At 39.5% G+C, this 108,366-nt stretch overlaps 3 protein-coding genes across 3 annotated transcripts; 1 reads left to right on the top strand and 2 right to left on the bottom strand.

Moving 5' to 3' along the window:
• Positions 1 to 6,966: 6,966 nt before the first annotated feature.
• Positions 6,967 to 32,735, top strand: fndc4a (fibronectin type III domain containing 4a). The gene is made up of 6 exons (XM_069142076.1): positions 6,967 to 7,740; positions 15,250 to 15,365; positions 16,754 to 16,958; positions 26,691 to 26,780; positions 28,998 to 29,131; positions 31,723 to 32,735. Exons 1-6 carry the CDS (start codon positions 7,665 to 7,667, stop codon positions 31,762 to 31,764), a joined length of 663 nt encoding a protein of 220 aa, XP_068998177.1. The 5' UTR covers positions 6,967 to 7,664; the 3' UTR covers positions 31,765 to 32,735.
• Positions 32,736 to 37,127: 4,392 nt separating this feature from the next.
• LOC138193800 (low density lipoprotein receptor adapter protein 1) lies at positions 37,128 to 81,726 on the bottom strand. Its single transcript, XM_069142031.1, has 10 exons — positions 81,309 to 81,726; positions 61,562 to 61,704; positions 59,220 to 59,332; positions 52,233 to 52,347; positions 51,764 to 51,836; positions 51,383 to 51,469; positions 47,107 to 47,234; positions 45,991 to 46,025; positions 42,539 to 42,567; positions 37,128 to 41,377 (listed from the first exon to the last, which is right to left on the bottom strand). Exons 1-10 carry the CDS (start codon positions 81,391 to 81,393, stop codon positions 41,331 to 41,333), a joined length of 855 nt encoding a protein of 284 aa, XP_068998132.1. The 5' UTR covers positions 81,394 to 81,726; the 3' UTR covers positions 37,128 to 41,330.
• A 1,029-nt stretch (positions 81,727 to 82,755) lies between these two features.
• On the bottom strand, positions 82,756 to 106,100 carry LOC138193807 (E3 ubiquitin-protein ligase RNF19B). Its single transcript, XM_069142040.1, has 11 exons — positions 105,840 to 106,100; positions 97,189 to 97,502; positions 96,842 to 97,021; positions 95,808 to 96,298; positions 92,259 to 92,464; positions 91,633 to 91,780; positions 89,173 to 89,335; positions 88,575 to 88,689; positions 85,788 to 85,919; positions 85,382 to 85,652; positions 82,756 to 84,448 (listed from the first exon to the last, which is right to left on the bottom strand). The coding sequence occupies exons 3-11, from the start codon at positions 96,992 to 96,994 to the stop codon at positions 84,169 to 84,171; spliced, it is 1,959 nt and encodes a 652-aa protein (XP_068998141.1). The 5' UTR covers positions 96,995 to 97,021; positions 97,189 to 97,502; positions 105,840 to 106,100; the 3' UTR covers positions 82,756 to 84,168.
• Positions 106,101 to 108,366: the final 2,266 nt, after the last annotated feature.

The following is a 108,366-nucleotide window of genomic DNA, read 5'->3' as shown; positions in this document are numbered from 1 at the left end:
TTTCCTTTGATGATTTTACCATTTATCTCTGGCAGCATAACCAAATGAAGTTGGATCAGCGATGGATAATCTGTCAAACATTCTAATAATCCATTTTTGGAGCATGAGCTGAAATATTTTCATTCCATAATTCAGTACAAGATACTATTGAAGTTATGAAATGCAGCTAACATTTGATTACTGTTTTGAAATGGTACCCAACAGGCACAGGTGATAATAACATCAGTCTGTCAGCTGATGAATTGAAGGAACTATCATAAACAAAGTCTCACACTGTAGAATGATTGATAAGAGGTTTTACCTTGAAATGAGACATGATCTTAACAAAACATGAAGAGACATGTGGGGTAAAGGTTGTTAAGGCCAAACCGTCCTCTCCCCTCCTTTAATGACAGGAGATGGCGGCTCGTACACAGATTAATGAGGGATCCCTGCAGAAGGTAACACATCATTAACATTTTATGAGGATGACTCCCGCACGTTTTAAAAAACGAGCACATCAGTACAGATTAAAAGAGATGTGCTTTCATCTTCCAATGATGTTTTCAGTGGTGTTCAGTTGGCATTATGCGTCTCAAACATGTTTCCTCTCCTGGGCTTTGATGTCATTAAATGAATGGAATCCATCGATCAAGTGTTTGGTCCAATAGATGTGAAGGCTCTTGAAACAATGACAGATATCCACAAAACATAAATGAGCACTTTGGAAAGAAGATACCCAAAACAGCCGGACAATGGAGAAGGATTCTTCTGCAGGGGAAATTTTTTTTTGGTATAACTAACGTCATTCATGAATTTAATTTGAACTAAAATACATTACAAACACAATTTGTGTTCTCTGACTAAAACTATGAAAAAAGAGCAGAACTAATCCCTCTCTTATTCAGGAGACAGCCTAATTCTTTGAATTCTTAACTTTAAGCTTTATTTCCTTAGTTTTTGAATCAGTGTCAGCTCTCTTCTGTTTCAGAACAAATCTATAAAACTTGTCTAGAACAAATAATGTTTAATTCAAGATGAGCTGCAAATAGTACAAGAGTAATTTATGGTGTAAGAGTTTCTAAAAGACTAATCGATCTAATAAGATGTCTCTCTTAATCCATTTACAGTACACAATAATGAAGCCATTATGGGAACATCAGTCAATAAAGAAGATGTTCACAATGTTTATGTTGTGCCCTTTCTGTGTCTGGAGAGTAACATTAGACTTATATAATTATCGAGTGGCCAGAGAGCCCATTATTATGACAAAGTTTGTAATATTGTCGTCAGTCCAATAAAGGATGCCATGTTGTTGCATGTTTTGCCTTACCAAAGTGTGAAAATGCATTCAGTCTGTGTAGGGAGGCGTTGTGGTGGTGGGTGGATGGAGCAAACACAGGGCTTTCACCAACCGGTGTTCGAGTCTGTGAGAAAGCAAAAGTAAATGTGAATTGGACTTACTTACATAACATAACATATTTAACTTACATATCATATGTTAAGTAACTTACACGATGTACTCAATGTTAATAATGAAATATTGAAACATATTTTCAACCCAAAACATGATCTTTTCCTTAAATAACTAACAAAATTTTGGACTGTGTCATATTTCACCAAAACCACAATTTTTTTTCCAAAACCTAATCACTTGGTTTTGGTGCCTAAACCACATGTATGTGTTTTTCACAGGCAAGGCAAAACTTGACTCTGACGAAGTACTGTTTCACGGACTGACCTTTGCATGGTTTCCCATGATATCGGGTTGTACCAGACACACTGCTGCTAAAGGGGATAATTTGTCACTAATGTGTTTAGTGCTTGTTCCACTACATCCAAAGGGCAGAATATTAATTATTACTACTTTAATTACAATTAGGGAAATACAGGACAGATAAATAATCAATACATGATGATAACAATTTGAAATCAGATTGGCCAAATCATCAGAATTTACTACAGATACACCAGTAATTGGGAAAACTTAAATCAGATTTGTCAAATTTATACCCCTGATATACAAAATCATCAACAAATGTAGCTCATGATTATGGAATAAATATTCAAGTGTTCCACTCTTAAATATATTCCCATTATTCCCATTACATTTCAGTCACTTCTGCACTGTTCATGAACTCCCTTGGAAATCAATACACAATGAGAGAGTCCACCAAAGTTCTGCCTGGAATCCATTAGGCTGGTGGCCATCAAACAAAATCTGAATGTTTTTCAGTTTTAGTAAGCTAGTAAGATTACTGTCATGCACAGTAAAACCATATGGCATATACAGATGTTCTCGTTGACATCAGCGTCCTTGAAGAAGACATTTCCTGATCATCTGCAGCAGAGAAAACATTTTTTTTTCTAGCAAGTCATTATTGTGCTGTGCATAAAACAAAATAAAAAGAGCTGAGAGGAGAGCAGTTATTACTTGGCTTATGTTGTATAGATCTATACAATAGGCTGATTCCTGTTTTTCTACCCAAAATGAAGCCGTAATGCAGAGGCCACTCGTGCTAATGGAATTTCTTCTGATGAAGCCAATACAAAATAAATACGCACACAGGGGTAAAATTTGTGAATGTCTGCTTTCTTTCTTTGAATTAATTGGGAAAGGTTTTGGAAACCATCTGCTAGATTGATATTTTCTCTTGATATATGAGTCTTATGTCAATTAATTTACTATAACCAACTGTAAAGCCACGAGGTAGCAAGAACTGCCACACACACCCCCAAATGTATCTGGTAATTGACCACTATGGTTGTGCTCAATGATGAGTCAAGGGCACCGGTAACTACGGGGAAATTTAATTATATGTGCGCTGGTGCAGTAACACGTACTGAAGGATCCTGCTGGCCTACGCAGTGTAGGCTGAAATGTGACCATTCGGTGTTCTCGTAGAGTTTCTGTCTGCACTGTTAAGTGTTAGAAAATACAATTAGTTTTGAGAAGAGTCACTCATGAGGAATCAGAATAATGAATTAATGCTGGTATGAGGGGGAGCATCAAGCCCTCAGCTAAATGAACTTAGTATAATCACATAAACCTTTCAGTGGTCAGTAAAACCCTCACACAGCTGCAGGCTTACGTATCACATGATATATTGTGTCGTGGACATATGGGTCTTTGTTAGCTCACCAAAAAAAAAAAAAACAGCTCATCAGCCCTGATCAGTATGCAGCACTGTGCTCCTGCCCATCCTTCACATCACTGCTGCCACCATATCTGTTCTCCTGGATGTTTTTTTTATGTACAAAAAGTCAATGTAAATATTCATATATGTGGCTTTGACCTTGGGTGACTGTGTCTTATTATACTTCTTCTATCTGCCTGGTTTTACATTCACTGTCAAAAAGGGGAAAATCAAGAAGAAAACAATGTAAAGCTGGAGGCCAGGAGCTCTGTCAACACTGGGTCCGAAGAAAAAGACAGAAGAAGGAAAGTTTATACAATATTCATGCATTGTATACAGTATTAATGTGCACTATACTATCGGAGGTATACAGAGTGCTTTTATAATGTCACTTTACTAAATGGTCATAAATGTGTTACATAAATGGTTCATACTTAAGCCAAAAAGCTCTTTGACTTTGTTAGGTGTCATCATTTATAATATATTTCCAATCTTACACTATAAGTACCCGAGAGCCATCAGCAGGATGGACAAAATGAACTGTAAAGAGCCCATGCCTGTTGTTAAATGTTTTGGCTTTCTCATTACTTATAAAGTTCTTTTACTAGGCACTGAACACCAGGCAATTAACATCTAGAGTCCTCTTTGTATAGGTGAGGCTATTTTTAGAACTTTTTAACCCCAGATCTAGAAAAAAAAGAAAAGGATCTAGTTTTCAGAATGAAATGGTGACTGAACAATACAGAGGAAAATGCAAAGTTGAAGAGCAGGGAGAGGGGATAAATACGGTTCAAAACCCAGGAGAGGTTTGAAAGTGACCTTCAGCTTTTTTTTAAAAGGTCCTCTGCACTTTAACTTTCTTAATGCATTCATTAAGACAGCTTTTTTTTTTTTCATACAATTATTTCTGTTACAGCATTTGAGATTAACAGTCCAGTAAAGTGAAGGTGACACAGACTGATAGATTTAATCCAACAAGTTCTGTCAGTGTGACAGTGAGAAGTGAGTCATGTTGACTTTACCACCAATTTTACAGGAGACTTCTTCTTTTCTCTGGATGTCTGACAAGTTTAGAGTGTAGACAGACAATAGCAAGCAGCATGTGTGTGTGTGTGTGTGTGTTGTCTTCAACAAGACTGTTGAACACTGACATTTGCTACTGTTTCAACAAACATGGTGTTGGAAGCTGATCTTTAGTATATTTATCATCATAGTAACAAATACTGTATTAAACCAAAACAGGACCCTCTTCCAGGTAGAATAAGCAGACAGCATCCCTCCAATCGAAATGAATCAGTTGTAGGACCTGAATGTCACACGTGAGAGTGTGTGTGAATTAAAAAGTAGGTTACACAGTCGGATCAACTAGCTTTTGAGTGTTATAGCATTGCAAATTGAAAATTGAGCAAATCCTTTACACACACACACACACACACACGCACACGCACACACACACACACACACACAAATACGCTATTGATGGATCACTACATCTTCTAGGGAAATATAATTGTGACAATATTTCCTTGTCTATAATCAATAGAGGTAAATGACTTCAAATTAAAACTCTGTTCAAATTAATACATTGGGGACATTAAGCCATTGAATGGGTGTTTGAGCTCATTAGACGGGGCTGTGGGGGAACATCGGACAAGAAATAATGGGAAAATAATGAAGGAGATAAAAGCTAAATGTTCAAGGATTTAACGAGGTATCGGTTCATTTCTTTCTTTTTTATATCACCTGCACATAAACCTCAATAACAACAAGAGGTATCTGTGCAACAAAACCTCTAGCATGTCTGCATTTAAAGCACATGACAGTTAAACCAACAAACGTTGACTTGTGTATTTCAATATTCCAAAAGTGCCTTTGTTACTGGCAGTTGATACTGATATTATATCACACAAATCATCAGTGCTCTCACACTGGGAGTGAAAATCCATCCAATTATGGTGAACTGTGCATTTGAGGCTCACAGCTTGAATTTATTTCGTATGATTTTACCCAATTACACAGAGAGTAAAAGCACCCTCTCCCTTACGGAATAAACAGCAGATCAACAGGGGCTACCAGTGCAGCTGGCAATTATATTGGAAAACAAACAACTCGGTTCAAAATTAGAATAAATCTGGATCACATAAAGTGAAGTGCAGCGCAATATGTGCTGCTCTGCAAAATTAAAAACCCATCAGTCTGAGTAGTGCTTGTGTGGATTGTTTTTCTTCATTAATTCATCACAAGACATAAATTGGTTTCCTTATTTTCTGATTGAAGCTTCTGTTGCCTTTCCAGTGTTCTCAACTTTAAACCCTGTGTAAACTCAACCTGTAATTCCCACTTGAATCTGCAGACCAGGCTTTTGATCGAGCTGGATCGTAATATGACTTCAGAAAAAGTTACCTCTCAGATGACAGATTTATTGTGATGAAGAAAAATGTGGGGAAAAACAGAAGCAGAAGGATGTCCCCTCCATTTTGTATCTTCCTCAATTAATGCATGATGCCTTTTTCACAGTGATATATAGAAGGAGATGATCTACAATGATAGAGCGGCTTGTCACTTTAACCCGAGAAGTTGTATTTCAACAAGTCGTCTTGTGACTTCGTTTTGCTGGACAAACATGTGACCGAATGATTAAAAAAAAAAATTCAAAATAGTGAAATCCTGCTCAGCAGGTTAACTTGCAGTGAAACAAGCAGCTGCAATTAAAACCTTGTCAACTGTAAAATAACATGTACACTGAAAAGAACTCAGTTGACTTTTGTTTTACAGTTGAGCTCAATAAATACCTAGGAAGAGGTCAAGGTTGATGCCCAAGTTGCAAAGAAAAACAACAGTTAGTCTTCTTATGGGGACCTGATTTCCACAATTAAACCTCCATATTCACAATGACTTTCAGTCTCGTGAAACTCAAAAGATTACAGTCAAAACAGTAACTGCTAACCCACAATAAAGCCACATTTCAGTACCTTGAAAAAGCTCTTAGATAAATGCCACAGAAATGTCAGCTACAAATAGACAGCTGTCATGGTAACTCCGATACCTTATATCAGGTTTAAATATGATTCCCCCCCCTCCGCCCCCCGCCCATCCACCCACAAAAGTCTCTGTCTGCTCCATCTCAGTGAACTGGTGAGCACACAGAAGCTATGGCAACACCTTAGAGGGAGGAAAGCAATATCTGCTGGACCACTAAAGGGTTTTGAGTGATTCATGCAGTTGAAAGAGCCTTGAAGAAGTTTTGAAAAGGAGCAACACACTTCAGGGTTGTTTTGCTTCTTGTATTCTAGTAATAAAACTATATAGCCAGTCATCTTCTGATTCATAATTTGAAGTGTAGTCCCTCCCCCCCAAACATTTGATGACTTCTTCCTTGTGTCAGAATAAAGGCTGCAGTTGCCTGCATGCTGCTGGCAGATTCCCCACATAGACAGCAATCTGGCTTGAAACGCTTGTCCCATGAGGCAATGCACTCAGCTTATCAACATGATTCATCTTCCTGATTATATGGTGTGTTTTAGGGCGTTGCGCAGTGTATGATGGGTGAGAGGCATATCGACCTGCTGCTACTGGGGTTGTGTAAAGAAAACATGAGTTGCTCCATGCTAATTATTCATCATCACCGGTTTAGTGAATGAAGTAGAGCATGACAAATTGGAATTTTTTTTTATTTTTTTTTAATCAAATTTGTGTGCCATTGTGAACTCACTCCCTATTGCTTCCTCTCATATCAACACTCCTTAACCTATTGCGGTAAATATTAGCTGCTGGTATATATATAAAAAAAAAAACCATTAAAGCAGCTGGAGAAGCGTGCTTCAGTGTGAGTGAAGACCAGGTAGACGTATGCTGCTGCTCTTCATCCGATGACACGTGGATGATTAATCAATGCGAGCTTCGCGAGTGCACTTGAACCGAAACACTAAGTGTTGGGGACCTCTTATTGGCTAGTTTGGGGGGTGGTGGAGGGGCTACCGGAAAAGGACCGCAGGATGACCAAACCCCGCGTGCGTGAGTAAACACATTCCGCTCTGAGCCGCGGAGCGCGAGGGCAGTCTGGAAACTTACAGGCGCTGTCCGTGGTGCTGAATCGCCCCTCGGCGTCCGCTCAGTCTGCGAGGGCAGTCTTTCCCTCGACCTGTTCGTACCTGCGGCTCACCAGATGATCGATGATCCCCGAGGATGACGGACAGTTGCTGCCGCCACATTTAGTCGGACGTCAGATTGCCTCAATTTGCACAAGAACATGGATGGAGGACTTGTGGAATTAAACCGTGAATGAAGAATATCCCCTTTCCTCGGCAAAATGCTCCTGAAGACATCGTTTGACTTTCACTGGTTATCTATTTATTGACCAACTCGAGCCCGATTCAGCCAGTGACCGTTCATTCATTCATTCATACATGAGAGGAATTCCAGCACGTGATAAAAAAAAAAATGAACTGCTGTAATTTAGTTACGCTTCAACAATAGGAAATTCGCATTTTTTTTTAATTTTTTTTTAAATAAATCTAAAACAAGAAGAACAACCACATCCACCAAGGCATGGCTCGTCTGCTTGTTTTGGTCAACTCTGTGGTCCTGTTGCTTTTTGGCAGCGACATATTCTTGGTGGGAGCAAGTAAGTAAGAGCCTCTCCAGCACAGGAGTCAGATAAATTACTGTGCGTTTTATAGCCTTGTAAAATGTGCCATTAGTCAAAGTGTTAGAAACCGTTTTAGGCTTTTTATGCACCTGATCATAAATTTACTCATACACGACCTACAACATTTTTATGCTGAGGCTTTATCCAGTATTATCTGTTTAACCAGATACAGGAAATAGTGCAGGTATGTTTATATAGGCCCAGAAGATGGGCCTTATATTATCATTATTAATACATTACTTTCTTCTAATCGTAAAGAAAGACATAGTGGCTCTTTAAAAAAAAAAAAACATTTGTGTTTTGCATTGGAAACTGTTAATGAAAAATAAACCTGGCATTGTGTTCTTATGTATCAAATAAAACATAATGTTAGCAGGTTTACTGCTGGTTTAGCAAAAATACCATGTCATCTCACTGGCAAGGTACTTTTCCTCAGGCTTATTTGATCAATGACAAACGATTTAACTTTTGTACATCAAACTAATGTGCCTTTAAAAAACCTTTTATTTGGAGCTAAAATACAAAAAGCCACCCACTTCTTTAAATTAATGTGCTACAGAAACATTAGTTGCAGAGCCAGCAAGTCGTTTTTGTAATGTGGTTATTATTGCATTCTTCCCACTGGAAGCTTTTGGCTTCAGACTTACTGTGCCTCTGTGTGCATGCATCTACAGTATCTCTGTCTCGTTATCTGTCTACCTCTATCACTTCCTTCTTCGCCTCTCAAGGGAACTGAGTCCAACATGTGATAACACCTTGGGAGAATCAGATTGACTGTTTCTCTCTCTCTCTGTGTGTGTGTGTGTGTGTGTGTGTGTGTGTGTGTGTGTGTGTGTGTGTGTGTGTGTGTGTGTGTGTGTGTGCGCGTGTTGTCGGGCACAGACAAATATTCAGAGCTTTTCTTAATGTTTCGTGCTGACGTGTGAGATGCAGGAGGCATCTTTGATCTCAGTGGAGTTCAGTATGGGGTTGTCAAGAGCAGGAAAAGCTACAATTACAATGACAAACATGACACTCATACATATATATTTGGCTGTTGCAATGCGCTTCAAAGTAAATTAAAATAAATGTTGAATGAATTACTGTCAGGCCGGTGCATGCTACGCAACTATGGGATTCACAGGGACATGTCATTCAGAGGGAGGTCTTAATTAACTGTAAAGCTCATTGGTTTACAATGAGATTGTCCTATAAATGTCAGCCATACAATGAAAAAGGAAATGGAGCGTTTTTAAGTAGGTAGAATTTGCTTAAATGATTTGGAATTGTTCCTAAATTTATGTAATGATGGTAATGAGGCCTTTTTTTCCCTGAGCTTTTCACTAATTAAGCGTTTCCACATGACTCATGATTACAGAATAATCTTACATGGCATTTAATCCAGATAATCGGACAAGAAGCTTCCGGTATTTGAATGTCATTGAGAAAAATTCCAGTACTTTCCAGACTAAACCAAATTTGTAATGCAACCTTCCTGAATCAAACAGTACAAGCCCACACAACACATTTGATTTTTGTAATTTCTGTGGTCAGGCTGACAAGAAATACTTCAATGCCAATGCCCACATTTACAATCACAAGCATTATGAAAACAAGCACGCCAAAAAATGGATCCCATGTGAGGCCTGAGCAGAGCTTCAGACACAAAAAAATGAGACTTTAAGTTTATTGGATTTATTGGATGGCCAGACTCATAATATTCTTCAAATTGGCAATCTGCTGTTCATAAACCTGGTGACATGTTCTTGACAAATAGATGTTCTGTATTAGAACTGAATCCATTAGAATGATAGCCAATATCTGCTCATGTTGACACATTTTCATCTGCTGTCACATGGGATACATTTTGAAACACCCACACACGCATACAAACACACTAGACTAAAAAAAAAAAAAATGGATTTTTGCTTTTATATCACTCATTTGAATCATACTTGTTTCTATCTTGCTTAGATGTCTGTGAACGTCCACTACAGGTGATAAAATGAATGCTACAGACTCTGCTTATAAAGAGTTTGCTCTTGAAATTGTTAGCTTGTCTCAGGGTTTGGCCAGTGAGTACATTGTACATTAACTTTAGACTGGCACATAGTCCAATCTGGTCTCACTGCTGTTCCACAGCCTCTGGATATGTGAGAGCTAAGACGCAGTGTACCTAAAGGGGAAGTGTCCCATCCTGTAGAGAGGCTCTGAAATGTCTGAGGAATCATAGGAATTTGCAATGCCTGGCTGGCATCTACTGTATATCCATCTACATACCTGCTTCATACTACTGTTGCTGCACTAGATGGATACCAGCGGACACTGGACACGAGATTGAAGCAAAGATCACATGAAGTCGCAACAGGGCATTATATGTGAAAGACAGGCGGGTGTCTCAGAATGAAATGGATTCAGAGACGAAACAGGAAAAGGATATTCTTAGGTAATACGGGGGTAGACGCTGTTGTTGCCCAGATAAAACCAGCATTGCTTAAGAGCCCCATGACCAGGCGATTTGTAACGCTGGGGTCTGCAAGCAGCTGTGCGACAACCTCCTGCTGTGCAAAAGAGAACAGTAAGAATTCCCAAGACTGAGTCTGAAATCCAGATGAGGCTGTTTAAAAACTGACTGGGTAACACATTCAAATTCAAGACCCATCATGAGTTATTGCCTTTATTTATAAGATGCCAGTGAATATGGCATTTCACGAGGGACTCTGACATTATGAGTATTGTAAAATGATTACATTACAAGTAGCCGTTCAAACTGTCACGAGCTTAGAGATAATTGCGATATGATTAAAAATACAGGGACACTTGGTAAACTGCCGTTTTGCCTTTTAAAATGTGTTTGAAGCAATATGAATTATGCACCTTAGAGAGTTTTATTGTGTTGTTATTGAACTGATCCATCACCCGGACTGTTTATGTCCACTGAATCATGAGCTGGGCCCTCATTCATGTCAGAATGGATTCTGTTTTTAAAGAAGTCACAGCTTCTCTCGAGACATTTACGTAGTATCAGAGCAAATGTGTCTTTATCAGATTTCCAACTGCAAATGAACACATCAGCCTTTAAAATATCAAGTTAGTATTGTAGGTGTTTGACAAAGGACTATAATGAACTAAGTATACATCTGGACCTGTATAGAGACACTGTTACATACAGTATGATGTTTCAACAACCATCCAAGAGCAAAAGCATCCAAAAAGCATAGAAAACACTGCAGCAGTTGCATAAGATAGACAACTCGGTATGAAATTTAGCAATCGCAGAGAACATAAATGTGTCTTTACATGTAAGCAGAGAATACAAATTATTCCACATACATACTGGGGCCAATAATAAAAGGTCTCTCCATCCCACTGTTTAAAGAATCACAAAGTCTGGTGTCCAAGTACAGTATTCTGACAAATAGTGACAAATATTTGTTACCTAAACTGCAGCCCATACTGTAGATACAGATGTATTGACTTTTTTTAAATTTGCTAGTGAAAGCAGTTATTCAGCAACTCAACAGGTGCAAATAGCAAACTGAACACCAAAATAGCTCTTAGAAAAACAGTAATGGCATCTCACCTGTCAAATTGTGTTCCAGGTCAAATTGACAGGTGATGTAATCTAAAATGTTCTACTCAAGTCTCACTTTTAAATTTCTGTTTAATCATCGCGTTACGCTCATCCAGGATAGTCTATGATAAAAAGCGGCACAGGTTGTCTTATCGTAATAAATCAAAACTTGTATTATCTCTATCACTCTTGTCTTACAGTGGGATATTATAAGCAGCCAATAAACAAAGAGGCAACTGCTTCACAAGCAAATATAGAGGTCAAAATAGAAGATGACACAGCCTTATCTGGTTCAGAGGAATTCAACCTTGGCTCCTTTGCACGTGACTTCTCAGCCAATCAGAGATCCACTGGCACGTTCACTATTTCTGTATGCACTCTGGTTAGATTGAGAGTAGCTAATGTGCAAGGCGTTGGCTATACGCTATGAATCATCCTGGCAGGGCTCCCACATCCCAAGAGGGGCCCACCATTTGTTTGCCCTGACACACACCTCAGCCGCTGTGACCTATTGCTGATTAATTTCAGGTCTTACGTAACTTCTGTGGAGTGAGGCTCACTCAGTACACGTGGCAGATAGCAAATAGTAAAGTATCTGCGCTGACAATTATGACTGGTGAGGGGAACATCAAACAAGCTGGAGGGGGAAGATAATTTGGCTGTTGGACTTTCAAGTCAATTGGAAATATTTGTATTTGAAAATCACAGCTGCAGCTGTCATCTGCTGTTTGCCAATGGGCTGGCAGTGATTCAATTTCAAAAACATAAAGGCCACTTATTCTTTCGCTTCTAAAATATTTTATGAATGAATGCTAGAAGCGGCATAGTGGTGCAGTGGTTAGCATTGTCGCCTCACAGCAAAAATGTTCTGGGTTCAAATCCAGGCCTGGGCCTTTCTGTGCAGAGTTTGCATGTTCTCCCTGTGCAGGCGTGGGTTCTCTCCAGGTACTCCGGCTTCCTCCCACCATCCAAAAACATGCACCTCAGGTTAATTGGTGGTTCTACAAATGTCCTTTAGGTGAGAATGAGAGCGTGAATGGTCTTTGTTTCTGTCTGTCTATAAGTGTAGGCCCTGTGACAGACCGACAACCTGTCCAGGGTGTACCCTGCCTTTGCCCAAAGTGAGCTGGGATAGGCTCCACCCCTGACCCTGTACAGGATAAAGCGGGTATAGATGATGGATGAATGCAGCAATCTCAGTTTTTAGATGGAGTCATCTCATCTGATTCTTTATTTTTTAAAGTCACCTTCCTCAGACACATGAAGTTAAAAACATACTTGTTCCACTCAACCGCCTGTAATGGAAAAAGCATTGCATAGGAAGTCGGCACTTATACATTAGTGATGATTCATGGCCTTATTCAACTCAGCTGTCACTTGCTCCATCACCAGTAAATGATCCGCAGCCAATGCATCATGGGTACTGGCTGCTTTCTTTGCCCATGCGGGGCCGTCTGTAACCCCCATTACCTAAAGGACAACGAGCTTCAAGAGAAATGAACGTGTACCGTGTTGGATAAATGTTGCACCTGATTCTGAAGAAGCCTCAGTGCATGTAGGATGCGTGGCGACGGCAATCAAGGCTTGAGGCTGTTTTCTTGTTAACTAAGACAAATGCATCCTCATAAAACAAATGACTACAAGAATTGAAGCTTCTGTTCTGCTTGTAGAAAGAGGCAACATTTTTGTCAGCTTGTTCCAGCAGGTTGGGATATTTATTAACTGAATAAAAAACGGATAGGATTATAATTATGATCACATAATTCACAACAGAAAACTAGTAGTCGTTTGGTTGCTATAGAGGCACAAGGACAGTAGAACCATTATTAAATATATGTACGATATGACTCATATGTGACTTGCCCTTCTTCTTAACCTGCCGCACATCTATCTTAACAAATTATAGCACCTGCTTCCGTAAAGTAGTTTCTCATTAAACGGGACAAAATGAGACAAATATAACCTCCTAACCTCCTGATACAGTGCTACCAACAGCCAAGCCCACTCTTCTCCCCAGTTGGAACATTAATTTCCTCTCACGCTTTCCATCAAAAGGCTAAGAATTAGTCTGGCCTCCTGTTCGTCTCACTTGCTCCCCCTCCACAGACCAATCTGTAAGCATGTCATGAGCCAGAGGAACTGAGCGTCACGGCCGTGATTGACCCTGACCCCCTTGTGCCTCGCGGTGCCGCGAGGGGCCGAGACAGGGAGACCGATAGCCTTGTCTGACCTGCCGGTCTCGAGATTTGCCTCAATGTCATCTTTTGCACCGAACACAGAGGCCATCATTGACTGTCTCTGAGATAAAATAGACAGAAGTGAGAGAGGAGAAAGGTAGAGTCAGAGCGAGAGAGAGATAACAGAGGAGAGGTATGTAAATAAGAGGAAAAGGAATGTAAGAGGGACTGAACAGGGAAACTGCAAGTCATTTGAAATAGCTCCTAATTTCATCATTATGTCTTTCATCTTTCTTCCTGGAGTGCACTTTTAGGATTTAATATTGTCTTTGTACAGAACATGCCTTTAGCTGTCATCTCAAGAAAACTGTTATGGATTATTAAATCCATAACATATGAGCTTATAACAGTGTTTGAAATGCAAATTCACTGTACAATTATCAATTAATACTCACTTTGTAGTGAACTGCTACAGAAAGCTGTGAGTAAAAATCTTACTTGTACTTGAAGGACAGCTTACAACTCATCAGGCACGGCTTGTCTGCATGTGTTTATTCTGCATGCTATGTTTTCTACTCTCTATCTCCACAGCACAAGTTATCTTCTGTGATAACACACAAAGAACATTAGACCTATACGGTAATGACAAAAGCTCCGAGGAAGGTTTTCAGGTCCCCCGACAGTCCAGCCAATCGCATCTCACCTATCCATCTGAGCCGAGCGATTGCTTGGAGACTGTATATAGGCCCCTCTATTAGAGCTGCCACCCTCCATTTCTCCTGCCTTTTGCTTCCCAACCTTTTGTTACCACTTTGCAATCAGCGTATCTACTGCCAACCAAACCATGATAGATGGCTGGAAAGCGACAGGGCGAAGAAATGTAACCCTGTGTGAGGGAGGTGAACATGAAATAGTCATTGAAGGCTGATCTGTCAGGTTGACACATACGGCTGTTTGGATGGTGGAGTGAAAAATGAATGTATATCTATAATATTAACATCTGTAGGTTCATAATTAAATGCAAGCATGTAGGTTTTTAAAACTACTGTGGCTAGTTAACAAAATTTTTTTTTTTTTTTAAATGTACAGTAATTGTTTGGTATGGGGAGACAATAATTTGCTGTTATCAGTGCCTCCCTTCAAAAAAATAAAAAATTCTGCACGGAGTCTGCCTGTGGAAATAGCTGTATGCTTATTAACCTTATGCAGCATGCACCATGTGTCTCTGGGGGCACCAACACTGACTTTAAGTAAAGGGGGGCACTGACAACCCAGGGACATGCTGAGGGGAGGGCCATTTAAAAGCCTGGAATAGAAAGTGAAATATCAAATAAAATGTGAGATTTTAAACGGGTTCAAGTGGGTTTCACTGGTTATTTTTACATGTTTATATCTGAACAATTCATTATTTGTAAAGAAAATTCAAAAGATGTGTGAGTAACATGGATCAGGAGGGGAAGAGGGCCCACAGAAACTGCCTCTGTATAGGGCCCAGAACAAACTATACCCCTGTGCTGCTGTATTTCTTCTTTCTACTGACTGTAACATCTGCAAACTTGACCCTATGAACTTTAAGAGTAGGACTTGTTTGTTTCACTTGTAAATCAAACAAACACCTGTGGTGAGTTCAGAGCACCGACACCATGCCTGAGACCTTGCAGGTGCTGTGTGGACACAAATAGCATGGATCTAATCTAATATCTGGAAAAGCGTGTGGATTAATAGACCTCTCTATTGCTGTTTACTTTCCTGCAGACCGACCACCAGCTCCTGTCAATGTGTCTGTCATGCACCTGCGAGCCGACTCTGCGACTGTATCCTGGGAGGTTCCAGAGGGGGATATAATAATTGGCTTCTCCATCTCACAACAGGTAATACCGCAACCTCTGATGTAAATCAGGATGGCCTTGGAAAGGTCATCTGAAAACTGGCAAATACAGAAAATTGTATCAGTAGTTTATTTTGCCTATAACCATTTGTGGTTTTGGAACTGAGGCCTCATCAGGTCCTGTAGAAAAGGTTTTGGCATGCCAACGAGGCAGTAGAATAAAGAAGTGCACCTGCATTCTGATTTCTATCACGTCACAGTTTTTGACAGCCAGTGGCCCATAATAATTTATTAAATATGGGTATGGTTGAAAAAAAATCTCTTAAAGCTTTGCTTAACATGTAGAAAGGCTGATTGAAGCTCGCCTTGAAGGCTGAAGCCACAATAAAACTCGGCATGGCTGGTTTATGAGGAGAAAACAAAGCTCCAGCATGAATGCACAAAAGTATGTGAAGCTGCCAAACAGCATTTTTTTAGGCTGAAGAGATTTCAAAGGCTTAAAATAGGAAAAAAAACAAAACAATGAATGCTAACACTGAATGATGAAATGTAATATGCTGCTGTAATTGTTTTATGCATTATGCAACTCACAACATTGCGCAGCCATTTAGCCTTGCTTTTCATTCAGCGTGACTGAGGGGATGAATGCAACTCCCTCTCTCCTAAAGGGTTCTTCATCATGTTATGCAGCTGCATTTGAACACCTCTGGTAATTGCCTTCAGTGTACATTGCGGTTTAATCATCACATTAGTCATTGTTTACTAAGTAACATGCTTTTTTTTTTTTTTTTTAATCAGATCTCTCACTGAAGCAGGGCCATTAAAAACACAGAAGAAGATATCTGGTCCAAAGCCACTCCAAGTGTGGATGGACTCCGCATGCAAAGCGAGAAATAATTCTCACAGTTTTGGGCCTTGGTTGTTCCAATAACATTGTCAAAGGTCAAAGACAAAGTCTGGCTTTTTTTTTTTTTTTTTAAAGCCTGTCTCTCCAAGTGCTTGCAGTCAAAATTAATCAGAAACTCGACTTCAATTCCTAATCAAGACTCCATATGGTGAAAATAAAGTGCCAACTGTTAATATAATAAAGTACTCAGCATGTTGTTCTCCAGAACCTTGAATATTTTCTGGTTGGTCACCTCTCTCTCACACTGGCATGCAGCTACCTGATTGTTTTAGCTTGTTTTATGAGTTTGGAGAGTGATGTATTATTGACTGCAACACTGGCCCGTAAAGACAAAATTTATGGAGTGAAGCAAACGATAAGAATGTCTTACTTAAGCAGCGATTTTTGTAGGGCTGGTATTTCAGTGTGCTCACCTTGATCACCTCATTACCCACTGAACTGATCACTCTATCTAGTCAATAGTTCAATCCACTTTGTGTCTCTCCATCCACTTTGTGTCTCTCCATCCTTTGTCTGATATCTAGCGGCAGGACGGACACATGCAGCGATTCATTCGGGAGGTCAACACCACCAGCCGTTCATGTGTTCTTTGGGACCTGGAGGAGGAGACGGACTACATCATCCAAGTCCAGTCCATTGGCCTCTACGGGGAGAGCCAAGCCAGCAAGAAAGTCCACTTTCGCACCCTCAAAAAGACGGACCGCTTCCCTTCCAACAGCTCCAATCAAGGTATGGTGCACTGAGAGATCAGTAACAGCAATCATGAGATAAAATGGGTTTCTTGGCATGCTAAATAACGCGGCCTCATAAGGATTTGTCAGTAAAGCTGCATGCAAATACGGTCATAAGTGCTCGTACCCTTACATATCATTGAAACAATGCTCTGTTCATCTTGAAAAGTGGTAAATTAAACTCTCTTTTGTGGTACCTTTGACTTGCCATACAATAAAACAAACAACTGTGAAAAGAGCTGAATCCGTCCTTCTCCTCCAAAGATCTTAAATCGCCTGAACAAAATTATTGATTCCCCTTGGACACAGCGATAAATAAGTAGATTGTAGTGATATTTCAACTGGACCATTGTCTTCAATTAGTATCAGAAGAGTCTTCAGTCTTATAACACGTCACCCAGCCTATTTAAATCAGTAAAAGTAATTGGGTTAGCTGCTTGGTACCATTGTGTCTATCACACAGAGCATGAACAAGAAAAAGAAGAGAAGAGAGTTGCCTCAGGAGATAAGGACAGAAGTATTGACAAGCAGGGTGAATGTAAAGGCAACAAGAACATCCTCAAGCAGCTTGATGTGACTGTGACCAGAGTAACAAATATTATAAGGAAGTTTAAGGTCCATGGATGGAAGCCAACTTCTCTGGACGTGGCCACAAAAGTAATCCCGGATGGAACAGAAGGATAGTTCAAATGGTAGTAAAAGAAGAAAGAAAGGAAAACTTCAATACAAACACAAGAATCAAACAGATACAAGCTCCAAGACTTATGTACAACTGTGTCTGGTTGCACCATACGCATCACTCTTTGAATGAAAGAATGGAGGGTGACTTGCCCACTTTTAAAGAAGAAATATAAAAAAAGGTCTGACTGAAGTTTGCTAAAATCCATGTTGACATCCTATAATGCTTCTGACAAAGCCTCCTCTATACATCAAGCTTTGCTTACTGAGAGAGAGGAGCACAGTTTAATCACAGATGCAGACGTTAAATAAAGACAGCAAGACACTAATCAGCAGAAGTCGTGCCAAAATCCGGCTGTATAGCAGTGGTCTCAGAGGGCGAGCAGCGTGTCTACACCATTTGTCAGGAGAGGAAACAAGGCCAAACACTAGGGGAGGAGGAAGACATGCCAGCATTTCACATTGGGTAACTGGAAAGAAAATCCTATTTACTGATGAATTAAGTAGGAGATTTGTGGCAGTAAAGGAGGGGTGTGTTTAAGGAAAGTAAGAGGAAAGAACGATACAAACACAGTGAAATATGGTGGTGGGAATACTGAAGTCTGGAGGTGTTTTGCTATTCTGGAGTGGGACCGATGACTGCATATAAATGTGTAGTTTTTGGTTCTGAAAAATGAGGCCAATACAGAAGTGTCATAAACTGCAATACCACCTAGGTCCACTAGGGGTTGACTCCAAAAAGGCTCTGGTTCCATAGACTACTATTCAACTTCTCACATAAAATACAAAGTCAATGTGTTTTTTCATGAAGTCGAAATGACAAGTCATCATTCGCTTAAGTCACATAAGGAGCCCAAAACACACCTCAAAGCTTTGCAAGAACTTCTTGAAGACCAAAGAAGACCAAGGTGTGCTGACTGTCAGGGACTTTCCTCCACAGTCACATGAAGAACATTTATGGAGGCACTTGAAGACTGAGCAAGCCAACCATCCAACATCACAAGAAGCTCTTTGGAACATCGTCAGATCATGTTAGGAGAATATGGGAAATTGGGTTTTACACAAACTCATCCGTGCCAGGTCAGGTGCATGCTGTCTTTAAAGCAGAAGGAAGGGAACCAAATACTTACATACTCTGAAATGTATGCTGTTTTTTGTCTGTTTGATGTTTCACATTAGGTACACGGGCCTGTTCACTGCAATGAAAAAATACACATTTGACCCGGAGTGGTCAGTGATGTATATATTGTGTTCCTTCAGAGTATTTCCTCAACAAACTGCTGTAAAGTTTGTCAAAATGCACCGTAACTGGCGAGGTCAAAGCAAATCACTGCACCACTATTTTCCCTGGCACTTTGACTCACTCTGTTACAAAACATAATGCTCTGCCACAGGCCTTTTTCTGGAGGCACAGGCAGAAGCATCCCATTGCAGACACTTTTCCCGCTGTTGCGCTAAAGCCCCATCTGGCTGTTGAATGGCTTTAAGAACCCCAGCTTTGAAAACGAGATACAGTAAAAGCTAGTACGGACAAGTGCAAGCACCCAGGAGCCACCCCAACCCCCACCCCCCTCTCTCTGGGGGGAGTCCTATGTGCTTCCTGCAGTTTTATTTTCTCCTAGACACCAATACATTATTGACAGACTCTTCAAGCATGACTGAAGGCAAGTTCCTCTGAATTTATGCAACTATATCACTCTGGGTGACTCTGTACAGGCTCCCAAACACTTCACATTCAGTGTATGCGCTCAGCTCATGGGCTGGAGGAAATATGAAGACCAGGACCAACACAGAATAGGTTCAGTATTTCTCAATTTCTTACAGCACAGATGAGGAAAAAAGCTATTTGCAGTCTTTTATACAGTAAAGGAAGGTTCTACATTTCACAGGAAGGTCCTCTGCTAAATTTTCTCTGCATTAGTTCCGCCATGATTATGGGATGAGCCAAATGCAACTCTTAAAATAATGGAATGGCCTCTGACATTGGTCTAGAAACAGGCCTGACACTTGAAACTATTTTTGGTCTGTGATTTCATGGTTAGGTTGAGGTCGTGAATACAGGAAGTGCTGATGTGAGGGGATTAATAAATGTTTCTCTTCAGCTGACTCAGGTTGGGTACCATTAGTTAAGCTGGCAAGATTTGCCAAGTAAAAAAAAAGGAAATTGAGCTTGTGCACTGTTCTTTCAGCTAATACAGGCATTACACTTCTGTCCTTTTAATTTACTTCATTCAATATCATGGAACTTATTTTTGGGTACTCCTGGTTCAAGTTAGGTTATTTTTTTGGTTAAAAGAAATAGACTTCAAAAAGCAAAAAAATCATGAATATTTGAATAAAGAGCTGAGCATGAAAAGACTTAAGGCTGGTGCCGACTCCTGGAAAAGATTTACTATGCAACATTAATCTCCCCCCTTTGTTTTTCTGACCCAGCTGGGTCAGAAAAACAGCCCATTCAGTGAACGAGCTTCATTTGAAGGAGTTTGTTTTGGTGTGTTGAAGCAATCAGTGTCAGCTTTTCATAAATCTAATGCCAACACTGCTGACTCCTCGTGCCCCAGTTTTAAAGTTCAATCACATCCAGTTTCTCAGTGTGACTCTTGTGAACTTTATTACTGTACTTCTCTTCACTTGTTTGGTCCTGTTTCAGAGTATATTTTAACTTTGATATTGTTGTCAAATTTACTTCCAACTGAACTGTGTGCACATGTGACAGAGTGACTACTACTAAACTGCAACAACACATATCAAATAGTACTTCAGAAACACCGGTGGCATCCTGTGTTTTGCATGTGTATTCAATCCTGTCAAATCTTGAAACCAACAAAAGGTAAGAGCAGTGGCAGAGCTGGATGTATAGCATATGCTTTGATCAGGCAGCACTAAAAATATAATTTATTTTAGCTCACACTCTGGTCTGATGATGGGAATTTATTGTATTTAAAATTCTCTGAAGTCTCTCTGATCCAAAGAGCCTAAGGTTGTTCCTTTTGGTCTCACAGTTGTGGAGCTGTTACTGACTGAATTTAGGAATGTTCATTCAATATACATATATATAAAAAAAACTAGAAGGGCATTTAGAGAGCACGGATCAATCGTCCACTCTTTTATGATATGCAAATCTGAAACTGCAAACAATATATATGCCTGGATGTATTTGTACTGGTTCTGGTCCTCCCCTATCAAACAAAAAAACATATCCTCATTGACAGAGGTAAAATACAAACCAACCAATGCCTGGTGGCTAAACAATCAGTAAACTGTCCTTGAATCTGGACAGATTGGTCTAGTCTGTTTGTTCAGGGGAGTGAAGGCTGACAATTATTACCATTGAACATTCAACCATTATCATTACCATTCAACAATCAAGTGTCACATTTTTTGTTTTTAAAGCTTCGGTCTACCTGAGGTGGTGCTTAATGATATGGAATTATTTTAAAGCCAGAAAAACATAGCAAACCTTAATTTATTACATATAGAGCTACACTGTTAATGCACTGGTTTTCTGGTCAAAACAAACACACTCTGCATATAATACAACCAACTCGATTTGACTTTCCCATATTGTAATCACCTCATCGTAATCTCTCCTCTTTCACTTCAGTGATGGTCATTAATAGACATCCATCAGTAAGAGTTAACAACCTGTTGTGTCACTCAGTCCTAAATTTACTGCATGCACTGCAGGGCTGCAAAGTGACCCATTTTCACCAAACATTCACCAACATTATAAGAACAGAACTAGGTTGTCTGATGGCCTACAATTAGGCCAGACAACCCGTAATATGATATAACCCTATGATATAAAACATTTCTTAATATTTCAACATTTATTAAAAGATCAATCTAATTACAAAATTTAAAAGATAAGTAACTCAACCCTTCCGCGGTCCAAAGTCATAAAAATAAGAAACCAGGCTTTTCTCCTGCATACAGTACTCTTTCTTTTAGCCACAACATCAATTCCCACAGAACCTGAACATTAATTTCCGTTGTGTCTTTGAAAATTAAAGTTCTGTCTCTTAGCGAGCTCAGAGAGGATGTTTGCAATGTCTGCACCTAAAATAACAATGCATGTATTTTTCATATGCCTTGATGTACATTCATCTAATGTGACAGTTTTGTGTTGGGGATTCTGCTGCCAACCTTTGTTCCATAAAAAGCCTTTTTAATCTAGTTGGCTGCGGCATCACAGCCATTTCAGAGATCCTTTGTCACAGCCAAGTGCCTCCTATTGAAACAAAATTGATTTGTGAAATATACCAGACATACCCAAGAGCCAGAGCTATGATACCCATGAATCAATAAGGCTTTTATTTTTTATTCAAAGCAATTCTATTTGATAAAGTGATTACATATTAGAGCATATGTCCTCTAATGTTTACCTGGTCCGGCCAGATTCTGAATACATCTACTTCACATAAAGAATTTCCTGGCAAGATCTACGCCATGTGTTGCTAGAGGATTTAAATATAAATAGGCTACTGTGTTGTGTTTTTTTTCCAGGATCAATATTTCTTTGAAAAGTCTATTTCAATTTCATTATTTCCACGGAAAGCTTTTAATAGGAGTATACATTTATGTATATTGCCTGCTGTTCAGGAGAGAGGTAAGCTGCACTGTGGTTCTGGCTTAAAGGGGTTTCGCCTTTTAGTGAATTTGGACAAGTATAACTAGATGATATATAACGATTTTTTTTAAAAACATGTTGTCACAGCTTATTGGTATTCAAGCAATTAGAAAAATGTATGTTATGTACATTTGCAAAGTAAAAACAACTTGAAGCACTTAAGGAGAACTTAGTTTTACTGGGTTCAAATTCCAGTTTAATGAAGGGAAATATGAGGCATTCATAGAGACAAATTCAAGATGTCTGATTAAGGAGGGTAAACGAACATGTTTCGTTTGTTGGCATGAGCAGTGTTGCCAGAGTTGGTACAAAAATCTCCTAAAATGTTATATCAGTCATTCCCCAGCTAAAGACATGAAACCGCTGAATCCTGCTGCCACTAAGCTGTCAATCCACTTCACGCAGGAGTGCAAAAAAGAATATTTTCAAAGGTTGGATGCTTTGAGCCGTCAAACATTAGGTAGGAGGCTCCCCTAAGACACAATTACTGCATGATACTTCAAAGAGATGTTAAGCTATCTCCACTGAATCACGAGCTCCACCTAGCCTCTCCCATTAACAGCACTGAAAAAAAGGTATGCCACACACTGTCTTTAAAGCTTGAATGAAAAACACTCTTCATGTCGCTATCTTTATCTAATATAATATATAAGTTAATAGTATACTGATTTGCAGATAATGGGCAAATTGTAATACCAGAACTAAAATGACTCGATTTAGTAAATGAACAAAAATTCTGTTTGCATCTATTTTGATAATTGATTATGCATTCAAATCATGAATGAAACTTATCAAGTGGAACACGTTTAAAATGTTTTACAGTGAGTAATGAAGCCTAAAAAAAATAATTTGCTCAGTGTGGAGACAACATAATAAAAGAAGAAATCAGTTGATGCATTGTTGTGACAGCAGAATTGAATCACTGGTGTGTTGTTACACGGTTTCCTGACACAGTTCACAGCCACAATCAATGTCATGGGATTTAGGGTGAGCAGAAGGAATGTCGATGAATTATCTCAGCAGTCTTTGGTGTTGTGGAGGCACCTTAATTCAAGTCTTTCTGCTCTCGCAGAGAATCACACAGCATATTTGATTGTGGTGCCAACATGAAATATGTATTAAGCAGCAGCATGTAATTCAGGTCATCTGGAAATTCTGATCTCTTGCTCTGTGGTGTGAAACCTATAGCGTCAAGTATCCATACACAGTAGTGCTATTTGTTGAGCTATTGAAGGACACGTGTGATATCTGCACGCACGAACGCGCACACGTACAGGAACTGTTAAGTTGTGGCCCCTTTCTGCGGTTGTGTAACAACTGTGGTGGCAAGTTTACATTCAATAGTTATTAATATAGCCGACATATTTTAATCTTTTTACTTTTTGAAGGTCAACAATGATCCTGCTGTATTCATTGTTTTTCTGGATTACTCATCTAAAGTGTCATTGTCCGATTTCTGCCACACCACGTTCCTGCAAATGTCTCACAACAAAAGCCTTGTTAAAAAAAAAAGAAGGTTTTCTGTCTACTGAAACGCTACAGGGCTCTTAATGTGAAAGGACAGAAAGTGTTGAGTTTGTAGCAACGCATACTGTAACTTTAATATGACAAACAGTAGTGATCAAAATCAGAATGTCATGCCAGTGCATACCGGCAGCACCACACAATACCTCTGTCCACATATACGCACGGTATGCACTAAAACAAAACATTATGACCACCTACAGTAACGGCAGAAATGTGCAGGTTTAAAGACATGCGCAACTTTTGCAGGGCTACATTTTTTTGGCCAGACATCTGGCATCTCAGAGGGAGAAGGGACAAGGCATGAACTGGTGACAGGGTGTTGGTAGCCGGGCTCCGCTCAACTATTCCTCACAGCTTCCGTCTTCGCTGTATAGTCTGGAAACCCTGTTTGCATGAAGGTTTGCTCAGGCACTTTGAAGAGCAGACCAATCAGTGACAAGTGAATGCAATGACGTTGAGGTCAAGCGTTTGTTTCTAAATGTAGTTCAAACAATCGGAGAGCAAGACGAAGCAACAGGGACATTTATAGCAACACTTCCGAGTATTGAAGAATATAAGCCAAGGCAAGAATAATACACAATGAAATGAAGGATAATGAAACAATGACATTTTTCCAACTCACATCTTACAGCACTTCTGCTGTTAACGTACTGGGCACATATTAGGCAAATGTGGTTTTAGCTCACCACATACACACTCAAGTACCATTGACTTATCCAAGTTAAGAGGGGTCATTAGGTCAACTAGAAAACTACAAACAAGAAGTTCAGTAGACAGGTCTTACTGAATACAAAAGTCCCACAGACTGAATCTTTTACTGAAACATCCTTTCATGTGCTGTCGTCATCCCAACACTTCTACCTGTACCCTCTTTATACAAAGACTATGCAATGTTTTCTGAAATCTCGCTCAGCATATCTTTTCCTCAGGGAGAGAAAGTTAAAGTAGTTCTTGACTTACAGACCAAAATGAAATAAACGGTATGCTGAAGAACTATTGGTGAATAGTTATTATTAAGTGAGTTGGGTTGAGGCAGAAGACATGAGGGAGTAATAAACTAGAGAACAACTTGCAGGAGCACCAGTCGTACTTGCTGCTGACCTGAGTTCTGACCTGGCATTTAAATGTAATGTGCAGTCTGGTGTCCTTGTAGAACTCGCTGTGCAATGTCTAAAAGGTGAATCTTAAGTGAAGTTCTGAAGGGAATTGTGAGGAGAAATTTTTCTCTTCACACTTGCTGCAGTGACTACGGTGTAGGCTGGAGGACAAAATCTATAGTCCTCATTCTGTACAAAATGCATACTAAAGTTCAGTCGAAAGTTAATCAGTCAACTGTCATTGTCATGGTTTATTGCCATTGTTTTGTCCCAGCAAAAATCCAACATGCTACTACGAAGAGACATCCCTCTTAAGCTTAACATGAATAAACAAAAAAGAGGGAATTTCATATTAAAAAAAAACTTTGGAAGATATCCATTTGTTTGTAATTTGCTCTGGAACTTCTCTGTGCTGGTAAATCCAGGTGTCAGACTTGGAGACCAGCTTTTGATTCTTTGATTATGTAAAATTTAGACCCTGTATCAGGCCGTTTGTTTTTCCTGACTCTGCTCTAAAAGGGCCATCTTATTGTGACCCATAATCAGAATTACAAAAAAAAAAAAAAAAGCATCCTTTAATGCATATAAAAATCCACTCAACTTTTTTTCCAGCTTCCAAATTGTGTTTACACCAAGCAGCAACTTCTACAGATGAAAAATTAGGCAAATCTGCAGTTTAAAAGTGAGTCGTAAACCTTAAATAAACATTCCAGCCAGCTACAAAAAACATTTTGGGCTCTACATCTTATATCTCCATACATGACAACTGCGCATTTTTATATAACTCACCTATTTGAATTGTATTGAAGCTTAGAGTTATGCACAATTTAGGATGAGACTGCTTTGAGTGACAGGTGAGTACCATCACAGTTGGCTAACTGGTAGCAGGCTTAAGCCACAGACTGTCAGTCAGAGCCATACAGACAAAGACTCTCCATGAGCAACTTTTATTCAGCACGCCTAAAAAAATCCACCCATGCACCACCTCTTTGTCAATTTTTGGATTAGCCAGGAGTTAGGCGGAACCAGGCACTACCAAAGTTACACAAAACTTATTTTCAAAACCGCTCCTCAGGAAACCTTTGGGTGATATCACAGAGGCTACATCCCTTTTTTTATATAGTCTATACACATCGCAGACTCTATATTAAAACAGTTATACAGATGAATTAGCATAAATCACATTTCTGAGATTTATGGTCATTTTTATGGCATCGATGCCCATACACTACTACCTAGACTAAAAAAAAATTGCCAATAAAATTGACCCCACTCCATAACTGCTATCATGTGAGGAAAGCTGACAGTTTGGCATCCCAGGCCAGTTTCTTGACAACTTGATTCACTAAAAAGAGGCAATTGGGAAAAGTGGCACTCTGGAAGAGATCCATCCATGTAAGATAAGAGATGGTTTGGAGTGGAAATTGGCCCGTAGTCAATCCACTTAAAGGAGGATTAATGCTACAAGATTGATACTGTGGGTAATGCCCACCACATTTTCCAACTGCATCTGTTAAATGCTATAACCATCGTGAGAGACAAACAAACTAACTCATGCAGATATAATGTGGGTTTAATTTACATTTTTAAGAAATCCTAAAGGTTATAATTTTTCCATGTCAAGGTGTTATTTTCCGCTTTATAGAAGTGTATGGCATGGATTGCATTTTAATGTCCATTGTGTCTCATTCCATAGAAATGAAAGTCTGAGGACAAAATATTTAGTAATTTGTATTTAGTGTTTAGTGTTCAGGAGTTCTGTATTTACTGTAACTGTCCTATCTGTCTTCTCTCCTAGATGACCCCACTGTACAGGGCCTGGACAAGTCACGGCATCTACAAACAGGAGAGATGATCATAATTGTGGTGGTCTTGGTCATGTGGGCAGGTAGGTTTGTTCTGTAAATGTGTGTGATATATAATATTTGAGTTAATGCAGTTAGAAATAAAAAACAAAGAAGAGGAAAACCTCTTATAAACCTTGAAAACGTATTTTTTTCCACCAGTTTCTTTTATAAAATATACGGGAACAAACTATTAGAAATGTGTCTCTTATGAGAGATTTCTATATTTCAATTTCTGTCATTCTTACTACTTGAAAGTGTATGGGGCATTTGAGAAGCACCAATCATTTAACACACTTTAAAAAGCTTATGCTCCAAGGCATGTGTCAAATCTGGTAAAAAAAAAAAAAAACGGCCACTCAGTCCTTATAGAGCAGAATAAGTGAGACAATTCATAACACATAATAGCTACAGATATTTTTCATTCATCTTTATGGGATCTAAAGTTTTTAGGGGCTTCAAGTACCAAAAAGTACAATAAAAGAACACGTTGACACTGCTATCTCTGTAGCCATAAGCGTCAAGTCCTTCAGGCTGTCACAATAGCATTTATCTCCATGTGGCTTCAATCTTTTAAGAGTTATTAATAGGCAGGTGGGAGATTTAGTCCTGTCTGATACAATGCAAAGCATCTGATGCTATTGAGCGGCTGCTGTCAGAATGAAATGAAAAACCTGCAAAATAAGCTAAAATATAATTAGACTTCCCCACTGGAACGGCAACGTGTTAACATTTATTGTCAGCCTAAATGATGAAGGATGATGGTGGCGACCTGACAGAGGTTTCACACTGTAGATTATCTTGTTGTTACATCAATACACTGGCACACCAATCAATAACACACTAATCAGCAGAAAGACATCCAGAAGAACTGTCTGATGGCGGAAGTTAAAAAGGTTAAAAATAAATCTGACATTTCTCAACAACCTGACCCTTTTAGGCTTTTTTTTTTATTTTAATTTTTCAACAACAGCAATGTGAAAGGAACATCATGCTTTTCTGAGCATTCTCTTCATCCAAGCTCTCCATCCAAGTTTCTACCCCTTTCAGGAAGTGTGCTGATTAATGAAATGTTGAGGCACAATGAGAAGTGGCATATCTGACAGGCTGCCAGGAGCAGGGCTTCCCGCCCCCGAGGACCAGAGTGAGATGTTAAATAATACTAATGAGAGAAACCAAAGTAAAGCGGAGGCTGTGAAGAGTGGGAGTGAAAGAATAGAAAAGTCCTCATGTGGCGTATTCATAATGGATTGCACATTTGCAGTCAGTCAGGTTTGAAGTCAGATTTAACTCATCCATATGCATTATATTTGTTTCTTTAAGATCATTATAAAATATTCGTTACTTTTTTTTATCATGTATCTGTGTTGCTTGCTGTTGCATGGACTATGTCTGGGAAAATAATTGTATTATGATATAATTAGGAAATTGCTAATATGATGCAATCTCATCTGCTATTACATGTATTACATGTCTGCATTGTGGCATTTAGAGATAAAAATGCATGTAATGACGAGAGCTGTGTAAATTTGGCTATAATAATCTGAGGATAGTGTCTTTAAGACTTGTTTGAATCATAAACATAACAATTAACTGAAATCTAAAACATTTTAAAGCAAAAAAAAATCACCTCTCGATTACACAAATGCTACTTTAATTTAACTATGACACAAAGGAGTGTAAATGCGGAACTGCCTGTTATCAACGCCTCTCCTGCAGAGACAATGACATGTAGATGCAATCCTGGCGCACAGTTACATGATGCATGAATAATAATTTGTTAATGAAATGAATTCTGCTATCCCTCTGAGTATTTCTCGCAGCTGCATAGATCTCATTACTAGAACTGTATATATCGGTTTCTGAATATTTAATGATAACATTCTCATAGAAATTCATAACCTCAGTGATGCAAGGAAGTTAATTGTGAATACGCAGTACTTATCCAAACTGGAGGCAGAGCTAAATCTGGCAGATTGCAAAATGCAACAAAGCAAACTCCATAGAGAATTACTGTCTTCCAAGCTTTCAGATGAAGGCTCAGCCACCACGCTCCCATGGGAGCGAAATTCCATTATCCACATGGCATTTTAACGTGCTACATTAGAGGGAGCGATGGCATGTCTGAGTGACAGTTGCTGCCTCATGAATGAATTCCGATCCTCTTTTGTGTGTGTGTGTATGTGTGTGTGTGTGTGTGTGTGTGTGTGTGTGTGTGTGCGTGCGTGTTGCAAATGTGGCCATCTCTCACCTCCTGGCAGCTGTTATTGCCCTGTTCTGCCGGCAGTATGACATCATCAAGGACAACGACTCCAGCAACAGTAAGGAGAAGGCCAAGCCGTCGTCGGAGAGGAGCACGCCAGAGCACCACAGTGGAGGATTGCTGAGGAGCAAGGTGAATATGACATCTCTAAATGCAGGCCCAGTCTGTTCAGAAAAAAAAAAATGTCTGAATGAATTTTCTTTTTAAGTTTTGAAACATGCACAACAGTCTCATTCATGAATCTCTGATTGGCTCCTGTCCTCCTGACCGTACACCTCAAAAGGTTCTGTCAAGCAGCTGTATCAGCCTGTTGTCAGTCCAAGGGCGTCAAATACTGTTGTTTTGTTACATTACATTACATTTCATTTAGCTGACGCTTTTATCCAAAGCGACTTACAATAAGTGCATTTCAACCATGAGGGTACAAAACCCTGAACTACAGGAATCAAGAAAATACTATTTCTTCTGGAAAGCCAAACTACAAAGTTCTATCAGTAAGTGTCATTTTAAGCGCTATTAAAGTTCTATTGTTCAAGGTAAAGTCGGAAGAGGTGTGTTTTTAGTTTGCGGCGGAAGATGTACAGAGTTTCCGCTGTCCTGATGTCATTGGGGAGCTCATTCCACCATTTAGGAGCCAGGACAGCAAACAGTCGTGATTTTGTAGAGTGTTTGTTAAAGCCGTTGACTATATAGACTATATCGACTATACAAAAGTGGACGTAGCCTCCAGGTCTGAAAAGTGAGGCCAATGCCTTTAACTGCAATACCACTGAGGGCTGCTAGGAGTTGCCTCCAAAAGGGTTCTGGCTCCATCGACTCCCATTCAACTCTCGCATGAAATACAAAATCAGTCAATTTTTTTCCACAAGTCATAATGGTATTATGGCAGACATAACAGTCCCTCTTTCTTGTTAGTTTTCATGGTGGTCTGTTGGAAAATAATTCAATCATTAATTCGATTTTAGGCCTCAAAAAGCACATGTTTGGGGCCATGACTGTTTGACTGACAGGCCCGTGGTGCAGTCAGATTTCCACTATAGGTGGGCAGGGCATAGTGTTCCTCAGGTTCCCAATCAGATCAAGGTAGACTCACCGCTCCCACCTCCCAAGCTCATTCAAATATGGTCACTTCTGGCTCCAAAATAGCAAGATGGCAACAGCCAAAATTTAAACTCAAGGTTTTAGAAACCAATGGGTCAGCGTTGGTTGCTGCTTGATTTGAACCCAATCTTTTTCTAGGTTTTTTTCCTAAACCTAACCGTGTGGATTTTGGTATCTAAACATAAGGCACCATGTCCGTATGTGTAAGGCCATCAGACTGTGACAACACGGCAGTATTTGACACCCTGGGATGAGACCATGTCGGCTATGTATACACACAAGTACAGCCTCTCTGTATAGTTTTATCCTCTGTACTGTTATGACAAAAGGTATTTGTAACTTGCCATAATAGCATTATCATGATAGCAGTATTCTATTGTATATTATAGTATACTATGTACACTATGCCTGAATTCATCCTTTCACACGACTGTTGCTATAAGAAAACATCAACACATCTCGATCACAATGCTTATTTGTTAAACCTGACCTTATTACATTGTATGTTAATTCATTTTTATGTTGTTTTTTTTAGAAAATAATTCTTGTTTAATACGTTTGCAAAAACACAGTCAAAAATTCACCCACAGAAAAAGTCCTTGGTTTTAAAAATACAGCATCGAGGTCATGGTTGAACAATGTCTCAAAAAGCAGCAGACACTAGTGGAGAGATAGATTCAGTCAAGGGTCATTGATGAGGCCACGACTGATTAATTACCAAGGTCATTTGCACTGGGAGTGTTGACCTCTAGCTCAGATTTAACATCCCAACGTATGGAGTTCTGTTGTTTAAATGAGCTGGGGGGTAATCATAGGACTTCTCGGTATTGGCTTATCTCTCTTCCCAGTCCTGATTAGGTAGTTGGATGTGGCTGGATGTCTGTCAGCATCCTTATATCAACTTTTCTCCCTGGTATCAGTCAATAGTTGGTTCAGCAAAAAGCCAGCAAAAAGCCCTTTAGGTATTTGTTGTAGATAGAAATGACATCACTCCCTGATCTCCATTGAGACAGAACATTTCTGTTATAATCAACAGAAAATTAAAAGCAGAGGGTTGAACTATTGATTCTGAATGCTTCAAAAAAACTTATGTAACTAAGAAATAAATGTTCATATATTTCTGAGATTTCTTGTTCATTATTATTATTATTTATACATCTTTTTTTGACAACTATTAACATAATTAACAAACATTTGAGGTTCTCCTTATTTCATACCCAAATACCGCAATTCTACCACGCTGTTTAAGAAAAATATATGTAACAGAAGATATTACAGAGGAAAAAGTTTATAATTGTGGGAAAAAAAATGTCTGTCTGTCATGATGGTAAGTTACAGACATATGTTATACAAGTACTGGCTTGGAGAATACCATCAAACAATGCCAGAACAAAAAACTTGGTGTGGAATGGAACTATTCATACTTCGTTTTACTTTTTCGTACCTATTATATGAAAACCAATCGAATGCACATTTTACAGAGTTCAATGCTCCACTCAATGTCTTAAACTGAAAGCAGTATTGAGGAATGTAACAGTAAAATTGTCCTCTATGATCAATGCATTTCTTTTGTGTACAAGAAAAACAGCAGTGGTGATTTTTATTTCTCTTTTCTTTTGCAGTTTCATCCGTCTGTGCCATCAATCAACATCATTGAAGTTTGAGAAGAAGGGCGCCGGCGTTAAATTCCTCTCTCTCTACTATCAATGTAGTTTCTCACGGAGGAAGGGAAAATAAAAGTTTTCTGAGGGGTGTCATCAGTGAAGAGGCGTTGACAAAAGACACACGTGCATGCACCTGGTATTTGTAGGGAAACAACACTGAACAACACACTCCGAACACCACCCCTACACAACTCGACACACTCCTACACACAGACACAGTAACTACAAAAACCTGCTGTGGGTCGATACTGCATAAATTAATGTTAACCTTAACATTGATGTCTTTGCCAGGTGCTTGGTATGTTATTGCAATACAAAACACACAACTTATCATCTCTGGGAGGCCTGTCTTTGTGACTTTAAATACGCAGTGTATTTTTGATATTGGCATGTGCAATTAGATATCACGTTCACCTGTTCTAGACAGCTCAGCTTAAAAAAAAAAAAAAAAAAAAAAAAAAAAAAAAAAAATTCAAGATAATCTGCGTTTTTTTCATTGCAAATCCTCTTAATATGCTGCCTGATCACAAATGTATCATGCTGTCTGACTGCTGTGAGTAGATTGTTAGTAAGGGGAGAAAGTAATACATGGATCTACAATCACTACGTTTGTTAGTTTTTCCTATTATTCAAAATTAAAATCCCATTTTCTGGATGACATTGTATTTTTTCATATTTCATACATAGCAAATATGTCTGTACATATTTCATTAATTTACAAAATGAAGTTGCATGCAGGTTATTTGCGTGTAAAATAACCTTCGATGTGCGTTCTAAGTTAGCTGGCAAAAATGGAGAAATAAACACGATTGCCGTACCGTGAAGCTCTTAATGTTTTAACTCTTACTTTATCTGCTTTTAGAAAAGGGCACTATCTTTTATCATCCAGTGTTTCATTTCAGATCTTGTGCATTTCCTGACAATTGTATTTCCTGAAGTGCAAAATAAACCTTCTTTTGAATGTCCCATTACTTAATTGAAGCTAATGTAATAAAGTTCTCTCACTGAAATGCATGTCACTTCCAGAACTTTCACATAAAAATGTGAAATCTCCAAAAGTTGCATGGTGTGCATTAAATGCTGGCCAACACTATGAGAGTGCATTTCAATCACTAAATGTTTGGCAAGTCTCTTTACAAAAAGTGTCTTAATGCAGCTAATACTTTCCAAGGGTTACAAATTAATGTGAAAATGATACGGCAGTTAAAATCACTTGCTTTATTTTGAGGTACAAAATGCACACAGTGCCCGAAAAGTGATACATTACTATAAATCCAGAGCAGTATTTGGTTCTTATCGTGCCTTCTCTTTCATAGGGCTCACGTTACGGCAAAATGCTGCACAAGTGGGTAATAAATAAATACTCATCAATAAAAGCAGCATATATTTCTACATTTGTCCAACCTTGACGCTTGATGAATGGCTGCCTTGATGCTGACCTGTGATGCAATAAATAGCACAATAGAAATCCCTGAGAGTCGGACTGATATAAGTCACAGAGCGACTGTTTGCTGCTCTTAATTATAAGTAACCGAGAGTTAAAGATGGTCACCATAAAATCTCAGAGCAGCTCCAAACATCTGGTTAACGCGCCAAGAGCTGCTACATTCATCCATAATGAGCCAGAAATTATAAGACAGGACTTCACAGAACAAATTCAGTGAGCCAGTTCATCCGGCCTTTAAACTACAGTGTTCCTAATCAAAAATGGAATTGCACATTAGTATCGAAGAATACAGCTCATCCTGAAATAGAAAGTGATTATAGTGTCTTAGGAATTAATAGATGCTATTGTATTCCCTCTTAACTTAATCTCAGCGCAGCACGGCAGAGAACTTCCATTAGTTGTTCAGGTGATTTATGGGCAGCTGGGGCCGAGATGAGCTTTGGTTAGATTTTAGATGTGATTCAGAGATCCAAGTATATAATATCAATTAGATATCCTGTACATAGTGTGGTTATAAATAACTCCGTAAACATTGGGTTTGCATTGGAGTCTACCTTTATTATTATAGAACTTGCCCGCATCATTCCAATATTTGCACTTTCCTCTGGGTCCCGTCGTGTTTTTTCTGCTGAAAAGTGCTGAAGCAGAAATAGATGGACAAAGACGAACTAAAATCCACAGAGAAGTACAAATTTAATGACACCTGGTGACCAGTCATGTTTGGTGAGGACGTTTTGCAGATGATTTGTTTAAAACTGCTGCAACTGTGTGTTCTAAAAGTGTATGTGTAAACGTGTTACTCGTGGTTATTGCCCTTCATATACCATCGTTGTCAGCTGCAGCCACATGTCAGTTTATCTGACCTCCACAAGCCAGTCTCACCAGGTATAACCATTACCAACACAGTATTAAGCCTTTAGGGCAACGTGGAACACCTTACCAGTCACTAATTAGCCATTTCAAAATTGTGTTTAATAGCCAATTAGCTAATCAACTACACACTTATGAATACTAAATGAGCTGTTCATTGGCAGATCCCGGGACCCCAAGGACAAATCAGACATTAATGAACATATTCCCCCAAAGTTAAACAATAATTTTAAACCCGATACAGACTAAATGAAAAGACACAAGAAGGGAAAGCTTTTCTTTCCTCCGTTGCTCTTTTTATCCATCTTATATGACCCAACTTCAATGTCTCAGTCCAGAGGTGCTTTGGGTTGTTGCACAGAAAGCCATACAGTGACAAAGCACTTTTAAACAGCAGAGTATCTGCTGCTGCCATAACAGAAGAAAAGTTGGAAGTTGCACACATTGCTTTTCTCTCACCAGGATTTAACTGGCTGCTGCAGACGCTGCCAACATGACACGCAGGTAGTCTGTCTGCAGCGAGCTCAGGTCTGTCAAAGATCAGCGAGCAGAGCTGAGAGAAGATGAAGTGGCGACACAGACACGTTGTTGTCACTGACTCAGCATCTCCATGCACTCAGGTATTTTCATCAAAACAAAGCTTATATATACCTAAAATTCTCAACTGTCGTCTCCACAGCACACAGAAGCAGTATCAAGGCTGTAGTTGTCAATGCAGCACATGAAATAACACTGAGCGGCTTGTTTGTCTCCAGTAAGTTCTCTGAGAATATCAAAGTGCAGTTTTTCTACGGCTTTGCTTTACTCGCAAAGCTGATCTCATTTCTGAGGATGGGCCAGGTACTCCGAGAGTCTTTGTTCAGCCACAGTCTGTGGTTTCTGAGGGAAGAAGAGTTGTCAAGTTAAGTTTTAATGATGGTCAAGTCCTCCAGGCTTAGAAACCAAACTTTTAACCCATCATTATCCTCCACACTGGCAGACTTAAGTAGATAGCGTGTCATATTTTATTTGATTAGTCAGTTGTATACAGTATACGTGGTGATGTCACAGCTGATCCTTCTTTCACAGTTGTGCACAGTCTGATAATGAGGCACCCCGTCACAATGCCTCTTTACAAATTAAAATGGTATTTGCATACCTGTGTAAACAGTCATCAGACTGAACAAACACTCAGAACGCTTACAGAAACGAGAGCACACAACGTTAATTACATTGGGATTTAAAAAAGGCAAAATATGTGGGGGAGAAGCCCTTGTCTGAAACCCTTGACTGGGACTGGGACTGTTCCAGGTGCAATTGCACGCAAGTATTCATTCTTTAAGACTTTTTTTTCAATAGCTGTGATCATTCATCATTTAAAAAACATTTTTAAACTTTGGGAAATCTGCTTGGATAAAGGTTTGTGAAAACACATTTTATTTTACTATCTGAGCTTGGTCACAGTAAACAAGAGTGAAAACAGGTTCCTGAGGTCAGTGTTTCTCTCACTACATCATCCTTAAATACTAATTGTATGCAAAAAAGTGTTACAGCCAGTTGGAAAGAAAGGAGGCCGCCCATATCTTAAAAAAACATCCTTGAATAGAATCAGAAGTTACAAATCTTTCACAACCGCGATTGCTTAAAGTTTGAATAGCTAAATATTAAAGTGGACCTAAAACTGAATGACCTGATCAGGCTACATACCTTAATTTAATCCACATTTCTTCCTAAACTTGATCATTTACAACATTAAAACCCCCTGCCTAACATTGTGTAGGTCCCCCTCGTGCAACTGAAACGGGTCCGACCCATTGATACATGGACTCCACAAAGCCTCTGAAAGTGTTTTGTAGCACCAAGACGTGAGCAGCAGATCCTTTAACTCCTATAAGTTGAGAGGTGTAGCCTCTAAGGACTCCATCTGACTTGTTTTGAAGCACATCCCACAGATGCTCAATCGGATTGAAATCTGGGGAATTTAGAGGCCAAATCAACACCTTGAACACTCTGTCATGTTCCTCAAACGATTACTGAACAATTCCTATCAAAGTCAAAGTCGCTCAAGTCCTTCCACTTGCCTGTTTCCAACACAGTTAAGGAGAGGCCCCCGGGGGAGTCTTCTGCTGCTGTAGCCCATCTGCTTCAAGGTTCAACATGTTGCTCACACCACTCACTGGATGTTTTGTCTTTTTGTGACAACTCTGTAAATCCCAGCGACAATTTTGAGGGAAAATTCCAGTAGATCAGCAGTTTCTGAAATATTCAATTTCTCAGCCTGTTTAGCACCAACAACCACGCCATGTTCAAAGTCAATTGAATCACCTCTCAACCATTTTCTGATGCTCTTTGAACTTCAGTGGATCCTCTTGACCATGTCCACATGCATAAATGCAATGGGCTTCTGAAACATTATTGGCTGATTATGCTTCAATGGGCAGTTGAAGGGTTGTTCCTAATGAAGTGTGAGTGTATATGCTGGTATAATCATAATGGTGTAAGATCACTTCAACATAAAGTGTATTAATATGTTAGTTCTGACATCAGTCAGAGTTCATACATGCATTTTCAATACTGACCAAAAATATTCCCCAGATACTGTTGTCTGCACCGAATATGCATTATTTAATCTTTTAAATAGCCATGAGCTAAAAATATAGACATATTGATGTGTGTCAGTCAGGCACCCAAACAAGAAAATGCCCTCGCTTTTGATCGACCACTGGGAGCTGGAAAATGTTTGAGAGAAAAACAGTATGGATTACATTTCATGTTTGAATTGAAATGTTCTGGACAGGTCGACAGACAGACCAAAATAAAAGTGTTTGGTTTTGGTCTGCACTGCAAGCAGCTGCAGCTTAACTGTTTGCTTTTGAAGATGTATTCAAACACTAAGTTATAGAGCTGTTTTGGATTTTAATTGAAATGCTACAAAGAAACACACTGCAGTCACATGGTGTGACATGCTTGAAGGCCGAACTGTCTCTTTGGAACTAAACCTTAAATGGAGAAGCTTCCTTTTGATTGATTTTCTCTATTCTCTGATAAAAATGACAGCTCAGTGTGATGAAGTATTTGTACAAAGTCCTTTATTATGCATAAATATGTAACAAACCGTAACAGTTTCCAAAGTCTGTACACATGTTTACACAGATTAGGACAACTGCTTGTGATTTATACCCAAACTGCTATTATCATATTATCACAACACTGTTGGAAACCCACGAATTGCATAGATAGAAAGTAAGCACCGTGTTAAAGTAAACCGATACTGTAAACGTCAGCTGTTATTCAATAATAGCTTATCTGAGATTTTTCTACTTTTCCTATTCAAAATCTTTCAAATGTTTTACATCTTTGAATGTTTTATGGTATTAAATCCCCCCTCAGGCTGATTTGTATTCAGTGCACTCACGACAGTTTGGCATGTTACACCTCAAACTGCCCATCTCTCACCACCCTCCCACTCCTCCCTCACAGAAAATCATCAGCTCCTCCAGAGAACTGCATCCATTCAAGATCTATTGGGGATCTGCCCACATCGATGTGCTGTATACAGAATATTGTAGACATGAAACACAACTTTTAGGAGGCTGCTGGATTGATCTTTCATTTTGAAATCAACTAAAAGGAACAAAGGGTTGTTTCAAACTATATTCAAATATCGAACTGTGCCCCTCATAGGTCATTTACTATTGTCCATTCCTTGCCACATGCTGAACATTAATGCAGCTTGTGTTGAAGCTGTGCTGAAAAAAAAAAAGCTGTGTTTATGCGCATGACTAAATTTGCTTCAAAAATATTGTTTGTCGATTGTCACTGAAAACCAATTCATCTGAGCGCTCCTGGACAACAGCCTATCTCAAAATAGCACTCGATAGCACTGAATCAGCGGATAGTAAAGCATCAACACGAAATTCAATCACTCAATCAATGCTGCCGCTGAAAAGGTGAGCAGATGTTTCCAGTCATGAGGGGAGGCGCTCGAGCGAAAAGCACAATGACAATAATGCATTTTGACAGTGCACTCTGCCGACCTTGACCTTCTCAGTCAAACCTGAACTGCACAAATGGCTCAACCGATCATCAGTCGACATGCTGGGAGCTATTACTGATGTCCAAACTAAGTAGCTCTTTCAAAAAGAAAAAAAAAATGCAAAAGAGGTGGTATTTCAGCCTGTCAGGAATGAAACAATGCAATTAAGCTTCATGGCATAACCTGATAAGCCATCCAATTATTCTGCAGTGGGTGTCATGACAACAACACAGAGCTCTCGCCTCCCGCCGTCACAACTATTCTCAGTCATGATGCCATGAATACGGAGAGAAAGACCACTCCAGCAGCCAGAGTGGGGCACAATATAACGTCCTCTTGACAATGAACGCCATCTGAGAGGTGGCTAAAAATAATCTGCACAGTTTAAGCAGAGAAACAATTTGTCTATAATAAGATTTGGGCCAAATCCATGAGGAAAGATGTTTTGAGAGAAAAGGAAAACGAGAACAATGTAGCACATTTTTCAGTTAAAATGTGAACTATGTTGATCATTATAACGGGTAATATCTGACTCGGGAGATTTGTGTATGACTTAATCATGTACTTGATGGCTATTTTATTTAATTTTTTTTTAATAAAGCAATTCCTGCAGTCGGAAAATTCACATACATTTAAATCTGTACAAATTGTTTAACCTAATGCAAAACATACAAGCATCTACACATTCACATCTCAACAAGAGCGATAAATATTTCTAAAAAACAACCTGTGTGATGCCCTGTTTCTAGTCGTCCTACTTCCTTTATAATATTACAATATGTATACATACAGTTAATACATACAGCTTTGACATTGAAAAAATACAGCGTATGGAAATAGGTTTCTTTACTCGACGGGTTTTGCCTTGAAATACAGTTCCCATCACCTAATATCATCGCCACTCTTTAATGGTGACATCATCTTTATGTACAGTGACAGCTGAATGGATGAGATGAGGATGTAAAACAGTCATTGCAAATATTGTGTGGAAATGTCAGCCTGATTCTGCAAGGGGAATTTACCTGCTGTATTAAGCCATGAAGAAAACAGACATCCTATTTCACTGGTTTACATAAAGCAAGCATACAGAATGGTTGGTTGATTTTGATAATAAATTCATCCATGACAGAAATGTTGTGTTTGAATTAGATTTTTTTCAAACGGAATATGATTTGTTTATCTTGAATGGGAGATTTTACACATCAAATTCAGCCTTTTCGTCAGGATTGGTGGAATTTGGGTTATCTCTGCTTATAACTGGAAGACAAACAATCTTTGAGTGGTGTTTACCAGGCAGGTTGGGCATGATAGAAGACAGTTAAGTCACTCTATGGAAAACATAATTCTGAATTTTTGGAGCTTGACCATACAAGGATCTAAAAGTCAGAATACCTCAGTTTTTGTTGTTGCAATTTTGACAATTCTTTGTGTAATAATTTGCCTGTTTTGAGACCCCTAAGCACAACTTTAATGTGCTGAAGTACCTCTCTGAATGTCAAACTGCAGCTTTTTGTCATGTGTATTGCTGATGATGCCCCTAAGCTCTAATTCAGTGAATGCATTACTTCAAACCTCATAATGAGATTGAATGAAAAGGGACACTGAATGTCTTCCACAATAAAGTCAGACTGAGCTGTACATGAATGTTCATCCTTGTCCTTGAAAACAGCAGTTTGGCTATATTCGCAACACAAGGCCTATTTAGCGTACCCAGTGCTCCTGAAGCTTTCAGCCACTTAAGCCCCTTTTCCACAGCTGGTACCAGCTGCACTCTACTTACTATTTCTGGTTTTAAATGGGGCAAAGATTGTAGATGGTACCCGTTAGGGATGAGCATTTCAAGCAAAAATAGTATTTAATAATCACTTGGAACTAATCGACTATTAGCCCTGCCGGTACAAGTTACACATTTTAGATAAATATTAAATATAAAATTAAATTATATAAATGTATATAATAGTTCTGTCGGGGTTCCAAGCAATCTGAGCTGATACTAAAAGGTGACATGAAAACACTTCAGACTATCGATTGGTGAGAGGGAATCATTATAACCACTGCCTGACTTTAGTGCATGACATGGGACATCCTGCAAAAATCTGCCATTGTTACTATAGCTTAGCAATTCAGCGAGCATGTGTGTCATGCTGAAGATGACATTCCAGCAGTTTTTTGCAGCGTCACTATGATAACAAAACCACATTGAGGAGGTACTGTTTGTAGCGAAAAAACACAAATGAGAAAAGTATCTGGTGCCAAAGCGGGTGGAGTCAAGTGGAGCTAGTACCTTCATTTAAAAAAAAAAAAAAGGGCTCTATTGTGGCTTTTCACAGCAGAGCCACTCAGATTTATGGTTTAGTTTCTTATAAAATGACCTGGGTATGGACATTTTATCTTGTGATAACAAGTGGATAAAGAAAAGGGCAACTAAAGATAAATTATCTATTATTTATGAGATAGATGCTCCATAAAACTCCCGTTATATAACAAACTAGACCAACTCCATATATGCTTTTTGTGGAAACATTTCCTTACTCTCCCAAGGTTAATTCCAGTTCTTTGTACCATGTGCTTTAAATCGTCAATAAAAAGATGAACGAGGGGAACTGTCAGAGTTTCAGAAAGAGATGACAGACTTCTGAACAAACATTTCTCGACTGGGATACAACGTACATCTTTATCAGAATTTACAAATGGAATCCATGTGTGAAAATGTTTTACAAGTCATCATTTAAAGGAGGAGACTTATATTTATATTTGATATGATATTTATCCTCTGATCCTCTGTGAGAATTTGATTGTGTAGAATTATGTAATTCTTTCTTGCCTTGCAGTGCTGTATTGCACACTGTGTGCGCACCGTATTTCATTAAGCAGTTTGTGAACATTTGAATTTGGCAGAAGGTGGTTGTTTACACTGACTGGAGTGTGTGTGTTGACTGGCAGGTATTCAAAGAAAAAGCATTTTATAATATCAGGGCATTCGTTCTGGCTTCTCGACAGCAGTCCCACAATATCAAACACAGCCTCTCTGACTCAGTTTGTGCACCGAAGAGCAAGATGTGTTTTTCTGTCTAATCAAGTCAAGCATGTCGTTCTGCGTTGGTCTTCGGGACTGGAGTTTGCTTTCTGTCTAATTTCTGTGGTGCAGTAAGTTGGGCAGCTATTGTCAGTGTGTTTTATTCAAACTCATTGTTGCAGATAGGCAACAATTCTCAGCGGAGACCTCCTGGGGACTCAGAGCTGCATGGTCAGAGACGGGTTCGGAGCGGGACTCGGCCAGTCTGAGAGAGAGAAAAGAGGTGAGACAGAATATCGCCGGAGACGTCAGAGACATTAAATATGTATTTAGAAAAAGGGTTTAAAGGATATGTAAAGGTTAAAAAAAAAAGGAAGAGGATGAGAAAGGGTGAAATGTTGTAAGGGCACATGGAGGATGATGATTTGAATGATTAAAATGACAGTGAACAAGTGAGAGCAAATGTGCAGTGTGCAATGTGAGGCCCTAAGTGCCAGACACGTGGAGAGTTCAAATTTATTTGAAGCCCTTTGGAAAAACCACAGTTGCTTTCAAAAATAAAAGTAAAAAAGAATGTACGCACAAAGTGAATGAAAGTGCTACTTTCTACAACACATAATTTCATGAATTCAGTATTTCCATTCCTAATGAAAAAGATATTTCAGGACTATCCCGGCTATAATGTCCAATTGACTGAACATGATAATAGGTAGCGAGATAAATAACCTTGTAACCGAATGCAAAATTTAGTTCAATAATTTTTAAAAACTTTAAGCTAAATTAATAAATTATATCAGTTTCTCAAAAAAAAAAAAACATCTTATAGTTGTTGTTTTTTATTATAATGTTTCTGCCTGATGTAATGAAATTCACTTACGTTCACAAGAATAGGACACATTTTAGGTCATAGTGACTTTTAACCTTTGACCACCAAAACCTAATCAGTTCATCACACAGTCTCAGTGAAGGTTTCTGCCAAGTTTGAAGAGCATTGAAAAGCGTTCCCCGAGACTTCACGTTCACATGAATGGAACAGACATATGTACGTGCATATGGACGGACAAGCCAGAAATATAAAATCCTCTTTCCGCAACTATCTGGCCTGCTTTGACGATGTTCCAGATGTATTTAACTGGTCGATAATTTGGACGCTTTCTTTTTTTGTAAGTGGAGTTACAAATGTCCAAATAACAATACTTTCCCTGGAGAAGGGGGCCTTAAATCATGTCAGCTCACAAGGGATCAAGTATTCAAAAAGATTGAGGACCACTGATAGAGATGACATGCTTATTGCTGGGAAATGTCGATGATGCAAAACAGAATGGTACTATACATGAATGCTGTATAATCTAAATGTAAGGCCTCAAGCAACATGCAGTACCAAGTACACACTGTCATAAAATAACACACTCATCAGATAACTTACCAGGGTCTGTCTCCTCTACTTCCATGTTGCTGCATGCCAAATAGAAGATAGAAGAAATCATGACAACTTGACTCACTGATAAAGGTGAAGGAAAGTGAAAAATAAAGTGGCCAGAAGCTGTGCTCATAAAGAGTACAGAGAATTTGCGTGCGTAGTTTAATTACACAGCAGCCAGTGCTGCCCATGCTCCACCATGCATATTGTAAAGTAACTCTCAAAGAGGCCGAAATTATATAAAAAATAACTCATCACATTTAGATGAAGTTAAATAATTAAAGTACCTCAGTACTACGCCAGCAGTCAAATAAGGTCACCATTCATTTAAGAAATCTTAAATGCAATTTGAATCCTTTAATTAACCCAATTTGAACTGAGGCTGATGTCAATAGTTGTGAGCACCATTTGCCCTGGTTGCAAGCACTGAGGCGTCACTGGAATAACTTTTGTCAAATTCCAAAATTAGATTTTTTTTTTTACAGAGGTGTAAACCTTGACCTGTGTAGAAAGTTTTAATTAAAATAGCTTAACTGAAATTGGTTTAGCTGCATCAGTTGCAGCTCAAGTTGCAAAACTATAAAGCACTAACAGTGACTCCTAGAGGGCGTGCAGCTAATTGTATTCAAAAAGATGACAGGTTCGAAGAGAATCACTGACCCACAATAAACTGACTCCCGTGCCATCTTTACATGCACAAGCACTTTTAAGAGACAGCAACCCAACCCAAACTGGTTAAAAGAGACAGACTACACCAACCCAACCCAAACTAGTTAAAAGAGACAGACTACACCAACCCAACCCAAACTAGTTAAACGAGACAGACTACACCAACTCAACCCAAACTAGTCAACAGACTACAGTTCAATCTGCTTTCTGCAGGTAATACTGCCCTCCTTTCTGTGGCTCCACTCCAAAGCAATTTTTTAATTATTATTTGGTAGCCTGCCACTTGTCATTAAAACGCCAATTTACCATGTTGCGGTCATTGTCACTGTGTCATTGGTAGTAACTGATGAGCAGGTCCAATAGCTAGCTACCTTCAATGTGCCTGCCCACTCAGCATAACAAGGCACACGCACACTTTCTGAGAGCAGAAGGTCACTCTTATGACATGGAGAGAAACAGAAAAATGCCTCCTTTTCAATTCAGCTCCCATGTCAGTCAATCATCTCAGAATCAGATTACATTAAAAAAAAAAAAAAATCTATAATTTTTCACTGAGCATGAATTCTGGCATAAACTTAAACCTAACATAAAGGTTAAAATTAAGCATTTTCTACACACAAGATTTTGCACAAACCCTGCTGGGTTCACATGCTTTGCCAGTACTGATTCTGATTGAACACAAAGTTGTAGTCGTCTTGATCCAACGGTATTCCCAAAGTCACATTTAACATTAAATAGGCGTGACAGACATGACAACACAGTGTGATCCAGAATCTTAAATGTTTCAGGACAGATCTTATCCAGCACTGCCAGACCGCCACTGCAGTGCTCGACATCCTTGTTGACCCCTGCAGAGAAAGTTTTCTCTAACACTCCACAAAACCTCCAGTGCTTCCTCCAGGATGTCAGATTTACATGTTTGTCCTGAGTTTCGCCTTCCTCCATGTGACAACTGTCCACACTTGAGAACAGCCTCAGCGGTGACCCACCTTCCTTTTCTGATCTCTGTCTCCAACCAGCCATCTTCCACACAGACATGACTGTGTATAATCCCTTCTTGCCATTTTCTCATTTGCTTTGACCAAAGCGTTCAAAGTCCAACACAACAAACAGATCTATTAGCCACAGGCAACACAGCTTAATGAGTTGCCATCGCTTTAATGTTTGTGGCACCAGATCTCTGTAGCTCTTCTCTCTTAAAAGAGGGATATTACAGCACTGGAGGACAGATACACTGTCACATACACTATCAGCTGCAAATATTAAGAAATGAAAAGCCATGCAGACACTCACTGCACTGATTGGCCTACATATTCCTCGGTTTGTTTTGGATGGAGGGCTATTATGAAGAGATTTGAGTTTAGATAAGTGTGTGCTGAGAGTATATGAGAAGGGCCAAGTGCATGGTGTTGTGAGCATAAAAGTATATTGTCTATGTGTTTTCTAAAAGTCAGCTATAAATATGTTCACTGACCCAATGTGACCGTAGAAAAAAATGGGTTATTTCCATTAAACATATTAAAGATGGAGTCCATGTGACTGATCACATCCAGGTGATGTTTTCATACCCGCAAGTCTCATATTTTACACCCCCGAGACCCACATTGTTGTGTCTCTGCAGGTATCTCACGCTCATGAAATGTCAATTTCACAGACTGTCACACTTTGAGAAAATAAAAAGTCTTATATTGTAATCCAAGTTCAGTGATAAAGAGCTGATGCATTGTGGAGCGCCCTTCCTGGTTTAAGCTGCTGCGCTGCTGACAGCCCTGCCAGGAGAGGTGGCGTTCATGTTGGCAATAAAAGGAGCGACTGTCATTTCTGTTGTGTGCAATGGTTCAATTGCAGCACAGTTATTTTGCAAGAGTTCAGAGAACTAACTGTTTACACATCATTTCTAAAGTCAGGTCTGCTTAGTGTTTGACACAAGTTTACAAAAGCCCATCCACATGTTTTAAGTCCTGCATGTTGTTCTGCGTTCCACTATAATCGACAACCACAGCTTTGTCGACTGCAAACAAAAATACGTCAACTGCTTATTAAAATATCCAAAATATAACCTAGATTTGTAAGAGACAACATGAATTAATTTCAAAAAAGCTTCAGAAATTAATATATTGAGATGGTTTTGCAACAGTGTTTTTCCAAATGATTTTGCTCAGTTAGTCAAAATGAAACATTAAATCCTTCCCACTGTAACTACAAACAAAATACATTAGACATTTCAGTCAAATCCCCATTTCAACACAGTTGCTTTTAAGCTGCTTCAAAACACAAAAATCACTTTAACGTTTAGAGTCAGAACTGGGCTGTTTTATAACATAACAAAAGTGTGTACAAGGTACAAGATCAAGTCGAATACAACTACTCGCAATGGCAATTTATTTTGCTTTAAGTAGAGCTGACAGCTGCTCGACTCTAAAACGGCCTTGGTTATTTAGCTGAGGTTTAATAAGAGATATTTCTCTGTGTATGAGTTTAAATAAGGATTTGTGTCAGTCAATGTGTCAAGTAGGTTTTTTTTTATTTAAGAGTCTCAAAAGTTCTGGCAGCTGACCCTCACCCTCAGTGTAACTGTCATCATAAACTGCTCGACTGTATTCAAAAGATGATCTATTTCCGTTTTAGAGTTTTAATTCAATTTAAAATTAGTTTAATAGATTTAATTTTCTTGAGGGAATACTTAATTAAGGCCTGTTCTGCAAGCACACAAAAATCCCATCTCCTTTTGTAAATTGAAGTCTAATTTCTTAGTGTTCAGCAGATTTGCAGTTATGTGCAAAGGTTACCTTGAGAACGCATCATCGAGCCCATCCTCCACATCCTGTTGAGACACAATAATATGAATCAATACACACGTAAATGTATAATCCTGCTGCTCCTGTCCTTTCAAGCCTCTGTGCATCTCTGCTGAGTCAGCTGTTTTTCATAAATAGATTCATTGAAATGACACATCAATTAATTTGTAAATTATAACTGTAAAAATTAAACCCTGAAATGTCATCATCTTGTTTCAATCACTATGACTGTACCACAATCAATATTCATACCAATAGATAGAGCCTGATAAACATCACTGTTCAAGCTACAATGGCAAAACAAATATTACATTTATCTCTACATAAAGAAAACGAGGTTATCAATTACACAGCTGTAACAACAATAAAACATGAACATATAAAAGATCAAGTCAGAGTTGCTGATGAGGTCTGACTCAATGACATCAGTCTATAGAGAAGATATTCTAATGAATGTGGGGCCATCTAGTGTTGAATATCTGTAAATGAACACCAGGATGGTAACATGCATCTTCAACATCAAATATATGCAAAACATTTCTTAACATCATTTGATACTTAAAATGTGTTGACTATGTAATTTATGTTTGACCTATAACATAGTAACTAAAGCACAAAAGAGGTCAGTTTGTGCTCTGTCAAGATTTAGCATCCTGCTTTTGGCTGTGAAAACTGGATACTACTGTTCAGTCCCAGAGGATGTCAGCAAAGTGACACATGCATGATATGGATGAGGCTGAGAATGTAATGCATTTTATATTCTTCAAAAAAATACCTGCAGAATAACCCATGTTTGTAAGACATGATACATAGATGTAAGTTACAGTAGGCATAAATTCAAGAGGTTTGACTTGGCTGTTTTTTTTTTTTGAGAGGCTTATTGCGTACCAATATCAGCCTGAATGCTGACTTTATTAAGCAGATTTCAGCCAGGACCAATCCACATTAAGTACTTTATTTATCAGTGTAATTATAAAGTTCTTCCACTAAGATTTAGGTTTTAGTCCTAACATAAATAGTCTGGTCCATGCAGTGCGGTACATGGTTTTCTTAACTTGACTGTAACCACTGTTTTAACCCCAGTTAAAAGGTCTGTGTCCGACCTACCCAAGAGTCGTGCTTGATTGGCCGCCTTCGAGTGGGGTTGCTACGAGGCGAGGGCGAGCTGAGTGAAGAAGAAAAGAAGGGCCTCCGAAGCCTCTCCTCCATCCCACTGGGCTTACGTGCCTCTGGATCTGTGGGAGATGGCAGGTGTGGATGAGAGGCTGACAGGGAATACAAGTGAAAGTGCAGGGAGGAGGAAACGTAAAGAACAAAGAAGCCGAGATCAGATGAGAGGGAGAGGAAAAGGATAGAGCACATCCGGACACCGAACAGAGGAGAGAGGCGGAGAGACTTGTCAGATTTTTTGTGTATCTGCAGCACAGAGGTGAAACATCACCTCAAGGCCATGACATACTCCTCTGCAACCGGTAGAAGTTAAATCATCTCTGTAAAACTTTCATGGATCTTTCTGTGCCGAGTTACTCCAGTGGTCCTTGAGGCTTTCGCGTCGGAGTTTCTCTGTGTCCTCGGACCACTACCGCTGGGAGGGGATCCCAGCCGCACATTTTAATTGAAAGAATATGGGAAACCCAGGCCTTAAATAACAACAAAATGAACGGATAATTAACTCTCGTGTTGTACATCCTTTGACCCACTGAGGAGCAGGAAAGATTTTGACCTATAAATCCTAACCTATAAATGTCATGGTCAGTGGAAAGCACTTACAATCTACTGTTGCCCGACTGACTAATGAGTGGTTCATACGTAGGTAAATTTGTCCTAAGTGACATCAGTTAAATTTGTGTGAGAGAGGTGCAGTGGACACAGTGTCACTGGAAAGGTCATTTACATTTATTATACAACTCACTACAGCAGCATTTACCAAATCACGTCGAGTAGAAACTGCAGGGTTTGTGAGGAAAAAGCCAGGGCCTCAGGACTGGAAGAATCCTTTGAGGATTCAAGTACTTACTCCAAATCTGCATCTAATTACCATCTCTGTTCTGTGACTCCAACATATTACAGTTGTATTTTTCACAGTACGAATCAGATTATTGCAATCTTGTCAGTGGCTGTAGAGAAATCTACTGCCACTAGGCATTTTGAAATAACATTTTGTTCATTCTCCTAGAATTTCAACACCTGAACTGTTTAAGGCCAGTTACAATGGTTACACGGTCTGCAGCAATAAAATTCCTGCCATTAAATATGACATATATATATATATATATATATATATGAAATATCCTGAAACTTGGTTTCAAATCTTAAGAATTGACTAAATTAGAAACAATCCAAGTTAAAGCTCATTAAAGACATCCTCAGTTCAAAGGAATAGTTTTTTTAAACTATTTTAGAAAATATGATCATTATCTTTCGTGCTGAGAACAACAGCCAGCAGCCACTTAGCTTAGCAGAAGTAGTGGAAACAGGGAAACTGCTAGCCAAGCTATGTAGCCACATATTATTTCTTGTTTGTTTAATCAAAAACCAAAATGTAAAAATTACACATTGCCGTATTATGGGGGATTATGTGTCAGACTTGTTCTTGGCTGGGCGTGGGAACCTACTGGTAAATAACCATCTGTAAAATCCAAAAGGTGTCATTTCTACACTCTGGTGTTTGTACGAATTAAATAAACAGGATGTAAATGTTATGATAATTAGTGAGTTTTAGAGGTTATGGTCAGTGAACTTTTCAACCTTAGATAAAGCCATCATAGCCATTTTCTGTTTATGCTGGGTTAACTGATTCCCCGAGTAAAAGTTTCATACTTAACAAACTTTTGATATTGACCAAGAGCGCAAATAAGTATAAATTCAAAAATATCAACCTTAATATCCACCAATAGAACAATACTCTTAGGGCCTGATTTACTAAACTTTTGTGTGTGTAAAATCACGTGCAAATTTCACACCACCAGGCAAAAACAAATGTCCAAGCTGATGTACTAACGACATGCAGTGAGGATTGAGTCTTTCAAATGTGCACACGTCCATGTTGCGTGTTTGCCTGAATGCATATGCAATATTCGGCGTTTCTACTGGAATGTGCAAAATACTGGAAGGGGAAATGCAAATACAGAAATTTAGCACCCGCAATAATATTTACTAAACCTCAAAGAAGAAATAGGAGAAGTGATTATGTGAGTATTTTAGTACGACTGAAAGTCATATAGGGGGAGACCGGGGCTAGTTGTCACACTTTTCACTTTCTCTTATATATCTTGGGATCCATAAATCATATAGTTATACATGATATACCAAATGAAAGAGTAAAGCGTCTGGTGTATTTTTTTGTATTCAACACATTTTAAGATCTTACTTCAGAACAGAGTTATAGGCAGGACAATACTTAAATGTTCACTTGTGTCAATTTACCCCCATCGGTGGTGGGTAAGTTGTCACACTGGATATTGCAAGAAACAAACCTATGACAAATATAAATTCAAGATTTATTTTTTAATAACAGAAAGTCTGAACTAAAACAGGTAGAGAATAATATCAAACAACCTTTAAAACAGAACCATATCTGACTCAGACTCAAGGTCAGAAATGAAGTTCTCGCACACGTAAGTTGTCTCTTTATCGGAGTTTGCACCGGCATCGCTGGGAAAGGCTGACATGGTGCTAATCGGCACCACGGCTGGGTCATCACTGGGATGTGGCAAGGCTTTACTGGTAGCTGCAATTATATGTTAATTATCATTAAACAATCCTTTGACTGCTGATTGGCCAACATTACCTAAATTAGCTACCCCTATTTATTGAACTTTCACTCATATTATTGACAATGCCACAGTTGGTACACTTTCCAAATAGCAGCTGATTAAACAATATCTCAAGGATTTACAGTAGAGGCAGATTCTGTTTGTATTTGTTAATGGGGCTAGTTGTCACATGTGAAATATGCCCCAAAATCTCCCGAGACAACTTGCCCCCATATTGCCATATTTGCTAACGCTTGCTAAATCTCTGGTTAGCTCACAAAACTGCATAAATTGAAATGTACATGTTTTTTATTGTCAAAAACAGTTAATTTGCGCCAACTTCAGTTCACAGCATGGCTGACCGCTCCCAGACAGGAAATTGCATCAGAATCAGTAAATGCACAAAACCTACATTAGATTTCTTAGCAGCATCCTCTCGTGTTGGAAATAAAAGCAGTGTGATCACTTACCCAATCAATCAGATGCGCACATCAGGAGAGACGGCTGCTCTTATTGTGGTGAAAAAGAGACGCAGGGAAACTAAAGAATACGCAGAGAACGTGGTTTCATACCCGTGTAAACATTCTTGAGATGACAGAGGCAGAAATTATTCAGACATATCGTCTGTCCAGCGATGACATTTCCAAGTTATTTTATGAACTGAATAATGATTGACAGCCAATAACAAGGAGGAACCGCGTAATACCAGCAATACAACAAAAAAAAACATCTTACGACTCAGCATTTTTCTGCCTCTGGTTCATTCCAGCGTGTCGCTGCTTGGATATCACACCCAGTCCCGTATTCAGGAGTGCTGTCCCAGGTCCTGAATGTGTCCCGCAGAATTCACAGGTAGGCAGTAGGCTTCATAAGGATCCCAGACACTCGCGAGACACCGGATGAAACTAATTTACCTGCTCATCACAGAAAGAGCTGGACCTGCTGCTCAGTGTTCGTTAAAAGTCATCTCATCCACCGTCATCCTGTTTTATTTGCTGACGTTTTATTATAAACCGTTTTTTTTTTTTTTTTGCCTAATATCTTGCCATCTTCTCATAATTTAATCTATTGATCTTTTTGTTATTCCCACGGCATTGACTTCCTCACTGATAATTTCCTATATAGCGTTTTGTTCTTGTTATATTTATTCATTTCAATGGGATCAGATTTCCTTTTGCGGTCGTTCTGTTAGAACGGCTGGAATCACTTTAACACACGCAAATACCTCATTTAAATAGAACAATTTGCACCTGATATCAAAGATGCAATTATTTTTAGTAAATCACCTGCAAAATGAATGTGCAAATTTTTGGAATAAACATGCAATTTAGTACCCTTTATTTGAGATCTTAGTAAATCAGGCCTTTAATGGAACTGTGTGCTGCTATTCTTCAAATTGGAAATCATGCTAAAAACCTCACAGTTAATCTCCATAAAATAACAAATTTACCTTAGCGGTCTGGTATTAGTCAGTGATGTTGCAGTACTAATCCTGAAGAGGTTCTGCTGTGTTAAATTCAGTGCTGTGACCTTTCACTAATAAAACCATGTTTCATGTCGTTGCTGTGGAGGCCAATTTGATATCCAAAGACACACAATGGATGAAGACAAAGTACAAATGAACCAACCTGCTGGAACACACTGAGTGTCTGTTGTCGCTGTCTGCCTGTCGCTTGCTGCACAGGAACAGCAGGTCCTGGCCTTCTTGCTTTTGTCTGTGAACAGAGAAAATATTCTTGAAAACAAACCCGAAGAAAACTATAGGACCCATTTATGTTTGGTTCTTTTTCATTCATGTTCAGGCAATTTAAGAAGCACAGAGTACAGCAGTGTGTGTCATACATAAAGCATTCACTGCCAAATTGGTTTGAAAACTGGTAGAATTCCCAGTTACTTTAATCATACACTGGAAGAATTACGTACTTGGTTTTTTTGTCTAAATAGCTCACAAAGAATACCTTTTACAGAACTGCCCCAAAGCAAATCTCCTCTTTGTTCAGGAAACTAACCTTCCTGAGCAATCTCCCAAAGATCGAGGGCTACTTTAAATGCCTGGGCTACCGTTAATGTCACAGCCTGAGCCTGTAGGGGGGGGAAAGACAAGAATAACACAGAAATAAAAAAAATAAAAACACAAGTTAAAATATAAACATTATGAATAACTATTGTTTCATTTTTTTGAAAAGAGGATATTGTATTTGAACTTTTCTCTAAGTTTTAACTGTCTATAAATAAATATATTTTTAAACATTCCACAGTTTTTATTTATTTCTTAAATTATGTTTAATATAAAAGCCATGATCTATCCTAAATGAGACCGCCACAAGATGGAGCCACCCACCATCTACCAATTTGTCCTTTGGTTTCTCAGCTGTAGTTCATTAGACTCAGTCCTCAAACAAACTGACCTTCCTGCTTCAGTCTAAAAACTGATATATACAGGTACATACAACAAATACACAAGTGTTGCACACTTACAATTTTCTTCTTTTGGCAGAGAAACGCATGACACTCGAGAGTCTCGTTGAACTGACTCTGAGAAACATATGCGAAGACCTTATCCTGAGTTTTATCTGCTGTGCAGTACGAAATTCTGAAAGAGAAGAAACGGAGGAATAAAAAAGAAAATACGTAAACATTATTCCAGTTTAGCAACACTGTCAATTCACCTGATGTACATCCATTTACAATGATAAATGAACAAAGGCCGCAGACCGGAACCAATTTGTTACATTAATGTCTTACGGCAAACATCATTTTTAAATCAGGTGTCACACACACACACCGAAAAAACGACAACATGTACACAACACGAGCTGCTTGTCTGCACTGTTAATCAACCCTCATACATCAAGGTGAGCTACACTGCTATTCAGGCTATAACTTTGCCTTTGTGTTGAACCTTCTGCATATGCATAAGCACACCAATCAAAGCATGAGAGCGCTAGTTATGAATATTATGCTGATTAAGTCCACAGCTGGGAATGGTGTAGCAGGCAACAAACGAGCAGCAGTAACACCCATAAGAGGTGCTTAAAGCTGCAGGTACTTCATATTTTTGGATAAAACTGGTATTTTATGCCAAGCTCGAATGTTGATTCAAATATTGCTATAAGGCTAAACATGGCCCAGAGGGTTATTTGACCCTGAAATTCTTCATTAAGTATGTTGATAAAACATAAGCAGAGACAACCTTTACAATTTGGGGTTGTGAATGTGGCACAATGAGATGCACCATAAGAACTTAACTCAGAGTTTTAATAACATCAACTTCTAAAAGGCGTGTGAAACTGCATGAAGTCCGTTGTAATACAGTTACATACCATTCCCCCGCCGTGCAGGTAAATTTTGTTGAAATATCAGATTTTCTACTGTCAGCAGGAAATAGAAAGTATTGGATTATGAATTGATGTCCACTGTGACTCTATTGCACTTGAGACCTCATTCCCAGCCATCACGCTGAATCTGTTATCGATCTAATATCTAGTTTTAAAAAAATCCAATTGCCTGCAAATGCAGTCGTGGCCATAGACCTGTGATTTTATCTCTAAAACCAATCTAGACAAAGTCCACCAGGCCATTTTGTCCTCGTGCAACCGCTTGTATAGGTTCACTGAGGCGACACACACAAAACCGATAGATTTGCGGTGTCGGATTTGATGCAGGCTATTAGAAGCTGCATCGATCTGGAGTCACCCTGTGTGCCTATCTGAAGTTGTTACCTGAACCAGCAGTGTGCATGATGTCCATTGCTTTAAATGGTAAATAAGCCACAGTGAGTGATGAACTTGACCTTTGTCAAAATAATTAAATGTACAGCCTTTTTTCTAAGCCAAGACAAGGTTAGGTGCTTTTCCTCTCATTATGGCAGCTGTTCAACTCTGATGTGTGAGCTGGAGCTCTTATTTTTCTCCGAACAGAACACACAAAGTTCTGTTGATGCATGTCATCATTATCATCACAAAGGAAGATACCATAGGACTGCATTCAGCTCTGGGTGGATCACTGTGTAATCTGACATCATTACAGTCACTAGTAAACTGTATGCAAAAGGGATTTGTGGCCAGCTGACACTCATTTGCTGCCACTACTTCAAACAGGGGCCAGTAGGAATGAAATAATTTATTCGAACAAATAACAAGCATAAAATCATTAGCTCTCATACCGCCCTCTCAGATTGTTTGCTGGCTTGCACCATTGATACATGACCCACATAGCAATGCCCAGGACACCCAGCTCTGTGTTTCACCCCCTCTCCTCACGGTCTGACTTATATTTGGGCCGTAATTGTATTAAAATGAGAAGAAAAAAAGTTTAAAGGGTGACCCATTTAAGTTGGGAAAACAACGGTGATGTAACCAAAGCTCTGTAAGTGCTCAATATAAACTCAATTATTTTCTTATTGAGATCAACTAACACCCTATAACATTTCACACAGCCTGAATTTCACATATTTTAGTCAACTTCTGTAGTTTAAATCTCCACATATTTGCATGTTGATGTTTGTGTGTTCTGAATTTTGATTTGTTATTCAATAATATTTATAATTATCACTATTAATAAGAATAGAGTTATCTATCTTAGGACCATTGATTTCAACTTTTAACATCAAGTTTAACTGCTGTTATTGTGAAGAAGTTATTCTGCATAAAGGGTTTGGACAGTGGGCCGTGCTGAGGGCGAATAACATGAACATTAGTTTGTGACATCACAAACTCAGAGAGGTCCAAACAGCACAGTTGTTGAATACAGGCTGGACTGACAGGACTGAGCATTTTGACACCTTCACAGTATTCATATAGCACCTAGACCTGCTTTATGTTCAAAAAAGAAATGGAAACTTGAATTTATACAAAATGGGACCTTTAAAGGACAATAAAAAAAAAAACACAAGAAAGACATGATTGTAAAAGATTCCATTGCTTTAAAGTTATTTTATAGCTGCTACTGATTTGATCTTGGCTTTGACTTTTCTTTTAATAACTCTCTTTTTATAACTTGCATTGTTTACTGCAGTGGAAAGTTATCCCGAGGTTCTTATGCACAGTTTTACAAATGCCTTTCAACAAGAAAATCAGTTAATTTTTCACAATAGGCGGTTAGCGTTCCCAGAACATTATGCTGTAAGCAAAATGAGCAAATAGGTCAGCACGCATACAGTCCATGTATAAGTTGCCAGTGCCCCCAAATACTGTATGTGCAACAGCAAGAATCTATGACTGCAGCATGACAAGCATTATTATTTAGCATTAAAAATGTGCATAAAATTCAATCATATTGGGCAACATGATCATTTTTAAATTTGCAAACAAATCCCATCTTCTATTATCAGCATGAAAGTCATTAATATAATTTTATGATACATAGATTTACATATATTAATGGGTGACCTGGAAAATTGACCATTACATATATTCAAGCGAGGATAATGAGAATCTGCCGACAAAGACACGTCACTGAAGTGAGCGTCTTTAATGACACAGGTTTCTTTTATCAAAAGGTCTCTTAAAAATAGCGTTTACTCATTACAAGATATCTGCCACAAAAATCTTTTTAATTACTGCCACCAATGTGACAAACAATGGCTCACACTCACAACATAGGCCTTGAGCTCGAAACAATAGAGGGAAATAATTGACAGTATCGCAGAGTTTTCACTCAGCTTGAACAACAGAAGCTGAGCTGTCAGTCTGCATCACATCTCCAAAGGGGCTCTCTGGCCCGTAAGCCTTTGATCTTCCTACTGTGTAGAGCACCGGTATTTTTTGAGAGGGAATATCATTGGAAATATTTAAATATTTACAGTGCAAAGCCTCAATAGAATTTCACACATCAAAGCCTCACATTTTCCACAACACTGACTAAAACGGCTGTGCTGTTTAATACAACAATGAACTACTTCTATTCAACTATTAGCCTAATGTAAATGCAACAATGAAAAACAGCAGTTTGCTTTTGCTGCACGGAAACAGTCACGGAGACATTTTTTACAAACTGATGAAAAAAGCCGCCTCTCCATCACACGGAATATTCTGATGGCTGCTCATGAGCACCGTCACGTCTTGTGTTCTGAGTTTACAGATCCTACACACACATTTTACGAATCTAACGGCATGCCAAAACATGGTGCATCTTTACCAGGTGGGGTGTCAGTCAGTATTTCAGCTCTCCTTTTCTGACCCGTATGTTTTGCTGATTGATATGCCGGCTGGTCACCGAGAGCTCTCGTCAGAATATGAATCCTTCACACTACAGATGGAGGCTTGAATACCCTCACAATGTGCTGCTCTGTGGACTGATTAAATATGTATGTTTTAAATAAAGAGTGCTTTTAAAAAGGACAAATAACACACAGGATTGTATTTGTTTGCAATATCTTGATTTAGACCAGGTTTCCACAGTATTGTATATAAAAGCCTCCTCCAGCTGTCAATACTGGAACACCAACCAGCCACTTCTCCACTGATCCAGTAAGTAGTCAAACTCCTACGTCTTCTCTTTCAACTGTAGGTCGAATCTGTGACCCAAAAACAGAAAACACACTGATTTTGAACTACAGATGGTAACACTTCTTTAACATCCATTTTGGTTTAAATGTGTATTCTACTGCAATCTAATTTAGAGAGAAACATTTAGGTAAATATGCTTGTCTGTGTGTAAAAGCTATGCATTGAGCTAGGGCCAGGAGACATTTAGCTTAGATTAGCAGCCTATCTCTCTTCAAAGTTAAAACACAAGTTAATCATGTGATTGGATATCTTGTGGCTATCCTATAGTATGTACAGTCGTTGGGCAACCGTAACGCATTTTGACTTAGAATTGTGTTTTGCTAGTATAATGGCAAATTTGCAAACTTTTTTTTTTACTTTTCCAGCTGCGGAATCTGAGCAGCAAATGATCATATCAACATTACAAATATTTTCTGTTCTTACCTAAGCTTTATTAGTCGTCTGTAAAATATCAGTGAATTAAAAATAACTGATGTTTAATAATGTAAATTCAGCTCAGCTCTGCGGCAGTGGTAGAGTATCATGTTCTCTTTCTGTCCCTGTCAGCAGTCAGACAAACAGCAGCACTAAAAATCTGACTTGCACATTTTGGAAGATCAAGCTTATGATAATATTATTTGAGTGTCTAATGCTGCAAATTAGATGCGGTGTGAAGTGTGCTGTCAAGAACTGAGTGGCTGTCGAGGCTGCTGAGTACAATATCACCCAGTGAAACTGTGAAAACTTAAATGTCACTGATACAGGTTGATGCTGCATTGTTTGAAGGTGGGTGGGTGTGGATGGATGCATTGGGAGGGGTTATGGGTGCTTGGATCCTGTTTCCAGTGCAATGCACAAAGCCTTCCTGTCTGTCCTCTATCCCACTCTAAGCTTCCCCTAAGGGAGAAACAGCTCGCCTTGCAGTGAGTGCGAATACACAATTAACTCTATAAACACACACATTTACATACACACTCACTGTGTGAGTTGCATACTCACAGGTCCATCCATGCATGGACATGTGTGCAGACATACACACATCTTGTGTATCGAAGTCATTTCTCTCTTAGTTGTTATGCACAATAAACAGTCTCCATTCTCTTATATTTCCATTCCTATACTTCTTTCACCCTCCACTTGCTTTCATGGCCAACAAATGGATTATGTGCAACAAAAATAAGATGTAAAAAGGGGGGCAGAGGGCTGTAAGGAAGTGGAGGTGGGGGTGGGGTCTCATAAAAGGGGATAAATCTATCCTCAGTCAACCCAAGCATTGCATGAGGCCCTTCCACTGTCTCCTGTATCATTACTCTGGACTGTCCTCAAAGACTTGAAGCGTGAGTTTCAAAGTGAGCAATTAATTGTCTGTGTTCCTGCATCCAGAGCTCTATTTCAGATAATATGAGCAGAAAAAAAAAATGTATTTCTAGAAAGTACAAAGGAAGGAGGGAAAGAGAGAAGGGGAAGATCAGGAGAGAAAAGAAGGAGATCAAAGACGAGGCTGGTTCCCTTGGCCTGTGGTCTGTTACCACTGATAAGGTGGATCAGAAGGGTATCCAGACCTTTATGTGCATGCGTGCGCACACACACACACACACACACACACACACACACACACACACACACACACACACACACACACACACACACACACACGCAATACATGCTTCTATCCACATGCACACACATCCCTTGCCTTTATCATAGCCTGTTCTCTCATCACAGTCCAGACATATGCTATTTAGGCTGTAATCCTTAATGACATGAGGCCCCATCTATATCACAGGATGTTATCCAGAGACAGGAAGTTAGCCAAACACAACACAATCCACACACACTCTTCACTGATTTGTTAGAGTGAAACCTAGCATGGTGCTGGAAAAGCATTGACACAGAGAGACAGTAACAGACCCCCCCCCCCCCTCCCTCTAGCGACCCCCCAGGCCTCACATTATTGGTTTCCGAGTGAACTTATCAAACATGAGATGCACTACAGCTCTGAGCACAAAACTGGTTGGTTTAATCCGGCAAAAGGAGCCCAAGCAAAGGATGGAGGACAAAGTGACCTAGATAGAAGATATCAGATTCTTTATGTATAAAACAAGGGCCTGCTTGAAGGGTTAGCATGCATTGATAAACACCTAAAGAAAAAGTCATAATTTCAGTAATGAACCATCATTTTACCAGGTGACTGCCACATGAACACATATTTGTTAATAATAATAACAATAATAACAATGTAGCACAATTCATGCAGAAAATGCAACAAAAAGTGCTTCACATAAAATTGAAGTATCACAACACGTACAATAAAACAAGGATAAATACAAGAGGGCCAAATTAGAATAAAAAGAAGTGTCAGCTGATCTAGAGTGCTTTAAACCCTCACAATATCAAATATACTCTCTATTGTACAGTGAATGGCTTTATACTGATTTAAAGAATACTTTTACAGAGTGTGAATATAAACTGAGTCAAGGTGTGCACTCTGCTGGAATGTTTGTCTCATTTCGCCTCAAACCTCCACAGGTTTCTCTGTTGATTCAGTGTTTTTCATTGCTAACCAACAGATAATGGCAGCATGCTAACATGCCCACAATGACAATCCTAAAACACCAAAGATGTATAGCAGGCATAATGTTCACCATACAGTTTAATGTGTTAGCATCCTAACAACTGCTATTTAGTGCCACACTCAAAGCACAGCTGAAGCTGAGTGAAATTCATTCTCAGGAGCGCATTAATTAGAATGAATAGATGAGAATGAATTAATAAAGGCATGAATGTCTGCATGGACAAAATTTTGTGCCAAAATTGAGTCGTATGTTGAGATATTTCAGTGAATAAGCAAAAACTTTGACCTGCTTCAGGCACTAGAGGAAAATCAGGGAGGAGAGGTTCCTCTGAATAATTGTCAATGATTCAATCAAAATTAATCCGGTAATCCTTAAAGTCACTATTGTGGCTAAAAACGTACCTGTATATGGAGACATTCTCCATGAGGTCTGTTGTCTCTGTGTCTGTGATGATGATGCCTTTCGGTGAGACCGTCAGCGTTACTTTCCGAAACTTCTTTGCACTGGCTCTGGCCTGTGAATGTGAAATACAAAAACACACAAAGACACACGTTAACATAAGTTGGAGAAAATCTTGCCTCAGTTGGACGCAGAGCTGGCCCGTCACTCTGACATAAATGCAAAATGATTTGATTAAAACACCAAAAACCTTCAACTATGACACTATACTGCCGAGCAAAATTAGCAGCCTGCTTTGTCCCAGAAATGAAGGGAATTTATAAAAGGCGACAGAACGGGAAGAGGAAAGCTGCAATGTGAAGCCCAGAATGAGCACCCGAGGTCGGGCTGGCAGCCATCGACTCCCCCTGCCGCTCTGCACCATCTGGAGTTTAGAAAATGCAGCCATAGTGCTGAGCTTGTGGTCTGCGAGGGTGCCTGTTGACAATGACAATGACCTTCTTACCATGCAATTAAATTGCAAATGAGAGCAGTTTAGTTTCTCACTCAAGTGATATCAGGTTAAGAATCAGTAGAGTGATTCAAATTAAATTAAATGATGTCATAATTTACTGTTCCTTAATACTTCAAACATTCAAACTGTGTAAGAGCTCTTATATTTTTCAAGAGGTGATATGAAGACCAGTAATGTCGAGAAACAGTGGATGAAAATGAGAGGAATCTATGCTTAAAAAAAAAACTAGGACTTCTCAAGGACAACAGGAATGGTGCCATGGCTGGAAGAACCACAATAACCTGGAGATAGTGACAGTGAAGAGTAGATGCTGCTTAGGCTCACAACACTTCTAACATGGGACTATTATATTATAACAGGGAGGGAAAGGCCGCTGTAGCTGACTGTGGTAGCTCATTCATATCGGAAGTGCTAAGAGCTACAGTTTCTGCTGTCATGTTTCCTGTGTCATGCCACCAGGCAAAAACCAATCTGTCAGCTTGAGATACGCCAAGCGCAGCCTTTTCTCGATATGTTTGGTCCCTCCGTCTCATCTTATCGTGTCTGACTGAAGCATGTAGCGAATGGAAAAGTCACAAATGTATTCAGTAATCCTATTCAGGTCGATTGGTTTCCAAGGGAACAGACAGAGACAACTGAGTTTTGTCTTGGTATAAATCAATTGAATCTTAATCCTGCCATTAGGTTCGGTTCAGTCTCTAATTGAGAAGCGGGGGGTTTATGATTTAGACTGCCTGTGCCAGGCGGTTCTTCCTGCAAAGAAGGCCTCAGACAGATTAGACTGTCTCATTGTGGGTGATTTAAGGTGAATAGGTGTGCATGTGTGTGTGTGAGAATGAAAGGAAATGAGAGGGAGAATCATGAATATAATATAAAGGTTTGCATGCGAAAAGGCATTCCTGTAATTGGGGTCTTTGTGTGTCTCCAAACTGACTGCTTCAAATGCAACAGTCAATTTACAGTTTTCAAAACAGTCTTGTAAAACCTGACAGAATACTGAATTGATGTGGGAAACCATGCTCAGAAATTCCCTGTGTGGTCCAGTGATGTTTAGTAAACATCCAAATGGAGATTTTACTGCTGCATGTGAGGATCTCTTGATAATCCTTGATTAACTGCCATATTGCCATGCAGATATACTGACCTTGACATAAACATAACCCATGCACAAACAAATGACAGAAATTTGAAGGTGAATGACACTGATTGCTCAGCTTCAAACTAATGCCAGTAGGCAGCTAAATATTTCAAAAAGCATCCGAATCAAAACATTTCCCTAGAAAGGATGGTCCATCCTGCATGCCAACTTAAAACATCACACCGATCCAGGAATTTAAATTGGATGATTATAGGGGTGTCCACAGTGCATTTGCTGATGTTATCTTATGTTCACTGTTTGAATAAATAGTCATCCTGACAAAATGTTGTCCTGGGCCATAAGGCAAACATGGATCAAATCTAAATTTATCAAGTATTGCCCTTTAAGTCATTTGGATAATGTGCACTGTAGTTTGGGGCTTTAATTTCACAAATCCATCAGGGAATTTCTATAAAAAGAATCACAGCAATTGGAATATTCACAGAGTACTCTCTTAAAATTCCACATTGCTAATGAAGGGGCTGTTCTTGCCTGCAGTATTTTTTTGCAGCATCTTTAGCAAATACCAGAATCAGTACAAACATATGCCCCGTATTCAGTGTTTAATGGTGAAATCCAAGTATAGTATATAAGATTCATCAAGCAGTGAACATAAAATGGCAGAGCCAATAGCATGGCTGATATAATAACATTACAAGGTTGTTTGAGTCATAAAAGTAGCAGCCACTCACCGTGGCAACAATTCTGCGAATGGCAGCAGAGGCCATGTCCTCTCCTTTAGGCTGGCCCACCAGAGTCATACCCAGGTACTTCACATTGAACACCATCCCCTCCAGAAGAGTCTCCTTGGTGTCCGTCCAGTTCTCTGGCAGCTCTGATTGGACAGAAAGACAGGTCACAACACAAAAGAAATGAACGAATGCTCGCAAATTATAAATGAACACGTCACATAATCAAGTTAACAAGGCATATTATTCCGCGTAACAGATATTATTATAGGTTATAATTATTTATTTATTTAGACAATTACAGGTTATGTTGACGTTTTTAAATGTCACCTTTAAAAAATGCGCTACAATCCTTAAAATAGACATAAAAGTTAAAAGTATGTCAGAATTAGTTTTCAGGTCAGTGTCATCATAGCAGGGTTTGTTGAGCCGACTGTTTACTCAGCTCAGACAACATGTGAGCTGGCAGAGTAACGTCACAGCTGAGCAGACAGCGGTGTGGCTGAAGTCAGACTTGGCAAACACTGTCTGATATAATGATTTTAACATGATGTTTTTGTTGTTGTTGTTCGGCAGCTTAAAATGTCTATCACAGCTCTGTAATATATTTTAATCTCAAATGTTAAAAAAAAAAGAAAGATGATAATCTCCTGAATTTGAATCTATCATGCACTTTTTAAATTGACGGACATTTGACTGAGATTTAGTGCCACCTTTTACTGGATAAGAAGCTAGAATTCCTGCAGTAGAAAACAGTGTTGATCTCAGAGAAAAACAGGTTGACAGGCCCCGCAAACCCAGTATCAACGCTCTGATAAACTTTACAGAATGCCTGCAATGTCCTGCTGTTGCTGTGATTCCCAACAGGTAGTACCAAGCTGTCCTCGAGCTGACGATGCTGCACGCAACCATGCAGAGAGAAGAAAATATCTCTTAGCAACACCTGGATACTCGGCAGATGAGCAGCAGGAGTGGAATAACTACACAACTATGCAACAGACCACAATCTGAGATAAATGTAACAGTGAGATAAGGGAAACATGATCTCTTCATCTACAGCATTGCAAAGCATTCTTTTAACACCAGCGATAAAAAATACTATGAATGCTTAACCAACTGATAAATATTGAATATTAAGTTCCAATACTGTGCTGCTCATGAAACCAAATGAAACGAGAGCGAGAAGAGCATGGAGAGAAAAACAGAGACAAGCACAATGTGTCCAACGCTCTACTGGGCTATACTGGCACTAAATTCTCCACATGGGTTGAGCCATCTGTCACTGGCAGACCTCATGCAGCTGTGAAGGCGAGCAGCATCGACCGCTTCCAACAACTCTGAATTATTAACTCATCTTCAATAACACTACGGGGTCTGCTCTTAAACATAAATGTTTAATGGTGGACAGCACGCCGCGGGACCTTTCACTGTTCTGGATGAGAGGTGATACTGATCAGGCGTCTCATATATTTTTGGTCTTAAATGACAATTGTGCATTTAAATGTAATACATTTACTGGTCAGAGCAGCAGGTTCACTTCCACCGAAGATCGGTCCATCAGTGCTTAATTAAACCACAAGGGAGAAATTCCTTTTTTGGCTCGCCCTTCTCCACAGGAGGTCAAAGGGCAGGTTCAGCTACAGAACAGCTCAAAAGGTTTTCAGGCTTTTGTAGAAGAAAACTCAATCAAAATAAAGGGAAAATTACAGTAGATATGGGGCACTGTATCTGCAGAAGGCCGTCTTACTCGCAAACAAATAGAATGCCATTGACTTCCACTGTATTGGGAGGGCATTGTATATCGTATATTATGATTGGGTCTATACAGTAAGATTTGGGTGCATTTCTCCTTTAAGATTTTTCAACCAATATCATGCTACTAAAATAGGTGAATACTTTAGATTATTGTATAATGTAGACAGAGGGCATGGAAAATAAAAGTAAAAAAAAAAAAAGAAGCTAAAAATAGGTGTTTCCAGTGGAATTGTTTTTACTTTTCTTTTTTTCGAGCGGTCAACGCGAGTGCAAAAGTATTAAAAAAAAAAATGGAACAGTGTGCATCTCCTCTAACGTTCCCAGCATTCCCAGGTCACTAGGGTAAGCTTTTCCTTTTTCAAGCATATCATCATCTAACTTCCTCATGTTTTGGGATTAAGGTTACACTACAAAATCCGTATAGCATCTCAAATCAGATTTTACAGTTACAATAGCATTTCTGCCCTTCTCTGTAATTGGTTTGTGGAAGTTTATAGTTACATTGCAGCATCCCCAGCTAAATTTAGCATGAGATTTGAGAAACACTAGATGATTGGGACATCTAGCTTAATAGTTTCAGTCTCTAGGTTTGGCCTCAGTCTTCAAGCACTGCGTAGTTATGTAACCAATACATGCATATTCAAGACCCATTCAGACAGTTTTTGTTCTAAAACAAATCAGCTGAAAATATAAAAAGTCAGCTAAATGCGTTAGTGCTTCTTAGTGAGTTAGCTGCGACTCATAAAATCTGCTACTTTAGCAACAGTCACCATTTCAGGATACAAAATCTATAACTCACCTAAAAATAAGAAGGATGCTGTTATTAACTTCTTAGTGAAATGAGAGATCTGCAAAAATCGGTTAAAAACATATTTGAGCCAGTCTGCCACAGCTATAACAGTGAACTGCATATGAACCATGTTAAAAAGGAAAGCTTGACAGACGCATCAGCTGAAGGTGGCAGGATTTAGAGACGGGTCAATCCCAAACTATTACCTAACCCTGATCTGCTCCATTATTAATCTTTGTTTGTAGTTTGAGTCATTTGAAGCTGCAATACATCAAGTCTTGGTCAAAAGATTGCATAGGCTAGTTTAGTTCTGTAAAAATGACACTGCACTACAAAGCTAAAGTGCCACAGTCCATGTTGCATCTTCACCAGGCTACAGACATGAATTATTAAAGAGCTTTATGTTGATGCTGCAGGGTTTCCAATATATTATCCCCCTAAAAGAGGAGCCCTTCAATTTTTAATAAATCCCGTGTGAGTCTACACAGGGACCGGGACTGATAAGAATGACAGGAACAAGCCGAGGGTGGCTAATTGGATTTTAACATGTTGAAGAAAATCCTCAAGAAGACTAAAAATGTGCATTTTGAACTTTATAAGAGGCCAGTGTGCATACAAGCTTAACAACAGTAAATGTCGGTGTGAGTGTCTGCTTGTGAGATAGTGTTCATCAATGTAATTGAATTTAAAAGAGGACAAAACAAGATTAGGGTCTTGGTGGTGCACTGATAACATTTGCTTCTCTAACAAAGTGAAGCTTGGCAACACTTTCACACCCAAGATATTGCAGCAAGAGCACTGATTCCATTACGTTCACTGAAAAGCTTCAAAGCTGGTACACACACTGAAGGAATCGGTGCATTACAATGAAGGTACCGGGCCTCGAGTGTATTCACATAAAGTTAGATAGAACACCACTGCCCTGAGACGTTGAGAACTGTAAAATATTTGACGCTGTGTTGAACGAACAACTGACAATTGTCGCATTTCACAGTAGCTGATCTGACTGGAGGAGGTGCTGTTGTAGTATAATAGGTACCATGTGCTCTGCACGCCTTCAGCTACATGCAGCGATCGCCAGCTGTCTCTGCGAGCTCCACGCTCAGTAATTTAATTTGCACTGAGAAGTCAAAATCGTACCCGGGTGAATTCTGCTCTGGCTGAACACCTCCTAATGGTTAATTAACAACACAAATAAGAGCACACAGATATACACACAGGAATATTGACGCAAGACAGGGCATATGCACAGCAAAGCAGCGGGCAGACACGCAGTTTCCTCAAGATAACATAAAACTATATTTAATAGCGAAAGCTCTATGAACAAGTGTGTGCTCCAGGGTCAAAACAACAGAAGCCTTCCCTTTTTTTCCATTTCCCAACAGGTCAGCAAGTAGGACATCTTGATCCGAGTCCAATGGAATGAGCACAGCCTCAGTATACGAGTAAAGAAAGCATTCGGCTTGCTTTTGAGACCCCGCTGACACCCCCATCCTCCACATCCTTCTTGATGTAATCTCTTTGCCTTTCTGTTTTACCCATCTGATGGAACTTTGAATCTAGGACACCACCTTGACAGGGAAAATAGGCCGCACATTCAGGGAAGATGGTGGGCTGGGATGGTGTGGGTGTGTGGGAGGGGGGGGGGGGTGTAACTGGTTTTCTGATTCTGCCTTGAGGCGGAACAGAGTATAGCTCAGTGTTTTACCATTCAAGCTCTCGCTCTTCTTCCTGCTTTCTAAAATTTGTCCCTTAACTCACCTCTCACCTTCTGTATATTCACTTCTTCTGATTCTGACTGCACAGATACAAAAAAAGAAAAAAGAAATCCTCCTCACATATAGTTTCTAAGAGACTAGCTAATTAGACAGGCTTCGGGGCATTAGGTATACCTCTCAGTCAGGACGAGCAGCTCCTCGCACATTGACAACATCAACAATAACAAAGACAGAATCGTGGATTAGCAGCTAATGTTGCTAAGCAACCACAGGCTCGATAACCAACAACCAGGCAGCAGCAGGGAGGCGGTACCTGCAAATTGCATTACTGAACAGCTTGGCTTAGCATCAAAAGAAGACTACAAACCACAGTGGAACGGTAGAATTACACGGGTACATAAAAATCCCCCACAATCAGCGGACCAGTGTACAAAACTACTTGTCAGTCTATTTTAAAACCATACCGACACAACTTTGATTTCCTTAAAGCCAACACATCAAGAATGCTGCTGCACCAGATGTATTAGTGTTTAAAAAGAATAAAGAGCAAGTTATAAAAAAAAAATACAAATATGCACATTTATTCAAGATGGTATTTTCTCATGATAATGTAATTTCTAAGACTGCACCTAATGATTATTTTCACTATTACAGACATTTTCTGGTTACCATCTCCTAACAATAAATAAAAGCACTCAATCTTAACAAATGTCAAGTTAAAACTTCCAAATGGTTGGCACATTTTCTTTAAAAATTACTCTATTAAAATGGTCATTAAAATATTTGTCAATTATTTCTGTTGATCAGCTAATAGATGAATCTACTCATCATTTCCGCGCTAGTATGTTTAGTGGCATTAATGTCTAAATGACAGAGGTGTAGTGATTTTCTTTGAAAATTGATTTCAAACTCATTTTATTATATTTGAATAATTCCAAATATGATGAAACATCTCAACGGAAGGTATTATAAGGGAGTTCACTTGTTAGTTTATTAACTGGACTCAAAGACAAACTGACAGAGAAAACACCTTCAATGAGTGAGCTTGAGTTTGCAAGTTTTTTGTTTTTTTTTGTAGAAATGAAAAGAGATATCTAAAGCATTTTCAAGGACTGCCTTATTTGATGAAAAATAAATGATAACATGTTTTTTAGAGAGAGAAGTAAAAACCAAAAATCTACTAAAAATATGATGGATTTGGGTGCTGGATTCATGTTCCCTTTTTTGTGATCATCAACTTGAATAGTGCCATCTTCTCATTTGACACTTTTTAAATTAAAAACTTCTTGAGGCTCTATTGTAAATCAAGTAATTTTAATGAATTCACATTTCAATGTAATGCTCTTCATTTTATGCTCACAAAACTGTCAGAAAAAGACAAATGTAAGCAAAACCAATAAAAATGCGGACTAAAAAGAGATTTAATTTGATTTGTGTCTACTTGTATATATTTTATGGCAGTGCAGTCGTCAAGCTCCTGTGGGTGGATAAATTATTTCCTTTAAGCTTTTATTTCATTTACACGGAGTAAAATAATTATCTGGAGTAAAATAATTCAGGTTCATAACTCAACTATTTTACCCGGAGGTCCTTCAATGAATCCATGCTCGCGTGAGTCTTTCAGCATAATTTCTTTTTCACCATAACCCTCACTGATTGCTTTCACTTCAAACACCATATCTGCTGTTAATCAAAACCATGATGAGAATTATCTGGAATATGCATGGCTGAGCAAATAGAGCAACAGCAAAGTGGGAGCTGTTCAGGACAGACTGTGAATACGGCCCAAGAAATGTGAGGTCTGTCGACTGACCGATATCCTTTACTGTAGCTGTCTTTGTAATCAGAAACAGAAATTTGAAAGGAAATATTAACAGGGGAAGATGCCACTTAATACCACTCTTAATCTGTGTGGTAACTAATTAGTTTGGCAACAAGGATAGACAGAAACAGTTATCTTGTTGTCCAAAACCAACAAAGTACATCTGACTGCACCTCTAAACCTCATGAATGGTTTATATCCATAAACTGTATGTAAATATTTACGAACCAGGCGATGATGTCATCCATTGGCCTGCATTAGAGGTAAACTGAAGCCTTGAAAATGGCTATATGGTTGATGTCCTCTTGTCTGGTTGGAGCAAAGATTTTTCAAAAAAGGGAAGCAGGGCGAAGCAGGGGAGAGGATACTTGAACTTAAATGGACCTCGTATATCGCTTTTCCACGACAAGGTACGACTCAACTCCACGCAACTCTTCTCACTTTTGGTACCAGGTACTTTTTCTGGATTTCTTTTTGCTCTGCAGTAGCTGGTCGACACAGTGATTCCGCGTAAAACTACTGACATCATCTACAAAGCAACATGCACACACTTGATGGATGCTTTTGTTGACAACCAAACAGAAGAAAGTCTGTACCTTGCCATGTGACCACATGTGGTTTTGTGGGTTGCAATTAATTGAGTGGTCCAATGCTATGATGTCTCATGTCACGCAATGATGATGCAGTGATGCTTCTAGTGACAATTCTCTCTGACCAATCAGTGGCTTTCAATGTTTTCACGACAGCTTTTAGTGTCAGCTCAGTTCACTTGAAGCCTCAACAAAGCCGATAGAAAATAAAAAACCACCAGGTACTTCGCACAACTTTTGTCCAATCTAAAACCAAAACAGGCGAGTAGAGTCGAGCCAAGTTGACAAGTACCATCTGGTGGGAAAGCGTCATCAGTATGTTAACTGACAGGCGAGCTGCATTGTATACATTTAACTTCACACTGCAATTGCATATAAAGTCCATTATAACTTGAATCCACTGAGCATCACATTATGAGCACTTGGTTATATCTTATACAAAGTTGTGTTCTTTACAAGGGTTATGATTTTATGAGAATATTTAGCAGGCAGATATGAGATTAGTGCAATTTTCTTATCTAACTCTTCATAAAACAGCAAATTATGTCCTGAATGCTAATTGCCTTTGACTGTAGTTATTATGCAAAACATAGGCCTCAACTCTCCCATCATAAAACGCCCTCCAAAGGCTCCATGAATCATTAATTAGAGAGGATCAAACTAGCGTTCTCACTTGTAGCAGTTTCACAGTCTTATCTTTTCCTCTCTAAGTAGCATGTTTTGTCCTCAGAAGTGTCCAGAGAATGAAATGGGATTAGTACTGAGGTTATTTTGGGGGCATACGTTATCACATGCTTCAAATTAAGAGCCAACACAGACGTTTATGTTTTGTTCTTGGATTAGTTCCTGCACTCTATTAATAGCTGGCATCCCAGCGTGAAAAGTGTGCTAATATTTACTCTGCAGACAGTGACAGTTGGTATGTGGTTGGCATGATGCTGCGCAGGAGGACTGAGCCAGATAAGCAGACAATAAAAATAGTTATTAACCCAAGCCACGTGGCATAAATCCAGGATACATGATTCAGTGTGTAGTGTCACCAGAATAACTTAAAATAGCATTCATTGTAATCTGTTTTTCCCTGGAAGACTGATTAAACGGACCGTATGTCTGCTTCATACTGTATCTGATTGGTTAAAATGATATTTGGAGTCAATTGTGAGTAAGGCGCAGCACAACTTTTCTATTAAAGTCAAGGTGAAGATTGGGCCATCAACTAAACAAAGTTTAACACCATTAATTCAGTCAGGATGTCACAATTAAAGAGCAGGTGGAAAAACAGGTATTTCCTTTCTCATACTACTTTGACAGCTTTAGTAGTTTAGTTACTCAACTCATAAAGACACCAATACTCTTCTGTGCAGTGATGCATGTTTAATGGCTGAAAAACGATATTCTAATCTTTGCGTGATAAATAGTAGGCCTGTCTAAGACTGTCTTCACCAGAAAAACATCAGCACTGGTCATTTGCACTAATTTATATTTTTGAATTAATAACAGATCAAATGACTGAGTGATGGGAAAAGGATCTCCCTTGAGAATTATCACCCAACTCTGCAGTTACTCTTTGTGTTTTAATGTGTTTAAACTCAAACCTTTTGGTTTAAGGACAGGAGATGGCAGAGACCAAATTAGAGCTAGAAGAAGACGGAGCATTGGACTTTTATCATTTGTAAGGTGGACTAAACACGACTCAAAATTAATGCAAATGTAGTTCTGTGTCTGCTGGACGGGCAAACGGGCACCTGTACTGTAGGAACTTTATGAGGCAATAATATGTAAATGTGTTTACAGCTTGTTGTGTTGCCCCCAAGTTGCAACTCCTCCACTGTGGAGCTGCCTTCAGCCAATGTTACGCACATTATACAATATCAACAAATTGGAATAGTGTTATTATCGCAATATCACTTTTTAAAAACAATTAAAGATTATACTGATGTTGTCGACAACAATATAATATCACCCACCCTTAAACCACAGAGTTCTTCGATCAATAAAATCGTATCTTAATCATTTCTGAAGTCATCATGAAGGTCATTTGGTAGGACACTGATGCGCAGCTGGTTTTGCTGTTCAGGTTTGAGAATTTGTGAGCATGTCCTCCTTTAAATGACAACTTTATTTAGAAACGCTTGTGTAAAGCTATGTAAATGCTCATTTGTAAGCTTCACCCTGCATGCGTTAATTAGTCAAACACAACACGGCCAGAGGAGCGACTGTTTGTCATACAGGCTGTTTGCAATCTCCCGGCAGTTATAGTTTATCATTGACCAAAGATCAATGAACACGGAGGTGACTCGCAGACTAAATGTCCATTAAAAGTGCTTTGGATCATTTTTATTGATTGACTCAGCAGCCACTCTTTGTTTTTACCCGACATGTAGGTTACTGCTTTCTGTTAAATTATTACTTCTGAGAGTTCCATATATGTCTGAAGCACGAAGGACAGTTTCTACGCAATGACCTGAACATATATACAGTTGTTACATGTTGCTGCATGTAGCAACAGGAATTTTAGTAACTAAACAACTGAGGACAAGACTGTAAATTGTAAAGTAAGAGGAGAACAATGACTCTATATCAACACTTATAATATGAAATACATTAAAGATCACTCCAGAGATTTCCAGAATTGAGCCACGTTACACTGCCACATTCACAGTACAGACACCTCATTGCTGTAGGACATATTTCCTCACGGTTATTTATTCATAAAGTATAATCGCTCAGCACCATCGAAGGATTGTTTTCATTAGCAATTCAAACAGGGCATGATTTCCTCTTTGCTGATACAGATCTTTTCCCCCGGGAGTCTGCGGGCTCCCATTTCAACATCTTCGTCAACTATAAATAGCTCCCTGAAAGGAAATCCATTCATGAAATAATAGGTGTATATTTAATATTTTGTTTTCTATTCAAGGGCAAGGCTGTGACTCGTAAAAGAAAGAAAAAAGGTAATCCAGCCTGTTTTCTGATTCCCATTTCAAGCTGAGCTCCAAGAAAACAATGCCTTGCTTGGGCAATCATTAGCGCACCCATCCATTATCCCACCAAAGCAAAACAAGTCACCTCTGAGAGCTGCTCATTCGAGACGGTCTATCTCTGCACCCCTTTAATAGATGAGGGCATCCCACAGGAATCTCCTCTAATGCGGTAGAGCACTTCAGACCCTTCCAGCTGAGTGATGGATGCTCATCTGACACAGCCACATACCTCAGCTTCTCAGGTGTCACGTCTCTGGGGGCATCAAGATACAGGGGGTAATCATTGGGAGTGCTTCAGCTTTGCATTTAAAAATGGCTCAACAGACTAAATGGTACATCTTTTGGGGTATTTTTTTTTTTTTTTTTTGCAGGAACTTTATATGCAAAAACATTGTTTGTTTTAAAAGGAAGTCAGAAGTTCTCACAAAAATTGTATATACATTATAAATGACAGAATAAAATTAATGATTATGCTTTTAAGTATTTCTATGCTTTGGAGTAATGAATAAAAGAAAAAAAAATTGAAAAGTTGCTGCACTGTTACTCACCAACTTAACATTTTTGGAAATATGCCCATTTGCTTCAGATAATCAATACAACTATCTTATTTGTACAGTAAATATGAGGCTGGAGCCGGCAACTGGGTAACTTAGGTTATCACAAAGATGGGAAACGGGTGGAAACAGCTTACTGGAAGGAGCACTGCTCACAAATGAACCAGCTATATTGTGATTTCTTTGAACTGTCAGGGGAACACAGTGTAAGACAAACTATTAGGGTTGTTTCACCTGGGTTAAAGTCTCCCCTATAAACCGCATTGAGATGTATTGTGCAATAGAATAATTGACAGGTGAATCGTAATTGAATTGGCCAATGAAGAGTTACACCGACATGAAAGTGGTGTCAAAGTTCTCATCTAATTCTTAGCTAGAAAGTAAATAGCCACAATTCCCAGAATGTAACTCTGTTCTTTAGTCTTTGCCCAGTTCTAAACTGATGTTTAGTTTTAGCTTCTGTCAGAGGAGTATAAATAAAACATCCAAAGAAGAGGTAAACATTCACAGCAGGTGCCATTTCTGCTTGCATGCCCTCCTCCCAGGCAGAATGTGCCCCAATTCCTTGAGCAGTAAGGTAGGGCAACCTCTATGCTGCCTGCAAGTTACTGCTGTAGGTAAAAAAAAAAGTTTTCAAATCCCTTGCTGCTGCAGCACCTAAACTTAATGCTGTGAGCACACTGTAATAAATGAGGGTGACTTCATGAAGCCTATGAATATTTTTTACAAACTTTAAGAGTTGTTCTTATCTGGATTTTAGCAGCTGTTGGAAAGTAAGAGAGAAACACTATTAGTCATATTAGTAAGTATATCAAACTAGTTAGGGACACGTGTCAACCGTAACTTCAGTGGAAATTAGACCGTTGTGCCCATGGTATGTCCTCCAAAATTATATTTCGGGCTGGAACTAATGATTATTTTTATTATGGATTAGTTGTTTGGTCTTCAAAGTGTAAGAACATCGTGAAAAATGTCGATCAAAGCCCGAGGTGTTGCCTAAAATGTCTCGTTTTGTCTCAACCAACAGTTCACAACTAAAAAGTATTCCGTTCATTATCATGGAGGTCTGAAGAAACCAGAAAATATTCAGATTTAAGAGGCTGCAAATCAGATAATTTTTCATGTAACAATAATAATAATTGAAAGAATAATTAAAGACAGAACCATCAACAACAAAAAAAAGAATTCCAAATTAATCAAGCAGTAATTTTCAGCAGCTTTAAAAGTCAATCTTAATCAGTTTCATAATTAATATCAAACTGATCAGAGGAATCCGTTAAAAGCTAATTCACTTATCTCAGCCGGGTTCAACACCAGCAGCTCATCTTAATTAATCTGACAAGCACCACATCAAGATAACTAACGTCTTTGGAGACAACTTCTGCTGGGCTTTCTGGTACTTTGTTTCAACTTTAACGGCTTGCATGCAGCGGTTCCATACAGCACTGTGCTACAGAAGTTTTCCATTTTCTATTTGATGGCGTGAGGTTATTTTTAGGAGTGGGGTCCTCGGCTCTGGGTGCTCAGCTCAGATAGGGACATGATGTGTCAGAAATGGTGAGGGGAGTTGAATTTTTCAGAGGTACAGAACACAGATGGAATTTGCCTCTCCTGTGGAGGAGCAGGTTCAGCTGATAGGCGCATGCACACACACACACACACACACACACACACACACACACACACACACACACACACACACACACACACACACACACAAATAGGCATCTGCAGTACTTAATCTGCACAGCTGCAGACTAACAATCAAAAACATGCTCATAAGGACTCTTACACCTGAGTGACAGCATATCCTATTTCACAGACAGCTGCCACAGGCATCAAACACGGCATTTAGATGTTAGGACTTAACTATACACTTTAAATAGGAAGCTGGACTGTGTGTGTGTGTGTGTGTGTGTGTGTGTGTGTGTGTGTGCGTGTGCGTGTGCATGTTGCTGCAGCTCGCCGAACAAGCACCTCTCCCAAGATAGGGTCTCTCAGTTTCCCCGTGTTGCATAATTCACTTTACTTCAGGCCAGGGAACCTTGTCGGTGCTAAAAACACTCCAGAGAGAGACTGCACAGAGCAGCATAATAATGAACTCTGGATAAGACTCTGAAACAGTAGTTTGATTACACATGGTGGTGTTTATGGAGGGGAAGCAGGCAGTCAGACATGTTAGACTGTGGGAGTGAAAGATGCCCTCATGGCTGTTAGTGGATGAGACACTGATACAAATTTAGGCATAAGTATCCTAGAAGGCTATAAAAAAAAATAAAGAGTTACCAAATATAACTATTTACAGCACATACATACTGTGGACCATGATAAAATACACTTGCCTTAACACAACTCCCAGGTGCTTCACAAAGAAAATCAATATAGAATATGATGTGGAGCAGTTTTTAATAACATGAGGCCAAGGTTTGAAAATCAATGTGTGTGAAGCGGAGCTGTGAAGAAAATAAACCTTAGCCTTCAAATAGAACAAACAGGAGACGGCATGTCACAGAATGAACAACAAAAATATTTAATCAAGATTTCTATCTGAATGTTGAGTTAAAATTCAGATATAAGTGGAGCTTATAGATACAACAAAATGTGTAGAGAAACATCCAAAAAAAAATGACATTTTGAAGTAACATTTGCACTACACGTCTCTACAAAATATATACACACACACACACACACACACACACACACACACCTTGTCAGATCCTTCACACATACTCTTCCTAGTACCTGCACACTAACTCCTTTGTTTTGACTAGATAGCAAGATAAAGCACTCACTGTACCTTGTATCTTTGGCTAAAATATCTTCAGTTATCCTTAAACCACAAGGAGGAATTAAAGTGAATCTCCTTGGCACAGTGGGGATTTTAAAGCATTATTACAGAAACGATAGTTGTGGAATAGGACAGATGGGCTCCAACTAAGCTTTGATTAAACCCAGACCTATGACAGAAGAAGAATGACTCTATTAAATTTCAAAATACCCACAGCAGCCACGGGATTAAAACACGAGATGAGAAGTGACAAGAGGAGCGTTTAGTGTGGTAAAAGCACTTGTCAAAACCAGTGTGAGGTTTCACAGCTGCCCCGACAAACATGCAGGAAAAAAAATCCTAAATCTGGTAAATACTGTGTGACTGAGGAGAATGAAACTCTAAAGGGAATCTTTGTACCTGAACTGCCCTCACAAGACGTTGACAAACAACAAACATTTGTAAAAGAAAAAATACAGCAGACAGATTGACTTACAACTTAAAATAATATATACTATTATAAACTTCCAGCAGGCCACTGACCAGGTGGAGATAAAAAAATCTAGGCTCACATAACACAAGCCTATTTTGATATTAACACCTCTGACTCTCTACTAAAAAAGCACACCAATGCTTACTGCTAACAGCATGCTGACATGTTCACAGTGGCAATACTAAAATGCTGATATTTTACATTGTAGAATTATTTTTTTTACCAAATTCACTATTTTTGGTTCAATGTGTTCGCATGCTTATGTTTGCAAGTATAACTAATAATATTGAATATTGAGTTAATATTCATCACCAAATAAAACAACAACATTGGTAATTGAGTGCCGTCCACTGATGAAACACCACATTATCACATCAAAGCATGTAATACACCCGTCAGTCCACGAGAGGACAGTGTGTCCATGACAAGCTTAGACTGCATATAAAAGTGGACACAGCTTCTGGGTCTTTAAAGTGAGGCTAGTATGGAAGTGCCCTTGTGTTCAATGCCACCAAGGGTACGCTAGGGGTTGGCTCCAAAAAGCCTCTGGCTCCATAGACTCTCATTCAACTTCTCCCCCAAAATACTAAGTCAATAAAATGTTTCCAGAAAACAATACTGTGTCATTCGCTGACGTCACTCGTTCAGATTTACCACTCGCTCCTCCCCAGCTCAACCAAATAAGGTCACTTCAGGCTCAAAGCAAGATGGCAATGGCGGAAATGCTGAACTGGAGGCCTCTGAAAAGCAGTTCACAAACCAATGGATAATGTCACGAGGGGTTTGACACTCGGTCACAGCGTGTAATACACCCGTCAGGTCACTTGAAGACAGTGTGTCCGTGATAAGTGACAAGTTGACACTGATACTGACAAATTGAGGTGGTGAGCTGCACGAGTTGGGTGTCATTGGTGACCTTACCAGGAAAAAAATCATACGCAGTGCACAGTGAGTGACGCGTTTTTTGCCAACAGGCTCTCTTCAACTGCCAACTGACCAGCAACACCATTTGAATCTCTGGGAGGTCAAGTCCAAAAACACAGCTGCATTTACCACTTAGGGCCGCCAAAGAGGATGGAAAGAGATCTTGGAGATTGAAACTCTAACACTAAGTCAACACATAACACAAAAATGTTGACCAGATGATTGCATTCGATAAAACGTGAAGGGATCAACGATGAAAGTGATTCAACCCGAGAGCGACAAGTAGGTCTGTATCAAATTTCACTTCAAACCATCCAGTCATGGTTCAGATATTTCACTAAAAAAAAAACCATCAAAATCATGTGGATCCATCATGTGGGAGCCTAGAATGGCAACAATATTTCATGGCAATGCAGAGCAGACACACACTGCCGTGCCCAGAGCATCACCACAAGCATGACTAAAAAAGGACATCAAAGTCACACACTGGGCTGTTTGGTAGTAGAAGCACATAATAATAATAATATATCCCCGGCAGAAAATTGCGTTAAATTAAAATCTGCTGTCAGTTTCCTCATGAAATGAAGTGGAAAAACGAGTGAAGTTTAAAAAAAAAAAAAAAAAGGCAGAAAAATCAAGTCCGTGCAGAGCTGTCACTGAGGTGGTTGTGCTGTTGACAGTAATCCTACTAATCAGACTGTTGGGGGGGGATTTAGCTCATGTAGTTCTCTTCTGAAGTGGAAAGAGTCAGAAGGTCATGCACTCACACATAGTTCTCTCCGCTATCATTCAAACAACTAAATTAAACTGCATTTGAACATTATGTTCACCGAGTCATGTTCGGGGAATAGTTATGAAGTACTTTTTGAAGGAAATTTTGTTAAATCTATTAAATTCACAAATAATACAGAATGCTATTCTGTTAGTGTTATTGGTCTGCTCAAGCTCAGACTATAAAAACCAACAGATCAAAATCCTGACTATCTAATGATAACTGTGAGCCTTCTGATTATAAATTCAAAAGGACATTCGTAGCTAAACAGTAGGTTTAAATAACTTCAATTCATCAGTTCATTGCAAGCAATACCTCCCACCTTGGGCAGCTGCTGGTCTTCAGACAGGTTGCCTTCCAGAAAGCACGCTCCATGAAAACTCATTAGCGGCACTTTGTCATCTAATCTATCCTCAGCTTGTGACTTGAGACAGATGAGTGTGTGAGCATGAATTATGCAGACTATAGGTGGGAAACCTGCTAAAATCATCATCTGATATACTGAAGCTCTGCAGCGAGTATATGTGGGTTTAATTGGTCTTCTAAATAACTGTTTATGCTGTATGGAGCCTGAAAAGTGCAATATGAGTTTCTTCTTTTCGCATGAAAATACTGAAACATGGTTTATGACAAGAAAGATTAATGTTACATCAGGTTTGATTTAATGTCTGTTTTACGCATCCCATTGTGCTTCCATTTTTAACAATTTATCAAAAGTTTTTGATGAAATCATTAAAAACAAAAACACAACAAATTACATTTATATAGTACTATTTTTTTTCTCAATTGCTTTTGTGAGGAACTCCGGCCTGCATTATCTAATGCATTGTCAGAGAGTATTTTACTGACGGCATCTACATTTAGCAACTTCCCACATGTATTGTTTCACAGTTTTGTCATTAAAAATAATCTAAGTGACATCACATTTCCTGAAAATGTATATTTGCTGTTGCAAATTAGTCATATAAAAATGTAATTTCAAGGAACACTGTCTGTGTTCCTTATTGTGATATTTCTGTACCTTTTCTGGGTCCATCATTTAATTTTTCAGTGTAACTGCAAACAGGGTACTGCTATAAAAGGTCATGTACTGTATGCTAATGCAACCTTTTCATAAAGACGTCACGTTAAATAACTCGGTCCTAACCACTGGACGACCCACTGCACTGCATTCAGGCAGACTTGTAGTGGTTTACAGTGAGAACTGAGCTAACCGGGACACTGTTTTCTGACTAGACACAATGCTGTAGACTTTTTGAAATGTAATTTATCAATGGTTTTCGCACAATAAATAATATTATATTCACTACAATTGTGTTGGGGTTGAGGCAGACATCTCAGAAACCTAAGAAAAAAACAGGCTATTTGCATTGCTGTATATCACTCGCTGTAAAATAATGGGGATCGTTATTTTGTAGTCTTTAAATGGGCTTCACAACCAGATTATAGTGTATATGGTAAGAAATAAAGCTGCATTAATGGGACTTAATTGTGTATTCATAACTCAACTCCAACTGTTCCATCAGGCCCTAATTATCAACTCGCCATCTTATTTATCAAATTGAAAGCACAGGAATCCTGTGGAATATTGTACACTCTAATCTGAGCCTTCATCCCTCTCTTTGACACTTCCTCTGTTATTCCCTCATGGGGGAGGGGGCTGTTCCTCCTCCTCCTCACTGGTATCTTTCTGACTCACGGGTTCCTGAGTCTTAACGAGCCATCAAAAGATAATTGCTCCTTGAGGGCGGTGTTAACTGACACTAGTGCCTCCTGCATGTCAGTCAGTGAAGCCCCTGTCAGGTTTAATAGCAGCAGGGGCAGTATTCCCTGCCAGAGATCCCAACCAGTCCAATTTAATGACTGTTGAGTCCACTAACTTCAGATTAGGCACCGATCTGTGCTGCAAAGCACAGTGATATAAATTACATAGTTTCTTTTTTCTTTTTTTTTTTCTTTTTTTATTTCAAAGCGATGAAAGTTGAGAATCAAACAGAAACACACGTAAGATGTGCATTAAAGAACTAACGTCTGATTCTTACTTTTCCTCTCATATTGATCACACAGCTGTGCAGCAGAAGCAAGATCTGATTTGTACATTATGAAACGACTTTGCTCCAAACAAAATACAACACCAACGACCCTATCTCACTGGATTCAACTACCCCAAAGCTACACCATTCTGAACTGATGCAGACTGGACGACATGGACATCCTTGGCACCAAGGGCAAGTGTTTCGGGACTTGGGAGACGCGGGAAGGACCCGCACTGCTTCTGTGTGACGTGATCCAAAGGGATGACTTCTAATCCAGGTACACGCTGCGTCCTCCTCCACCCTGCCAGTGGCTTTGACCTCTACAGATGACAACAGGCAGCCACGAGGGGCAATGGGAACGTGCATGTCACTTTTCTGCTGTACGAAGAACCAAAGACCGACTACAATAGATGTCCAAGACAAAGATCGTTTTATTTTAGCCTGTTTTTTTTGTTTTTGTTTTACTTGTGAAAAGACTGGTCACTTCCTGAGGAAAAATTAAAAAAAAATTTAGACTGACTTATCACAGATTGCTCATTAACCCGAGGGTTTGTTAGAGGGACAGTTTGACCTTACAGTGGTGTTAGCAGAGAAGTCAAGAGGCAACCACATTAATCATTTCATGACACTCAAGTCTTCATCCAATTAAATGCTTCCATCTCACCTCACCTTCACAGTACAGTGTCTTTCAAAACTGTATTTTGTCATTAATGGTGGTTATTTAACGATAGTGACTTAACATCCATATTTTTGTGTGCAGTTTCCACCAGTCAGTCGACAGGACACAAATAATTCATCACTTTTTCAAACTTTAATCACACCTAATTCGTATGACTGAGCCAAGCAGCTGCAACGCTACCTTATTTGCATTCCGACAGCCAGCTTTGACGCGTTGCCACATGCTGGCACACGGACTGCTGTCCTCTCTCCAAATTGCCTGCTAAGTAGCTTCTGGATCACCCCAACACTGTCTGCACTGTTTGTGACTGCATGTGTTCACATTTTTCCAGCCTGATCCCTCTGGTGGCTCTCAGACACAAACTGCTTCTGTCATCAGGTGCTGAAATCCAGCTGGATTCTGCTCCGACAGAGTCGTTCGCCTCTTTATTCCCTCTCTTTTCTGGCACTGACAACAAGAAGAGAAGAAAAGCACACAATGCAGAGGCCCCTGCTAACAATGTGCCACAGACAATGGCTTTCAAGATAACATGATGATTTGTTTGTCAGCTTTTGTCATCATAAAGTCACCATTGTAATAATGGAGACTACTGTTACGTTGGCGGTGTTGCGGGAAATAACAACTTCTGTCCGTCAGTGTTTGTTCAATCTTAAATAATTTACGTAGAACTTCCTTCCCACGGAGCGTGAAGAAACCAAGAACATCTTCCTGGCTGTGAACCTAATCAGTCATGTTTAATGAAAGCTGGCACGGGCAGCTGATTATTCACTAAGCAGACATTTGGGACAAGGCAAAACCAGCATGCCGGCGTTTACGGCAGTGACAGGCTTACAGGCAAAGTAGCTGCGGGGAGGGAGCGTTCAGGACGACACTTGACACATCGGCGAGACAGCAGGGCTGAAGGCGAAGCAGTCTGTCACTGATGGTGTGACAAGGTCTGCTGTTCTGACCCTTCCCTCAGCCCCAACAGCCTCCTGTACTTCACTTTGTAGCAGTCCAGGAGCAATCCTCCACATTTTGTTGTGCATTTTCGGAACTATTTTGACAAAATATTGCAAATAATACGGAATATTCAAATGTTAGATAATTACTGAATATTTTCTGTTGAATCCACTGAATTAATTGACCTTTATGAATAAAAACACCCCAAAAAATATTAAGAAAAGTCAGTGAAGACTAATGAAGGAACAATCTATTGAGACAAAACAGGATCCCTGACTTAAACATATTCATCTCTAGTTGTATGGTTAGATTTTAGCATAGTATTCAATTAAAAAGATGCATCAAATTCTTTGTTTTCATTCTCACTGACTCTGTAAATTATTGCGTAGATTACTTGATTAATTAGTGTATAAAATGTCAATAAGAACAGAGAGACAAATGCCCACAAGTTTTAAGATCCAAAGGGGATGCCTTCAAATGCCCTGTTGTGTCCAAACAACAACAACAAAAACAAAACCAGCAAATGATTGGCCAATCCATTTACAAAAACTTTGGTTTACTTCCGATTCAACTATTTGGTTATTGAACACATTTTCTGTACCGTATCATTATCTAATTTTAATTAAAGCTATATGTTTAGGTGAAGTACAATTGGCAGGACTATAAAGAAGTGAAAGTAGGTAGAACTGAGACAACAGAATAAAACCGGCTTGTAAATGAACGTGTATTTCCACCACAGCACATTCAGCTTGGCTACGTTTGGCAACAAGACAAACAAAAGCTCTCCAGTCATAAACAGTCCACTAGCCGGCTACTAGCACATCTCGTCCTGCTCTATCCCCTCTCTGACAGATAACACTGCCACGTCGCCTGGATCTTTGCAACCATTTCCAAACATTTGCGCACACGCGTCGTCTCACTTACTCTCGTGCTTTGAAGTTCCCCATGTGTGCCGCGGAACTCCGGGGCTCTTGATAATCGCCCTGCCCGCAGATTTCAGGGCATCCATCACGAGGTGTGTCCGCTTCCCCCGGCAGGTGGATTCCCCTCAGTCTCCACTCTCCAAGTCCCCGAACCGCAGGGAGGGGAAGACAGCGGCAGTACCAAGCGCTCGAAGATCGGATCCGCTGGAGAGAAAAAAGGGCGAAGACACAGAGGACCGACACAAGTCCCAAAACCCGAGTCTCTGTGCGTGCTCCTCTTCCCCGCTGGTAACGTGAGCAGCTGAGGGCAAACCCACGTCCACCCACTGCACCGTTTCTAAAGTTGAGGGCGTGTCCTTCTAACCTTCACGAGCTGTGGAGCTTCCTCTAAAGTGCTCCACTTTGATGGAGAGACCTTAATGAGAAATATTTACAGTATTATGGCCGTGTGAAGGAATTCTCCTCACTAATGACTTTATGCCTAATGAGCTTACATTTGCACTTTTTTTTCTCACAGGATTTTCTGTGCCATATTGACCTGTGATGGTGCACCTTTGCAAAGTTTTTTTTTCGTTTGTTTTCCTATTTTGATTAAAGAAGCCTATATTGTCCCTTTAACATGTTTAATATTATGGTCAGGACCAGAACCAACATGCTTCTGTTCTAATGATTAATTATAGATTTCAAAATATAATCTAGTTGTGGCCTTTTTCATCGTTATTACAATGTTTCCCAGGTCGGGACGTGGAACATGTTTGATGCTGATAAAAAAAAAAAAAATCTCTGAATTTTTTGCTACAAATTATTCAAGTATCAACTGCATAAAGAAATCCAACCAAATGCATGCATTTTATTTGTTGCATGTTGGCGCCCTCTATTGGCTGTAGCTTGTTCTTGCAATAATGCTGTCTTCACTCTGCACTGAGAAATTGTAATACTTGGGGACATCATCTCATAGCAGTGATTTTTTTTTTTTTTACAAAATACCTTAAAAGAAATTAATATTTAAATCATCAGTTATCAATAATTCGAAATTGTAGAAGGAGTGGGGCACCTTGCAACCATCACATGGGGTTGAAAAAGACAAGGTTAACATAGGTGAACTTGTTACAACTGTGAGGGTGGGAAATTAACTTTTAAAATGTGAATGTCTACCAGCCTCTAACAGAAAAAGGTTAAAATTCATCATCAACTCAAAATTAAATTATTATTTTGTGTTTGAAATCTACCAGCAGCTTCCATACATGCATCCGATATGCAGTCAGTTACATGGGATCACAAGAAGACCCGGTTCAGGTCAAAGGTCACACTCCAAGACAGTTAGGAACCATTTGCCAAAGATTTTGAGATATACTTGCAACACCCACCCGTTCAGTTTCCTTTGTTTCATTCTCATCACGTCTCCTGTGTGTAAAGAAAAATCATTTCTGACACATAGAAAACGTGCATTATGTCTTTTTCCTTCATGGTGAAATCTTTATTTAATTTCTCTTCACAACCCAGCACGGGTTATCATGTCATGTCCATCTCACACTCAGGTATTTCACACTCAGGAAGCTAAGCAGTGCACGTACTGTGTACTCATGTATCTCTCACAAATCATCTAGAAGGGGTTATTACACTTTAACCTGCGGTGGCATGCTGCTGCTGTAACTTTGGTGCTCTGTGGTCATTTGAGAGAGTCTTTAGTTTATATTTAATGCTCTCGGCAGCACACACTACTGTAGCTACACTGACTGCTGTGCATGTGGACAGGTGAGTGTGTAATCTGTGTGTTGTTGTGTTATTCCGGATACACAGCGAGTAGTAGAATCATGCAGCTTTTTAAAAGTTAAAACTCCTCAGAAACAGACTGTGGTGTTGCTGCCATGTTGTCTTGCATTAAAGTGAGCATTTTTACAAACTAAAGAAACGTCTTCAGTTTAAAAAGAAACCGCCTCTTGAAGGCCAGATGCTGCACTAAAACAATGCAAAAATGACACTTTTCCCAGCTGCTTCCATGGAAGACTGCAGATCTGTGATTAAGTTATAAATCATAATGTTTTATAAGCCCTCTAGTCAGTTCAAACAATCACTACCACATCGTCACAGAGCACCTTTGACTCAAATAGAGAACCACAGTTACAGGCATAAAAACTTTCAGATGTCATTTTCTTCTGGGCTTCTTTCACAAATCAAACAGTGCAGCATGCATCATCTGTTTCAAATTGCCCAATTCAGGTGGAACACTGCAGTTTAAAGTTGTGGGCATACTCCTTCAGATAGAAAATATCCTATTGTCTTGCAGCATGGCTTGGGAAACCTTTAACTCATTGACAGGACAGTTCCTAGATTCTTAGTCCCCCATGAAACAAATCATGCTTGTGGTGGTCTCTTTATTCGTAAAGGGTGAGGGGGAACGGAGGTGAGGTCACTAAAAGAGAACAGCCAAATGAAGAGAAGACTTCAGGAAATACAGTAGATTCATAGTAGAGGGAGAGAAAGTTAGTTTCTTTCAGAAAGGATAACATAGAAAAAACAGACTGTCAGCTAACATGCTCTCCTGTCTGCTTTACAGTCTACAACCCTCCAGTTTTTGTCTTTGTCTCATGCTATTTGTCTCATACACACACTCACACACACACACACACACACACACACACACACACACAGCATCATCCTTTTCATTTGCTCTCTCTAAACCCACATCTTCCCAAGAGGGTGGAGCTAGAAGGCATCTGGTGGGAGGGCCCATCTCAGAAGGAGGAGGTGGCCTTGGCCAACGATTCTCAGGTCAATCCGACGACATGTCAGCTTGTGGATTTGTCTGTTTCCATTAAAAACCTGAATAAATCCTCAACCAAAACCTGCCCTGAAGGACCTCATACACCGTCTGTTTCAAAGACTGGGAAAACTGTCCCTTCGTCTCTTCGCGCTTCCCCGCCTGGTTTCTCTCTTCCCTCCTGCTCCTCTCCTCCTCCTTCCCCCTCTGGTCTTTCTTCTAGTTCTGAGGCACACGGGTAGTCTTGGGACTGGGAATGCGAGTGTCCCAGTGACTCCACCGACAAGCTACGGCTAGACAGAATGCTACTTAGGCTGGACTGGCGGGCGCCGCGGGGCTGGGTCTCAATTTCCACACGAACCTCAATATTGGTTCCTTCCCTGTGGTTACAATAGACACACATAATTGTATCAATGTGCAGTACAGTGGAAAATACCCATCACAAAATACAATCAGGGATCAGATTAGATACAAATTCATCCTACAGTATGAAACAATGACCTCAAACATGCAATCAGTGTCATACAGAACTATGTTTAGCTACAAGAACAAGAAGACGTCTGGGAACAGATGACATGGCCCTCATGAAGCCCTGATCTCAACATCATGGAGTCAGTCTGGAATTATATTTACAGACTCAAATGCGACTAAATCCACAGAGGAACTTCTAGAACATCCTGTGAAGTACCTTAAAAGATTATATAAATTTAGATAGAGTAACTGGTGCTGTCTTAAAGGCATATACTGATACACCAAATTGAGCATTCACTGCAGTTTGCATGAACTTAAAGGTACCCTGAGGAGTTCCTGACCTCTAATAGCACTATGAAATAGTTCTTCTGTGCATACTACCCCACTTGGCAGGTGGTAAACAGCATGGGATCCACTTCTAAGAACATTTTGAGAAAAAAAACTTTTTTTCAAGTGTTTTGTGAAAAAGGAAGTTCATTTCAAAACGTTTTTTTTTTAAACGAAAGGATACACAAAATTAATTTGAGTAACACTAGATGTAAATATAATTTTTGTTTACAAGAGAACTCCACAGGGTACCTTTAATGGATAAATAAATACTATTGTTGGCATCATTTTTAAAGGCATCCTCACTTTACTTTCAGTGCCTAAAAAGTATTGTATAGCTTCAAGATACTCAATATCAGACGATGCAGAGTGTCAATGAGTTACAAACTCATTGTAAATCACTTTGTAAGAGCGGGACTTCATGTGTAAATATAGGATATCATTTGTTTGCAGAATTTAAATTAAGAAAATTCCTTGTTAAAAACTATTTTAAAAACAGAAGATGAAACATTTACCTCAAAGAAAGCGCTTGTGTGTCTTCAGGCTTGCTGTCAGGCACAATAACCACCTCACAGTCAGAATGGCTGTCCTGCTGAGTGTATCCATGGCGTTTTGTGGCTTCATCTAACCCCACATATCTATCTAGCTCTGGGGGCGCCGTACTCGTACTCGGGAGGACGCCCACCTCCTGTACACTGACTCTGACTTCCTGAACACTGTTGTCGCTGAGCGGTGGGTTGTTCTGACCCGTCCAGTGATCACTGACTACATGAGAGAATAGAAGATCTATAAGAGAAGTTGAAACTTCATCAGATCGGGTCGAAATTTTGGGGGAAAAAATCACAAGCAAGTACTCAAGTAAACTATCTTCAGGTTTGATGATATCCTACATAAACTACAGTGATTAAATCCTATACTTACAGCTGGCCAAGTCTTCCAGTTGGATTTTATGCGTTTCAGGAGGTTCACTCTGCGGTCGACACCAACCGTTCCTACAGAGCGACATGGGGACAACCCCATAGACATAAGTCAGCATTAGCGGCACACCCACACCTGAAAGAAAACAGAAAAGAATGAGCACTTCATACGCATAATATGTTTTTCAATGAAGTATTGGACTGAAATAAAGTAATGGAGTTTTGGTGCCAAAATGGGTAAGGCACAGAAGACACCAAATCCTGCATTTCCCACAATGCAACTGGACACAACCTTTTGGTAGACCCTCTCTGTTTGATAAATGTTCACATCACACGGCTGATTGCACATGCTGATCAGTATTCCAACTGACTTGTAAATGCACTTTTGTGCTCACGGATTTTTATAATTTACATGTTAAATTGGTGGAGTGCCCCTTTAAAGGCTTTTTAGGTATTGTCATAAATATATTATTAACACAGTAACCCCAAACAGACACAAGAGGGAGCTCCTTCTGCTTCACTTGACACAGTCAAGATGCAAGAGGACATTGATCCCTAAATCTTTTCTTGGCATCTTAACTTCCCTATTTATGTAGTTGTTATTCTAAATAAAAAATGGGAACATGGTTATTCACCTGGAAATCATCTTTTTGTTCCATCATAAAGTACTGAGAAAGGGATCTGTATCCTTGCAAGCTTTTTAATAAACTGTAATTGCATAAAGGAAGCAATTGATTTTGTTTTATTTATCAGTTTTACTTATTTATTTTAAATAATTTAAACTGACTGCATATCTGTTTTGTAATATCTACTATATGTACTCTATACTGTTATTTGATCAATCTCTGTTCTATCAAAAACAATAAATGTTGCTTCCACTGTGATGGACTGCATCGTCATAATAAGTCAATATGCGAACGGAGCAGTGCATAACTACATCCAGAAAGAAGAGGATTTTCCCTGCTCTCCTTCATAACCTTCACCAAAGTACTTTGAACAAACCCCCCAACCTCGATGATGAGCAGCCTCCATGTGCTGTGTGATTATGCAACCTGTGACTGAGATAGGAATTTGGGAACACAAAGCAGAGTGCCAACCAAACAAAGGGACATCATTAACACAGCGAGAACACTGGGACGCTATTGACTCTGCAACAGGGTGAAACCGGGGCAAGAGGATGAGCCTGCCAGCCAAACGGTTCACACAGAAAGAGGAGTGAATGCGATAATACGTGCATGTGTCTGTCTGTCTGTCTTTAAAAGAGCAAAGAACAAAAGCGAGAGCTGCTACTGAAATAGAAGAGGAAAATAAAAATTGTAAAAGCACAAAACGAAGGAAGTATGATAAAACAAGTGGCAGAAAGAAATTGAAGCTAAAGTGACAACCTGCATACAGGCAGGAATGGAAGCAGAGTTATACACAGGGGTAGTAAGTGAGGGTGAACAGTACAGTGTGTGTGAGTTTGTGTGTGCAAAGGGAAGATCTGTCAATGTGAGCTGAGAAGCTACTAAAGCCTTAAGGATTTCTGTCACGGGCCATGAATGTTACCTACAGCGGGATGAGGCATCAAAATGCTAACTTTGCAAAGTGTGTTTGGTAATAAGAAAAAAAAAGTATGTTTGCATGAAGAAACCGAGCTTGTGGGTATGGCTGAACACTAAACGCTTACACACTTTGATGCATATTTATAGGTGTGTAATTCATGAAATTAAAGGAATAGTTTGCAATGCTGTGAAATACACCCTTTCACTTTCAATGCTACTTTCATGTCTGGACAGTAAATATGGAGTTACCACCAGCAGCTAGGAAACAGGAGGAAACACTTAGCCGGGCTCTGTCGAAGGCAACAAAATCTGCCTATTAGCACCTGTTAGCGCATTAATTAAAACATTGGCTGTGTTCCACATCCCGTACTTATGTACTAACACTCACTCACACACACAAGTACCCGGATGATGTACGTACTCAAAATGTTCCAAAAATCGAGCGTGAAACACGGGACACTTTCCACACTTAATGGAGTTTCACACTTTGTCTATTTAGCAGAAAGACAGGCACCATTGACCTAAAGTATTTTCAAATTGCTGCATCTGAAGAGGCTGCAACTGTTGCAGAACACCGCACAGTGGTTTATTTTTCATTAAGTACCAATATGCTATTGTTGAACAGAAGTCATTGATGTGTTGATTATGTGTGTTAAACAGGAGGCAGGAAAACATGTTGATTTGTGAGTAAAATAATGAAAGCTGTATATATATTTGCAGGTGATGCATTCAAATGCTACCGTTATTTACGGTCATCTAACTCTCTTCAAGAAAGCAAATTAGTGCATTTAAGAAAATGCCAGACTATTCCTTTAATTTTAGGTTCAAAATTGTGTGTAATGTCTGAAAAGAAGAAGAGTGTCTCCTCACTTATTAACATGGAAGGGATTATTCCACACACTCCACCGCTACAGGAGGTGTCCGTTTTCTGGTCAGGCCCAAATGGATCATCTTTATCTGTAAAGACTTTTTAAAAGTGCCTCTTTGAACACTGCCTTAGAAAATTTTGATAAAACTACATAATATTATTTCAAAGGAAAGAGATATGCCAAATTAGCATATTTAGCCAGGGAGGTCTTGGTGTCCGTCTTAAAATGTTATGTTTCAGCATTTTACAGCGATTCTATCTCCTTTTATAAAAAATTGCAGTTTCAATAATTATGTACAGTACTAATTCAGTAGAAACAAGCTCACTTTGCCCCTTTGATCACTCTCATGTGCAGGTCAGATAATATCATGTTCCTTACCCACAGTGACAGCTGCTATGACCGGCGACACAAACACTGACATCATCACCCCACTTGCCACAGTCAAGTAGTGCTTACTTCCTGAGATATTGTTTTTCTTGCAACGACCATGGACCTGGAAGGCCATAAATAAAACAAATTACATGATGGAGATTTAATTTGTTTGGAAACTGCCTGTGAAACCTGTACAAGCTATCAAAGAGCTCCAACACAAAGACAGACAGAACTATTCATACGTAAAGGCATTTTAGTTGCAGTTTAATCTGCCTAAAGTGTGTTATTGGTTTCTAATTCACCCGACATGCATTAAGTGCATGATTATTTGTTTAAAAGTTGAGTTTAAATCCACTGAATACATACAAATTAACAGAATATGCTTAAAAAAATATGTGAAATAGAAAGCTAGAACCATTCATACTAAGGTTAGCAAACATGTACACGCCATTTAAAGGCCTGCTCAGTCAGATTTGTTTATTATGAACAGTACATGACAATATTGGAGCAAAATGTCTCACTTAATGTAATGTTCAAACTCAACTGTCACCACAAGCTGCATGATGTGACTCAGGATTTCCCGACCGTTGCTACTGTTACTGACCTTGCGGCCCATGTAGATTGGTATGCCCACAATGATGACTGGGATGGCAAGGCCCGCTATAAGGGAGATGACCACGGGCGCTCCAAGCAACATGCCCACTTGCCACAGTACCTTGCGGGTTTGAGACCATGGCTTCTTCCCCCAGAACGTACATCCTGAGGGACTGAGACACACGGGAGACACAACACAGGTGATCAGTTCAAACTATAACAAAGCACAAAACAATGTAGTAGTCACGGCAGCAACGTGGTTTTATGGATGGCAATGTCAGTCTGTCAGTCAGTCGGTTGGTTCACCACTTTAGTACAGAAAGAAATTCATATTCAGACAAATCTATTTATCTCAAGAAAACTCACTGGCAAAATGTCAGAGGCAACAGAACAACATATCAAGATAGATATGTCGATACAAGGAAAAAAAGCAGCAGTAGATACAAAAAGGTTATAGTTCATACAAGTAACCAAGAATGTCACTGTCAGTGTTTAGCAGACTGATAGCTGAAGGACGAAGAGTACATTATAATGTCGACCTGAGGGTGGCATAGTCAATTCACTTAACAGAACAAGGTCAGATTGGCTGATCATTTCTTTTACTTTCAATATTTAAATAATCAGATCGCCATTCAATTTTGTACAGACATTTGATGATCTATTGACTTTTCATTTGGTGCCATTATCAGCTCAAATAAATACTGTAATAAGTGGTTTCATACAATAGTTTATGACCAAAACAAATACAATTCGTATCACAATCAATTGTACTGTGGTATTTTTTGTGTTTGTTTTATCATAACAGTATTAGTACACTCACACATATACACTCACAATCATTTGCTCACACACTCAATTGAATCTGGCACAAACATAAAACACTTTTGAATGATTCTTTTTTGAGAAACAAGTGCAATAAATGAGTACTGACAACAACATGACAACATTAACGAGCTGCTTCATTCTTCTCATTACATCATTACCCTAACTGAACGATCTGATCTGCATTTATCATTTTGGTTCGGTCTTTTCTGCCTGAATTGCCGCCTTTTGCAGTTTCTGCTCACAATCGTTTATCTTACATATTGCTGTTACAGAAATGGGAAAGCCAGCCTATTTGAGTTCGTTTATGAGCAGTCGACACTCTGTTGCCTAATATGACGTTGGGCACAAAATAAATGTGGCCTTAAATGCTACTTAAATCTGCTATCAGCCTTTGGTGATGTGGTGTAATTCTAACTGTCTGGAGGAGCAGAACAACTGACTCATGCTGTTTGGTCTTAATAAAGTAGCAATTAACATGCAGGAGTAGAAATGACAATATAAAAAACACAAATAGCGCCTGCGGGCATTTATACGTGTATCTGTATGCATTTATGTTGCAGCAGCAAATATCACTTCGTCTTTCTGAAAAGCTGAGTGGGGAGAATTATGGTAAGGTATTAGGGCTGTGCTCTGTTTTACTGAACTGGCAGATTTGCTGTGATATGCTAAAAGCTTTGTCCTTCTACAGGACGTTCACTGTAATTTGCAGTGTGAAAGACAGACATGGGAGCAGGGGGTGGGGGGGGGGGGGCATAGGGGACAAGGAGGGGAGACTGTAATGGAAGCCATTGCAGCTCATGGAAAAGGATAAACAAAAACATGCATACACTACCTGCACCTTTCATGTACAGTAAGTCTAAAATGGACCTTGTTCAGCAGAAAGATTAGACTCTCTTCAAATTTAGCCAATCTATGTCTCGCTGTCCTCTGAGCTCCAGTTTCATATTCTGCCACATGGAAACATGGAGGCAGATAGAGCTGAGTAACTGATGACAAGCCTGCAGTGACTCTCTTCCAGGACTGGAAAAATCAATGGAGGACCAGACAAACTGTTAAAACCAAGGCAGTTTCTAGATGATGATACATGTACCTGCCTTGCTGACTGGCCCAGTTTTTTTTTTTTTTTTTTTTTATCTCTGACTGGGTATCGCTTTACAGATGCAATATGCAGGCTTACTAATTTTAGTGAGGCTAATTATGAACTTTAATGCTTTTAGAATGAATAGAAGTGTTTTATAGAGCTGGATTTGTGCCATGAAGCATTTTTTTCACCTCATGGTACTGTGAGGATCAAATTCTGCTGCTCTTTATCCTGTGGTTTGTACTTTTATTTAATAGACCCCAAAAACCAAGACAGTTCATTAAAGGGTCGCAACTATTGATTTATCATCAATCACTGTCACTTATTTTTCTAATAAATCACTTGGTTTAAATAATGAAAAAATGTCTGTTAGATGAAAACAGAGGAAGAAAGTACATGCTGGCACCTAAGAAATTAAAACCAGCTCCTTTTCAGCATGTTTGCCTACAAAGGCACTTGACTCTGTTGTTGAGGTTCAAAACAGTTTTGAAATAAGCATCAGATGTGGACATTTGCATGTGTGTGTGTGTTACCATGCTTGTGAGCTGAGTGCTAACAGGATACCTGAGGTAGTGCACGTCGGTGATCTCCTGCATACACAGCCAGCAGAACTGACAGGCACACACAGTGCAGTTCATACGGTTACAGCTGCCATCATTGGTCTTCATTATGTAGGCACCACAGCGAGGGCACGCTTTGATCTCCTCCGCATCTGCAACAGAGTAAATATGCAAGACACCGTACATTGTGCAATATTTATTTATGGACTTCACGGAGTAGTTGAATTTTTGGGGACATACGTCCTTCTGGTTTATTGGCAATCGCTTGAGAAAAGAAATAGTCTAGCGCATAACCCCCACCCCACCCCACCCCACCCCACCCCACCCCACCCACCCCCAGAACATGTCACATGTTGATAGTTTACTGCTGGAGAGAGCAAATATGTTACATCTTGGTTCCAGTCTACGTGCTAAGCTAAAGCCTTGTATCTAATGAACAGCTGTGATAGTGTTGTCGATCTTCTTATCTAAGTCTTATGAAGTGAATTAAGAGGGAAGTAAATCTGCCAAAATATTCCTTTAAATTACCGTCTCTGGAAAATTAGATGGAAATAAAGGAAAAATATGACACAGTATCTAAAAAGTTCTGGAGGAGAATGCTACACAGGTGACAGTTGTTTCCCGTTTTACCTCCTCCAGGTTCTTCATTGAAGACGTACAGCGTGGAGGCATCGTTACCGCCTGAGGTGTGGCGGGCTCGCTGCCGCCGGGCCTGGTCACAGGTCTGGTTGGGGTGCCACAGCTGCCGACAGTGGTAGCAGAACTCTGTGTCGCATCCCTCGCGGCCGCAGCTCAGCTTGGGACACTCTGCACAGCCATAAGCTATCACTGCATAGCTGAGGAGAGAGAGAGAAACTGCAGATTCAAATGATAGAACGATTAAAAGTAATATAATACCGTTTTTAAATCCAGGTTCCCCAGTTACAGTAAACAATGTTCTCCCTACTCACAACACCTTGTTGCCTTAACGTGTTGGTTTCAGAAGTGCTGAGACTCAGTAGCTGCGGTTTCATTTAAATATGACAGCTTTGGTTGGCTGACTGGAATATGTATAAAAAGCGGTCACATCCACGGCTTAATCTCCTCGTATTGTTTTGCTGTCCAGCCTGGTCAGGCACACTGAAAAGTTAAATGTTGATTTTGCTCACAAGCAGTACATTTGTTGACTGTGTGGCTCAGTGAATCACAATTCAAAGAGAGACAATTATCACTGCTACTGCTTTCCAGAATTCAACACCTGAACCAGAAACATTTCCATCCTGAGACCCTGAACAGGCATTATGATGATAACAAGAAGCTCGACGCCTGTGGACCTAATCGCACTCCTCAGATGGGTTATTAACATAAACTCTAATGTTCAAAAGATCGCGCGATTAATGGTCAGATCCAAGTGAAAATAAGCGTGAGTGACTCCTGGGACTCCAGCATCCATCTATGCTGGGAAAACCGGCATCTCCAGCCTTGTGTGGTTTACAGGTTTGTCAGAAAGGTAGATGAATTAAACAGGCTGAGGGCCACACACACACATAAGAGGATAATTACACTGCTGCCTTGATTCCACTTTGGTGTCAGAGCAGATTTGAAATGTCTGTGTCTAATTCTCAAGTCAAACACTGTTGGCTGAACAACAAAGCCGGTGCTCATGCATAAAACATTCGCAGGTATCAGTGAGGATCTTTATCAGAGAAAACCAGCAATAAATGGATTATTTAGATCTTAAACACTCCTCCACACTTTGTCATGCAAAGTTGTATAAAAAAAAAGTGCCAGTCAGCTGGCATCATTCAAATCAGTTTCCTTGCCCATGTGAGAGATTGTAGATCAAAGTTTTACCAAAGCCTTTTGGAAAGCACATCTTTATATATTGTATATGTTCATTTATAAAGATTGTAAAGTTTAAGACATCTAATAAGTAATCTACTTTGAACAATAATTTGTCTCATGTTTTCTTAACCGTTACACAGTTAAAAGATTCTGTTAAAAGGTGTCCCTTTTTTTTAACGTGCCCTCTCACTGCATGTGCACTGAAGGCTTCAAGCTTTGACTTTACATTTGGACTTTTAGTATTTCGAAGTATTTTGGGATTCTTTTTATTATCAAATTGCGACTTTGTAAAACTGTGTAATTCTCTGATGTTGCATTTGTTGTATAGCTGTTGCCCCACCATTACCTTTGTTAATGTTTACGAGTAAAGAATAGGCTTTTAACATTTGTTTGGCCTAAGGGCTGGGTTATACCCTCAGAACTAGACCGTACAGAGTTCTGGAAATCAAAAGTATTGATTGTTCTTCTGGCAAAGAGGAAAGTCCAGCTTGAATTGAGAGGGAGGAACGAGTGTGAGATCATTTTAAAATCGGATCATGGCCCACATTTTCAGTCGGTCTCTCCGGGAAGGCATACCTCGAGCTGCATTTAGTCGTTCACATGAAAAGGGTCACAATGTAACAAATGACGAGGGAGAGCGAGAGACCAAGCTCAGAGTGGTGGACAATCATGACGTGTGAGTGTAAATGTTTGAGAGGTAATAACATGGTCGGACACAGACCCCTCTAATCTGACAACAGAGAGACAAACGACTTTGTTTACAAGTAAGACCCACAGGTTACCTTGTTTATCTTACGTGCCTTACCTATGTGTCTTATGTACCTGATTTACTGGTTATTTCAAGCAGAGATTTATCCAAAAATAGTGATACGTGACATTAACACAGGCACAGTTTCTATTCAGAACCACCTACAGTGGCATCACATTTGCAGCGAAAACATTACAAAATGTGTGCGCACATGCCATAGATTCGAGTGTGTGTGGACTCGCAGCCAAAAAAACCACATTTTGTCACACTTTCTGAGAACCAACATAATCTCCTGCTAAGCTTCTGTCACTAAGACCTGGAGGAATGTCTGTAAACTGGGAACATGGGAATGCACAGAATGACCAGTTTATATAATGAATCAATACTTCACAGGCTCTTTATGTGGGAACTACTAGCAACTTAAAAACACCACTTTTAAACTGTTTAAAACTCAAAACACATTGAGTTTATTTTAGTACTATAAAAATCGGATCTTTTATTTCTCTATATTATATCTAAGTCACCACAGCATGATACAGATAGGTGTATTGATTTGTGCTCCACTCATTCATCATGACCGGGCTGCGGGCGCTGACGGTCGGGGAGACAGTCTTCCTCTGAGTCCTGAACTCTGGTGCATACGTACTTTTGACCACAAATATCCGCTGAACACACAACATGCACACACACGTTATGATTTCCCATCAGCAGCCGTATCCTGTTACCTAACCATGAACATTATACAGCAATTGATCAGTGTAAGGGCAACAGATAACAGTTAATTCGGGACACCTTGCATTGAGGCAGATTCCGGCTGCTGTCAGTGAAAAACTGAATTTCTCCCCGCGTGATTTATGATGATGTCCAAGATCGATTTTATAATGAGATCACATTGTAGCTGAGCTTTAAACATCTCTTTGCAACATAATGTAATTCACACTTTTGACAGTTATCTTGAGGGAGCGAAGGTAACAGTAAAATGATCCGATAAATCACAGATAATGGTTTAAACTGATTAAAGGTGATGCTTATTATAACTCCCAAAGCAACATGTTGTTGGTGTTTCCCTGTGTGGTTCTAGATTTGGGTTTGAATTCTTAAAGAGTTGTTAAAAATATACAAAGGATTGTTGGTCTGTTCTGTTCCAGGATCTGCAAAATATATTGGTTGCACCAAACTTTAATAGCATCAAACCCGGTGATGGATGTAAAAGCTCAAACAGAGCTTTCACATGCTGCCAGTTACTCTTTTCAATGCTAAAGTCAATCATTCTGTCAGAGGAAAACCTTTCAGTCTTGTGGTTTTCCAACATAAAGCCGGTGGTGGAATGACAGGGCTTTGAAGAGCGCTGTCATATTATAGGGCTGTAACTTTTCTTTTTCAAAGTAATTACAGTGCAGTGATTTGCTACTGTGTGACTCAAGATGTCAATAAAACAGATTTTTCTTCTATTAAATCTTCTTCTCTCCAGTTATATACCAAACAGGATCTTCATTATTGTTATTGAATTTGAAATTAAAAAGATTTTCTAGGGTAACTATGAAACTGTTCAGGGGAAATTGTTTGTGCTTAAATCTAAAGGGTGTTAGATGGAGCTCAGTTCTCACCTGCAGTCAGGCGCAGGGCACCAGCGTGTATCTGGATCAGAAGCCAGAAACCGCCTCAGCTGGTACTCCTCAAACCTCTCCAGCAGTGCCCGGTCATCCAGAATGGCGCGAACATCGAGTGGCGCAAGCGTCTCCGGGCACTGCGGGCATGCGATGCCCACCCGACTCTCTGATATCTCAATGCGCAGGTACTGGCGGAGGCAGTCGGAACACGCCCTGTGGGAGCAGGAGGTGAGTCGTGGGAAGTGGCATCGCGGTTGGCTGAGCAGGCACAGCGGGCACTCCTCCAGGTGCTCGTCCAATAGCTGCTCCTGGCTGGAGGAGGAGAGGGACAGGACGCCGGTGGAGCCGCTGCTGACCCCACCTACGCACTCTGCTGTGGCCGCACCGCTCTCGCCCACCTCAGCCGCTGCCAGCGGACCTACTCCTTCTCCTCTTTCTGCTCCAGAAACCGTTGATTCTCCAGCCTCTTCTGATGTGAAGTTGAGGTCCTGAGAACAAGTACACAAAATGTTGATTTACCAAATCCAACCACGTGCATTAAAAATGTTCTTGTACAGGATGCTCAGAGGCAGTGAGAGGAAGAAGAGTCCTCGTGGCTTGTCATTAGTGAGTGTGGACATAGGTGGATTGCATTTGAGGTACTTTATTTGGTTTCTTGGCAACATCATTTCTAGAAATTACCAATTAATTAAATAAACAGTCTAATGGATTTGGGCTCCAACAGTGGTAGGGGTAGAAAGTAAGCAGAGACAGATCCCAAGTTAATGATCTACAGCTTCTCTTCATGTTTTTTTTTTTACACAGCTATCTGTGAGACGTCTTCTGGCCCTGCTTATAGAGAGATAATGATCACCGATGTACTGCAAACTAAGTTCAAATTGGAACACATAAATACCAAAATCAAATTTAAATGCTTAGTCCAAACTCACACTAACCCAAAAATAAGACATAAAACAATATGATATGGCATTTCTTTGTTGCTTTTGCTCACTTTAATAGCAGACAAACAGCAGGGGAGGCCTCAGTCTCACCTGCTCTGGATGCTCGCTCGGGGTTAGCGTAATGGCCACCTCCTCCCTGGGCCAGGCTTCCACAGGCCTCTCGGGCCTCGGCTCTGATTTGGGCTTCCGGCTGAAGAAGTTTAGGAAGCTCAGGGGCCCCGTCTGCTGCTTGGGCCTCTTCATGGTCTAGAACTAGAGCAGGAGCAGCAGCTGAGGAGGACAGGCCAATGACCATGAGCAGGATGCAAAGGCGTTGAGAGAGTGTGCGCGTGTGTGTGTGCGTGCGTGCGTGTGTGTGTGTGTGTGTGTGTGTGTGTGTGTGTGTGTGTGTGTGTGTGTGTGTGTGTGTGTGTGTGTGTGTGTGTGTGTGTTTGGACCTTGGGTGCGTGGGTGGGTGAGCTCAGCGAGCTCTCACGGCTGAGTCTTGGACGGCTATTCTGCTGTACGAGGGAGGAAGAGTGGGAGTGATGAAGAGGGAGACGGTGGGGAGGAGGTAATCCCTGCCTGAGGGGAACATCACTAATTTGGAGCTTTTCCGAGGCCGGATCATGTGGTTTACTTTGTCTCTCTTCAGTCTTCTTTCCCTCCTCTTCTTCCACAACTGCAGTTCGCTCAGTGTGAATTAGTCCCGAGCTGGTCGACTGGTCTTCATCATTTTAGGCGTCCCCTCCACTGTTAAAAGCCTTCGACCCTGCATGGAAACAAAAGCACATCATGACTACATCATAGAACCAGAATCAGAATGACATTATTCTGGTAAAGCTGCAAAAACATTTGCCGTTCAAATGATTTCAAGCAATTTGTAGCCTAAATAAAAACAAACGTTACACATAATAGATTTTCAAGGTTTGACGGGTCAAACATTAAAATACATTAATTACACCAAACATCAATTTAATTACCATATTTTACACATACGTATACACAGATTTGCCATGATGTGATCAACCGGCAACCAAAAGTGACAACACCCACTGCTTTGTGAACTGCCATTCTGAAGTCTCAAGTTCAGTTCATTTTGGCCATCGCCATCTTGCCAGAAGTGACCATAGTTGGGACGAGCTGGGGAAGAGCAAGTGGTTGATCTGACTCGATCTGTTTGGAAATCTGAGGACACTGCGCCCTAACGCCTGACACTAAGTGACAAAACATATTGAAGATATATAAAATGTATGTATTCAGGGTTTCAACTGAGGAGAGCACAGAATCAGACAACTTCAACCGATTACTTGAAATCAAGTTTCTCTTTTGAACTTTGGTTCAAGGGACTCCTCTCCCTCTGAACCCAGTTTACATTAATATGAATGTTATTTATGAACTTCTCCCTCTGGCTGTATATTCAGAGCCCGATTAAACAAAACAAAAACAGCATTTTCATTTGTTCTGTCGCCATCGTCATTAGCAACCTTTCAATATTTTATTATAGCAAAACTACTACTCATAAATACAACATGTATTAAATAGGGCATTCGTTCTCTTCTAGGTTTTTTTTTGCATGCAGGTTGAGTCCTGACCAGGCCTGACACCGAATGACATTTACTGGAGACCAAAGCAGACACATCACCAGGAAGTAATTTTAAAATTTGACCTTTAATACTGCCGTAAAAACAGCTACTGGGGGGAATAAAAACAGTGGTATTTTACTCCAAAAACTCTATTTAAAATCCCCTGAGAGTCTGTTATATGAAATACAATTCACATGGAAAACACAGGGAAAACACCGTGACCTCCTGCAGCAAATAGCCTCAGACATGAGCAATAAGGTCACAGCCATGAGACACAAAGAGCAGATGGATGAGAGAGTTGTGACTGGTTTGAGAGGATTGGGGGAGATGGAGGGGAAGGCAGAGGAGAGGAGGTGATAGACAGCACAGACAACTCCTTCTGCCTCCATTAGGCAGAGGCGAGCTTTCATAATCAGGCCCAGAGAGCAAAGAGAGCATGAGGTGATTCACGACAGCCCAGACCAATTCGAGTAGCCAGTCGCCATGACGCTACGTCAAATCGGGCCATTGGATATGGCATGAAATATGATACGATTACAGATGATAATCTATTTCAACATCTACAGTGTCGTGTTGTGTAAGTCTGCACAGAAACAGTCAAATCTATGACTTGTATAGATATATTTTTTTCTACTTCTCAAAGCAATTTCAATGACCAGAATGAGAGTAAACTGGATCGTCATTCCTTAAACAAGGATGCACAAAGAATCTGGATTTATGTAACACTGCAGCGCCCAACCTGCTGTCTTGCTTTGAGACTGAGAGTTAGGATTGTATTTATATTTCAGCCCTGTGTGTGTTGAAATCAACATAAACAGCAAGCCCTTCTTCCAGCGGCCATCATTATGTATCGTAATTTAAGAGTAAAGAAAAGAAAGTCTTACCCTTTGAGAACTTGGCAACATAAACTGACGATTAGTGTTGATATTTTAGATGCAAGTTTTTCTTTCCACTGCAGTTCTGCTGGAAATACTGCATCTCTATGTTTTTGCAATAACACAGTGTGGACGATAAGCCATGAAATAACAATGTACTGGAGCACAAGGCACATTGCAAACAGCTGTTTTTGTGTTAATGTACTTCTAAGAAATGACCTTCTTGGAAATCTCTTAAAAATGTATTAGCCAAGAAAATAGGTAAATGGATAAAACATTGCACACAATAAGCAAAGTGAAAGAAGAGATGCAGTAGGATGATAAGATAAGATGAAATAAGATAAGACTTTATTAATCCCACAGTAGGGACATTTATTCGTTACAGCAGCATAGGGACACAGTTAGAAAAAAAAAAGAAAAAAAAAAAAAAAAAAAGTAAGCATTCAATAAGAAGAAATGACAAAGTATGCGTTTTTTTGTTCCACAGAGATGATGCAGAGAAAAAAATTAGAGTTAAATGTGGTGACACTTGCTATTTCAGCAGTTTAAAAGTTCTTGTTCCACTAACAAGTCTTTACTTTTCCCAACATATAGTGAGTGAAAACTGCTCTTCAGCAGTGATTGAATTCAGACTCAAATCTCTCATGGAAACCTTTATTGGCTTACAATGAAAACAAAGCAGAGGAGGAATTGTGAGTTTCAAGTCATTTGTAATTTAAAAAGAATAGCATCTCTTCAGTTTTTCGATATCCAGTTTCTGGTAGTAATGCTGTATTTCAATGGATCTCAATCGTGCATCCACCTTAATTTGCTTAGCATCCGCATTCTGTGGGGACTGACCTTATAGCTTTGACGAACACATCACTGAGCTGTTTATTTATAGTATAGAAATTCCCATGAATGAAGACATCAAAGGCAAACACATAACACCTTCAAAAGAGTTCATTTTGTATACCCTGAAAAGTCTGTACCCATGGTGTATGCATGCATATACACTCACATATATAAATGCACACATGCAAACACACACTGATACATGCAGCAAAAGACACACACAGAGAAGTGAGTGTTTTTAAATTATAGCTCAGTGGTTTCCAGGCGGGGTTTGCCGCTCTACTCTAAAAGACAGATAATCAAAGCAATTAGACAACACAATTCACCGCCAAATGATTTTGATAAATTGCCACTGTGAGGGAATGAAGTGAAGATAAGCGGATAGAGACTTTGTACAGATTGTTCATATCAAATCAGATTGCACAGAACATTATATTAACAGGAAACATATCTTCAAATCTAAATGATAGAATTATTTGGAAACCATTGACACACAAATAAACAATGAGGGACTTGAAGTATTGTCTGATGTTAGAACAATTTGTTTTCACTCTAATGTTTCACTGAAGACACTTTTTACAGAGGAAATATGCTTAATTAATCAAAGACTAAACTCGGCTCTATGTCGCATTACAAAATCATTGGATTTAGTGTTGGCAAACTTTGCTGTTTTTTTTGCCACCGAAGGACCAAAGAGAGCTGGTGCTCGGTCATATTTAGCTGCCACAAGATTCAGGGGTTGATACTGAGCTCCTTCAGGTACCCAGGTGCACTTTTTTTTAAATTTTACTTCTGTTTTTTTCTTCTTTGTGTTCTTTCACTTCAGTTCCTGCTCTCAATCTGTGTTGTGCATCCTTGAATTGTTACAGATCATCATCATGATCTTGAATCTGATCATCCATCCATCAAAAACTGCAGAAGCACTGATGCACACACACACCCATCCATAAGCACACGTCCATCCACATTATCATGCACATACACGCTTAAATTATGTGGATACAGAGATGAAATGGCAAAAGTGGCTTCTGGATGATGAGAGGCTATTTTGTTTTCTACCATCAGTGGCTACGATACGAACTTAATGAATGCTGCTGTTTACGTCTGCCTATTTGTTGTAATTGAAAACTACCGAAAACATCCACATCAGAAAGATAAGAGTGATCCGTTTAACCGCTTAACCCCTCTGAGCCACCGAAAATAGTCACCACGTGTTTGCGGACAAAGATTTTGTTGTTAAGTTTGTCATAGAGGCTACTAAATATCTGGAAAATGTGTGTCAAAATGGGCACAAAACAGGTTATTATGAGTGTTTTTGTTGGAAAAGTTTTCTCCTCAGATTAAGAATCATATAGTTTCAAAGTAATGGAACAAGCACATGAATGTTACTGTATACATGTGATATCTTCAATACAAGTCATAATTCAATATAGTATACACATAACATATGACCTTTGATTTTGAGGAAAAACCTGGGTTACTATTGTTAAAAAGTTAATTGCATTGGATATTTCAAAAGCAATTAATAGATAGGGGTATTTTTGTTGCACAAACAAGCGCCACTATGGAAAGATAAAATGTTGCCAGTGGTATCTCTGCTTTGTGGTGTCTTCCTGATTTCAAACCTAAGCAAAGCATCCCAGCTAATAGCTGAAATAATACTGAAATGTACTCTTATCTGATGCATATGGATATCTTTGAAATGATTCAGTTAAGCTGACATTATGACCTCTCGCTAAACTTATTTATCGATGAGACAGTAGGAAGAAAGAGAACACGGGTAAAGAAGAGTCCTGCTGTCTTTAATGTCCTCCTTCACAAAGCTCAGGGGAGACAGTTAACACGAAGGATTGCCACAGATGCTGCTCAGAAAGACAAAGCACATCTTCCCTTTACAGCTTAATGGTTTTCTTTTCTGTGTGTGTTTGTGTATGCTATCTCTGTGAGGACCACTTCAGACATAATTGGATTCAAAAGTGAGGACATTTTGGCTGTTCCTCACTTTGCGATGCACCTTCAAAGAGCTGTTTGAGGGTTAAGTCTTGGTTTTAGGGTTAAGGTCAGACTTAGGGTAGGCTAGGCATTTGATTGGGGTGGTTAAGGTCAGGAAAGGGGGTTAGGTACTTGATTATGCATTAATGAGTGTCCTCACGAAGATCGAAGTAGAAACATGTTTGTGTAGAGTATTGTAAAATACTTCTTTGGCCACAGACACACACGTCTAAAGTCTTGACCTCCCCTCTTTACACTGCTTCATACTTCACTTACTAGAGAACTCTCAGCCACAAAGAATGAACAAAGCAATTCAAATTCTTTTGGCGTATTGAAGGATTACAGAGAATTAAAGGACAAATACAAAATCTGCCCAAGAACTTTTATTCTGTGCCACAAAACAAATAGCTAAATCAAGTCGGACCTACATATACAATTTAACGGCTTTGAATAACTGTGATAAAACTGTGGGCCTATTTATCATTTGGTGTGTTTTATATTTGCACAGCAGTATGAAGTGAATCAGAACCTCCTTGGGAAACACCGTGTCCTTCTGAGAGGGAAGGAGCTACACCACTGGAGACGGTAAAAATCTATCATGTTGAGTCCCAGGAGAGTTTAACTGAAATGTTTAGAGGAAAAACAACCTACTTTGGTTTTGAGAGAGAAATCCTATGCGGACTACTTATTACATTCAAAATGTAATAAGAAAAGATGCTATAAATCGTGAATATCTCACCAGTATGTGGACAGATGGGAAGACTAAGTCTAAAGGTGGTGGAGCTGCTCATCTTAAAATGATTAACAAGATGTCACCTTGTGATCAGTTTGAGCTCCTCACAACTTTTTTTTTTTTACCAAAGTAACCGAAACAGTGAAATGACTCTCCCTACATGTACAATCAACAACACCAGCACACAAAAACAAAAGCTTCAGCCACTCGCCTCAAGTCTTAATTTACAGCGGCAAACCCTCATTTTTTATTTATTTCTGACAAGCAAAAGAAAACCAATCCGTCAGCCTACGGTGTCACCGGACATCATTACATAATCAACAAAGTCATTGGCTGGAGTCTTGTCCTCTTACTTTTCTGACATGACTCAGCATGCTGAGTCACACCAACTTTAATCTGATCACAGAAGCAGCACACACGCACGCCGGTTTCCACAGAAAATATACAAAGTGTGTGAGTTTCAAAGAGACATGCAACAGATTTTATACATAGAGGTCAGTTCATGTGTCATTCACAACTGGTGTTCTGTGGCTTTGGAGGAGCTTTAAAAAAGTCTGAGAAAAAAAACTTTGTAATGATACCAATATGGGGTTATCTCAGGTTAGAGTTTCAGACCTTGAACACAAAGTCTGTGTTACAAACTGAGGCATGGAGTTGGAACGGCATTTACCAGGCAGGAAAGGTCAAACATGAAGCGTCTGGTTGCAGTGTGGGAAGTGAAGCCAGTGTTTTTGAGGCTTGAGTTATACTTTGGACTAAAGGAGAACTGCTCCTTCAATTTTGACCAATTTTTCTTTATCTAGGTCTTTGAGTCACCCAACTCTGTAGAAGTGCAATAATGAATGGCTTGAGTAGCTATTTAGAGTACTAAAGTAAGAAAGAAGGCACTGTTTAAATTGGTGGAAAGTAACTGAGTACATTTACTCAAGTACAAATCTGACATTCTTGTACTTTACTTGGGTATTACAATTTGAAGCTACGTATACTTCCACTCCACCACATTTCAGAGGGCGATATTGTACTATTACTCCTTTACAATTACATGACAGCTTTAGTTACCTATAGGATGAAGATTTGACATAATGGATATTATAACAAACTTGTTAAAATAGGCCTGTAACACACTTAAAGATTAAACCAGTGGTTTTCAACCTTTATGTCTGCTGACATCTTAAAAAAATCAGTGTGTAGTCGGGGTCACCTCTCTCATGGTTTCATTTCAATAAATGTTCAAATGATCTAATATCACACTAAAAGTCAAAGATTAGAGAAAAAGTCCAAAAACGAAAAAAAAAAAAAAAAAGATTTGTGGATCAGAACCTCCAGTACTCACCTGACGACCCCTCACATTTATCTGCTGTCCTTGTAAAACTGGATATAAAATACTTCAAACTAGCTCCACCTGCAGCCGCTACAATAGTAACATGCTGCTTACACACTGATGCTACAGTATTAAAGATCTAAGGTCATTTAATAATATCAGTCAGAGGGACTAAACACTTATTTTTACTTTAATAAGTTGTACTTTAGGCTACATTTGCTGCTAATATTTATGTACTTTTACTTTTTTCACAGAGGACTTTCACTTGTAATGGATTTTTTTTTTTTACATTGCTTTACAAGTACTTAAGTAAAGGAGCTGCCCAGTTCTCCCACCACTGCCTGTTCATAATGAAGCAGTCTGTACTGATTATTCTCCCAGAGGCGTACCCATGTACCACATTAGAGAAATTTAAATAACTAAAAGACTAAAGGGGATTGTTTACTTATTAGTGTTTCATTCGACCTGTACAGGGTTGTGCCTTTTTGTCAGGAGAAAATCATATTAAATCATACATAATTAAAAATCTTTACATTGAAATTCAAATGGGAGCTTATTTGATCAAATCAAACCTTTACCCTATTCCTGAAGCTATATGGGTAAAATGTACAGCAAATCCAATAAATCTACCATTTTGAGGTTATTCTTAACTATGATGACAAATAATTGCATATACAGGATAGATCATATAGTATGGCACTCTGCCTCTTGGTGACAGATGGGATTATTACACAATCTGGATTCTGCCCTGAAACGGTTTCCCCTCCTTTGAAATACCGAACAGGGAAACCACGGGCCACATTTATTTTTATTTTTTTTTTCTGAATGTTGTCCTTTGCATGAACCTTATTCTCACAGCCTTCTTATCTTCTCACTTTGGAGGCGTTTTTCGATGATGTGACACCTGTTAACAAGCTGTTACAATGTGTTTTAAAAAAAAAAAAAAAGGTCAGTCTTCAGCCATGATGTTGAGTTCTACCTCAGTGGAGGGAAACCTGATGATACACCCTATTAAATATCCCTCCACTGGACAGATGCCCACATCAGCAATGCGGGTTTCAGAGGCATTAGAGTGACCTCAGCCAGCCTGCTTGCACGCGCGCGCGTACACACGCACGCACACACACACACACACACACACGCACACACACACACACACCTCCGCCGCGGCATCCCTCACCAAAATATTCCGTTTCTGTACCATGTGGCGCTCAACACGCAGTCTAGTGACCTCTGAAAGCTCAGTCTGCTTTGTGATATTGAATAACCACAATATAAGGGATTAGGTTTGATAGCACATCGTGTTATTGTAGAAGTTCATAACAGAGCTACATTTCTTCTTAGGGCATTACAACTCACTGATCCATATGGTTGAACTCTAAAGCTTGTGAAATATTGTTCAATCAAATATCTATATAAACCACAGGCCTATAGGCTGGATATATCAGAGTACAACTGGAAAATAAACGAGTTATTATAGCGAACTATTAAACGTCAGCCTCGTGCAGCCTCCAGATATTCCAAAGTTATTTGCACATTTCCACACGTTATTTTCATCATATCAGGAGGGGATTGTTCAGGGCATCATGCTGTTGCAGGGAGTGGCATGTTTAATAGGCTACGAATTCGCATTCACCTCCACCTCCATGCAGCTATCCCATACGGTCACGCGCAAAAAAAACAAACAATAAATTCGTCTGAATGCGAAAGTCTGCCGAGGCAGCAGATAAAACACACAATAATTTCTATTACGTAAACGGTATCTTACCCTCTCTGTGCGGCGCCTTCTCTCTTTGCAGCGTAGAATCGAGACCACTGGCTCCTCCTCTCGAGGACCAAACAGCCGCACAGCGATCTCCCCCGTCTCCTCCTCTCTTCTGCTGCACGGAAAACAGATCGGGCCCACAGAAGCTGCAGAGAGGAGCGGGTAAGGGGTGGTCGAGACCGGTCCGGTGCAAGAGCGAGCCGAGCAGAGGGGATCCGCGGTGAGGAGAGCCCTCCCCGTCACAGCGGCAGCCGGATGGCTCTTCTGTGCAGCGGCCTGAGGGGAGGCACACTGCAGTGACATTAGCCAATGAGATGACGCAGACTTCCAGGATCTCCTATTCATAAATGCCCAGTCCCATAAAAACACAGTGATGCTCACACGTTTTCGAATATAGTGCCAAATATAGCCCCCCCCCCCACACGGGTCTTCTTATCTTGAAGAAAATTGTACTTTCTTAATTGTTGTTGTTCTGAATTTGTACCCTCATGGCTGAAATGTACTTATTGTAAGTCGCTTTGGATAAAAGCGTCAGCTAAATGAAACGCAATGTAATGTCTTCTTTTTAAAAGTCAGCCCCAGTCAACCAGTGGCAGGTTTTTGGGGGGTTTCTGTGTCATTTAATATCAACATGTAGGCTACATCTTACATTGAGGTCAGTTGCTCACGAGTGAAGGTGATTCTCTGGGAAATGTATTCAGGGAAACCACACTTTTCTTTTTCTCTGGGATCTCCAGAAGCAGGCTTACATCCTGGGTTGCGACTTAGTTACCTTCAAAAACAGCTTCTTCGTCACAGGTTTGTCATTTTGGGGAAAAGGCGCACACGTTAAAAATAGCCTACCCCATGAAGATTTTTAAGAGGAAAACTTATAGACTGTATATTTCAGGCTAACCTAGTTTTTAAGTCCCAGTATAGGCCTATTTATGTTGGCTACCTTCCCAAACAAGGAATGCAAGACAACACAGTTGAGAGGATAACATTACATGGTTCTTGTACTTTAGGTCCTATTTAGTATAATTTATAACCATAAGAAAGTAGCTTTTGTTGTTGTTGTTGTTGTTTTTACAGAGAAAACATGAATTACCTAGAATATAATTATTTAGGGACTGCTGTGCATTCATAAATTATGTGTGTTGCAAATCCTCTTAAGAAATCTCTGATTCTTCTGGCCTTTCTTTATAATGTTTGACTTTTGTGAAATCCAAATAGGCTAATGACCTAAAATTACACAAGAGGGAAAACTGTGCAAACCTTGCGTCTTTGCTCGTACTTCTCACCTACATTTTGCAACATTTGGGGCATCTTTCCTTTACATATTACTGTAGCCTAATTCTCTGATGGGAACCAGGTTTTAGTGCAGGATTTAAAAAGCTGTGAGTCGTTTATTTTTTTTTTTATTTGCCATGTAAATAATAATATTTGCACTACTTAATCTCATAGATGTCTGTCTACAGTCTACTGGCAGTGAACAGAAGGGTCTGTTGTTGTAGTCTTTTTCCGTTGCACTGGATCTACATTGTACTTTTGTACACTGACATGATTATTTGTTTATATAAGAGACACACTTTCAAAGGATTTAGTCGTGATGGTCATAACACGACAATTTCAGCTGCTATATACACACGAACTACAAGTACAATGATTCAGTGAGGTACAGCAACCGGAAATTATTTTCGGAAACGGAAACACCTAAGGATGAGAGATGTATACAATGGAGTCAAGATTCGTCCCGTCACAGACAATAGAACGTCCGGTATGCACCTCAATCCTTCAGAATAAAAGCACACAGCTTTAGGCTCCTTTCATTTTGCCCAGTTACGTCAATTGATATTTACTTGCAATACCAATGAAATAAAACCGAATCAAAGTAAGTGTATTTTTTTTAATTTTTTTTTTTATCCAAGAGATACTAGAAGTAACCTACCGTTACTGGGAATCGGATGCTGTGAAACTTCTATATTTACTTTGGCTCCTCTACTTGAGCAGTATGTTTATAACATGAGAAGAGCTATAGTTGTTGTTAGATTATCACAAAAAATTCTAAAGTAGCAAATAAGTTAGTTCGAATAAAGAGCGGTGAAATGGGAGAAACTCTTTGAAACAGAAAAGATGAAATTTATTTGTTTTCCGCCATATCACATTGATTCATCTGAAATGGTAGACACATGGGTAAAAAAAAAAAAAAAAGTCATGAAAAATTTCACAGCCGAGAGCACGTCTGGTCAAAGGTTATGCGTTGTTTTTTTTTGACAATGCTGAGATTAATTAATAACTAAATTTGTCAAATGTTAAATCAAAAAACGGATTCAGACTGACCGAGTAACAAACCTATATATGACCAATTTTATCATGGGAAAACTGCCTAAAGGTTTGATATCTTCGGTAAATAATGAGAAGTAAGGATACCAAGGGGATCGGGCTGACATCTTCAACCAGCAACAGCTGTGCAGCTACTTTCCCAATATGCCTGATGATCTCTTCGTCACAATGCATTTGATAACATAACTGTATATAATTGATAATAGTT

This window comes from Embiotoca jacksoni, unplaced genomic scaffold, assembly GCF_022577435.1.
Source record: "Embiotoca jacksoni isolate LCO1_2020_lvr unplaced genomic scaffold, fEmbJac1.0.p SCAF_96, whole genome shotgun sequence".
Lineage (NCBI taxonomy): Eukaryota > Metazoa > Chordata > Actinopteri > Embiotocidae > Embiotoca > Embiotoca jacksoni.
Note: the sequence above shows the minus strand (reverse complement) of the source record. Positions and strands in the feature narration are given on the sequence as shown.

What these genes read in the sequence shown, in the direction of transcription:
- fndc4a (XM_069142076.1), top strand. Translation starts at nt 7,665, where the DNA reads ATGGCTCGTCTGCTTGTTTTGGTCAACTCTGTGGTCCTGTTGCTTTTT. An exon ending in CATATTCTTGGTGGGAGCAA is followed by an intron (nt 7,741 to 15,249) that starts GTAAGTAAGAGC and finishes ACTTTCCTGCAG; the next exon opens with ACCGACCACCAGCTCCTGTC. An exon ending in TTCCAACAGCTCCAATCAAG is followed by an intron (nt 16,959 to 26,690) that starts GTATGGTGCACT and finishes CTTCTCTCCTAG; the next exon opens with ATGACCCCACTGTACAGGGC.
- LOC138193800 (XM_069142031.1), bottom strand. Translation starts at nt 81,393, where the DNA reads ATGGATGCCCTGAAATCTGCGGGCAGGGCGATTATCAAGAGCCCCGGA. An exon ending in TTCGCAGAATTGTTGCCACG is followed by an intron (nt 59,333 to 61,561) that starts GTGAGTGGCTGC and finishes TCACATTCACAG; the next exon opens with GCCAGAGCCAGTGCAAAGAA. An exon ending in GAGAATGTCTCCATATACAG is followed by an intron (nt 52,348 to 59,219) that starts GTACGTTTTTAG and finishes CTTCTCTTTCAG; the next exon opens with AATTTCGTACTGCACAGCAG.
- LOC138193807 (XM_069142040.1), bottom strand. Translation starts at nt 96,994, where the DNA reads ATGAAGAGGCCCAAGCAGCAGACGGGGCCCCTGAGCTTCCTAAACTTC. An exon ending in TGCCCTGCGCCTGACTGCAG is followed by an intron (nt 92,465 to 95,807) that starts GTGAGAACTGAG and finishes CTCTCTCCTCAG; the next exon opens with CTATGCAGTGATAGCTTATG. An exon ending in ACACAAGCGCTTTCTTTGAG is followed by an intron (nt 84,449 to 85,381) that starts GTAAATGTTTCA and finishes TTGTAACCACAG; the next exon opens with GGAAGGAACCAATATTGAGG.